General features: G+C 38.6%; 1 protein-coding gene across 5 annotated transcripts; it reads right to left on the bottom strand.

Annotated features, from left to right (window-relative positions):
- Nucleotides 1-28907: 28907 nt before the first annotated feature.
- SIPA1L2 (signal induced proliferation associated 1 like 2) lies at nucleotides 28908-122115 on the bottom strand. 5 transcript variants are annotated; one of them, XM_068422673.1, is made up of 21 exons: nucleotides 120511-122115; nucleotides 113858-113991; nucleotides 112299-112487; nucleotides 106700-106874; nucleotides 101060-101163; nucleotides 94338-94495; nucleotides 92306-92882; nucleotides 85858-86132; nucleotides 68479-68736; nucleotides 64788-64877; nucleotides 63185-63288; nucleotides 62670-62773; nucleotides 59489-59877; nucleotides 55615-55839; nucleotides 52842-52995; nucleotides 49817-50036; nucleotides 42748-42879; nucleotides 33511-33564; nucleotides 32444-32567; nucleotides 30990-31071; nucleotides 28908-30103 (listed from the first exon to the last, which is right to left on the bottom strand). In XM_068422673.1, the coding sequence occupies exons 1-21, from the start codon at nucleotides 121973-121975 to the stop codon at nucleotides 29957-29959; spliced, it is 5160 nt and encodes a 1719-aa protein (XP_068278774.1). In that variant the 5' UTR covers nucleotides 121976-122115; the 3' UTR covers nucleotides 28908-29956. The 5 variants fall into 5 exon arrangements, with proteins under 5 accessions (XP_068278774.1, XP_068278860.1, XP_068278947.1 ...); XM_068422759.1 differs by having other exon boundaries at nucleotides 64794-64877; XM_068422846.1 differs by lacking the exon at nucleotides 33511-33564.
- Nucleotides 122116-134945: the final 12830 nt, after the last annotated feature.

Below are 134945 nucleotides of genomic sequence, written 5' to 3'. Positions count from 1 at the left end.
TGTCATGTGTCACACGTCTCATGTGAGAGGGTGGGGAGGAGAAGAGGAACACGGCAAAAAGGTTTCCAACAGGAGACCATGTCCCCAAACACAGCCAAGCAAACACATGTGTGCACATGAGTATATGCTTGTGCATAAAATGCTGGCTGCATCCAGCTGTGCTTACCGTTCCTCCCAGAGGTGCTACTACAGCAGCACTTCTAACCAGGAAAATCCTATGGCTTTAAGCCAACAGAGAGGCAGGCGGTAGTGGAAGTCAGGCAGGGGGAGCGGGATCCCTTAACACCAGAGCGAAGGGCGAAAACGGAGCTTGGCTTTCCTCTGTCTTTGCAGAAAGGTTGGCCTTGCCCAATGCAATGCAATGAGGGTTTGCACCTCTTTTCTTTTTCTTTTTCATTTTACTAGGGCAATGGCAGGATCCAGACCACACTATGTTTACAGGAACGTCCATTACATAGCACCTTGTGCAACCAGGCTGTCCAGTGAAACTGCTGATCCATCTTGTCTCCTGTGTGAGATTGATGCCTACGCACCTCCATCAATGTTTTTCATGGACAGCCAGGCCACTGCAAGGAGCCGAACTATGCTGGGAGTTCACACAGAATCACAGAATCAATCAGGTTGGAAGAGACCTCAGGGATCAGCGAGTCCAAACGTTGCCCTGACACCACCCTGTCAACTAGACCATGGCACTAAGTGCCATGTCCAGTCTTTTCTTAAACACATCCAGAGATGGTGACTCCACCACCTCCCTGGGCAGCCCATTCCAATGTCTAATAACCCTTTCCGAAAAGAAATTCTTCCTAATGTCCAACCTGAACCTCCCCTGGCGAAGCTTAAGGCTGTGTCCTCTTGTCCTATCACTAGTTGCTCGGGAGAAGAGGCTGACTCCCACTTCACTACAACCTCCCTTCAGGTAGTTGTAGACTGCAATAAGGTCACCTCTGAGCCTCCTCTTCTCCAGGCTAAACAACCCCAGCTCCCTCAGCCGTTCCTCGTAGGACAGACCCTCCAGACCCTTCACCAGCTTGGTCACCCTCCTCTGGACTCGCTCCAACACCTCAACATCTTTCTTGAAGTGCGGGGCCCAGAACTGGACACAGTATTCAAGGTGCGGCCTCACCAGTGCTGAGTAGAGAGGGATGATCACTTCCCTAGACCGGCTGGCTACACTATTCCTAATAGAGGCCAGGATGCCATTGGCTTTCTTGGCCACCTGGGCACACTGCTGGCTCATGTTTAGCCGGCTGTTGATCAGCACCCCCAGGTCTCTTTCCGCCAGGCCGCTTTCTAACCACTCTTCCCCCAGCCTGAAGAGGCTGCATCACCACATCTCTGCTTCTTGAACAGAGCTGTGGGCTCGGCACATTGTGGGACTGCTGATAAAGACACTGGTTTTGCTGGAAAAAATATCCAGGCCACAGTGTCCTTGAGAGTCCTGCTGCCCCTCTGCCCCCAGGTCCCACCGTCACCCTACACGATGGGCTCAGAGGTGCTGCGCTGCCTGGCTCTTCCCCACTCCCAGCTTGATAGCAGCATGGAGGGGTGGGCAGGCTCATTCCCCCTGCCTCCCTGAAGGTGTTCGTTTCTGGGAGGCTGCAGCTGTAGCCAGCCTCATGAGCTGGGCCCTGGCCAGCACCACAGCTTCAGTGAGGTCACTGCCTCAGCGGGACCAAAATAAAGTGGCCGGCGGAGAAGCGTAGAAAACTTAAGATTTGCTTCCAAGAATAATCTCCTTTTATTCCTTTATTTTTCCCTTTTTAACAGAAGTATATTAATGGCAAATGTCCATTAAACTATTGTAGCAAATATGAGCCAAATATACACTAGAAATCTGTGTCACAAGACTATTCCTAGCAAATGCTACTTCTGTCTCGCTATTCATTAAAGCTACACATCAATGTTGCTGCATCGTCTTGTTGCTACTCAGGTGAGGACCCTGACTTTCACCCCCAGAGCACCCAGATGCACAGCTTGACACAGAATCAGGCCTGTGGGAAGCGCTGAGAGGCAGGGAGGGATCAGGGAAATGGTATGTTTCCAAACCTCATGGGAACTGCTTTATGGAAAATGCATCTCTTCCTGGCAGAGTCCTGGCAGAGTACGGACAAAGGAGTTGAATTGTTAGAAGAGAGTAAGAGAAAAAAGTCTGAATAAAATCAGTGCTGTGTCATGGCACCTCCTTAGGATGAGCTTTCTGTTTCACTTTTTACTTATTTATCTTTCATTAGTCAGGTTTCATTTATGTTTTACACCCACTGTACGGCCCCAGTGGTGCCACTGCCCTTCCTGCTGCAGGGATCTGGCTTCCAGCACCCACATGCCTATAGCCTTGCCCACTCTATGAACCACCCACCTCTGTGGCCCCACGCATGCACAGGGCTCCTGGGAAGTACCACTAGCCACTGGGCACCCCATGGGGCCACCAAGTTCCCCACTGGGGGCGTGGGAACAGAGTCGAGTAAGGACCCAGGACAAGCCCAAGGCCAAGTGACTAATAGGCAGAATAGTGGCTCAGCAAGTATCTGATGTGCATAACTCAATAAATGGGAGGTGAAGCTGCTGTTTGGATAATGATGGCTCCTCTTTATTGTCTCAGACAAAATACCACTGAAAACTCACAGAATCAAATTACTGCCTGGTTTTTCTAGTGCCCAACTACAAAAAGATCTGAGATTGCTGAAGGCTGGAAGGACACGGTACTGCAGCCTGTAACTGCTTGAACTCAGAGTTATAATTGTTTAGCAAGGATTTCTGCTATGTGACTCCTGCCAGGAAAACAGGCCGCTTGGGCTGAAAGGTTTCCAAGCATCGGGCTTCGAGGCTACAGCTCTGCTGAGGCTACATATTCAGTAGTACAGCAAAGGGAGGAGTGGTAGGGTCACCAAATGGGGACAAAAGGATGAGAGGTGGGGAAAGCACCAGTCCCTCACCATCTCTGCCTCTCTCTGTATTTCTCCCTGTCTCTTGGAGGTAGCACAGCCACCTCTCCTTGGGCCAGGAGTAACACTCAGGTTTGAGCACTCAAGGCTGGAATTCACCTCTCTCCTTTTAGAGGTTTAAGGTTTAGTCTTAGCTAGTCTACATGGGTGTCCTTAACCATCATTGGAGAATGACAGACATTGACTTCTAGAAGTCACCCATTGCCACCCATTATGAACATGACCCTGGGTGGGCTGGTGAGAGAACAAGCTTCAGAAAATAAGTCCAAGAATCTAAGAGGGCATCTGTAGTAAAAGAAGATCAAACATGGGCTATGTCTCTGAGACCTCCACTCAGTTTTTCACTGACAGTCACTGACAGCAGTGTCATGGGAATGTGAGTATACAGTGACAAAACAAGCTCTACATATTGGACTCTCCTCTTCACCTACCTCTAAAATAGGGTAGAACAATCAAATGGCTGCAAAATCAAATAAATAGCAAGGAAAAGAAAAGAGGTTTACATTTGTTCTGCCCATTAGAAACCCTCAGGACACCTGCTGGGTTAGTGACAGACCAAAATGCTTTCTATTTGTCTTGGGAAAATGGCATCACGCAGCAAACTTAAGAGAGCAACAAGTGTGGGCTTACCATTGCCATTACAGTCACATTGGCATGCACAGAAGAAAGTCATCAGTAAGTATACTTAAGGGGAGAAAGGCAAAATCCAGGCCAATTAGCTTCTGAGGTAGCTCAGAAAACCTTGCAGCTGCACAAGGAAAGCGAAGAAATTAAGAGAAACACCAAACTGTGAGGGATCAGCTGTGAGAAACACAAGCCAGTACGAAAATCTTCTCAATCCTTCTCTAAACAAGACCTTGGGAACAGAGTTAATCTGCATAATATTGATCTAATGTAATAATATTGCTGCTCCTGAGTCTATAGCCAGCAATGACTGGCTGTGCATGAGACTGGAAAAGAGCTGTCGTGAGTCCACAGCTGTCACAAGGCACAGCGTGGACCAGCTCCTGGTCTGCACACCACCAGGTGCTCCTGGGAAGAGCTGGCTCAGGAACTGGACATGAGGAAAGAAAGTCTTTGTGTACACAGATGGAGAAATTTCTTGTCACCTGGAAGGTGGCAAGGCAGCAAAAGCTGCTCCTTAATGTTCCTCCCTGACTTTGGACTCCTAATACACACTTTATAGCACAGTTTAGCTACATCAAGTTTTGCTCTCACTGGACTGCTGCCGAATGTAGACACCTAAGCAGAACAGGCCACCTGCCTTTCTTGGTGGTGACATGGCCTTCTCTCCTCTTCGCTGTACTTCTTTCACTGGGAGCTTCCCTCTTTGCACCTTCCTAAGGGTCGGTGGTGCAGGGTACTTGGGCTTTCACTCCAATGGGAGGAGCAGCAGGTGCTGTGTCTCACCACCCTCCATGGGTCTGCACTCAGGGCACCTCCTGTGTCCTGGACACTTGTCCTTCAAACCCCTCCATGAGGGGCCCAAGTGCAACACAGTTATAGGGTGACTTTGCAGGGAACAAATAAGCTTTTGACTAAGAAAGACAAGTTGAAACAAGGGAAACCAGGGAAGGAAGAGCTGATGGGTGGACAAAACCAGTGAAATAGAGAAGAGCGAGAAAAGTTCACGCTGCAGTCAGAGGCCACCTGACTTGTGCGCCCTTGGTCCCATGCTCCCCAGACAAAGGCCATGCCCTAGCATAAGTCACAGCTACCTGAAGGCTGCTATAATTTATTGTGGGCTGCCAACAGTCCCATGAAGCAGCTACAGCAGCTATTACTGCAAAAGAAAAGGAAACCCTGTGAGTGATGTCCCCCCTGTCAGGCAGAAAGAGCAGGATGGGAGAGCAGTGCCTGCTCTGTGGCATTTTGGGAACCAGTGTGGCATTTCACCATGACTGCAATGCTAATGATAAGCTGTTGTCTGCATCTCAGTCTTTAAAATACTGGATAGCTTCAGCTCCTGGGCTGTTAGATCACTTTGAAGGCTCTTGTGCTTGCAAGATGCTGGGCTGCAGCATCTAGCTGGAGACAGGTACTTCACACCACTTACCCCAGCATGTCAGCACAAATGGCATAAGGAGATATGACTCTGGCTGAAAGTGAGGTGTTTACCTTAGGGGAAACAGCAAGGGAAAAAAAAAACAAACCAGATTTAGAAAGCTTTCAACTCCATAAATGAAAGGCGAGCTCACCACAACAGAGCTCAGTGTAAGTGCTGGCTGTGGGAATGTCCCCAGAGGGGACAGCGGGGCAAAGACAGTGTTTGGAAGGACAGGTGCAGTGTTTCCCCACTAGCCCTGCAACAGGCAGATGCAGGAAGCTGTGAGCAGCCAGCCTCTGACTCCTAGCGGGCCTCCTTCATCCCAGGGACGAGTGGGGCAAACAGCATGAACAGCTTCTTGGCAGTAGTCAGTTACTGATGATTTCAAAGAAAGTAACTGGGGAAAGCTTCACCTTTTTCTGCTGTTCCGAGGATATGAAGGATCCCAGAGCTGGAGCTTTACTTGCCGTGATGGTGTTAACTCTGTCCCAGGAGCTGGTCTGTACCTCCAGCTCTGGGTAGTGGCAGCTCCTTCGAATGTTCCTGGGATCCCCTAAAAGGCTCCACTGATGCTCACCTACTCCTCACCACTGGTGCAGAGGTTAAACACAGAGAGTCAGCCCACGCCCCTGAAATCTGCTGAATTAGTGCTTTGTATCTTCCTTTCCTGAGGACTTTCTTTGCTGCCATTAGAAGCGCTGTTTCCTTATGAGCACAAACGATGGCTGTGCTTTCCGGGGGAGAGCGACAAGCCGTGCCTGGCAGCTCCTGGGGGACAGGAGCCTTGTTTCACAGAGGAGAGGCAGACAAGAAAGCGAAGGTATGAGTGACAGCCTGGCCATCAGGCCTGAGGAGGAGAGATCCCTCTGCGCCTCGCTTCAAAGAAATAGATCAGAAGACCCCAGAAAAGAGCAGGAGCAGTGACCTTGAAGGTGCCCAGCACCTTTGTGGAGACAATGTCAGTAGGAAGGAGAGGGGATGATGGCTTGGGAAGAGCAGAAAGTTTTTCACATTGTGTTTAAACGGTACTTGGTGCCTCTGTAGCACCACATTTGAAATGTTCAGGTCTCTGCAAGCTGTTAATGAGCTTCACACCATTCGGTATTGCAGCCTTGTCTACAGCTGAACAAACACCATTGCAAGTGGGCTGCGGTGGTGATGAGCTCCGCACTGAGGAAGGTGGTGAGCAGAGCCCTGTTGGCTTCCTGGGGTGGATTGAACCCAAGGATATGGCAGCACCCATGTGTTAACACTGTGCTGGACCAGTGTAGCAGATTTCAGGCCTGCCATCCCTGACCCTCCGACATCAGTACCTCTCCGTTTTGGGAGAAACACAAGGCTCACCAGGGGGTGCCTGGGATAAACTTAATGTTGCTATAGGTGGCACTGCTTTCTTCCCTGCAGCCCAGCAGTTTTGCAACCCCACTGAGGCTCAAAGCTCCCCAGCAGCTGGGGTAGCTGGCTATGGAGGATTGGCTGATGACATTACCATGTCTCTGCATGCTTTTATGTGTATATTTATGTGCATCTTCATCCCATAGTGGGTGACATTGAGGTGCCTTTGGTAACTGAGAGAGAGTGAGGGTTCATACAGATGCTGAGAGAGAAGGAAGCATAATTAGACTGAAGAAGGACAGGCAATAGAAATTTTGAAGAAAAACAATAACAATTTTAACAGTAGCTGACATCCTGTTTGGAAAGACAGCAGGAACATTTGTTATCTTTTCGGCCAGAGTGGCCAGGTGCCGGTTTATTGATGTTATCTTGAAGATGACAGAAAAGCGTATTAATCTACCTGAAATGAGAATCTGGGCTTCAAGAAGAGCAGCTGTTGCCTTCTGAGGGACAGAGTGATTGAAATCCATTACGTTTTATAACTCACAGCAGTTTCTGAAAGCAATTCGAAGATCCAGCTGCCCCATTACTACCAGTTTTCCCTGAATGGCTGCAATCTGGCTGTCAGAATCAGCTCCTCAGCTCAAGTTATCCTTGCAGTAATGGTGGCAAATGAACAAAACCATATGACCCCTCCACACAGATGTCTGACTAGATAAGCAGCAGTGTGAAGAGGCAGAACTGACTGAAGACTAAACTGATTTTTTTCATGGCAAGGCCAAGGCATACAAGCCAAGGTACACCTGACACATGAAGGGTGAGCTAGAGGAAGGGGAAGAGAAAGGACTGAGATATGCATGCTACAAGTGGAACAGGAAGTGACAGTCTGAACAACACAGCCATGGAGAAATTTTGCCTGGAAGGAGGCTCTGGAGCTCACCTACTCCAACCCACCTTTCAAAGCAGGCCCAACTTCAAAGTGAGAGCATGTTGCTTAGGACCTTGATAAGTTGACCTCTGAATATCTCCTCCAGAGATGGATGTCTAGCCACCTCCAGGGGCAACATTTCCCAGTGATGAACCATTCTCACTGCAGTTTTTTTTTTCCTAATGCCTAACCCAAAATGTCCCTTATTGCATCATGTGATGGTTGCATCTTGTCCTTTCTCTCTGTACCTTGGAGAAGAGTCGGGCTCTCCCTGCTCTATAACTCCCCATCAGCTAGTGGAATCTTGCAATTATTTCCCCCCCTTAACCTGCTCTTCTCCAGGCTGCACAAGCCCATCTCCTTCAGCTTCTCCTCATCTGTTATGTGCTCCAGCCCCCTAGTTGTCTTGGTAGTTGTCTGCTGGCCTTGTCCCACTCTGTCCAAAACTGGACACTATTCCTCATGTGGCCCCAAAAATGCCAAACAGAGAGGCATAATGTCTGTTGATGTTGCTGTTGGATGAGCTTGTTCTGCTCTAGATACAGGTCTATGTTGTTCTTCATGAGGTTTTTGTCAGTCCATTTTCTCAGGCTGTTGAAGTCCTTCTGAACGGCAGCCCTAACATCCAATATGGTGACTACTCCCCACCACCACAATTTATCTACATATTTGTTGAGGGTTTGATGTTGGGTCCATCCCATCATCCTGGCTGTTGAATAGTATCAGCCCCAATATAAATCCTTGAAGAGAACCGCTCATAACATGTTGCCAGTTAGATTTTGAGCTGTTTACCACTACCCTTTCACCCTGATGGTCTGACCAGAAGCTGTCTTGATGCACTGCTGTCTCCATTTATAGCCTTTTACCTGGTTGATAATGCATGTGAAGGTGCAGAAGAAGACTGTCAGAATGTGCAAATGTATCCCAATGTCACATGTTTTTCCTTTAAAGTAACATCTCCATTCGTATGTCTGGCAGCACTGCCTGTGCAATTCCCTTCTGGTTTATCAACACTATTGGCAGAAGACATCAAAAATTCTTAAGAAATAAAAAAAAGAGACAATTGTCTCAGCAGGTACCAACCTCACAGGCAATGCACGTACTCTCCTCTACTGCCAAAGCCAAAAAGGGGCTGATTATTAGTTCTTACCAACTTATTTGCACACATACATGCAGAGATCCCACTCAGGAGACTCTAAGAATGACATTGTTGTTTATCAATGCGCCAAGGGCAGCAGAAAACCCACTACAGCATGCCTCAGCCCTAACACCCAGGGGCTGTCTAAAGCTTCAGCTCCCCACCATGCTGGGTCTCGCACTTCCACTGGGCTCATTAATCAGTGCTTCACTATCCTGGTGATATGAGGCAGAGACGAGGAGAGAGAGCGTGAGAGCAATGGTGCTGATTAGTGCTAGGTGGGATGCAAGCTCCTGCCCACCGTGACAGGGACTGGGGCTTCATTCCTGCTTGTCTGTTTAAAATGTTGACTTGTGCTACCCATTCGTACAACACGTGTCTTGCTGAGTGCACTGATGGAGCTGCTGGCATTCCGAGCTGCCTCCTGTCAGATGTACAGCCACAGCCTGAGCTGATGGCTCTGATACTGTACCTCTGACTCCTTCTGTCAGCAAAAAGTGACAAAGACAGCATCATGGTAAATCCAGAGGGTTAACAGAGAGAAGTAACACCACTGTGGTCTGATACATTTGCATATGGCAGCTCTTTACCATATATAGTTACCGAGCCTGCACTTACGAAGTGCAAAGCATACATGTATTAAGCACAAGCATTTTGTTATTTCCACAATCTTCTTCTCAGCAAAGATACACCTGTTTTATACCAGGCTGCAATCAGAGACTTGGAGGAACTAATTTGCAGTCCACACTGTGCTCTGAATCAGTTTTGAATGAGCAAACGTTTCTTATCCCAAACTCTCATCCTGGGCACACAAGGAGGAACGCAGGAGTACAAGCATGAAAGCCTCCCCATGCCTGGGCTGGTGCGTGCTCTGCAGCTGGTGGGGTCAGTTTCCTCAGCTGTGTCAACTTTGATTGGCTTTGAGGCAGCAGATCGGTACGTCAAAGTACTTGGATCAGGAGAAGATACGTGTGGGGATGTGAGGAAAGTAACACAGGCATCAGCACGCTCTGCTGCAGCTGCCACAGTTCAAACCTCAGCCAGCAAAAATGCACACGCCACTCAGCTTGAGAGCTCCTCTGAGAGAGAGGTGCGTAATTAATGAATTAGTCAATAAAAATGTACACTTGGTTACTGTTTGTTCGTCATTAGTCATCATACAGAGCTATATTTACCCAACACCACTAGAAAGATACCACCAGAAAGACCTGACCCCTCCCTGTGCTGCTTGCCTTTGGGTTGACTGCCGACCTCAGCAGAGATGGCATCAGGCTTAGGGACTACATACCTCCATGGCCAGCTGCTTGGTCTTTTGGGAATGGCTGAACCAATTCAGACTTTCACTTTGGGTAGATACTTCATTTAGACATAGATCCGTTTCTCTCAGGCTGGCTGGATGCCTTGAAAACCCTCTAGATCACAAAGTAGTGCCCAGGCCTTCCTTTCTCTTGCTATCATTGGCAAAGGGATGACAGATCTCCATCTCTTTCCACCAGCAGGAGTTTAGCAAAGTGGAGCCGGTCACTCCTCTGTCCACCACTAACTTTCCACACTGCACCACCTACACAGGAGGATAAGCTCCACAACTGATGATGCTGGAAGCTTCTTAGAAGGTAGAAAAAAGTCTTGTTACTTCTGTATCCTGATGCCTCACAACTGAGGCTGCAGTAACTAAACATTTTAATTCATCCCATTATCTTTGCCTTGAAGAATGTTGTAATATTCCTTAATAAGTTTTAATTTAGATAGGAACAACATGCTCCTGAATGCAATTATTCTCACGCTCTAATGCCTCACAGTTCAGGGAACTGAGTAATATCAGCAATGTATACCTCTAATTCAAACTATTTAGTGGAAGGGAGATGTAAATTGAGTTTCTGAACCTGTTCTTCATTAAATGCAGCTCGGACCAAAAAGAAGTTGCTGGCTTACTGCAAAATAGCCAGCCTAGAATGGCCTTATGAGTTCTGAGTTCTCTTATCAAACCCCTGAGTGCACAGGAATTTGTTGGCTCTTTCTGGAGCAACAATGGTTATCATCTGTGCTCAGTGTTTTCTGATGAGTTTATTATGCCCATGGTAGCATTTTTAATATATGACTTGATTTTTTTTCATTACTTTGTTTCTGCCTCGTCAAAAGGAGTTGATTAAATTACTTATGATTCAAATCCTGCCAGAGTTTTTAGTGTATATTACATGGACTTGGTACACACGATTTCCCCAGTAATTAGGTAATTGCTGTGGATGGGGCATGCCTTCAGGCATAGTGCTTGGAGTACCTCTGCCCTCTTTGCAAGCCTCATCATACATAAACGTGTCTTGTCATACCACACATCAGAAATTGAAGATACCTGTACAAATTTGGAAAAGAGATAGCAAGCTGCCATATCATCTCAGGCTGTAAATACAGCAGAGGCTTAAACTGACCAGAAGTCATCGAGACTGAGGCAAGAGAAACTCTTTGGCTCTGTTTGACACCAGAGGTCAGACGTGGCAGCTGCTGTGCTCCATTTGAACCTGATCGTTTATGAATCAGCTGTCTTACCCTAAGGAGAACCAGACCTGGTCATCTGCAGATGGAGAGCCTTTATAGAGCAACACGAGTGACTCATGGGAGATGACTCTCCCGCTGAGAATGCAGATGTCCTGATGGAGACATCCTGGTAGAGACTTCCAGAGTGCACTGTCAGCAAGTTCGCTGATGACACCAAACTGGGAGGAGTGGCTGACACAACGGAAGGCTGTGCAGCCATTCAGAGAGACCTAGACAGGCTGGAGAGTTGGGCAGGGAGAAATTTATTGAAATATAACAAGGGCAAGCGTAGAGTCCTGCATCTGGGCAAGAACAACCCCATGTACCAGTACAAGTTGGGGACAGACCTGTTGGAGAGCAGCGTAGGGGAAAGGGACCTGGGGGTCCTAGTGGACAACAGGATGACCATGAGCCAGCAGTGTGCCCTTGTGGCCAAGAAGGCCAATGGCATCCTGGGGTGTATTAGAAGGAGTGTGGTTAGCAGGTCAAGAGAGGTTCTCCTCCCCCTCTACTCTGCCCTGGTGAGGCCGCTTCTGGAATATTGTGTCCAGTTCTGGGCCCCTCAGTTCAAGAAGGACAGGGAACTGCTAGAGAGAGTCCAGCGCAGAGCCACGAAGATGATTAAGGGAGTGGAACATCTCCCTTATGAGGAGAGGCTGAGGGAGCTGGGTCTCTTTAGCTTAGAGAAGAGGAGACTGAGGGGTGACCTCATTAATGTTTATAAATATGTAAAGGGCAAGTGTCATGAGGACAGAGCCAGGCTCTTCTCAGTGACATCCCTTGACAGGACAAGGGGCAATGGGTGCAAGCTGGAACACAGGAGGTTCCACATAAATATGAGGAAAAACTTCTTTACGGTGAGGGTGACCGAACACTGGAACAGGCTGCCCAGAGAGGTTGTGGAGTCTCCTTCTCTGGAGACATTCAAAACCCGCCTGGACGCGTTCCTGTGTGATATGGTCTAGGTAATCCTGCTCCGGCAGGGGGATTGGACTAGATGATCTTTCGAGGTCCCTTCCAATCCCTAACATTCTGTGATTCTGTGATTCTGTGATTCCTGATGGAGACATGGGCAGCCCTGTACTGAGGAGAGCCCTAAGGTTCACCAGAGTTTGTTGTATGGCTGGTACTAAGGAGAAATGCCAGACTTTACAGTGTATCTATAGCTACAGTGTCTTCTGCCTCTGTAATCCACGGTAGAACCGAATCAGACCCCAAGTCTAGCGCAGCTGATCTTCGTACTTGTTTATGTTGGAATCACCATCTCTATTCTGAAAATAAAACAAGGATCTTTTATCCAGGAATACTTTTTCCCACATGCCCATTTTTGCGTGTCCTTTACACCAGGTGGTAAAGGAGCGTGGCCACCAGAGCCCTGCAAACAGTCTCTTGCTTTTTATTTTGGGGTGTTTCAGGTTCTAAGCTGGTGTTTTTAAGCTCTCTAAGTCTGCATACCTACTAACCCCACCCTGACCCTTGTTTCAAACATCACACCAAATCCTACCATCTGCCCTTCTGTCTCTTACAAAGGGACAATTGAGAAGATCCTGTACAAGCTAAACCAGATGGAGTTTCCTGGGGGAGTTTTCCTGGCACAGCAAGAGAACAGGTCCTTGGGACCTGGCCAGCCTGAGAAGCAGCACAGCATACAAGGGTGAATAACTCCTCGTAGATGAAGAAAATAGCATTCCGAATCAGTGAAAGACCAAAAAGGCGGCTTTTAAATTTATTAAGGTGCATGGTAAGTTGTACTTGTAAGGGATTCACAGTGATTATAGCTATTCTCTCACTGGTATGTCTTCAGGTGTTGTGTAGGAAGCTACTTGATTGGGAAGAGAGATGATTATTTTTTGAGGTTATTCTATTTGTTTCATCGACTTTACCATACTGCATGCTGCTAAGTCATGTTGAAGGCAGTTGTTAATGTTGTACCACAAAGTCAGTAAAAATTAAAACAAAATACAGAGCCTGTCCTTAGCTGTGTATTTCTGCACTTCCACCTGGCCAGCCACTGCACTGTGAGAGGCAAATGTCCTGGGACAACACCATGTGTGACCAGACCACAACGCACCCACACCTTCACAGGGCAGGAGAGACCAATACTGGCCAGTCCTTTCTTGTGGGAACCCTATTAGCTTAAACATGCAGTTTTCTACATTTTGAAACAAAAGAGGGTTCAAACAATTTATTTCGTTAGACAGCAGTGAGCCTCCCCTCCCATGCCCCCCATCTGCCTGTGTGGGGCTGGGCTCCTGTATTCGGAGGCAGAGTGGTGCTCTCCAGACCAGCATGCTGACAGCAATGCTCCACCACAGCAAAGGCTGCTACCCTTGAAAGGCAACCCAGCTGCTCAAGCCACAACCCAGCTGCCTGGAAGGTTTGAGAGGTGTGGGCAGGCTTAGCTCTTTCTCCATCCTTCACTACCCCTTCTACCTGCAGGTGTTGAAACCTGCACTTCGCAATGGCCACTTTCGCTTATTATTTTGGGATGCTGCCAACTTTGGGGAAGGTTAATGAAGGAAAATAATACCCGAGCAGTTTATAAGTGAGCTAATTCTAAACCAGATTTTCATGGGTGAAGACAAGGTATATCTGTAGATCAACATCTCTCCAGATGCCAAATTCTAACCATCTGCTATTGGCAATGACAGAAGAAAATCCTTAAAAAAATAATCTCTTGTACAGGAAAGCATGCAGCAGCCCAGCTATGTAGGTAGATATCAGCAACCCCCAGGCTGTACTCTTTAAAGCCAAACTTAGGAAACTGAAGAGGAAAGCACCTCACAAAGCTCTTGCTTTATTTTAGTTTCTGTGTTTCCAGTACTAGGCAGAAGAATGATACAAAAACCTGTCAGTGAGAAGTTACTTGGATATTTATTTTTAAAGAAATGCAAGTCAAGCTAGTGAATCTGTTGTCTTTGCTGGAATACAGACATTATTTTAGGGCATTATCATGGGGATTTGAATCTTTTTATTGCAGCCTGCTGGCTCTTTTCAATAGTCTTCTTTTGAGTTACCTCCATAGCTATGTACTAAGTGCCAGGCAGCTATGTCACGCAGCCCCAAATAGGCAGTACTCCCACATGAGTGGCAGCAAAACCCTCACATGGTCTAGAGGGCTTTTGTTGTTGCAGAGACATCTGAGGACAGAGTCCACAGTGCTGAACTAGGAAACTGGAGAGGAGCTCTTCAGGCTGGCAGAGATGACCAAAAAAAGAAAAAAGAAAAAAAAAAAGAGAGAAAAAAAGAAAAATCTTCTTCTGAACTGTACGTCACTAAGCATTTAACAGTATTTTTGGCAAGGATTCCTATGGCATTTGTGGCAGAGAGATACACCTTTCTGCATGTCTGCCCCCAACACGTACATACACATGCTTTAAGATACTCAACAGTGTGCTGTGTTTCTCTGTAGCTGTCAGATTGCATTGAAGATTACAGCAAGTAAGTTTACTAATGTATTATTACTGCCATTATTCAAGCCATTCCTTCTTCAGAAGTTATGAAATATGGATCATGAATAGAATCAGAAGCAGCACATATTTTCTTTGTTATGTTAATGGCCTGGCTGAAGTTCACTAAAACAGGCTTGTGTGTGCAGCTGATTGTTTGGTTTCAAACCTCTGGATACTTTATACATACGGGCTAGAAAGGGGGCACACGCATCTGTTCATTCGATGCTACCTCAGCCAGGACAGTAGTCCTGTTTGAGAACTCTTTTTAATCAAGATATTCTTACACTATTGAAAACAATTTCGTAACTGAAACTTGGAGAAAAATTCTCCTAGCAATAGGCAATGATGTGAGAGGTGTCTTTGGGCTCCTCCTGTAAAATAGCATATTTCTTATGTTTATCAAAGCCTAATTCAGTGGAAAGAAATTATTCAATTAAGTTACAGGATCAGATGAATGAGCCAGTTACTCTAATAAACTCTAGTTTCTGTGATGTAAATACTTGCCCAGGCAATGAAAACAGAGTTAAGGCACAAGCTAAAGAGATGGGTGAAATTTCTAAAGGTTGGCCACTAAATCCTTTCAAGACAGGCCCACCACCTTGGTTTAGGAAAACTGCTGGAAATAGAATTTCCTCCAAGATTCACAGCATTTTTGGCCTGATTTGAATAACACAGCAGTGAGACTATTCTGTTTTTCCACCTTCCATTTTGGTGTCCTCACATTTTAGCCCGTCACCTGATCAGCATCCAGGAATGCAATTGTATTTTCTCAGACCCCAAGCACTTAAGAACCTGGAAAAAGACCAGGTTCAAAGACCATCATGAACAACTTCTTCCAAACAGGGAGCTGGGCAGACCATACAACTGAGTCTCATGAGATGCTCGAACACCTGGAAATGGAGGATACATAAGGTGGCCAAAATAATATAACTGACCTTCAGTCTTTGAAAATTTCCAGGAGGAAGTGATATAGTTTCCTGAAGTGTTCAGACGGCAAGGCCTTTTCATCCACACGGTAGTCCCATGAACCCTGGACATCTGCCATAGCCCTGGCAATTTGCTTTGGAAGAACTTCTCGTGAGTAGATTGCATCCAGCTGGATTAGTAAGAGATGCTACCTAAGATAATCTCTTTTGACACATGTGATGTTCACCTCTTTACATGCACTTACAATGAACCACCATAAACACCTGATCAGAGCCTCCGGTTCCCAGTGCTATGGGAATTTAGGCTGGTGAACACACCAGCAGTCTTCGCTGCTGACATGGATTTGGAGCTTGTGAGAGCCCCCCTCTGCCAGCCCTGACACAGCAACACTGTGCACAGTCACACAGGACATGTGGAGCTTGAGCAGCCAGTGTGTGAGTTCCCTCACTCCGTGCCTTGATCACATTTCACATCTGAACTGGACAAAACACATTTGGGTTGAGTCTCCTGTCTGTAACTCAGCCTTTTGCCTCTCTTTCAAGACTGACAACAAAAGTGCCTGCTAGCATCAGTTGTGATATTAATACCTTTTAGAGACATTTCTAAGCACTTAATTGGAGTATGACAACATATTGCCTCACCACATCTAGGCTACCAAAAAACCTGCTTTCTTCACTCCCTGCAGCTCAGGGAGGACTGCAGGGAGTGGGGCAGGGAGGAGGAGGGAGGACTGCTGCTCTAAGCGTATGAGGTACAACCAAACCCCTGAATCCTCCTCTTTCCCTGTCCTTTATTCTTAAGCCAGAAGTAGTTACTGTGTTTCTGAGCACAATGTTAAGTCATCAAAGGTGTTGTGCCTTCCAAATTGCTCACTGAGGATGGAATTCCTTTGAGTGGTGCTCCTCCGGAGCCATTGCCTCCTCAAAGCACAAGCTGACACCACACCAGGTAACCAAACAGGAGAACTAGTTCCCAAGGATTTGCAGGCTGTGGGATCTGGCATCTGACTCTGCTTTTAAACCCCTGTGCAAATCAATGGTAATGCCTGACTGTGAGTGACCTTAAATCCAGGATTCCAAATGGAGACATTCCACCTCAGCTCCTAAGAGGAGAAGGCGCAAGCCCTTGAAGTATCAAGTATAAACCATTTGATGAATTCCCCCATGCAAAAGTTTCAGAAGACATAAATACAGACCTGAAACTTCACTTTGGGGCTGGCCAGAACCCATGTGTTCAAGGGAGGCACCTGGACGTCAGTAACAAGAGAGAGGAGGAGTGAACTCATGTTAGACCTTTCACCCAAAGCAAATGCCGTCAGCTGTGCCAAGACTGCTGCTTCACCTGCCACATCCTGCCTGCCTGCCCTTTTCTTCTTGCAAGATCCCAGGCTGGAGCTGGGAGAGGCAAGCAAAACTCTCTGTCTGAGCCGTACTGTGGGTGAGAAGCTTTCTTCAAGGGAGTTATCCTACTCAGGGAATCTGTCAGTCTGTAAATCACAAGCCTAATGTTCATTGTAAATTAAGGCAGAATAAGCCAGGCAGAAAACTCCAGTGGCTGAACATTTCACGTGTTATAAATAGGAGTAGTTACCTTGTACAACATGAAATAACCAAGAAACAACAGGACATCCCTTACATTGTGGCTACAGAGACTCCCTCCATGCACCTGGAGGAAGCATGCACTGTAATAAGACGATATATTTTGTGATCAATGCTTAGGCTTCAAAAACAAATTCATCTCCTTTTTCTTGGCTGCTCTCGGGTGAAATTGAGTTTGTTGCTCACTGCCTGCACTAGAGAGGGAACAAAGCTTTGTGCATTGTTCATCTTTTATCAGTGTGGAAGAGAAATAAACAAATTTCAATTTAACATTTCCCTAGCTCCAATTCTTCTCAAAATGCCATTGATCCTGCTAACAGATTGAGACTTAATGAGACAGACCAATGGAACCACCCAAATCTGACTCAAAGCTTCTCTAGGGTCAAGAGAGTGCCCTATGTACTGGGCTTGGAGCAGGCTGTCAGCAGAATATATGGTGGGGATGGCAGTGACTCTAGCTTCCAGGAGGGTCTCCCCGTCTTTGGCTCAATTTGAGCCAATCCCCTCTCCCAACACTGGCTGCCCAGGGCTCTGGCACAAGTAGAGAATACACCCAGACAACACTCGTTTTAACACCATCGCTCCCCCTCTCCTACCCCACCTGTCTGCAGCTTGGAGAAAAGATGTATATCTCCAGAAACAAGTCAGATGTCTGACATTCACGAGTCATGTCACTGGTTTTTCATTCTTAAAATAGAAATTGGTATGTTTTCATGCACAATGATGGTGCTTGAGTCACATCTGGCCATGGTAATCTGCATGTTGGGCACTCCTGGGAGGTGTAACAACTGTCTCCACCTGGGATGAGAAGCCACATGGGACCACCAGCAGGTGTAAAAACACATCAGCCCAGAGATCCAGGATGTCACTCCCATGCTCTCCATTGCCTCCCTGATGCTGTAGCTGCACTCATGTCCCCCCAGCCCCCACCTTCTATGTTTTAAAAAGCTCTAGACATTCACAGCCAACTGCCTTTGAAACTCTCCTGACCTTCCCATGCATGTGCATGGTGTCTGAAATGATGAAGTCAGTGGTCTGCAGTGTGAGCAGTCAGGTCAGGAGTTGTCACTGCAGCAGTTCTATTTAAGTAAGTGGTAGGAAAATGCCATTCCTGCCAGGAAAACCTCATTCCTCCTCATTCTCCATGAGGAGATCACAGTCTCACCATGTTTATAGGGTTTCTTCATATTTATTCCTCACTTTTGTTCTCATTGTGTCCCAGATGTCCAACCTTTGCTTGTCCATGAACAACATTGAGCAAAAGCATGCTCAAGGTAATGAATATCATGCTTTGCTTTCCCTATTTGCTTCAGTCTGTAAATTTCTGATTTCCCTTGGATGACAGCAACATCAGAGGGTCTCATGTTGTTTGCAGCCACAGATGGGGTAAGCCACATTCCCTGCAAACCACCAGGGGCTTCACAAACTACCCTTTAGTGTCTCTAATTCATGACCTAAGAACAGAGTTCATCCAAGTCATTAGCAAGCACGACATCAGCTCAGCAAAAAACAGATGAGCACCCTACAGACAGGCAAAGTGGAGGCAGAGTGTTTGCATTGCAGAACATCCAGAGGACATGTAACCATTACCCTGTGCTGAGGAATTTGCTGTCATTACCCATCAGTGGCTCTACTGGTTTACATCAGTTGCCAGCTTGACCTTGTATCTTAAGAACTGATGTGGTGTATGAAGGACCTCAAAGTCACAGCAAGCAGGGAGGTACCCCACTCCACTACACTCAGTGGGGGTTAGGCAAGAAGGACCACAGAGTTCAAATGCTCCTGCTGTAACATGTGCTACATGGCTTCACATGACTCCTCAGGGTCAGCACGGGACTCCTCAGATCTGGTAGTTGACAGATGTGGTGAAGTTACTTGACTGGGGACGGTCAGGCTGCATGGCTGCAACTGCAGCGTGGGAAGTGCATGGAACTCTGCACTCTCCCACGAGATATTAATGGGAGAGGTGGAAATTGTGCCTCAGTAAATCTGTCTGATCATTTACAGATTCACAGAGCAGGGTTTTTTCAATTTGCACTCTCTATCTTTGAGTGTCCCTTTTCCCTCAGCAGTGGTGCCACTTACTCCGAGACTATTGATGAGCACTTTTTAAGGCCTCAGGAGATGAAGTCACTGTATGAAATTCCGCACTCTTTAAATCTAAAAAGGAGATTTGATATATGGTTAGGAATTATTATAAAACATATATGTTTGGCCCCAAATGTAGTCTTGGAAAACTCTTATATTCCTTCCCTAAAGAATAAGAACTAGATACAGACTGGAAGTGGGGCACAGAGTGGTTTCCCTCTGAAAACAGGTCTCCTCTGCCATGAGACTACCAGTGTGTATTCATACTTAACAACAAAATCTGTTTTTTAATGTGTTGGGAACTTCAGGCTTCAGCTGGTTTGGCTTTCTTCCACAGCAGTGCCTGAAACAGCATCCTGAAAAAGGGAAATGGACGTTTTTCTCAGCAATAATCAAAGAAACTCGTGATTTCACAGAGACACTGTGACTTTGACTGTCATCTGTGTACAATGAGGTGAGCAATAGAAACACCATGTCTTCTGCTACTTACGCTTTCAGTGTGTCAACATATTCACCTATATATACATCTTGCACTATCCTGTGTATATTGGCTCAAACACAATTGGTTAGAAAACCTATGGAAAAGTGCCTGACTAAAAAACTGAAATGTGGTATAATCCTAATAACTCCTCAGTAACCTTATATAGTTCTTATCACAATCTTGCCACTCATTTCATTTTGCTACTAAATCCCTCATGCTTTTTCAGGCTACTTAATCTTGCAGGCTAGAGGTCAGGTTGCACCCAGAGTGACAGATTCTTCTCTGATAGCATGTCCAATATGAGGGAGATTCCCTGCCTTCAGCAAGTTTTTTAAATGAGATTATTGATTTCACTTTGCAAAGTAGATCACCTGACTGAAAGCGCTGTGATTTCATTTGAGGAGTAAGGACAAAAGGTGAATGTTTTTCTATGCAGTGATGAGCAGAAAAAGCAAAGACAGACTCCTCTAGTTTTGAAACTGCCAGCTCTGCCTTGGACATTATAGGAGAAAACAGAGAGCAACAGAAACCCCAATTCTTTTAGAAACTCGTTGAGTTGTGGTTGCTTAAAATATGTAAGATTTTACTTAAGACATTCACCTAATACAAGACTATCTTCTCTACATTGATTATGTGATCTAGGCATTGAGACCTTTAAGTGCAGAAGGACCTTCAGCTCTGAGTCTGTGGAGCACATGGAAGGAAGGCCAAATGATCTGAAATACAGGACAGCCTCAAAAGGAGCTTCCCCTGTGAGGCTGAACATATAAACTGTTACACTACCTCATAACAGCATTGTTCCTAAACCTTGCCCTGGGTAAGCTACTGGAGAAAAACACGTCAAAGAAGGAGTACTTACAGGCTAAGGGTAGTCTTGCAAAAAGCAGCTCATTTTGGAGAAACAAATATGATCTCTTCACAGGGGATATCACACACACTGTTCTCATTATCAGTGTTGGATTATGGGTCATTTGTACCCTTCAAGCCAGTGCCTGGCACCAGTACATTCACCCCTGGGGTAAGGGGCTCTGTCAGCAAAACCAAATCTGCTCTGCCCTCTGGTTTCTGGAGGGATGGACAGAACTCCAGGCTCCACAGAGCTGGGCTGAAGCACCAGTTTACATCAAAGGCATGATGCTCTCTCCTGCCAGATTGAAGGCAGTGCCTTTTGACTCCTGTTTCTGTTTAGGGAATGCACGTAGTTGTCTCCAGGCTCTGAAGAAAGGAGGCTGAACTCATCAGTGCAGCAGCATGGCCTGCCCCACACACAGCCCCACGTTAGTAAGTCAAATAACCACATTCCCAGCCAAACTCTTCCATAGGTATAAATAGGAGAGGGGGACGAGCCTTCAACCTCTCTACAGATCAGTGGCGAAGGCAATCCAGCCTCCTGGGATTCAAATCTATGGCACATACCCCAGGCTGCAGCAAGGGACTCCAGAGCACGAAGAGGGAGAGGCAAGCAGAGCTGTTGCTCTTTCAGCTACTCTGGCTCTTGAGATCCTGGCTCTGTTCCCCAGCATAGTTTCCATTACCTTGAAGAACGATCCAAACAACTCCAGTAGCATGATCAAAAGAGCATGAAAAAGATCCAGAGGTGATTCAGTATGTTGGTGCCACAGAGGCATAAATGTACGGATGTATCTCAGTCGTCCCCATTCTCCCCTGCCTCCCACGCAGCTGGCAGTGCTGCTGGAGGGGCTTTGAGCAGCAGCTCCCCTTCAGTAACAGAGAAAGCACAATTCCCCTTAACATATTTTCTACAGTTGCTATATTTGGCCACTGATGACCCCCTTTGGAAAGGGCAAACCCAGAAAAATTTCACTGGTTCACGTTGCTGTGCGTTAGAAATAACACCCTCTGGAACTGCAGGAGTTAATTTCCACACACAGTTATTGGGTTTTGTATATTTTTGCTCTTTAGAAACTTGCTTCTGTGGAGTGTAAGACAAAGGCATAGGAAAAAAATCCCTGTTATTGCCTACTTTTTTGTTTGATGATGCTTATGCTTTGCTGCTAATGTAATTTACAAACTGATCTTAATAATGAATACATTTATTGGTCACTTCAATCATGTAGCATATTGAGTTTCATTACAGGTATCCAGAAAATATTTCTATTCAGTTAATTCTTTATGGCCTTAATGTTTGAGGATCAATTTGTCTCACAAGATGAAACAGAGGTCAGAAATTCAATGCAATGTGACAACACTGTTATTCCACTTATTATTATGGCAACGTGCTACAAGTGTTAAGACTCGCATAAATATTCCAATTTTAAATCTTATTTTTAGAGATCTGCAGCTCAGTCATAGAGATTTGCTGTAGGCAGAATGTGTCATACAAATATTCAGCCAAGAACTAGTTTTCTTTAACGTGTTTTAACATCTTCCAAAACAAACAAAGACTTTGGCACTTCTAAAAACACAGTTCTCTGTATCTTGATCAAAACACAGGACTTGATTCAACAATGAGCAGCTCTAGTTTGAAGCTAATATAAAGTATAATAACATTAAGTGAACTGAGTTACTCTAGAAGTAGAATAACACACTGGTAGATCATACCCAAAGTCTATTAGAGTCTTTACTAGATTCTACTTTAACGCCAGCTTGAAGCCAGCTGAACTCTGCTCCTCCTGTCCAAAATAGATAGAAATCTTGGGTTATAAAAATGTTTCCAGATGATCACATATCATTTACAGAGGCATCCAACAAGCCTTCAAACTTGTCTCAGCCAAGATAAGTTAGGTGAGTGCATCTCACATCTTCTGTTCTCATTTATTCAAAATGAAAAAACACCTTTGAGGGATAACACCTTGTGCAGAACACAAACCAGGACTGACTTCAAATAATCCGAACACTGATCTTGCTTGTTAGCTAAAGCAGGTCAGGGTGTTTCTCACTTTGTTCAAGATGTTCATAAACGTTCATTTAAACATTAAAGGCAACAAAAATGATGAACAATGAAAACTCGAAAACAGCCTATACTGCAGAGCTCTACACCTGAGCTCCTTTTTCAGTGCTCCTCTCATGCTGAAGAGAGAGAAAGAGGGCCTGTCAGTGGGTGACTCACTTCAGAGAAGCTCCGTGATATCATTCAGCTGAGCCACCCTCTGCAAACCCTTGGTTTCCTTCTCCAGCTATTAAGCAAATGTACATGATGAGTTCAGACGTAGGAGGCTTCATCCAGACAGATCTTCCTTGGGAATCTGTAGTAGAAAGACAAGTGAGGGGATTGCTACCCAGCACCCTTCTCGGATTTGCAGCAAATAGCAACAGCATATTTGAAAACAGTCTAAAACTAAAGAAGGTTATTTTCCTTTCAGTAACCACAATCCTCTGGGGAGTTTCAGCTAATGTGGATCTCACAGAAGGTGTACGTATGTGTTTTTTACTTCGTCTTCTGCCCAACATCAACACTTTTGACTGTGTCCATCAGGACCATGTGTGCATCTGCAGATGTCTTTATCCTTGTCGCCACCTCCACGGATGACATAAATAGCAAAACATCTCCTGTCCTCAAACCATAGCCAGACAAAATCCTAGATGTAACAAAAAACCCCAAACATTGCTGCATCTCCAAAGAGCATTGGGGTTGGTGGGAAAAGGAAGCAAAGTGGCAGAAACTACAGTTATGCTGCATGCTCCTGGGTGTATGGGGTAATCAACTGTACTGGTAAGGCTTCAACTGTAATATTGTGTTCAGTTTTGGACTCCCAGTACGAGACGGATGGTAGTAAGCTGGAAAGAGAGCAGCAGAGCACTGCTAAGATGTCAGGGGCCTTAAGCATGTGGCCAAAAAGGGGCAGCTGAGAGAATTGGGCGTGTTTAATCTTGTTTATTCTGATAAAGAAGAGACTAAGGGATGATTTAGTAGTAGTCTACAACTATTTGTAGGGTATTTACTCACACAAAACAGCCAAAATCTTGGTACTACCAGATGATAACAAGGGGCGACAACCACAGATTGTGGCTTGGGTGGACATCAGGGAACAAAAAGCTTTACTGGGGGGCAATACGGGGTACCCAGGGAGGCTGTGGTATCACCATCCTTGGAGGTTTATAAGACTTGGCTAGACAAAGCCATACCTAACCTGGTATAGTGGCGGTGCTAGTTCAGGAGGTTGGACAGGATGACCTCCAGACATTCCTTCCAGCCAACATTTCTGTTACAAACTATAAGTCCTGTTAATTGACAGTAACTGAAACAGCTTCAAAAGGAAATGTGGTTGCTCATGGGGGGGGGAAAAAATGTCTATGTATGTATGAAAAATGGACTCTGGACTCAGCAAATCCATACAGGCCAAATGAAGAACATGCACTTAGAGATGAAAAAGAGCGTTTACTTTTCTGGCAATGTTGCCTTAGCAAGTTTATGGTCATCAGATAATTTGAGGAGAATAAAAAGCAGCCTCACTGAAAAATCAGAGTTCTCCCTATTTCCTGCTCAGAGTTGTAATATAGAGCCCCAGACATACAAGCTTGATAGAGGAGGGCTTTTTAAGACAATACAATACCTTATACATATTCGGGGTTAAATATACGTTCAAAGGGATAGCGCTTCAGCTATACAGTCGACCGCTTTGGACACCAGAAAAGATACCTTATGCACATCAAATAAAACTCCTATGGTTACTTCCAAAATAACACAATCACAGAATCACAGAATCAACCAGGTTGGAAGAGATCTCAGGGATCAGCGAGTCCAAACGTTGCCCTGACACCACCCTGTCAACTAGATCATGGCACTAAGGGCCATGTCCAGTCTTTTCTTAAACACATCTAGAGATGGTGACTCCACCACCTCCCTGGGCAGCCCATTCCAATGTCTAATAACCCTTTCTGAGAAGAAATTCTTCCTAATGTCCAACCTGAACCTCCCCTGGCGAAGCTTAAGGCTGTGTCCTCTTGTCCTATCACTAGTTGCCCGGGAGAAGAGGCCAACTCCCATTTCACTACAACCTCCCTTCAGGTAGTTGTAGACTGCAATAAGGTCACCTCTGAGCCTCCTCTTCTCCAGGCTAAACAACCCCAGCTCCCTCAGCCGTTCCTCGTAGGTCAGACCCTCCAGACCCTTCACCAGCTTGGTCGCCCTCCTCTGGACTCGCTCCAACACCTCAACATCTTTCTTGAAGTGCGGGGCCCAGAACTGGACACAGTACTCAAGGTGCGGCCTCACCAGTGCCGAGTAGAGAGGGACGATCACTTCCCTAGACCGACTGGCTACACTATTCCCAATAGAGGCCAGGATGCCATTGGCCTTCTTGGCCACCTGGGCACACTGCTGGCTCATGTTTAGCCGGCTGTTGATCAGCCTAGGAACTCTGAACCTACTTCTTTGCCACTAGGTAAAGTTCTACAGTTAAGGTTTGAATCGTCTCAGGGCTTCTGTGATAAGTTTGTTAAAAAAATAAATCCGCATAAAAAAAGAAAAAAAGGATCCTACTTAGCCAGTGAAGAGCAGCTGGCCGAGGAATATAGTTTTTCCTCAAAATATCTGAAGTTTCTTGTGCTGCTGCTCCCTGTAGATGACCTTAATGAGATGAAGCTCTTTACATTTTTTCAAACCCACTTAATTTCCTGCATTTCCAGCTGCAATCCACAGTTTGTGCTCAGTACTGGTACCACCAGATTTTTTCAGAGTTATGACCACAAGCAAATGTTTCAGAAACACTTAGGTAAGTGGGAAGGGTAGATAGTATCTCTAGTATTTGTTTGGTTCACTGTTTAGTGCATGCATGTTGTGTGTTACGGACAGTTTAAAAGGCTACAGGAGGACAGCAGAAAGGCAGGCAGCTTTACTCTGGCATGCAAGCAAGCATGGGGCAGATGAAAGCCACTGGAGGAAAGGGGGGAATATAGAGGGCGGGGAGCCTGCAGGGTGGCTGGAGACTCCCAAAAGGAACAGGAGATTTGCCTGGTACAAGACTCACCAATAACCTGCAGGCTGCCAGGGGAAATGACACTTTCCTCGGGTGTCAAACAGGACCGTGCAATCCAGGAAGCTGCTCAAAGCTTCACAGTAGAGCAAGAGGAAAAAGCCAGCCCACATGGGCAGGGGGCAAAGATTTGGTTGTGAACACTAGGAAAGAAATCTGCCTCCATCAGAAGAGCGGAGTATCTCTGTCAGCAGTTACCTTGCTCTCATCTGTATTGTCATCAAATCAAGCATTAGAGACTAGAAGCCCCTTTGGTATTTCAGGCATAGTCCCTTCATGTGAAAGGTGCAGGTATATCTGCACGTCTGATGCCTCTGAGCATCGCAGTTCCCTGTCAGCACAACTTAGCAATCCCACGCTCATTCACACCACTGACCAAGGGGTTCATGCCATTAACAGTAAGTGAGAATTTCCATATCACTTTAAAATATGCAGCTTGGGTATTTCTGAGAACTTTCCTAGAGATGAAAAATAGTGTTTTTTATAGTGGGAATTTGTAACATTTCCTGCAACACGTGGACAAGTCATTATTACCATAATGTTAGCCAGTCACTGCAGTGTGGTTTGCTGTCTGCATGGCTTGACAGAGAACCTATGGTGCATTCAGGAATTACACACTGGCCTGTTAAATATGCAAGCCTAGCTATTTCTCTATTTTCCTCTCTAAGAGGATTATTAAAGCATCTCTATGATGTTACAAAAAAAAATTCAAAAGGATGATCATCTGTGCTAGTCTGAAGATTGATTTCACTTTCTCTTCTTAGGTTTCTTTCAGAGTCTCTTCTATTTCATGTTTGGTTTATAAAAAAGATAAAAATCAGCAGCTGAACAACTCTTTTGAGTTGCTCTGCAATAACAAATTAGGACAGACTGGGAAGGAAGGTACTGACACACAGTCTTAGCAACAATTCACACTTCAAGAATCGAAGAGGATTTTATGCATGAACCTTAATAAGGCTGTTTACAGTTGATGATACTCTCCCATCAGTATCCCTTTAAAATTTCTCTGTATAAATATCAACAGTCTTGCCGGACAATTGGCAAGATGTTAGGAGGCTTACTGCATGCTGTGCTGTGAAGCTATCTAGTTTTAAAGAGCAAATGACTCATTTAATAGATATGGTTCTGTTGAAAGAACATTCTTCAGAGCGTAGTAAGAGGTTTAAACCACATTAACATTAGAAATCAATGAGCCAAAAAACTGTAGACTACTGAGGTCATGGTTAATAAAGACAGACTTCAATTTTATTTTCATATCCTGTTTTTGGCCTAATCACTTGACCTCATTTAAAACATGGTCTGGATGTAATTCACCATTCCACACAAAGAGATGGATTTCTTTTCAGTTTTACTCTTTCAGTAATTTCAATGCTATTAAACCTGACTTACACCGGACAAATTGAATATATTTGCTGGTATTTTCAAAGAAATCAGCTACTCAGCCCAAAAAGCACAGTCCAATTTAATGGTGCCATTTGGAGCTCTAAATGGTATACAGCTTCTATTGGCTATGTAACACTAAAATACACAGGAACGAGCCCACTGCTTGCTTTCTCCTTTGAATGGCAGATTACTCATTCCTCACTGTCCAAGTTGATGTGGACTGGAATTGATGGAACGGCATTTCCCTCATTGGAAACAAGGTTGTTTCTGGTCTGCAGACTGAAAGCATGTTGAACATATTTTTATATTAATTAGTGCTTATGTTTAAACAGGCTTTGAATTGTTCAAGCGCTGAGCCACCCCGAAGTTCCTTTTTAAGCTTCCTGACAGGAGAAGGTGCAGAAAAGAACAAGACAGGATATTTGTACCTTTAAACTGTATTTCCTACAAAATTAAGACATTGCAAGTCTGAAAGAGCTTTTTGGTTTGTGTTTATTTTTACTGAAAAACTTTACTTTTACTGAGAAACTCAGCTCTTAGGAAGACCAAGAATTTGGGAGCTGTGTGGCAGAAGATGGTCAACCTTCAGCTCAAACACTTTGAAGTTGCACTAATGCTAGAATATACTTCATGGAGCGCTGTTCTTACACACAAGTTTATAAATATGTAAAGGGCAAGTGTCAAGAGGATGGAGCCAGGCTCTTCTCAGTGACATCCATTGACAGGACAAGGGGCAATGGGTGCAAGCTGGAACACAGGAGGTTCCACATAAATATGAGGAAAAACTTCTTTACGGTGAGGGTGACCGAACACTGGAACAGGCTGCCCAGAGAGGTTGTGGAGTCTCCTTCTCTGGAGACATTCAAAACCCGCCTGGACGCGTTCCTGTGTGATATGGTCTAGGCAATCCTGCTCCGGCAGGGGGATTGGACTAGACGATCTTTCGAGGTCCCTTCCAATCCCTAACATTCTGTGATTCTGTGAAAATACAAGCTTATTCTCAAGTTCATGTCAGTTAGCACGGCTTTTCAAAGTGGACAAACCAAACCTCACAGAAAGACGTTCACAGACAAATTGCCCAAGTTGTTCAGCATTGCTGTTTGGCAAGGTCTCCAGCCAGATGGGTTTGCTAATGACTCCTGTAAGGTGTTTAAATCAGAATCTAGTGTAACACATGACTGCCATGTTTAATTACTCTAAGTTAATACAGCTTAATGGATATTGTTTGCTATGTTAAGAGTCAGAGTTTTTGATGAAAAATACAAAGACAAAATAGCCTTTTTCATTTGAATGTAAGGATACCAAAGCCTTGATCCTCTGCCCATGTATAACCTACCCTAAGAGCAGTCATTCAGAACAATTACTATAGCAGGGACAGACATTTGTTCAACTTATTTACAAAACATTTCTTAGCCGATATGCACTAACAATTGATACAGAATTTTACTTGCATCAGCTGAATATATTTTTTAACTATTCAACAATTTTCTGTATATTTGCCTGAATGCATTCAGCTGCTGAAAGGAAACCGGGATACGACCATGATCTTGAACCTTGATGTTATCCTTCTGAGAGAAAAAAAAAACATGTGCTCATTAGCTTGATTTCATTTTGCAAAACTGTACTTTTTTGGAGTAAACTTTAAGCTCAGTACTATACATAAAACATCTCACATATGCTGACACTACAATCAAATTCTTGATTGCCAGCACAAGAAGATGGCAAGCTATTTGCTGCTACAATTAATGTAAAATAATATAAGAAAACTAGACCCCTTTTGAAAACTTTCTTTAAGACCTATTTTTGGGTAAAGCAGTTTTTCTCCTAGGCCACTAATCAATGCCTGTGAACAGTCAAAACAGCTTTTGTTTCTTGATCCCTGAAGCTGCCTCCTCAGTTATAGGATAGGACACACCAAAGAGATCAACTTTGATAATGCTGACAATTCCTCAATGGTAACAAGTCATTGTGAGAGCTCTGGGGGGCTGGACTGTCTCCAGACTGAGAAGCTAGAGAGTGGGCTGGACAGAACCCTGAGCTATTACGGGTGACAGTGGTTATAGAAAATACAAGATAAAATAATACAGGTTTAGGTTTTTAACATTTATTAAAAAAGCAGGATGTATGTTCATTTCAAATTAAACGGTTAAAAATGTTAAAGCATACAAACAAATCGTGTACTAGCAGCATCCAATTGTTAGAATTTTCTAGAACTCCTCAGTACAGTCTTGGCAAGCTAAAAATATTACAACTTGCAACCAACTGACCTCACCATAGTGCAGATAAAACAAACTTTATAAAAACAACGACTCAGGTTAAATAAGCTTAAATAAAGGTGTTAAATACAAGACACTTGATCAAAGCTTCTGTACAAAGATTGACAAATTTGGCATTGTACAATTGATTGGCTGGCTCACACCATACATGATTCCAATAGTTAAGCAGTATAACTGTTTAGCTGAACATCAAGTATACAAAAGTAACTGAAGTTGGGAGTGGGCTAATCCCAGTGAGCCATTTACAAGGCATGTGTATTTTTAGAAAATCAGAACACTGTTTATATTCAGGCACCATTTGTTCCTGCAAATAAATAACCTCTAATGTATCTGCATCCAAACTAGTGTTAAACACATCAGTGCTAACATTTTATACACACAGCTTTGTGACTATTCACTATACCTCCATTCTTATTGCTATGACAATGTGGACTGTGGAAATAAAACTACTGTACATACAAAAAAATAGAGCACCTTTTAAACATTAAAGTATATGTCTGGTTATTCTTTTTATCTTACAATACTGAAGCCCAAGCTAATGTAATTGCTTTAACATCTTCACCAGCACACCTGAACTGCAGGAACTAAAACCCCAAATATTCCTCTTCAGGCAAGCCCCAGCCAGAGCATCTTCTAAAAATGTCTAAAATGACACTAAGGATTTTTTACATTCATCTTCACACAAACAAATATCTGCTACTCTCTGCTTTCTTCGTATGAATTTAAAGACGGATTACCACAGTTCTCTCTCCTTTTCAAATGAATAAAGCTGGATAGAGAATGTAGCAGAAACACCTAAAATGGATTGTGAACACAGTGAAGTTATTACCTCGCTAATTCAAAAAATACAGCTGTTACATTGTTCAAATAAGTGTTTCCCAGGGGCCCAGTCATTAGGATTTTTTGTCTATCGTATTGAAAAACCATTCTGTAAATTTTCTCAGTTGAGCAGCTGCTGTTTGAGACTCTTCCTGAAGTCTCATGTTATCTTGTCTCAGATGCTGGACCTCTGCTTGGAGAACTGCCTTGTCCTGTTTTTCCTGGTTAAGAAAGATACAAGTTGAGTAAAGTGAGTAGTCGTGATGACAGCATTTATTTGTGTTGTTAATATTTCTGTGCAAGTCATACAGCTATATTTTGTTGAGCTCCCTAATTCATTCTGACAACTACTAACTGTAAATTAATTCCCCAAATACACTCCAGCTACGTCATTCATTCTGAGGAAGTATTGCAAGCTAAAAATAAGACTAGATGCTACTTTAATACAAAAATTATAGGAGTTTACTCCATTTAACAAAAAAAAATCAAGTACTAAAAGGATAAGAAGCTTTCAGCTCTTACAAATCATATATGAGAGCCCAAGTCATAAGGATTTGATTTCAAGCATGTGTTAAGGAAGAAAAATATCTAATTTCAAGATTTCCCCTTACATGATTATTTTCTTATCAAAAGCAGTCTCATCTCTACCAGTCCTGGCATTGTCTCCAGCTCAGAAATCAGACAGCAGATGAGACACAAAGCAAGTCATTGTTACATGGTCAAGATACCACAAGGCAACAAGGATGAAAAATCTGGAGTGTTAACTATTTAGCAATAGTGCCTCTGTCCATATCCCTGCCCTTTGTTAAATCCAAGGTACCATGAACAGAGACAAAGTGCCTCTTTCTTTCTGGGGTATGACTATATGTAGAACAGTTATTCTGGAGTAAAGACCTATGAATTAGTTAGTCTTGGGGCAGCTTGTTCACATAACCCTTCCCGCAGGACCTTCTGCATCTCAGTGTTCTGATCAACCGCTGGGCTCTCCCATTCATTAATTACACTATCTAGTTTAACTGATATATTTTTTTCAAGCCCTTGATGACCTCTGCCTAAAAGTATAACTATTAAAACTGGAAAGTAACAATATCACTAATGATCTCTTACCTTTCTCAGGTCGGTTTGTAGTTGCCGGAGGATGACTTCTAGCTGGTTTACTTTTCCAGTCAGAGTACTTGGAGCATGTTTCCTGTAAAGTAAACCGCTACCTTCAGCCCTGGGTTAGTTAAAAACATTCTCTGCCCCAGCTTTTGCAGAGTAACCCTTTTAGTGATAGCAAAGGAAACAAATTGGTTTCGGCACGGTTAGGAAAACACAGACAAAATCAGCATCAGCAAAAGACCGTTACTGGAACACAAACCCATTGCTGCAATACCTGGAATATGACACTGCCTCTCATGCAAATCAGGCAGAAATGACAGTGCTTTTAAGAAGGAATGTTTTAGGAATTATTTGCACATACCCTCACAGTGCAAGTCAAACTTGCTGCTAAATTGTGTGCTGAGTGCATTTGTTAAAAAGCTGCTTTCTGGTAAGGACTGTACTAATGCCCAGGGAGGTGGTGGAGTCACCATCTCTGGATGAGTTTAAGAAAAGACTGGACATGGCACTTAGTGCCATGGTCTAGTTGACATGGTGGTGTCAGGGCAATGGTTGGACTCGATGATCCCAGAGTTCTCTTCCAACTTGATTGATTCTGTGTGATTCTGTGTAATCTGAAGCAAGCTGCAGCAGCAATTATTGTGAACCGAAAGAGCTCTTAAGAGTTCTTCTGTCTGGTCTGCAGTTGTGTCATTTCCAGTAAAGGATAAACCTGTGGCTTTAGGGAGACAAATATTTTGTTTATAGGTCAAAACATATAAAATATTGCCACAGGTTCATCAGCATGACTGAAGGAAAATACCGAGAACAGCTTCTGTGTCCTGTATGACAATGAGCACTGTGGGAGACAGTTTCATATATGTTATAGATTAAACTAGCCATAATGTGAATCATTTTGTCTAGAAGAGAGACGCTCTATATACAAAGCTGAATCATCTGCTTCATGCAAGTGCACAAATCTGACAGATTTGCCGATGCTAAGTGGAACATCTTTAACAGCCTTTTGCAATCTTTACTGATCACTAGGCGGCGGAAAGATGTGGACTTAGAAGTCATTACAATAAATGCGCTTTACCATGTAAGTTAATTTGTGTAAAATTGGTTCAAATTAAAATGTGATAGTCTAACAAGTATGAAGACTTTTCCCTCCATTTCCTGTTCTTCCATTCCTGCAGCTGAAGAGCAAAATTAATCAAAGATGTGCATTTATTTTAAAGTGTGCTAGTGGACAGAATATACTGCTGAATCTGTGTTTTTAACAAGTATACTCCTCACAGCAGGGAAGACAAGGGAAAAAAAAGAAAAAAAATTCTTTTCAGAATTAAAGACATGATCAGTCAAGGTAACAGGTCTGCCACCACATAGCAGTGAAACATGCATACAGGGAATTTGACATCAACATTAACAGAAAATCTTTTCTTAAAATATTTTCTAAGAAATACTCTTTAATTCTGACATACCCAGTAGCCTCAAGGAAGTCTTTTCCATCTGTGGGACTCTCATCCAAAGGCAACTCTTGTGTTCCTTCCAAGCCCTGAGCTTGCTGCATATCATTCAAGGTGCAAAAAGATGCTACTCTCTGATCTGTAAAAAAGTAATGTAAGGATATGTTTAAAGCTGGACATATATACAGAATAAAAGGCTATATTACAGCCATTATCCTGGTTCAGTTAGAGAAATGGATGTACGTTTCTACATCACAGCTTTGAAGATAATCAGCAGATGTAAAGTATATTCCAACTAGTTGGCTTCCCCACATCTGCATCCAAAGGCAACCCCAAAGCAATTTTTTGTTTCTGTCAGCAGAGTAAGACAGATTTGTTTGGACCAGTTAATGCTGATATGAACAGTAAATTGGTCTTGATGAAATCTGCAGAAAACCACGTGAGAATTCAGGGCCACAACCAATGACAATAATTCAGTGAAAAGGTTTGCATTTTCCATGGACTTAAAGCCATCAGATTCCTCAGAAATCTGCACTGTTCTTTTCGTGCTGTTTTACTGTCTCAAGCATTTGCAGAAAAATGGTAATCTGCATACTGGAGAAACAATAAATTCACACTATTTTTATCAATTGAGTTTTTGTTATACATATTACTAAGGCATGCTATTATTGACATTGGATTCCACTAGAACATAATCTAACAAGCACAGATGTAATTACCTATGGATATACAGTGTGGTTGCCAAAATACATCAGTTGCTACATAATAAAAGTATGCCATGCAGATCATCATTGCACAGAACAGGAGTAAATGATGCATTCATTAGGATTTAATTTGTCTTCTTTAAAAAAAAAAAAAACACCCCACATATTCTGTGGAGATTGATTTACTTATTTCTGTCAAACAAAATCCATGTCTATAGGCTTGTATAAATTCTGGCGACAACATGCCTGCCTTGCCCTCTCTCCCCTTGCTCTACCACCCCACAGGCCCAAAGCTTGCATTATCATGCAAACGTGCAAACATAGGAAATATTAAAGAAAGTTTACAAAAGGCAAAAGTCATCAATCCCAGACCATCACCTAGAAACGGCGTGTGATGACAGAACGGCCCAAATTCTTCATCTGAGTCAAAACCTGGAATAAGATTTAGAATGTTCCTATAAACAAGACAGTCCATCTCCCCTGGAGCAGCTGTGGCCCTCACGTACAGCACACATGGTGGAATACTCCCCATACAACTCATGCTGGCTCTCACCCTCAGCCTTGCAACGCCATTTTTACACAACACCGACATTATGGTAAAACACGAGGTGTCATGCCCCATGTCTCTAACAGTAATACCCAGTATTGCGACACAACACGACAACTTGGCACGACACATAAAAAGACAACCCTCCAAACCGTAAGCACCCAAACAGCGAATATAGGCCAGACAATTTTAACTAGTAAGGAAATTTTGGTTTAAAAGTTCTACCAAACAAAACCAGGAAATCACTAAGAAGCTCTTTAAAGGGATTTTTAAAATGAATAGTTTTAAGGAATAGCAAAGATTGACAATTCATTGTAGAATATAATGAAGAAAAGTTGCATGTCATTTTTTGTCCAATTGTAAAGACCACAGCTCATTTCCCCTGCTTTTATCCTTATTTCTATGACTGATCTCAGCAAAAATGAACACGACTTTTTCATATGTGCCAACAGTAAGGTAAGAATATAGTTTTACACACATAATCAATGATATAATTTACAGATTTGAAACATATTAAGTTGAAAAGATTTGATTAGTACAGATTAAGTTGAATAGATTTAATTAGTACAGATAAACTAAAACTAGTTTCCCAACTGAAACGCAGTATGTAGGCCAGAAACGAGACTGTATAAAAAAATCCATTTGAGGTACGTATCTAATTACTGATTTCATCTTTATACGGTTCACATTTTCTTTACCACTTGATAGGAGAAAACAAAGTCAGCAACAAATGTTATGCTGCTGTTATTTTTTCTATGGCCAACAATACGTGACATGTGATGTTGTGTCTCAGAGGCAATGCCACTGTAATATAAAAAAAATGTGCATTTTTCTCCCTGAGTAAGCTTAATTAAAGAGAATGGCCACTTCTCTGGTTTATTTTGTCTGTTGAGAAAACGTTTTGTCAGTTTGATCTTCCCAGCAGTATTTGAAAGCCTCTTTTTCCTGATGGATAGAAGCAGGTGCAAAAAGAGGTAGATGCAGCTGTTAATGAAATCACATGATGCCATTTTAAACACAATATTTTAAAATATTTTCATATTAGTTCAACACACAACAAAAATATAAAAACATGGGTGCTTGCAATGAAGTGTAATGTGTGGATTAACTTCTTCCTTGTGTAATCCCTAATGAATTTCAACTCCACATAATTTAAAAATAATATTAACATTTAGAGTAGGTAATTAATTGTCAAACCTTTTCTATTTTCCTAGTATAACTTAAACATATTTTTCCAATATTTATATCTTTATAAATTATGAAACCATATTCTCACATTTATCAGGTGAGGAATAAAGTCACTCCATGGCCACTAACAACCAGAAGTCTCCAATCATATAACATACTATGTAAATTCCTGTGTTGCTCTTCAAAGAGTAGTTCCTTAATTTTCAAAAGCCAGGTAGGTGTCAAAATCATTCTCTGAACAAGTTAGTAACACAATAAATCTCTGTAATAACTAGTATATCAACAAGATCCTGGACTAGTAAAATATTTTGCCTTTGAATACTTTTCAAGTATTTTTAAAGACACATTTTTATTTTCAGTCACTATATCCAATCTCACTGATCTCCCTGCAAGCATTTGTGCTTAGCAATAGTTTCACCAATTTACTATTTAAATCAGAACGGTTTTTAAACCTGAATTATGGTGAAAGTGGAACTTGTGCTTCAAAGAGCAAAATCTTCCTACTGATTTTTGTTTTATTTGTTCTTAACAGAATTGGCTTGACTGTATATTCATGAAAATGAAATCAAAGCTACCTTCACCAACAGTTAATTTTTTGAAACAAAAATCAAGTGTATTTCTGGCTATGATGCTGTGGACATAAGTTCTGCTCCCTCCAAACTACACGGACACCTCCTATTGAATTCAAGTGATATGTGCATAACTAAACAGAAGAAAATACATGTAAATCTCAGAGCTCTTGTTTTTATCTGGGACATCCTTGCCAAATCCTTGCTCACAAGCAATCCAGGAGGTTCCTGGAATGCGTGGATGACAACTTCCTTCTCCAAGTGATAGAGGAGCTGACGAGGACAGGTGCCATGCTGAACCTTGTTCTTACCAACAAGGAGGGGCTGGTGTGGGATGTGAAGCTCAAGGGCAGCCTTGGCTGCAGTGACCATGAAATGGTGGAGTCCAAGATCCTTAGGGCAGCAAGAATGGTGTGCAGCCACCTCACCACCCTGGACTTCAGGAGAGCAGACTTTGGCCTCTTCAGGGACCTGAGTGGGAGAGTCCCTTGGGATAAAGTCCTGGATGGAAGAGGGGCCCAAGAAAGCTGGTTAGTATTCAAGGACCACCACCTCCAGGCTCAGGAGCGATGCGTCCCCACAAAGAGGAAGGCAGCAAAGACGCCAGCAGGCCCACATGGAGGAACAAGGAGCTCCTGGATAAACTCAGGCACAAGAAGGAAGCCCACAGAGGGTGGAAGCAAGGGCAGGTAGCCTGGGAGGAATACAGGGAAATTGTCTGAGCAGGCAGGGAGCACGTTCGGAAAGCTAAAACCCTGATAGAATTAAATCTGGCCAGGGATGCCAAGGACAACAAGAAATGCTTCTGTAGGTATGTCAGTGATAAAAGGAAGACTAGGGAAAATGTGGGCCCTCTCCAGAAGGAAACGGGAGACCTGGTTAGCTGGGATATGGAGAAGGCTGAGGTACTCAACAACTTCTTTGCCTCAGTCTTCACCGACAAGTGCTCTAGCCTCACCACCCAAGTCACAGAAGGCAGAGGCAGGGACTGGAAGAATCACCAGAACCGCCCACTGTAGGAGAAGAGCAGGTTCGAGACCATCTAAGGAACCTGAAGGTGCACAAGTCCATGGGACCTGATGAGGTGCATCCACGGGTCCCGAGGGAACTGGCGGATGAAGTTGCTAAGCTGCTATCCATCATTTTTGAGAAGTTGTGGAAGTCTGGTGAAGTTCCCACTGACTGGAAAAGGGGAAACATAGCCCCCATCTTCAAGAAGGGAAAAAACGAAGACCCGGGGAACAACAGGTCAATCAGTCTCACCTCTGTGCCTGGCAAGATCATGGAGCAGATCCTCCTGGAAACTATGCTGAGGCACACGGAAATCAAGAAGGTGATTGTTGACAGCCAACATGGCTTCACTAAGGGCAAACAATGCCTGACAAATTTGATGGCCTTCTACAACGGGGTTACAGTGCTGGTGGATAGGGGAAGAGCAACTGATGTCATTTACCTGGATTCATGCAAAGCATTTGACACTGTCCCGCATGACATCCTTGTCTCTAAATTGGAGAGACATGGACTTGACGGATGGACCACTCGGTGGATAAGGAATTGGCTGGATGGTCGCACTCAAAGAATTATGGTCAATGGCTCGATGTCCAAGTGGACACCAGTGACGAGTGGCGTTCCTCAGGGGTCGGTATTGGGACCGGTCCTGTTTAACATCTTTGTCGGCGACATGGACATTGGGATTGAGTGCGCCCTCAGCAAGTTTGCCGACGACACCAAGCTGTGCGGTGCGGTCGACACGCTGGAGGGAAGGGATGCCATCCAGAGGGACCTGGACAGGCTTGAGAGCTGGGCCTGTGCAAACCGCATGAAGTTCAACAAGGCCAAGTGCAAGGTCCTGCATGTGGGTCGGGGCAATCCCAAGCACAAATACAGGCTGGGCGGAGAATGGATTGAGAGCAGCCCTGAGGAGAAGGACTTGGGAGTGATGGTTGATAAGAAGCTCAACATGAGCTGGCAATGTGTGCTTGCAGCCCAGAAGGCCAACCATATCTTGGGCTGCATCAAAGGCAGCGTGGCCAGCAGGTCGAGGGAGGTGATCCTGCCCCTCTACTCTCCTCTCGTGAGACCCCACCTGGAATAATGTGTCCAGCTCTGGGGCCCTCAACATAAGAAGGACATGGAGCTGTTGGAGTGAGTCCAGAGGAGGGCCACGAAGATGATCAGAGGGCTGGAGCACCTCTCCTATGAAGACAGGCTGAGAGAGTTGGGGCTGTTCAGCCTGGAGAAGAGAAGGCTCTGGGGAGACCTTCTAGCAGCCTTCCAGTACCTGAAGGGGGCCTAAGGAAAGCTGGAGAGGCACTTTTTACAAGGGCATGTAGTGACAGGATATGGGGTAATGGTTTTAAACTGTAAGAGGGTAGATTTAGATTAGATCTTAGGAAGAAATTCTTGACTGTGAGGGTAGTGAGACACTGGAACAGCTTGCCCAGAGAAGCTGTGGCTGCCCCCTCCCTGGCAGTGTTTAAGGCCAGGTTGGATGAGGGTTTGAGCAACCTGGTCTAGTGGAAAGGTGTCCCTGCCTGTGGCAGGGGGGTTGGAACTAGATGATCTTTAAGGTCCCTTCCAACTGAAACGATTCTATGAACCCCACACAGGACCCATGCATTGAAAACTATTTGCAAAAATATATTGTTGTTCATATCGAAAGTTTATGCAACAGTTGACTTAGCAAGACCAAAGATGAGACAAAACAAATGTCTCACTTTAAAGTAATAGAATTGTACATTTTTAACTACCAAGAATTTGAATCTGGATTTTCATTGTTCCAGCCCACTAACAGAGGCCAGAAAAAACTCCAGACAATTTTGATGTACTGGAGAGTTGAAAAGGCTAAAATGAGTATAGTGCATGAAGCCACTCTGTAATTATTAAGGCAAAGTCTACCCACAAACATCCACTAATATATGCACTGAGGTAAAAAGTTACACATGCATGCACTAGAAATGACCAAATGTTAACTAAATATTTTTTTTTCTTTTTCTAGCAGTTTTAACATACTAATTTGGTTAAAATAATTCTCTCTCATGCTGAATGCTTCACTTCTTTCTCATTATGTTATGTGTAACATTACTTGCATTAAGTTATAAAGATTTTAAATGGAAGTATTAAAATAATATTAATTATAGTAGCACAGATATTTCTGCAAAGATAAATTGGCATTAAGAAACACTGCATTCTGATTGGCACTAGCAGACGTTCATAACAATAACCTGGAAAAAATCAGAAGTTGAAACCACCTATTTTAATGAACTAAATCAGAGACAACAGAGGGACTTTCTTAGGCTGTTAATTCCCACAATATGATTTACCAAACACTAAACAGCATTTTTAAAGCAAAATAAACCCAGTTTAAAGTAGCACAAATAGTACAAAGTTCTATTCATAACAATAACAATCAATATTTATGTTTGTGCCAGTTCTCTTCTATAATGACAGTGACAGATATGGACATCTAGAAAGGCTTCTCCTTTTGTTCCCCAAAACATTGAAAAGATCCAAAATCAGCCATCAGCAACATAATATACATGTTGAAAGCCAGTCCTTCTTCCCTAACTTGGAGACCTATTAGAAGGACAATATAAAAAGATAATTAAAGAATACATTCTCTCCTTTTCCCTTTTTCTTTTCTGAAATTTGTTTTCCTTTTTCTAATTCAGCTTTCCAATTTATTCTATAAATCCCCATATCTTTATCTTTACTAAGTTCAACATTTTCTTTCTTTTTTGCTTCTTGAATTTCTCCTTTTTCACCCCAACTGCCCTCCCTAAAACCTACCTCTTTTGCTGTACAGTCACATCCAGTTCTATCTATTTTTTATTGTTTGCTTCAGGGATTGATACAAAATTATGTCAACTGCTCCCTGGTTACTGTCTCTCTGCAGCTCCCACCACAATAAGAGAAGGGATCTGGAAGTAGCCTATCCATATATGAAAGAAATGGAAGGATACCCCTAGCTACTGACTGCAGGCATGCTAAAGATGATCTCTGGATAAATATCAAAGCCAAAACTATGTCCTGCACAGGAATGCAGTGTGAAGACTTAAAATGACGTTTGCACTGTGCTCCATCTTAGGACACTGACCCTTAACAGACACAGCTCAAGCAAAACCCCTTATAGATATAGCTTCTGGAGCCTGTGGAGTTAACCCCTGCACAGCTCTCCATTGAGCTGTGAAGACCTGTTTTAGGTATTACATAGGATTTTCAGGAAAAGTTTGACGTAAATAGCTTCCCACAAAAGTTCTTGCCAAGCAAAAGCAGTGAAAATGAATTCCCTACAAAGTGAAAAGCATTATCATCATACTTTCAATTAAAAAAAAAAAGCAATTACTTACTCCACCCTCATGGATCACAGTTTAAAAACTGCTGTTCTACATAGGACCAAGGCTTCAGCTGGATAAAAGCTAATACTAATTAATAAACAATATCTAGTCAACTATTCATTTGGGAGGGGGGAAGCTAAAAATGAGACCACTGTTCTTGTTATACCCATGAGTAAACTCTGAGTACAGATGATAGTAGCAAAAATCTTGCTACTATATTTAATTCTTAATCCAATTAATGCCAACATTATAAGTATCTAAAAAGGCTATATTTATCATTAATCGAGATACAATTTCATTTTAAGACAGACAGATGAAGGATTGTGAGGCCCACATTATGGAGGTTGAACTGATCAAAATATGTAAGTTGTCAACATACAATCTAGAGAAATCATATGGGAAAAACCTTGGTCTTGAAATCAGATTGGTAATTCTCATAAACCAATATTAAGAAAAGACCTTGTACAGAGAAAAAACTAAAATTAAGTCTAGAACAGAACACAACTTTGAAATATCAGGTTGGCAAAGCCAAACTAGAGAACAAGTCTAACATGAATTTCTTAAATCACTATTAAACAAGGCCTATCCATTTTGTGATCTTTTTCATTAAGGGGGGAGGGGGGTGTTTGTTTTGGGGTTTTTTGAGACAGTCCTATATAAAATGTTATCACACTTCCACCCAGTTTAATAACAAGAACAAGGCAGTTTTATATTCAGAGGTGGACAAACTTTAGAATCATCCACTCTCCTTTTCACATTGATAGAATGCAGAACAATAGTTCCAAGCTATTTTTAAACAGTAAGTTGAAGTAACTCCTAAGTCAAGAACACTAAAATATATGAGGAAACTGCATCTGCTAATTCATATCCAACACATTCCCTCCCAGTGATTTTTTATGACACGCCTATCAGTTATTCTTTTTAAAATTACTTTCAAATTGCAAGACATAGGACAGAGAAAGTTGAAGAAGGGCTTAAAAATTCCATTCCTTGTAAAAATTTCAAATTGCAGTACTATGAATTTAGTCAAAATATTTTCTAAGTCATCTAACACGTACACAGATGTGTCTATGGCAGAGTCCTAAACAGAAAAGAATCACATTCCTTCATACAAAACTAGATTATTATTTACTACACAAATTCTCACAATAATTTTTTTTTAAAAAAAAAAAATAAAAGTTTCTATCTTGCGACTCAGATCATCAGTTCTTTAGCGTTATCTACAGATAGATCTAAGATTTTTGCAGTTAAAACTCAACAAGTGAATACTAATCCTCCCTAGAATGGGACACTGTGGTAGCTACGTTGTTCCACCTCTCTTTTTCAAATTCAAATGGTAATTACACTCACATAACACTTACCAAAGTGAAATTATTTTCATCATGATACTAAGTAGTAAAAATAATGAAAATCTATTAAAGTTTTCCAAGAAAGCTAAAAATACAGGAGCATAACTGGAACAGAATGACCTTTTAGTCAGCTGAACTCAAATTTTTTATTCGCATTTAAAAATATTCTTCAAGTATAAAGTTACAGGATTAGTTGTTTACTGATCCAAATCTATTTTCAGTTGTTTAAGATGTCAATAACAAATAGCAGGATGTTCCGTGAGCAATCAAACATAGAAATGCATGGGAACAGTTGTCAGATTCTCCGTACCACAGTAGTTCCTGTCAGCTACAACAGGAGTGTTTGAGTAGTACTGAATAGTAATAGATGCACATACAGTTAATCAAGTTAAGAAACAATACAGTACTTTAGATTGCTAATCATCACTGTCAGTTTGGGTTTTTAACAATACCATTTAAATTAGTATAGTAAGTAGTTCTGAAAAGCTTTTGATCAAATTGAAATTTAATCACTTCATACTTTGGGAAGGAATCAGGTACCAGAAAACTGATTCCCATGGTTGCTTTGTGTTAAAAAAAAAATCAGAAGAACATCTCATCACTAACTTCACCAGCAGTTCTCCACATAAAGTTAAGACCTGTATCTTATATAATGAAGGCTGTGGTAATGTCATCCTTATTCACAGACACCTCTGACTTACCATACATACACTAATGAGAGTAACACCAGTTAAGAAATGTTGGAAATTTTAGGACAGCGTTAAAAAAAAAAAAAATCAGAAGAACATCTCATCACTAACTTCACCAGCAGTTCTCCACATAAAGTTAAGACCTGTATCTTATATAATGAAGGCTGTGGTAATGTCATCCTTATTCACAGACACCTCTGACTTACCATACATACACTAATGAGAGTAACACCAGTTAAGAAATGTTGGAAATTTTAGGACAGCACAGTGACCTAACCAAAACACCCCTCAGAAACAACAAACCACAAACATTCAACTGTATATATTCATATATACACTCAAACCAACATCTACCTTTCTGTGTTTATACATTATGTGTAGGTTTAGATCTCAGAGAGGCAAATGAGTTTTTTTCTTAGTTAACTTGGTCTTATAATTTAATAATGCAAAACTGGTCTATATCCTGCACCTCAAGTTCTGCTACTGGAAAATATAGCATACATTTTTGCTGTTTTTCAAGGGCTTATTATGAAAACTGAGAGGGACTGCAACATCATTTGGATGGCACATACAAGTTTATAAAGACAACACAATAAACTCAGGGAAGTGTAACTCACAGTTTCATTTTAAACATCTAACTTAAATGCTTTGAATCTCTCCTTCAAAGCAACCAGTTTTTCCAGTTGATTACAGAAGGAACTTAGGCCTCTAAGTGGATGAAGTGTATCTAAGATAGATACTGAAAGTATCATGAATACCCCAAACTTTCAGTGACAATGTTCCGCACTGAGAAGTGATACTGCCAAAAGAAATGAAGGGCTATGGATGCAAACACTGGATTTTTGTAATTCAAAATGTGTCTATACAATATATATATATATATTTTTTAAAAGTTTGTATACTGAACATTGATCTTTATTCAAATTTTCCTGTTACCTTCAAACGCTCGTGCAGCATCTACCAGGTGGGACCAGTCTAGCCCTGTGGCAGTGTCTGGCAGGGGCATCAGGCCAGGATCATTGAATTTGGCTTTATCAGATAAGGACCCATCTGAGAACCAGAATTCATCTAAATAATAAACACAATAATTAGTCTTCCTATAACAATGATGTACAATTAATTTTGAAGCTATTATAATGAACTGTAAAAAAATGTATAAGCAAAGAGCACTTATCTTCATTTCTGTTTCTGTCTTTTCCTGTTCAATACTCAGTATGGGTGTAACAATTTTTTAACTTCAGCAGAATAAGATGGGAAGGGTTTCTAAAGGTTTTTTTGTGCCACTTTGCACATGACGTGTTCTTCGCATTTTCAAGTGAATGCTGTGTGAGTAGGCAGCATCCATTCTTAAAGCATACCATACTAAACCTGAGCACTGAGCAGAAAAGTTGCCAGATACACAAAGTTGTGTGTTTATGTGAAAAAAATGCAGTTATACGTTTTTATGTGAAACATATGAGATATTTACATGCAGAGTTTTATTCTGAAACTTAGATATTTCAGTTCCAAAAGCAATTTAAAAAATACCACCCGCTTTTCTTTTAATGCATTTGTAAGTTCTAGCCATTATCCAAAACTCACTCTCACATTGAAAACACTACCCTATTAGTTTAATATTTATAGCTGTATATCCGAGGACGTAAGACTTGTGTGCCAATCTCTGAGCTCCAGAGTGAGCTGTAACACATTGTATACTGTAGATCGATTGTATATTAACTGAAATGTATACACTATAAAGTTAGTTCAAACACAGCTTTCAGTTATGCGGTCTTTTAGAAAGGTACCATGAACACACATCTTAGTAGAGGAGATGCTAATTTTCATAATTATCTTAAATAGTTTTCCATTTTCCTTATCTATCCATAGCAATCTTCACTCTGATCAATGTGAGCACATTAAAATGAATACTGCTGAATAGGCACACAAAGGTTCTTAAAACTGAACATAAACCAAATACATTATTTATAATCACATTTTATCTTAACCGTAAAGCTAGTGATACAATATTGTACTTTTATCACATAGTATAGTCAGGAAAAAAGAAATTTTGCTTCAGATGTATCTACTTCTATTAAATAAAAAGATCAAAATAGTAATTTTTCCTCAAATATTTCAGAAGGAAATTTCCATCTAGTTACTCCAGTGATCGAGACTATATTTATGAGAAATATTTTTCCAGGAAAACACCAACACAAAAATCAATGAAGGAAAAAATGCACACATACAAGTCAAAGATACATTATAGTTTAAGAAAATAGCATGTTGTCCTTGTCCTGATACCAATGAAAAAGCATACCAAAGTCCATTTGAATTAAAGATTTCTGCACTAAAAATCCAAAAGCAGTAGCCTATTACAGTACATTCTACTGCACGGAGCAATGATTAGAGCATATCATATTCTTTGCAGAAAGCTTGTTTATAAAAAAAAAATCAGGAACAGAAGAGTGAAGATTTGTAATCCTCTGTCAAAAATTAGGAGTCTCACAAAGCAAAAACCATGCGTAAGAGGTAGAAATCTTGTTTGCTGTAGAATTTATCTTGTTCTACAACTTATATGAAAGATGTGGTATTGTCATATTACAATTGGAAGTGGCTTGACAAACCTCTGTAGAAATATCTTTCTCAATACCCATTCTTAGTATGCAAAAGTGGATGTTTTGTGAAATGAAAAATGTAATATACAAATATATTCTACCCTTACATCTGTACTAAAATTTTATTTTCAGTTTCTGATAAACATACATAAAATCTTATCTAAGTTTACCTTGGGGTGCAAATACATTGGAAATTCAACATCAGAGCAGACTCTGAACTATTGTATATGACCTGGGAATTCTAAGAACCTTATTTATGCAAGTACAAATATTTTATACGTCCCTGTTGTGGAAAATGGACAGAATGCCTTATTTGAAAGGCTGGCAAGTGAGCTTGTGGTTCTAGACCAGCAGGCAGGCCCTCAGGGGCAGCCCTTGCTTTTGTGTGATCAGCCTACAGAGGCTGATTGTGAAACCTGTCAGGAAGATGTCTGTTCCCCATGCGATTCTGCTGGCTTTCCAAATTAAAGTGTAGGAGTGATATATTCACCAGCAGTCATCCTTCATTATGCATTGTCTTTGTGAGAACCTCAGTTCACCTTAGGGTGGGTCCTATTGGGTCCTGCATAAGACCTGACAGATTAACTCAACTGCAGAAAGCCTGCCAGAGTAGAGAATTGAATATTGATAGCTCTGAAAATGCAAGTGCTCATGCTGATGGCTGAAATTATAAGTGGAATAACTGAACGGGCATGAGTACGCCACCATAGAATAATTCATTTTCAAGAAATAAATTATGTGTCCTTGTGCAATGGGGGCGGGGAGGGTGGGGGAAGAGGAAAGAAAAAAAAAACAAAAAAAAAAGGAGCTCTAATGATATAGGCCTCTTTGTACTTTTGAATTCCAGAGAATACTGTTTGTATTTCAGGAACGCTCTGGGTAAGATGAATTATTTCTAGCCTCCTGTATTTGCATTGCTTCCCTGCTCCTCTTACCTCACTGTTACCTCCACTTTTTCTCTGTATGCCTGTTGCATTAGCAGCTGCAGGCTGCCTGGTGTCTTCATTTTTGATTTGTGCAAAGGTGTCAAGTTATGCTTGACCATGCCCACCTCTGTGTGACCAGGAGGATATGCCTAATCTTGTAGGCCATTATCTTCATTGCCCACAAGATTGGTTTTGAAGCAACACAGACTTACCCCTTATTTCCTTTGAGGAAACAACGTAAGTGTTACCTTTCAGTTTTAAAGATTATTTTATTTGCTGTACTCCTTTTGGCACAAAATCATTGATCTTATGCTTTCTGGTCCTTTCAGTTACGTCACTCTCTTCCTACACTTAGGAATTTTCTTTATTTTTATTATTGATACGTAAAAGTATAAAGCATTTTGAAGAGTCCTTATTTTCACCAAAATTATGTGGTCAATTCAGTTTCCAACAGAGCTCCTCAAATTGATTGTAATAGGTCCCACATACCTCTGTATTCAAAGAGTAACTAATTAGACAGAAAGAAGAAGAAAGGTTCACCTGACTTAACCTTTTCTACTTCCAAGACAAGTATCCTGCTTCAGTTGGAACTGCTGCTTTTATGTAGAGACTATAGATCATGAAAAAATATCTGCTAAGTACTCCCCACTTACTGTGCTCAAATTACACGTCATTTAACAAGTAGATTATCTCAAAAGATGCTGCATATCAAATCATATGCATACATAAATCCCACTGTCTGCTTCCTGTTCTTTCATGCAAATCACCAATTACATCTCTATGGTCCTCAAACAACCGCATCTCCCTCTGCACCCTTCCCTTCTTCAGTATTACCAAGGGTCGCCCAAAGTCTCCCTTCAAAGATGCCAGCCTGATAGTAGACTTTCTCATGGACATATGGTCATGTTACTGTTAAATAGCGGATATGTGCTCCCAGTAACTACTTTTCCTTCTCTTTTGTTATTGAAAACAGTCTCATGTTCTGGTATGGTGGGTTATTCACTGTGTGAGAGTCTGTAACAGACAACATATATAGACCTTTGGCTGTGTGAATTATTTAATCAACAGCCTTTATTTGCTTACTGAAAAAACAATTTCCAAACTCTTTGTGTTGTACCTCATCAATACACAGTGATGCTCTTCCATTTTCATACTGCTTCTTATCAACGAAGTTAGTTTTGGATTGAAGCTAACACTGGTAGTAAGCCAGTTTTAAGATAGACTTTCATCTAATAACATCGTTGCAGACATATAAGCTGAGCTTCTGCCAGCCTTTTCCCTATGGCATGTATAATCTGAGAACTTTCAGAATTTGTTAGTGTATCATTGCAAAATATTCCATTCCTTATGACCTTCTTCACTGCAAGTATCCTGCACCTTGCTCCTTTCCTCACAACACAGGAATGTCATGCCAGTGTATCACTTAGGACATTTTTCTTTCCCATTTCTTTTCGTGTTTCATAATAGGAGTGGACCACGGTGCCTGTAATGTCAGCCAGACTGCCTCCATGTGTCTTTCTGGGTTTCTGACTTGTGTTAGTATGCTAGTTCTGTATCAGTGGTTCTCATTGTTTTCGTTCTTTCCCTGCTAGTTCAGCTGCCATGAATTTGCAAGATTTGTTTTGTATGGCATGCTAGAATCACTCAGCATGAACAGCACTGTCTCAGTTAGGGAATCTTTAATGTCCCCAAGGTAAAATTCCAGAGTTCTCAGCTACACGAGTTCTGCTTTCTGGTTTAAGTTAAAAATAAGATAAAATGAAATAAATCCTTCTGCGTTTGTGTACTGTGTGCAATCAACAGCACTCAACTGTCAGAGCTTGCATTTCAGCCTTTACTGAAAGCAACTCTTCCTTCACTTCACTTCCTCTAGTGATAAAATAAAAAAAATCCTATAGCTTCATTTTCTCATCTCCTTCCCACAGTCAACATCGCACACAGTTGAAGTTTCTCTTTCCATATTTGCCTGGTTGTTCAGTCAGATAATTCTGATTTCCCAGTAAACTGAAACTCTTCAGGTTGCCTATTATGCTTTTGTTTTGGTGCTGCCTCCTTACCTATTAATCACACTCTTTTCCTTGCTAGAGGGATCTCACGAGACTTGGTGCTGCCACAGTATTTCATGTACCACATGCTGGGTAATAACATGCAAGAACATATCTTTCTAAAATGAATTCCAGCCAAAACCACACTATTTCCACTGATTTCTGTAAACATAAAATATCAGTAAAATTAAAATGTTTTAAGATCACAAACATATGTATTTTACAAAAGACACCTTTATGACAGCTAAGAATCCTAATATTTGAAACTACAACCTCAAGTTAAAATTATAAATGAAAAAGAAACCTCTCCCATCACCACTGCCACAGAATGTAAATACCTGCTAAGTACTGATTACAAAAACCTTCCTAACAAGAGCCAGAGTTAGTTTCTTATATGGAGACACTGACTAACCTTATTTTGAAAACAAAGGTGGGCAAGTCATGATGTGTTTGTTTTCAGAGTATAATTACAGATAAACAATTAAATCTTCCTTGGGACAGCCATCATAAAAGATCCTATATTGGTGGCATTGAAAGGCACTTCTATAATACAAAACTAGAAGCAGAAAATAGAGGTTGTATATGAAAACAGCATGAACTACCTTGGATATCAACAATATCAGCTTCATTTTGACCGACAGGATACTAAGTTTCATGTTTTTTCCCAGCTATGTGTATAAAAAACTTCCTGTATCTAAGAAGCAGCAAGAATGGAAAATAAGGTGTTTAAGACAGAACTAATACACAAACCACTTAAATTTCACTGCTGGAGGAGCAATATACAGCTTGAGTGTACACCACTAATTGCCTTATGTCAGTCTCCAGAATAAAAGCATGCTGAAGGTTTGATCCCATTGCACATTTACCTTTACAAGAAATGGCTCTAAAAACATGGGCCTAACATAGTAAAAGGAAAAAAATACAATCAGGATGCCTGATTATATACATAGCTCATTCACAGACTACAAAATCTACTGAATTAGTCTCAAGTGAAACAAAATGGGTCTTCATTCTCTATCAGCAAAAGCAAAGGATCTTTGCATATTGAATTTACAGTAAAGAGTTTCGCTCTGATAGAAGACCATTTTTAGAATGGCAAAAGGTACACCAAGCATGCATTCCCATCTGAAGCAGGAATTTAGCACTTGTTTGCGATACCAGTTTAAAATTAATGAGCAGTTAAGTGACTAAAACTCAGTCTCATAGTTGAGGCCACTCTACCAGAAAAGTGTTTTGTATGACTGTATTATTGGCTTGCTTCTGAAAGTTAGCAAGCGACTGCTAGATCCTGAAGGACACGACGAATGACAGAGCCCTTTTTATTACTATTTCTTTTAAGTCATCTGTCTGCATTCTCTTTGGCCATGTGCCTACAAAAGTCCTTAATACTTTCTGACTATGGACTTCAGAGTCCACTATTGCTCTACTATTCTTTTAAATTGTGGTCAGCTGCGATGCAATATTAAAGTAGCTAACTAAAACTGGCTTTTTTTTTTTTTCTAGATCGGGTGTCCCCTATAGGTCAGCCTAAAATAATTGAGAAGTGAAGAGATTTAGCATTTTTTAAAAAAAAATTCACTCATCAAATACATAAATATGGATATGTAGCCTAAATATACGTATCTGGCTGTGCAGATTTGGGCTGTGGTATACAAGCATATATATTTTTGACAATTTCTTTTTTTTTTGTGATTTTCATAATTTTAATTCCATTTTTTTCACAAAATCACTACAAATTTTATAGTGCATCACTCCATATTGAAATTATTGCAAGATAAGCTTATAATAAAGATCTTGCTTATGAAGACCTCAGGAGTAAAGAGACACCTTCACAAAATAGTTTTAATTTAGCACCCCAGACTACTCTTTTTCTGCCATTAAAAATGAAGTGTTGTTTGCAAAGATTTTACTAACATGTTCAAAAAAAGCATCAGCAAATTCTGTTTTGAAATTGGAGATGACAACAACAACTACTGCACATCTCCTTTTAGGATGTTAGCAAAAGGATCATCTAAACAGAAGCTGTCCCATTTAGCTATTAATTTGAAAATATTCCTGAATACTTCAGTAATTTGAATGCACACAAAAAATAAACACATAAAAATATTAAAATAAAACAGGCCAGCTTGGCTTAATTAGGCCACCACTGGAAAATGACAACAAGAAATATCTTCAGCTAAATGTTTGTTGCCTATCACTGGTCTCATAAAAATTTTCTGGGAAGTGAATGCTATCTCCAAACATGATACATCCGAATTGATCACCAAAGCAAACATAAGCATGTACTGCTGACCAAATATACTTTTACTACGATATCTGGAACATTGATTTGATATTTCATAATTTCACCTCAAAAGTGAAATCTAACTTAATATTTCGTGATTTGTTTGAGTTTATTATAAAGATTCCAACCTCAGCAATGACAGGAACAATCACTTACTTCTCAGATTTCCCATTCCAGGAGTCAGGCTCATTCTGGGAGGCAATGTGCTGTGATACGGTGGAGTAGTGCTGAATAAGATATCATTTGGCAAGGCCTGGTCTAGCATTGAACTTCGAGAGCTAGCATATGAAGATCCTCTTCGATTGCTACATATACTCTCATCAGATAGGGTACGGTAAAGTGTCCTCCGTGGAGAAAGGTTTCCATAAAATGAAAACTAAACATCAAAATATGAAGATATAAGAACACGTATTACTGGTTAAAATAATTCACACAATCATATCCTATCATCAGTCCTTGGGAGTATTTTCTGGGCAGGCACTCTGGAATTCTTGACCTAATACAGAAGATCAGAGATTTGTTCCACCATATCAGATCTACTGAGGCCTCAAAAGAGTTACTAGATTTTCATACTTGATATTTTGGAACATATCACCATGAATTTATCAGATACTGTGTAGTTTTATTAATTCTGAAATGTTAAATGAAGCCTCCATAGCCTTATGACAGCAATGTTTTCCAGAAATAGATACAAGGTTACCAACTATGGCAACATTTATTCAAGACCATATATAGAACTGTTTGATTTTAATTTGCAGTGACTATGCTTTAATGTTAAACATTCTGAACTGATACATGATGCAATATAATTCACTGGATGATAAAAGTGACTTGAGACACTGCATCTCTCCAGATATCACAAAATAGGCTTAGAAAATAGGATAATAGAGTTCAATGAAAACTGTTTATCCATTTCAAAAAGTTACTTAAATCACAACCCAAATATCTACAGTAAAACAAGATGTTACTGTATTTTAAAACTGGGCCATTCCACTTCATAAGTCATTCTTCAGCATTGCAAATCCAGTTATTCTTGACATCTACAAATGTCTGTTACTGCCTTAATTATTTTAACTGGTTTGTCCTGCATGTAACAACTTAATGTCCTGTCCTGTTTTCTTTGTAATTCATTATGAGTTGCACACTCCCTATGCAGAATGTATGCTTAAGAGCAGTAGCGTTTTAAAACAGTGAGTATAGTATAGACTTAAAGATGTTTACATTGTTATATTTCTGACAAAACTTGGTCACTGATGAATACTTCTAAAAGGAATACACAGAAACACTCAATCATGCCACAAGTCACAGTCTTTACAAAATACATAAATACATTTCATAGTGCTAGTTCAGGAAAGCATCTATCTTGATGACAATACAGAATATGCTCAGTTGTTAGAATGCTTAACTGTGTCCCAGAGAAAATTGAGGGAGATATTCAGATTCTAATCTAGGAGAGATTGACCTGAAACAGATATGGGCCAAGGGAATAAACATAGTCCAAAACTTTAACACATAGGTAAAATGGTCACAACAACAGACATAAGCAGCATCCCTAAATGAATGGATAGAGAACACACACAGCACCCTTAAATGAATGGCTATATAGTAACCTTCTATAAGCAGTGGTTAAAGAATATCAAAAGACCCTGAGCCTAGTTAGGGACCACACTGGGCAAAGGGTTAAAAGCCTTCACCCTCTCAACTGAAAGGTGTCTGATCCTCTTTCCTGCGCTCAAGATTCCCAGCAAGCATCCTGCTGCAATTCTTGGCTGTTACTCAAGTCTCCTCAACCTTATACTGCATCTTCTATCTATAAAGGTTGTTCACTAGCTATCCAAACATGTTGAATGTTAACTGTTGGAGCTTTACAGAGTTTCCTTTCAGGGTGCAACAGAAACTGAACATTACCTAGAGGGCTCACTATTCCCTGATCCATGAAGAAGGTAAAACCAAACCAATCCAAAAACATGATTTGATTCTGTAGAACCTTACATATTCATAAAATTCCTGTCTGGCTTCGCTGTCAAAGACAACTGACTTCCCTATACCAAGATTACTACCCTCTGTGAAGGCATAATCAAAGATTGGATAGTGCTGAGTCCTACGGCTGGGGATCCCCTTTGAGTCAGGGTCTCTCTCACTCAGTGAGCTTTTGTTTGGGTGTTTTGGGAGGGGAAGGGGACAGCAGTAATTTATCTCAGGATGGCCACACCTCCTCACTCCTTGTTGTTTCTTATTTAGGTAGCCAGCAATATTGGCAGCTCTTGAAATCATCACAGAAAACCAATTATTGTATCAATCATAAATCATAAAAACCTCTAGGACTTTATTCATGAGAATTCAAACACATAACGCATACTTAACATACTGCACATTAAAAAATATATATGATTTGAATTTTAAATTCAACTCTGCACTTAGAGGATTCCCATGTGTTACTTTGTTCAGACATGGTGATTATGCTATTTAGCATATTGTATAAACACAGTGGGTTAAGAGAGCATTGAGTTAATATCACAGTGTGACAATTATCTCAAGTGATTTAATTGCTTTGTGCTTTATTCCACATTAAGCACAGAATTCAGAATCATGTATACTTTGAGGAGTAGTAAATTTTAAGTTCTCTATCAACCTTTTGTGAACTTTAAAATATTATTAATTGTCTTCATACTATAAGGATTAGATGTATGATCTCCACTAGCACTGACAATTATGCCTTTTGAGCAGTGGCTGCTGATACCTACATGAAATTGTGATTTAAACTTCAAACAAAATTGTTGGTACTGAGTATCACAGGGCAGGGGAAAGCAGGCTACTTTTATTCATGTGCCTTAGTATTATATGAGGTGTATAAATTTAGGCATCCAACTTTGAAAATATTACTTTTATTCTTTGAAGTTATAATCAAGTTGCTCAACCTGCACCTGTCTCTGCTCAAGCTAAGCAAAGACATACTTAAACAAATACTGTATTTCATACATAATCATCAAACTAGGTATCATTTTCATATTGTGGGAAATGGTATTTCAGGACTTACAGTCAGTATTTATAGTATCCCCATGGAATATACTTAGGTTGTAAAAAATTATATTGCCTTCTCTATAGCAATTTTGGGAATACCAGAAATTCATTTCTAAGGTAATTTTGCCTGAGATACACAGAGCCGAAGAAAGTAGCTAACCTTTCTTCTCCCCTCCTCCATAGAGAGGCTGTCTGGCAGCATCAACTTCAGAAAATCTTCTTTGGACAAGACTTGCTGGCTTTCAACAATGGCATTCCTCACAGAAGTCTGGAGTGGGCTCGATGCAGACACAGAATCAATATCATCATACACTCTGTTGAGACAATTGGTATTTTTAGCAAGAGAAGCAATAGTGCTCCTGGATTTGAAAGACTGCATTCGTTTTCTGCCACAAAGTAAGAATTGTTAGAATTATCTCCTGACACAGCACACTCTTATTGAGAACATTTTTTCTATCATTTTCTATTAATGAAACAGTTTATGGGTCCAAAATGAAATTCTTAAACCACTGAAAAAATCAATTTTAGGAATTCTAAAGAACAATTTAATGTTGTTGTTAACAATTTTAATGCTTGTTTCTCCTAGCTTGCCTCTCTCTTTTTTACACATCACACTTCTTTATTGTTAAAGCTGTATTTATATCAACATTTCCAATAGTTCATCACAAAATATTTTAAGGTTTACTTCCTTAGCAAATAAGAAAATCAGTATTTTACAGTGTGATATTGTACCCGGCTTCACAATCTGGCAAAATTACTATGGTCATCAATGGCAATGTTTGAAGTGTATTGGTAATTGATTGTGCCATGTGCCCAGTGTGGTTTATTATCAGCAATTTCATAAAGCTCTTTAGATAAATAAAACAGCTGCCTTCCTTAATTATCAGCACACAAAAATGTATTTACAGTCAACAAAAGACCGTCAAACTGAATTATTATCTTTCAGCTTCCTTCCAGTGAGAAAGGAGAGAGAGAATTTTAACAGGTTTACTCTGGAAATGCAATCGAAGGAACCAGAGATTCCCAATCACACAGAACACACATTTGAAGCCATTACTTACTGCCAAGTGCAGCATAATCAGTGACTCTGTCTTCAGCAGAGAGAAAACAAGCTTTGCTATGGTAAAGTGTAATTCTCAGTGAATTATATCCTATAGTGGCACAACATTCAGCAATTGACCTGATTTTCATCATCATTGCTAATTACAGATGTTATTTTATTGCAACATAATTATCCTCAGAGAGGTATTTCCTCTCTGTGATGTATAGAAAGCTTTCCTAGAAAGAAAGAGGTGAAACAGTGCTGTATGCCACGGAAAAATCTGAATTTTTTTTCTGATATATGAAGTGCTGCCATGTTAAATTAATATTTATTAAGTAGAACTAGCTCTTAAAGATACTTTTCTAAATTATTGCAGTTTCAGTCTAAATGCCATGATTCTTCATGCAATTTTGTTTTAAGGGTTCCATTCAAAAATCAAAGAGAAATTTTTTCAGGAGTTCATCAACTTCAAAACGCAAAAACTTGCAGGAATCAATGCAGTTACCACTTTTTAAGTGCAAATACTACTACGACTGAACAATTTAAGCAATTAAAACATTGGGGGAAAAACCAATGAAATCACCACTACAATAACACAAAGAAACACAAATAACCAGGACAGGAAGGTAGTTACGTCTTCTGCTTTTGAAAATTAGGAATTTAAGAGCTTTCAGGCTCGTATATCACAGCACATATATTCTAGCTTACATTTTTAAATATGAATCTTGCCATATATAAGCACATCCATGCAGTAGGAGATATTAGATGCAAATAACTCATTCCCATTAAACACAGAGCAATTCCATATTAAACATTTGAAAATCAGGTACTGCATGTCATCTTAATTTATCGAGATATATAGGGCTGACTATGATTTATTGAGAGATTGAACTGAATGGCTTATGCACAAAAAGAAAGCAAGGAGGATATCTGAGATGATTTTGAAGATAACAGGAATTTAAAGGTTAGTTTTAAACAGCAGATTCAAACATTACTTATTACTGCTGCAGCACTGGGAAAATACCTCTACCTCTATTTGAGATACTGCATCTTTTCCTTTGAGTGCAAGTCCATCTCTTCCACTTAAGAACACATTTCTCATGAGCTATTCCTGTGTTAAGCTGTACATATAGCTGTTCGTTAGAACTGCTCTGAATATTTTTGTCTAAATGTCACTTGCTAGAAAGATATGTACTTTTATTGAAGCCTGCACATTTTGTAGATTTGTGAAGAGAGGGTCAGATATATCCAGACTTAATCTTTTTCTTGTGGGGTCCTAACCACCAGTTCGTACCTATTCATTAAAACCAAAGTCAGGAAAACATACCAAAGAATCCCTAAAATACCCGCAACAGGCAATAAATTTTTAAAATTATCTACCATAGATCACTGATACGTTTATGATCATCTTTCTCATCTGTAATGTATTAGGCCAATGTAACATGCAACAAGGTAGTAAGGTTTAATACAGAAACGTCAGGAAGTAAGTTTTTTTCAACTAACTAAAGTTCCTGAAGATTTGTAGAAAACGTCTTTAAGACCTTAGTAAAATTGTGCCTTCCTAATTGTTTCCTAGAGATTCAAAATGGAAATTCAGAATGTCTGACATAGCCAGACTTTTTCACCTACACACACTTTCAGAAATCTCTGTCAGCTTGCTTTATTTGACACATGGGAAATAGATGCAGCTGGACAGAACAGAGGAAAAAACAGTATCCTGTGCAGTTATTGTCTTTTTTTCTTTTTTTTTGGATGTACATTTGATACACAAAGGTAGAGAAAAACAACATTTAAAAGCAAAACGGAATTTGTAATTTTTCATTTTTCTATCCTATTTTAAAATTTATTTTCATTACTCTTCTTCCCCCAACAAAGTTAAACAGAGTCTTACTCATGGCATTCAGAAACTTCGGATTCTTCAGGTGTAGGACTTCCTTCTGATTTTTTCCATCCAATGACATATTTACTCACTGCTCCTTGTCTGTGGTATGGTTTTGAAACTGACCCAGAAATCTGTTGACTACTATTCTGCGTCACTATATAGACTTTGGAGGTATCTAGGGAGCCACTCTTTTTAGAGCAATGTGTTGATGGGCTTCCTGAATGATGTGACCCACTGAAAAAGTAAAGAAAACACACAAAAGCAAAAATGAAATCTGCTGTTCAACAACAAATCAGAAACGCTTCGCCTGGTATGCAGCTTTAATTCTTAATGTTTAGTTTTTCTCAAGGTTAAAATCAAGGTAGCAGTATTGGTACAGTAATTTTCTACATACTAGCAGTGTATACATTAAAGCTCGTAGAAACTCATCACAATTCTGTTCTCAAAGACAAGAAATGTACACAATTCAACTTGCTGAAATTGCAGTGTGAACTGATATGAATTAAAACTAAAAGACTAAGTTCAAGACATATATATAGAATTTGCATGTGCAATTTTAAGCAAATATGTACAGACACATTATTAACTGTACAATTCCATTTACATCAAGAACTACATAGGGAGTTACCCCAAATACCTCTCTAATTATAAAATTTCGGTGCCTTTCCACTTCATGTTAATTTTCCCAGTTCACGCCAGTTTAACTGTGTCTTTCATTCAGTACTGTTGAGAATTTAACATTAACAGAAGTAAATTTCAGTTCAACAAAAACAGTCCTCTAGATAATTTTAATAGCCTCTTTTATTATGAATAATAGCACTAGTAGGGACTAATGAAACCTTTTACTGAAGACTCTCAAAATGACTTAAAATGAACTAAAGCTAACACTTCCTTGAAGAACACATTTCTTCATTTCATCTTGCAGGTGAAGTAACTGAAGCATTCACAAACCAAGAGGCTGGAACCTGAAGCAGCAGCTCCTAACTTTCACCGTTGATTTACGAACACCAAACACAGTGCCATTTTTTAATCTAATCCCAAGAGCATTGGATTAATTCACAGAGGACCAGAAAGTGTTGCAGAAAGTGTAACAGACATGGCTACTTTGCTGTCCGTGCAGAGTCAAATACAAGCAATGCACATGCATAGATGTCATTAGATCAAATCAAAATGCCTACTGTAGCAGAAAGTTGAATCATTAAGGCAATGGATTAATAATTTTGATCACAGTTAGTATGTGCATTTAATCTTAAAAACAATTTATTTTCTCTCCTCTCCACCCTCTTCCTTCCCAAAAAGTAGAAACAAGTTTATGAGCTTTTGGGGGAAGAAAATAATGCAGGTGATGTTAAAAGTTTGTGTTTGTTTTTTTTTTTTGCTTTTTTTGCTTGTTGTCCTTGCAAATATGCAAAGAAATGATGTAAAGATGTGGTGAAGAAAATAATTCAGTGATGAAAAACTGAAATCTAAAGATGAAGGAAATATTGAAGCACAATGTAAAATACATATCAGATCGACAGCAAGGACATTATACAGAGGATTTTAGACTTCTATTTGTAACTAAAGTTAAGAAAAATTGGGCATCTAACCTAATTCTGTAGGTTTTAAACAAGCGAACATTTTTTCAAGCAACGAAATAAAATGCCTATAAAAGTCTGCTTTTAGATAAAGAGTTCAATGCATAGGTTGGAACAAGCAGTATATATTTTTAGAATCAAAAAAGATGGTCTATGTAAGAAACAAAGCAAAACTAAAGGCAATGAAGCTAAGCTGTTTCAGCTACATAACATGAAGGTATTTGATAATTCATGTGCATAATTAATATGAAATAGGAGAGAAAGCCATTAATAACAGAGCTGTGAGACAATGTTGTGCACAGCGCAAGTCAGTCTTGTAGTTTGAAATACTGTTTCACACAGCAGGTTTAATTCTGTAAATCTTACTCGGACACTATAATATGAAGTTTTTTCAGGGGGTTCTTCATCTGATGATGTTAGAGAACCAGGCCAGTATCTTTCAACCAACATCTTTCCTGTGCATTGTGCTTGCTTTATCTATTCAGTAAACATAATACAATTTTAATAAAGAAATGTTGCATTTACAGATCAATGCCTTTCCAGCAGTCTGCAGGCTTGTTTCTTGAAGTTTTACACTGTTTAGCTACTGCAGAACAAGTTTACTATTTAATATTCATAAAATAACTGTGAATGAATGCCTCAATAGTGTTAGAATTTCATTGTTGCAGATTATGAAGAAATACAAACTCAGCGTCTGACCAGCTGGAAAATATATATAGGATTCAGCAGTAGGTATCACATGCTTATGTTAACTCAACTTTCTTATGTCTATTTGAACACATCCGTGTTGCAGCATCACAGCTATAAAATTAGATATTTTTTAATAATGTATGCCTGTGGGTGCTGTATAGGTGATGTCAGCTTTTAAACCCAACTGCAAAATTATTTATCACTTCACCATAATTTGAAGGACATTTAAGCAAAGTTTAATTAAAACAGTTGGGTCACATAACATAAGTCTAACATTCTTCTATAACAAAAAGGATTTGGCACATAAATTAGAAGGGGATCATTTGAAAACACTGCTATTGCCAAAGTGGAATTGGGCAATCTTAATGTGAGTCATCATCTCAACAAAAATTACTACTTTGGAAATGCCTGGGTAAATCACTTAAAATCTATATGCTTTTTTTTTTTATTTTTAATTAATCCATAAAACGTTTATTCCATAGAAGTGAGCAGCATATTACTTAATGGCTGCCTGGCACTTTAAATATGACAGCTGCCACACAAGTGCTGAGAATACATATTTTAGCCATTAGAAATTGATTTCAGCTCATAATGATGAAGTCCTAGAAGCACAGAGCTTATTTCTAGTACTTTAGAAGTCTCAAAATATAAAATTAAATCTCAACACACACAAAGCAGAGTAAATCTGGAGCTTCTACTTATCACAGGGGCAGTGAACACTTAATGTGAAAGCATTTACCTAGTTTTCATAATAGTCTATACAATAGTCTATATTATCTTCTGTAATTTGTGAAAAAAAAATCTAGAAGTCAGAGTAAGCATACAAGACTAATTCACTCATGTCAACCATACAAAGAAATAAGGATACAGGATATTATCTGGTTATTTTCCTGTACTGGTTGACACTGAAAACAGAAAAATCAGAGGGAAAGAAGAGCAAACCATTTTCTTCCGTCCTTTACAGAGTAAAAAAACCTTAACACATAGACCAAAGCTTCAACTTCAAAGTCACCATAAAATGGGAATTGGGAGATAAAGGCAACCAGCTGTAAAAATGTACTTTCAAAGTTTGCTTTACAACAGATGTACCATGCACACATTCCATTGGTAACAAAAAGAAGAGCTGAAAATCAATCAGAAATTCAGTTCACCAAACAAAAATGTACAGCTTACATCACAATAATGTAAATTAGGGGGGATGGTATGCAATGCAGTTTCACTATATTGTCCATTGCAATTTCTCCGATTTCCCTCAGCATTAACTCCCAGGTAATTTGTTGCACTGTACTAAAAAAAAAAAAGTATGTGAAACAAGTTCTAGGTGCAAACTTCACTTTTACTCAGGGATGTTTCTCAACTTTAAAAACCTAAGCAATGTGCACAAGGTCACATATGAAGTCTCCATCAGATCTGGGAGTAGGGCTAGCTATTCTTTTTAGGCAGGCTCATAAAGAATTGCCTGAAAATTGCTCATATAGGCATCTAAATACAACAACAACAAAAAAAATCAGTTAAGTGCACTTTCAAAGAAAGGTAAACAGAATAACAACAATGAAAAAGAGTTCTCTGTATGTTAATCTATAGTCCATAATCCCTAGTTTGTAAGAAACACATACCTGGAATGAGAGGAGATTTCACTTAGGTCTCCCATACTGCCTTCAGCTGTGTGACTGGTAGAAATAGCAGAGGCATAGCTATGAACAGCATAGATTTTAGCTGGATCATCATCTGGCCCAGGAGTTTCAGAAGACTCGGTCCACTGCTCAGTACGACAATGTACTCCGGACCTGCTGCCAGCAAGGTGCAAAGGGGCCAGAAGAGGAGCAGGCATGCAGGGAGCTGTATCAATTCCACTGTCAGTAGAAGCCCCCTTTATATATGTTAATCCAAGCAGCTCAGGATCCATCAGATCTCCAGAACCAAAGTGTTTTTCATCACTGTTGCTGGATGTATTACTGGATAGGGTGTTGCTGCTTGAGTGGCTTGAACAGCTTTTGTCTCCAATCTTAACAACAAGAAAACAAATACAGAATCCCCCTCAAGTTAAATAGTAAAATATTTATTTTCATATACACTACTTCATTTGTGCCATTCAAAGACCATTTTATTATTTTTTACAGTATGCTATAACTGCAAAGTATGAAAAGAGCTAATTATACCACCAGTTTCACAACTGGCTAGACATGTTAAAGGTTGATATCACTGTAAATAAAAAGGCCCTAGTTCCATCATCTGTAGCAAATCTTAAGATCACACTTGAATTTTCTGATTATAGGACCTGCTTAACATCCATAAAATTGCATTTCTGAACAGTTGAAATAAGCATTTGTTAAAGCTAGAAGCATTGGTAATTATTTGTTTAAACAAGTTCTGCAGCAAATTAGAAAAACACCGAAGACTGAATTATCCTTGGCTTTTTTCTCAGTGTGGGTGAAATATGCAGCTTATTGGATCAAATCCAATTGGATGTGTGGCTAGTTAAATTGAAGCCAATTGCGATGTATGTGTACCAGATGAAAGTAACTTAAGTCACAGGGCCCTAAGCTAACCATGGCTATTGAAGTGGAACAATTATGTCAGGCATTTGTGTCAATAAAATTGGGGGGGGTGTTGTTTTTTTTAAAAGAGACTTTACAGAGAGTTGGTTTGACTTATCTGTGTGACAGAGCAGCCAGAATAAGGGCAGATGGACTTCTATTAGGTAGAATATAAGTGGGAAGGGTGACTAACTTTTTTATGAGATCCCCCTCCTAGCAGACGCATATAAACATAGCAGTTGCTCACACATTAAAGCAGTTAGACAAGGCAGCCTTTCCAGAAATGATACTTCTATTCCATATGGAAATTAACAGGCCTCAAAATTTGAGAAAATTATTTTTTAAAAAAAAGGAGGGGTTACATTTGCATTCATTCAAACCTTTACAAAATGGCTGTCACCTTAAAAACAATGGAACAATTGATAAAAATACAATGAGTGTTTTTTTCCAAGGAGAGGGACTTGGAGAAACGTGTCTGGAGAAAAGTCATGTCACTTCTTACTGTAAATGTAAAATGGAACCAAAGTGGAAAGAAACAAGAGGCCGGGGGGGAAGCTCAAAGGCATAAAATTAGCCTCAGAAGATGTATCGCATGTATGAACCTTCCCAAAAATTTCCTGTATGCTGCTGAACACACGTGCTTAGGCACTTTCCTGAACCTGCAAGCAGCAGAGAATCTGGACAACAGCTACTGAACTGCTCAAAGTTCACTATGGCCATAGTTTAGGATCGTTTTATGCATTTCCAAGAGAAATTATTGTATGAAAGCTCAGCATGTCCCTGAATGTTACATATTGTTAAAGACTGTGTTGTAGAGCAAGATAAAAAAAAAAAAAAAAATCAGCAGGAACATGATATCTATTCCAGGAAAACAAAGACAGCTTGAAGATAGCCAGTGAAATTTCACCCACCCTCTCTCCCCTAAGTTAAAACTGATAAAAAGACAGCATAGACATTTTTTTCTAATGGTTAAATGTTTTACAGAGTTCTTGTACATTTGCTGTAGCCCTCTGTGAATTTCACTGGCTGGCAGAGAGTCCAATAGCAAATTGAGCCATGGGGATGCACAAGAGAACATTACAAGGTCCTTTACAAGGTAATGACCATTTTTTTCTCTTTTACAGCAGCTAACAACAAAATAGCCTCATTTTATTAGTATTAGCTTTATAATAATGCTGATTCTTACTTTATACAATATAGTTCTTTTGTACCTGCACTACACATATGCATACGCAGGCAAACAGAAACATAAGTCCCCCCATTGCTTAGGGACATGGTTTAGTGGTGGACTTGGCAGTGTTAGGTTAACAGTTGGGACTTGATGATCTTAAAGGTCCTTTCCAACCAAAATGATTCTATGATTCTGTAAGCCCATTATGAAATTTTCTATTCGAATCCCCACTATCCTAAAAGCATAAGAGCTACCATTAGCATAAAGCTCTGATTGAAGTTAAGCAAACTCATCATTTAACTTTGGTATCGCTCTGTTTAATACCGATTGGTACATATACTGATTATAGCTTGTTGTCCACTTTGGCTTAAGGTAAGAGGCAGCGTTTTTGTCTTCATGTGCATAATTCTACAGCATGATTCCATTTATTATAACACTTTTTTCGAGAAGTATCAAGCTAGATTCTCATAAGGTATCAATGTACGTAAGATGAGAAACTGGCAATTCCTAATACATATAGCAGATATTTCCACGTAACAAACACAAAAAAAAATAGACCGTGCATATCATTAGTGTACTTCCCATCAGTAAGTCATTGGGGATTTTGCCATTACTGAAGACAAGTCACTAAACTAGCTAGACTAGAAAACTGCTCAGCATTCCCAAAATACAAACTACATTTTAATAGTGCTTATTGATAATTATACTACATGGGTATTTCACACAACATGACAAGCGGTGAATATAATGGGGTTTTTTAAAGTATATGAAATACCTCACAGATTAAGCAAGCCAGTATAAATGAAGGTGTAAATACACAGCTGAGTGTAGACTATACTAGTTTTATCTCTTCAATGCCCCAGACCCAAGCCCTCTTGTAGTTCTTAGTTTATAAGCACAGATTAAGCATACTCAATCCACCCCACAACCAGGTGAGCATACTCTTTGCCTCACAAAATACACAGTGGTCTTCATAAATCACTAAAATGTATTTTTAAGATATATTTCTTTAAGTCCAGGGTGGGGTTTTTTTTGTTTTGTTTTGGTTTTTTTTTAGAGTTTTGAATGACATCCAAGTAAGAGACTTACATGTGAAAGCTTGTTTGGAGACTCCTTGCCGCTGCCTTCTTTATGTAAAGCCCGGTCTTTGTAGGAGCTCAGGACTTTGGTTGATGGTGCATGCCACTTGGTTTCTGCCATAAATAATTGTGTTTTAATTTCTGAATGCTAAAAAGATGAGTATACTGTACAAAGAAAAAAGGCACATGGCTTAGCATCAGGTTTCAAACCTGTATACTCTTTGGAACCAGAGACGTGTATCTTTGCAGAATTTCCTGAGATCTAGTTTTTCAATGATAATTAAACAAAGTTCAATCTGCTTTTCATCATTCATGATGCTTTCTGAAGTTCAGGAGTAGTTTGTTCCAAGTATTATCTAAACATCCCACACCATATTCTGTTAGACTGTCTGTAACAGTCCCCGCTTTCACTGTCATATTACACGCTCTTGGTGTATCAAACCTCCGCATCAGAAAGTGGCTGCACTTCAATAGGCACTGCATTGCAAAAAACATTTATTTTTAAGATACAGTGGTTTTTATTACCAGAATGTCTAGTTCCTTCCAAAGTTTCCTCTCGTTCTCTGCCTCCTTCACACTCCAGAGAGCCTGAACCTTGGTGGTGTTCATGGAGCAAAGGGGACTGGCACCTTTTAACATAAGCAGAAAAATAAGCTGTTTGGTTTTTTAACTCTAGCAAACTAGTTACATGATGAACACCACCACTTTTTACTCTTCAAGGCAAATATTTTGTAAGTGATTTGTTTAAACAATCATCACCCCCCCACCCAAACAAATATAGTAACATTTCCAAACATTGCATGGAAATATATACATGTAATTTTTTCAACAGCACACTGTTATGTCTTAAGTGTGAACAGGCCAAGAAGACACTGAACTTCAAGAAAGGCATTCTTGGGGCTATATATCCAATGGTTTTTGCAATGGAGAACTATGGTAATGCATGCATAATTGCTTTATGAACTAAGTCCCACGGAAAGTAAATCTGTAGTTTTGCAGGTTTTCACACTCAGAACACATAAGCTAGTACTAGATCCATTGCTTTGTACTGTATTGCAGAAGTTAAATTATTTCACAAAGCAACACACTACAAACAAGGTTGCTATTAGAAATAACTGTTCTGGAAAAATGACACAAGATGCATTTTCATGTGTCTACTGACAAAAAAATTGCTACAGTTTTATTTGAATTATTAGCATCTATTTAGCTGCCAGAGATTTCAGTGAGTATACTGAAATTCCTTGAGGAGTCTCCAAGGTATTGCATATATATCTGCTGCATGGAATATCTTATCCACACACAGTCATGCCAAAGCAATATTAAACTTACAGACAAGGAGTCAAACTGATATTTTCAATATTCACATTTTTTCTGAAAAGTAGCTTCTGAAAGTCAAGTGACAAGTCTGGAATGCTTTTATATTATGCTATGTAGATACTGCCATAGCTCAACATTTTATAACAGAAGTATTGTCAGCAGCTATATTTATACAACAAAGTGATAAATTGAAAATAATTTAGAACAGATTTCTCACTTAATATTCTTGTAACATGGACAGTATATTGGGGTGGTCTTTTATACACAGATAGCTAACTTCTGAAACTTTAGCATCAAGGGATTAACAGGGATATGAAAGAACCATCTATATACCACAACAGCCTTTTAGGGACAAGAGACCTCTGAAAGAGTGCTACTTTTTTGAAGAGAGATGCTACGGAATGGATGCCACTGGAACAAGCACAGTAGAAATTAAAACCTTGAAGACAATTTTTTAATCAAATACCCTTCCTCTGAAGCAAAAGGCGGAGAAATTATTATTTTATTCCAGTTCTGAGTTACTAGCTGATTTCTGGCCTTTTTCTGGGAAAGCAAACCTAAGAACTGTTTGTTATTTACTTGAGTCATAAAATAACAATTTGGTCCTAAAGAGTTAAAGCAGTATGACTTTAAAATTGGCATACATGTTACATTAAAGATCAGCAAACCTGTATGTCTTAAAATACACTAACAGAGTTTGCAAATGAATCTATGATATAGAACATCCACATAAATTTTGCTTCAGAAAGAAGATGCATGGAACCTACAGCAAGATTTAAAAAAATAAAATAAAATAAGATAAAATAATCACCAATACCCATCATATCCCACTTGCTGTCTCCACTGGCTGCTCCCGCTGGGTCCTGGGTCACTGGAGGAAGACTGGTTGCTCGGAGAACTTCTGTAATGTTGACTAGAGTCATTAACAGTGCACCAAGATATTTGTGGGGTTTCAGATTTGAACTGGGCTGTGCTTCTTTTATAAAATACCTTCTTTTTTACAAATAATGCAGATGCAGTATGAACACTTAATTATATTCATTTTGGGAATTTATAGTTTTATCTTAGTTTCATAAAACTTAAACAAGTATTTTTAAAGTATATTATTGATTTCATCACTAATAAAGTATTTCCAACTGAGTATATAAAAGAGGCACAAAAAGAGAAAGACTAAGTGCCAAAACCTATTTTCCTTACATCTAGCTTTACTTCTGAACAACTGGAATTACTCAGGGGCCGGAGCGGCTGGATTACGTCTCTAAATTTATGTGTGGGAAACTCTCACGATGGATCAGAAATGATTGTTAGTTGCTTTGCATGTATTCCAATTTTCAACATAGTAATTTAGAAAAGGTAACACCAATACTTTTTTAATTTTATTAATTATTTGACATAGAAGAGCAATAAAAAAAGATTTTCATGAATAGTATTATTTTGTACTTATTATTTAAACTTTTGAGCCTCATGTCTTAACAATGTCTCTAATTACTCTTCTTGGATTTCCAGACAGTTGAAATGCAATGCTCAAGTTTGGTTTTGATCACCCTCCCTTCCTTCACTTTTGTGCATATCAGTTGAGAATTGCAATACAATTTCCCTCAGCAACATTACTTTGAATTCCCTGTATTTCCCTTCTTTTTTCGTATCTTTTTTTCTTTTTTTTCAAAGGCTATATGTAGAAATGAACGTATGTACTCCAGAAAGAGGTGAAAAGAGGTAGTTTTGGATTTGTGCACAACACTTTCCCAAAGACAGGACATTCAATAAGAAACTTTACTGTTTGGCTTGAAAATTTTAAAGACATTATCATCTATTATACTTTGTCCAACAGCCAAACATATACACAACAAGTGGATAGTGTAGTGCCTAATTTTTCAGCATGTCTCTCTCTGATAAATATTCACAGGACTGAGCCTCTCTCAATAAAGTGAATTAGTCTACAGGCTACAGTTGAATTCAGTTGCGTGTTCTTGCTTCTTACCACCAAGAACTTCTCATTTCTTGCACAGCTTAAGGGAAGGTAATGGGTAAGTTACGAGCCCACGTGTTTCTAGCCTCCAGACTGATGTTTAGGACATTGTCCTCAAAACCAGGACATTGGTTTGTACTATCCCAGGCTGAGGAATGTCTAGATCCCAAGCCTCCCATTTGCCAGACAAGTGTCTAGCCGTTAGCCTACTAAACAAAAGCTGGCTACAAAAGGAGAACCACAGTGAATGCCTCACACAGCTCCTTTACAGAAGAGTTGCAGCTGCCTGCTCTCAGGAATGGATTCCAGACACCAGGTGAAAGAATGCACTTGCCTACAAGTGTGACTCAAGGACTAAAGCACATGGAGACTTCTTGGTGAGAAAAACCAGAAGAGTGAGTCTGACTGAAGTTTTGCTCTTAGGCACTCGCTATGAGCAGCTGCCACAGAATTAAGCAGTTTGTAAAGACAGAAGTAGAGCTCAAGAATGTCCTTGTATTTCTTAGTGACTAATTAGAAGAAACTCCTTGATCAACAGTAAAATATTTGGATTGTCTTCTCCAGGTCACTTAACTCCCCTCAGGAACTGTAACAGGAGCATAGGTGTTCAGTTCCCAGATTTTAATTTCACTCCAGGGACCAGGCACCTGACTGCTACATGTCACAGTAGTTGAACTGTTGCTGCTTAAGTGTTTTACTTTATCTAGCCCACATTTCTGTTATTTCTTCCTCTTTTTATCTCTAAAAACAACCATTTTATCACTGACTTCAATGTTAGCTCATTTTCAGATCGGTTGCTGCAACTTCCCTGTTTTATCAACCTGCGCCTCCCTGCTTGCACTTTTCAATTTGTCTAAACTGATATTGGGTCTCTGACCCTCTAAAATCTCTTCATCATTTTCCTAGCCTAAGTATACGTTTTCACCCTTGCAAGACTACCTATAAGTACTAATCAACCTTACTTCACACTCTTTTGTTTAAAGCCCATCTCTCTGCCAAGCCATCAAGTATGCCTCTTCCCATGAGGAAAGACCTTGCCAATTAGGTACCTTTCTTTTCATGTTTCAAGACCCACATGTCACAGTTCATCATTTTCCTCTCTTTTCATTATTTATACTCTGTACCATGTCCTCCCCAGAATAGCACTTCTGCATTGCACTTGTTTTGTTTAAACAATACGGGAACTTCTTCACGACACGAAATAGCCTCTGTCTTAGCGTCTTTTCACATGCTTCGCTGAGTGTTAGGACAAGCACAACTTATGTTTGTGAAGTTTTTTGGAAATGAGTAGTATGTCAGAAAGCTTTCATTTTTTTCCTCTGTATTGGCATACAGTATGCTTAATAAAGCCCCAGAAATCCTGAAGTATTTCTAGACATTTGATACATTTTTTCCTTATGCTAGCTGTTATTGAGATTTTTCAGTAACAAGACATTAGGAAAAGCTTAAGTCCTATAACAGTATATACATGCTTACAGAAATGCACCTCTCCTTTTTTTCAGGGGGTGAGATGCGGGGTAGGGGAGGAGAATACAAATGATCAAATGGTCATAACTGGGAGTCTGCCTTCCCCAGACCACAATACGAACATATTTTCAAATATGTACTACTATTACCTGAATATATTTCAAACGATGTAAAAAGTCACTAATTCTTTTCTACTAAATAGGATAGTAGAGCAATAGCGGTATTGCATGATTTCATCTGGAAGTTTTTAAAGCTATTTAAGACTAGTATTTTAGATTTTCGTATCAATTAGATATTTTCAATATGCAGTATGTTTTTCCTTGGAAATTAGAACTACACCACCCCATGGAAAAAGGGCATAAGCAGAAATAATTGCAAACAATAAAGGACAGAGAGTTCTGCTCAAGACATATGGTTTTCCTAAATAATTTAAAGGTCAAATGTATCTACAAATTTTTAACTTGAAAAATAAATTTTCATCTTATGAAGAATTATGTTTAAAGTAGAACAGAGCTAACATTTAAGGATACCATCCCATCATCTAAGAGGTGTTACATATTCACATCACAAGCTCTGCTTTATTTAATTAAAAGCAAAGCAAAGCATAAGGACTGGTAATGAGTTACAGAACCCTTTGAAACTATGCCAATAGCTTGGTAATGAGATTAAATAATTCATTTTAAAAGGGATGAGTTCATTTTATTTACACTCATTATTTGTTTAAATAGGCTCCCAAAAGGTGGGGGACTGGCCGTTGTTTAGATCAAAAAGTCACAAGGCAGTTTCCCACTTTATTGGTTTGGGACTAAAGGGACAGGTCAGCTGTCCTCAGCGGTAGGATCCTCGGTACAGTTCACCTCCATCACAAACCACAAAAGCCCCTTGTTTCAGGTAGAGGGAACTGGGCTCAATGAATGCTCTTTTATACAACCTCACAATTAAAATTACTGCCAAAACTCAATAAAATAAGGTTTAAAAAATAAGCATACCAAAGTTCTAGAAAGCAGAGCTCTCCAAAGTAAGGCACATTAGGAAAATGACAGGCATTAAATGGAGAGTATATTACCTTGCACCATCTGGCAGTTTTCTATCAAAGGAAGTGCTGCGAGGAATGGCTGTCTGAGCCTGCTGGAGAAGCTGCTGGCACTGCAGTCTGTCAGAGGTTCCTAGGATTGGAGAGGCACGAGAGAGGGGCTGCCCAGCGGGAGTCGGCACCCGATGCCAAGTGGTATTTCTTCTGAAAGGGGTTTTATACTCACATGGGGTGCCTTCACTGTCAAGTTTGTATTCCACCATGGGTATACGACAAAGTTCTGAACAACCCCTGTGGGACAAATAAAAATGCTGATCAGTCTCACTGGAGGGAACAGAAAAAGAAATCTTGCATTCTACAGTCAGAAGTATATGCATATTTTTCTTCCGGGTGCCCAAAGGTGTTCATATAGCATCGTACAACCCTTCAAACGCTTCAGAACTATCATGCCAACGAGGTAGGAAACATTCCAAAATAAAGGATTTGCTCTCATGGGCTCAAAGGTTTTTGAACTCTCTCCTTGCCCTTCAAAAAGGAAAAAATATTAAGCTTTTATAAATTAATCCGCAGCTTAAATTTTACTTAATAAAAACTAGTAGAAACAAAGCATCCAGACATCAGAAAAGATCAAGTTCTTCTATATCAGCTTTAGTTTGTTTAAATTTCATAAATACAAATAATTTCTTAATGTAAAAATGTACCTATCCAAAATTACAAAATACGTTTGTTGCTTTGCAGCAAACTAAACGTTTCTTAGTGGTATTGAGATTGTCCCCACTGAATGACAGAGCATATACACTGCGATGCAAATGATTAAGTGGCATCTAAATATTTTTCTATTTGTTTTCAAACTGTACTTTCTAATGTCTCTCTTCCTGGGGATCTCTATGCCTGGAAGAGAAATGGACAAGTGGAAGGAAGAGACAAACCAGAAAGAGTCTGGCTTACAACCTCTGCTTGAAGCTCACAGTGTGGTTAGTGGCACATTCAAGTTGGACTTGAATTAAGCGTTATCGGTGCAGAAATTAGTTAATAGAAGCTTCACACCCACTTTAAGCCAGCACTGATTATCATTGCAGATATTTTGTATTCTCACATACCGCCTTCATTATTTATCTGATAGGCAGTGCGTACTAAATTAACATCTATAAAGAAAACACCCTAAATAATTCTAATGCAATGCATTAAGTAAGAAATAGTGAAAATTTGTTTCTCTGTCTCAACTACAGTTCTGTTCTATCCCTTGAGCTGAGTCTTGATCGAGCTTTGCTTTTGTTGAAAACTCAACATTCATTATTTCTGACTAAATTAAAATCACCTAGAGAAAGTGTAATAGAGTGTGTGTAAAGTGTTTACAGTCTTAATCCTGAAAACTTTTTGGCACAAAAGACTTAACACAAATGTGCAGTTCAAATAAATTGTATAGATTCTCATACATTAAATTATTGTGCCCCAAAGCTTCTGAACCAAACTCCAAAAGAACATTTTCATTGTCAGTGTTCTGGTAAGCAGATTAAATAAAAGATATTATAATAATGCTAACTATATTATTCAAGGTTGTTGAGGAGCAGATATATGTGCAACTGTAGCAGTTACATTCTAGATACTCTGTATGTGCCCAGTTTGATCCAGTCAAATGTTTCAGTCTGCTGAATTTTGTGGTACTAAACAGACAAACTGTTTATCCTGTAGCACTAAATCTCAGTCCCTGCTGGCACTCAAACATATGAAAAAGGTAAAGAAAGAACTATAAAATATAGAGGATAAAGCATTGAGAGTGGAGTTTAGTAGCCAATGTAGGGTAGAAGACACCGTGATGAAGACAAGCTGAAGGAGGGGTCACTACCATGCTCCAAAACAATTCAGAATTCCTGTTTTTTTTCAAGGTTATTCTTTGATCGGAAATATCATAGAATCATAGAATGGTTTCAGTTGGAAGGGACCTTAAAGATCATCTAGTTCCAACCCCCCTGCCACAGGCAGGGACACCTTTCCACTAGACCAGGTTGCTCAAAGCCCCATCCAACCTGGCCTTCAACACTGCCAGGGAAGGGGCAGCCACAGCTTCTCTGGGCAAGCTGTTCCAGTGTCTCACTACCCTCACAGTCAAGAATTTCTTCCTAAGATCTAATCTAAACCAGCCCTCTTTCAGTTTAAAACAATTACCCCTCATCCTGTCACTACATGCCCTTGTAAAAAGCCACTCTCCAGCTTTCCTTAGGCCCCCTTCAGGTACTGGAAGGCTGCTAGAAGGTCTCCCCAGAGCCTTCTCTTCTCCAGGCTGAACAGCCCCAACTCTCTCAGCCTCTCTTCATAGGAGAGGTGCTCCAGCCCTCTGATCATCTTCGTGGCCCTCCTCTGGACTCACTCCAACAGCTCCATGTCCTTCTTATGTTGAGGGCCCCAGAGCTGGACACATTACTCCAGGTGGGGTCTCACGAGAGGAGAGTAGAGGGGCAGGATCACCTCCCTCGACCTGCTGGCCACGCTGCCTTTGATGCAGCCCAAGATATGGTTGGCCTTCTGGGCTGCAAGCACACATTGCCAGCTCATGTTGAGCTTCTTATCAACCATCACCCCCAAGTCCTTCTCCTCAGGGCTGCTCTCAATCCATTCTCCGCCCAGCCTGTATTTGTGCTTGGGATTGCCCCGACCCACATGCAGGACCTTGCACTTGGCCTTGTTGAACTTCATGCGGTTTGCACAGGCCCAGCTCTCAAGCCTGTCCAGGTCCCTCTGGATGGCATCCCTTCCCTCCAGCGTGTCGACCGCACCGCACAGCTTGGTGTCGTCGGCAAACTGGCTGAGGGCGCACTCAATCCCAATGTCCATGTCGCCGACAAAGATGTTAAACAGGACCGGTCCCAATACTGACCCCTGAGGAACGCCACTCGTCACTGGTGTCCCCTTGGACATCGAGCCATTGACCGTTAACTCTTTGAGTGCGACCATCCAGCCAATTCTTTATCCACCAAGTGGCCCATCTGTCAAGTCCATGTCTCTCCAATTTAGAGACAAGGATGTCATGCGGGACAGTGTCAAATGCTTTGCACAAATCCAGGTAGATGACATCAGTTGCTCTTCCCCTATCCACCAGCATTGTAACCCCATCGTAGAAGGCCACCAGATTTGTCAAGCATGATTTGCCCTTGGTGAAGCCATGTTGGCTGTCAACAATCACCTCCTTGATTTCTGTGTGCCTCAGCATAGTTTCCAGGAGGATCTGCTCCATGATTTTGCCAGGCACAGAGGTGAGACTGACTGGCCTGTAGTTCCCCGGGTCTTCGTTTTTTCCCTTCTTGAAGATGGAGGTTATGTTTGCTCTTTTCCAGTAAGTGAGAACTTCACCAGACTGCCACGACTTCTCAAGAATGATGGATAGTGGCTTAGCAACTTCATCTGCGTGTTCCCTCAGGACCTGTGGATGCACCTCATCAGGTCCCATGGACTTGTGCACCTTCAGGTTCCTTAGATGGTCTCGAACCTGCTCTTCTCCTACAGTGGGCAGTTCTTCATCCTTCCAGTCCCTGCCTCTGCCTTCTGCAACTTGGGTGGTGAGGCTAGAGCACTTGTCGGTGAAGACTGAGGCAAAGAAGTTGTTGAGTACCTCAGCCTTCTCCATATCCCGGCTAACCAGGTCTTCCGTTTCCTTCTGGAGAGGGCCCACATTTTCCCTAGTCTTCCTTTTATCACTGACATACCTATAGAAACATTTCTTGTTGTCCTTGGCATCTCTGGCCAGATTTAATTCTATCAGGGTTTTAGCTTTCCAAACGTGCTCCCTGCCTGCTCAGACAATTTCCCTGTATTCTTCCCAGGCTACCTGCCATTGCTTCCACCCTCTGTAGGCTTCCTTCTTGTGCCTGAGTTTATCCAGGAGCTCCTTGTTCATCCATGCAGGCCATCAGTATAAAATGCATCAGTAAAATTTGACATGTGTAAACTCTGCTGACAAGCTATAGCCGGACATGCTGGAAGCATCAGAGAATTTCACAGTAATGATTTTCTGGTTTTAGCTTCCCTATGGAGGTAAGACCACCCCAACAGTCTCCTCTGACAGACAAGGAATGGAGCTACGGAGAAACCAATGTTATAAAATTATCAATTTATTTCAGAAGGTCAATTTGACATATCTATAGCCTTCCCCTCACCCTGAAAATGCCACAGTTATTCAGACCATCACTTCTAAACTACCTCAGTTCATGTATTTATTTTTTTAAAATTGTTTCATATTTCTGAAAATCACAAAACACATGTTGGGCTCTTAGAACGATGAACACCATGGAAAGACCAAGTTAAGTGAATTGCATAGAATTGTGCAAACATTTCTACTGCTGAAGCATACACAGAATACTTTTCTCCAGTGCAATATTGAACTGCTTATATGGCAAGACCATTCCTCTCATCATAAAGTTCCCTGCCTCATTCACTGCCTGCAACAAATAAGACCAAGGTGTAGGAGACAACAGCCTCCAGCAATGCAACCTTGATTCATTTCCCGAGCAGGTCCATGTTACGTGAATGTAGAAAGTTCTTAAAGGAAAAAAAACCCTAAGATTGATTATTCAATTAAAGACTTTCATAAAGCTTTATATACAAAACAAACAAAACAAAGAATGCACAGATCACAGAATCACAGAATCAACCAGGATGAAGAGACCTCAGGGATCATCTAGTCCAACCGTTGCCCTGACACCACCATGTCAACTAGATCATGGCACTAAGTGCCATGTCCAGTCTTTTCTTAAACACATCCAGAGATGGTGACTCCACCACCTCCCTGGGCAGCCCATTCCAATGTCTAATAACCCTTTCTGAAAAGAAATTCTTCCTAATGTCCAACCTGAACCTCCCCTGGCGAAGCTTAAGGCTGTGTCCTCTTGTCCTATCTCTAGTTGCCCGGGAGAAGAGGCCAACTCCCACTTCACTACAACCTCCCTTCAGGTAGCTGTAGACTGCAATAAGGTCATCTCTGAGCCTCCTCTTCTCCAGGCTAAACAACCCCAGCTCCCTCAGCCGTTCCTCGTAGGACAGACCCTCCAGACCCTTCACCAGCTTGGTCGCCCTCCTCTGGACTCGCTCCAACACCTCAACATCTTTCTTGAAGTGCGGGGCCCAGAACTGAACACAGTACTCAAGATGCGGCCTCACCAGTGCCGAGTACAGAGACACAGCAAGGTTAGTATTAGTTTAGCGTACTGCATAATTTTTATGTGGCCATATATATACAGTTTGTCATTATTTGACTAGGAAGTTGAACAATTACCTAGGCTACAATTTCAACTATCCTTCTGCTGATTTCTTAGTATCGTTTCACCTCCTTCTTCATTTCTATAGACCTTAAGTGTCAGAAACAAAACACCTCCCTCCCCAACTTTTATTATTAAAATATTGATTTCACAGTTTGTCTTGGTAATTGAGAAAGATATAGCATGTAATTGTCATTGCATCCCTTATTAGATACCCCCCATAAAGTACTTTAAGTACTCTAAAAATAGCCATGGGTTTTGAAGGCAAAAGGGATAGTTACTACTATTTAGTTTGACTCAGCTTGCTAACTGAATAATTAAAGCATGATATTAAAATAGCAAATAACACAGTGTTCTCTCAAAGAATAATAACTTAAAGTTTCGTAAAATTTTGTGTTTATTTACATCACAAAAATATATTCCTCTGACAAATTAAAAAATTATTCAGGACGCTGTTCCTGCAAAAAAGGCTCACAAAACAACTCTATTTCAAATCAGTATTAAAATCTAACAATGTTACTTTTAAATTCAAAACAGAGCCCCAACATGACTGTTGTAACTGGTCCCCAAAAAATTTCCATGGTTAAAAGGGAACTACTTTATATGGCTTCCTTTGTCACATAGACTTTTAATTTTAATTTAGAAGTGCCAAACCAATCAGTTCAACATTTATATGAAAAATTATGCTTCATTGCTTCACAAGCACTGCCTAAAGAACAGATACTGCAGTATACTGAAATATGTAAAGTCATAATTGTAGCTACCTCCTATATCAGAAAGAAAGAAAATCAATTACCTCATGCCTGTGATCCAATAAGGATCCCCACCGTGGATCAAACTGCAAGTTATCTTGCATGAAAAAACCCACAAAATTAAATGCAATTTCCTATTAAATATTTAATTTGACCATTATCCAGCTTCTATTTATAATATTGTTACTTATTCCACTGGATGAAGAATATACATTGGTACTGGTGTTGAATTATAGCTTTTAATTCACTTTTTAATTTTAATTTTTTATTTTTTTAAAAATTCACTTTAAAGACTATGTAAAGACAAATCCATATTTTTATGGTCTTAAAAAGATATTTAAATTTATGTTCAACAAGTAGAGGATATCAAACATCTTTCCCAATTATATTTATTATAACACTTTGAAAAACAGATTCATGTTATTTATCAAGCAAGTGTGACCAAGTCTTAACAACACATCAGAAATGACAGCACTTCCTGTCCTTCACTATAGTTTGGTATTAATTAAATCAATCTTTCAACATAAAGCACAGACTGCTACTAATATCTCTGGTTCAAGAGCCATATTATCCTGTAAAAAATTTGGTTAATAAAACCTACTCTGCAATTACAAAGAGCACGACTCTATGATACAGCTAGCAGGCCATGACTGCATACTAAAATTTAAGAGTCCACTATAAAAATCTGCAATATTCAAATGTTACTGCAAGGAGCGTTTTGTTCTGAAACCATTATCAAGCAGTCCATTAAATTTTTCAAACTATGTTAACCAAACCTTTCAATGTTAATTTAAGATTCCATACAAGGGTTCTGTAAAATGCTCTGTGAAGGGCCTACGTTAGGCAAGGATGCTAGTTAAAAAAGGTACATGTTCATCTCCATGGAAAAGTTAGAAGCTTTCAGATACTACGATCAGCATTTTGCCACCTTGATAACTACACAAAAGCTTTCTTTTCTGTTATATCCTACCACTGTCAACTACTGGGTATGACTTTGCTATTTGGACCCCAACTATCTACCGATTTCTTGCATCATGAATGATTTGTTAGGGTAATAACTAAACTAGAATAATTGGTTACGATTTAACTTTAGTTCAATGCATCACAGATCTGAACCACTAAGGTGGATGTAGGGATAGAGAAGTAATCACTGGTGTTCACCAGTTGTATTACACTGATAAATTATCCCTTACTATCACCATTTCAATTCAAATAATTTAATCTTGCTCAATAAGGAGTCTATCTATATCTAGCAGTACAATAGGTAATTGTGTTCTTCTAACTCAAACTTTGCATTTGAAAGTAATCACTTCTATTACAGTGCATGTTTGTTCTTACACTACAGAAGTTCCCACAAAGTGTCACAGTGAGACTGAGGACTCATCATGCAATCTATTAAATCCACATAATAAAACATATTAATTTCACGTAATTGTAGAGACTTAAATGAAAAGCAGAATTTAGTAGCTTAGTTTTGCTTAGGTTCACTGTATAGTTAAGACATACATTTTCCCTTCTCTGACCCTCTGAAGTGCCTCCTGGAGGTATCCCCTCAACTACACTGACTCCCTATACCAACTACAGTGGAAATCCAAGATGTTGGATAAGATTCAAATGGTCTAAGAGAACTTCGGTCAAAAAGTAAAGACAAAAATTCCCAGTTCTGACATCTCAGAAACATATCCGCTCTCGTGAGACCCCACCTGGAGTACTGCGTTCAGCTCTGGGGTCCCCAACATAAGAAGGACATGGAGCTGTTGGAGCAAGTCCAGAGGAGGGCCACAAAGATGATCAGAGGGCTGGAGCACCTCTCCTATGAAGAGAGGCTGAGAGAGTTGGGACTGTTCAGCCTGGAGAAGAGAAGGCTCTGGGGAGACCTCATAGCAGCCTTCCAGTACCTGAAGGGGGCCTAAGGAAAGCTGGAGAGGCACTTTTTACAAGGGCATGTAGTGACAGGATGAGGGGTAATTGTTTTAAACTGGAAGAGGGTAGATTTAGATTAGATCTTAGGAAGAAATTCTTGACTGTGAGGGTGGTGAGACACTGGAACAGCTTGCCCAGAGAAGCTGTGGCTGCCCCCTCCCTGGCAGTGTTTAAGGCCAGGTTGGATGGGGCTTTGAGCAACCTGGTCTAGAGGAAAGGTGTCCCTGCCTGTGGCAGGGGGGTTGGAACTAGATGATCTTTAAGGTCCCTTCCAACCCAAACCATTCTATTCTATGATTCTATTAACAGTAGTCACACTGCATCAAAAAAGGAGGAGATGTAATTTGAAAAATAGTAAGTCAGTTTTACTTTAAAATAATTTCATAGCACAATAGATGTATGCAATATTGCTTACAGCAACCTCAGCCAAGGTTGCTGCCCACTTTATCACTCCTGGGTTAAGGCGAGTGATAACTCTCAGAATCACAGAATCAATCAGGTTGGAAGAGACCTCTGGGATCATCGAGTCCAACCATTGCCCTAACACCACCATGTCAACTAGACCATGGCACTAAGTGCCATGTCCAGTCTTTTCTTAAACACATCCAGAGAGGGTGACTCCACCACCTCCCTGGGCAGCCCGTTCCAATGTCTAATGACCCTTTCTGAGAAGAAATTCTTCCTAATGTCCAACCTGAATCTCCGCTGGCGAAGCTTGAGGCTATGTCCTCTTGTCCTATATGTCCTCTTGTCCTCTTGTCCTGGCAGTCCCGTCACAGAGATGAAGAGTTGAAGGTGACAATCTCTTCTTTATGAAGATACACTCATTGTCCTTCTGATCTGTGTTACTATTCAGTTTTAAACAGAATATTTGTGTTGCTGAACTGACAAACAATTTAGAGGCCTCCTAAGAGCCTCTACACCTGCATTGTTGTATGAAAAAGACAAGAGAAATACAGACAGGAGGTTGAATGAAAAAAGGTAGTCAGGAAATAAAAGAGGAGAAAAAACCCTAAACCAACCAAGGTGTTTGGCTTACTTGTATGATCAGTAAGGCAGTAACAAACCCTGCAGTTTCTGCTGACTGAAACTAGGACACAATCAGAGCAAGTCACGTTGCCAAATCCCAGAGAACAGGAAAACAGCTATCTCAAAAGACAACAATTATGGGGAATAAAGGCTTGAGAAGCTCTTGGCAAGAAGGAAGAATCACTGGGAAAAATAGATGAATACAAAGATTTTTGTGACATTAGAGAAAAGCCTTCAAAATTCACCATAAGAAGAGCTGGAAAACTAACAGCAGGGATGTAGAAGTTACGTTATGCTGCAACTTAAGAAATGGAAATGACAAGTAACAGAGAGGATAAATGAAGTAGGTGGAACAGTACCACATTGAGATCTAAGTCTTGGAGCTCTGAAAGTAGTGAGTTCAGAATTAATCCTGATTTGGAAGTAGTCTTTAATATACTGGAGAGACAAGATTAGGAATAAGACCACACATGAGGAGATACAGGAAAACACAAATAATCCTCATCAAAGAAAACTAAGTAGAATATGTTTCCCAGAGAGAGGTTATGCAGTCTCCATCCTGGAAGTTTTTGAATCCCTAACTGGATAAAAGCCCTGAATAACCTGGCTTGACCTCATAGCTGACTCACTTTTGAGCAGGAGGTTGAGCCAGATAATCCCCTATAGTCCTTTCCAACCTGAATTATCCTATGATTCCATGAACCCAAAAGGTTTTCAACGAGGTAAAGATCAAATCACTTGCAATTTCTGCAGAGATCTTGCGCATTCCAACCCAGACATAACAAAAATGGATCCTAAAAAATGTTTTATATAATAGTAGGTATATATATCCAAGTTATTTACAATGAAAAAATTCTTAAGCTGACCCAAAATTGAGTAGGTAATATATTAAGCTTCAAAATGCCAAAAACACGTGGTTCTCTTGAGTTTTTTCAATCATGTTGAATAACAGAGAGAAAGGAGAAAGGAAAAAAAAAAAAAAAAAGCGCCTGGAACTTCTCCTGGCATTTTTGTTTTTTTCTGCTTGACTGTAACAACCGTACATGTAATAAACTTTAGCAATTATAACTAACTCCTGCTATGAGTTCATTCTTAACTAAATGTAAGAAAAACTGAAAGACTTTTTACTTGGATGAGAAATATGATAAGCATCAGAGAACTGTTTTCAACTTTGTACCTTTTTAGTTTATAGTTCTTTTGTTCGACTATTTCTGTGTGGAGACCATATGTTACATACATTGCCTAGGTTTTCCTTTGTTTTGATGCAAACCAAAATAGAAAAAGATGCTCGTACAATAAAGTTTCAGCTTCCCAAGGATTATAGTAACGCTGCATACTTAGCCTTACTCTCTTAAGTACAAGGAATTTAAGGTAAGGTGTTAAAATGCAAATTGTATATACTGGCAAAGGCCAAGTTTACACATCCTTTTCTTTGAAAACTATACTGGGAAGAAAAAAGCTCAAAAGAATTTATAAAAAGTGACAGAAAACATTTTTCATTTTTTTAAACAACAAAAGAAGTCTTTTTCTTTTATGCAGAAGGAAACCATGATGTTTTGTTTATTTAGAGAAGACACATATTGAAGATGGGGAAGAGGGCAGCCCACACCTTATGCCTAAGCTCTGCTGTTTGCTGCTGCTGCCACCCTTCCAGAGGCAGGCCAAGTGGAAGAGACTCCACAGTGAGGGGTAGAGACAAAAGGTCTTACTGTGACATTGACTTTCTATTAGGATTTGCACTTAAAATGTAACAGCCTAGGTTAAAATCTCTGGTCCTAATCAAAGTTCTGACAGAGTTCGTTTTTGCCAAGAGTCTCCAGCAGGCTAAATCACAGTGCATATGTCTCATTCCCTGAAACTAATAAACTTATAGGAAGTACAGTAATTCTGACAGTAAAGAAAGTTAAGCAATTTCTACCATTTTATTTTTTGTTGGGCACAGAGGATTAACTTTTGCAAATGATATGGCTTCCCATTAATACAATTATATTTTCCTAGTGCTAGTTCTTTCAGTTACCTCTAAAACCCATTATAATCTAGAGTTTTGAGATATTTGCAGCCTTCTTAGGTTAGTAGCAGGGGTGGTAATTAAAAGCTTTGGTACATTCAAATTCTACTTTTACAACCAAAAGTTCAGTTTCAGGTTTTTCTGCTTTAACCTGCCTCAAATGTTGTTAGTCTGGCAATATCCTGCCAGCAATTCTAGACCTGACTTCTTTCTAGCTCAGACGGCTTAATTAAAAAAAAAAAAAAAAAAAAAAAAAAAAAAAAAAAAAAAAAAAAAATTAAAAGGCCCTATGAACTATCCTACTAGCTTATGGCAAACACCCTTGCAAGAAGATTTGAACTCCTCCATGCAGTAAACCCCTCCACTTCCTAAAAGCATTTTTCCAAACATTCTATACTCTGCTGGCTATCCGTTACTCAAAAAAAAGCCCGACAAACGAAATTGTCTAATAAGATCACAATCATTTAAAAGGAACAAGCATCAAGACTGGAAAATACAGAAAGTCATTACACCTATTTTATTTGTAAGAAAGAGTTCACAAAGTTCAAGAGAATAAAACAACCTCAAAAGAAATGAAGTAGTACTTAATAATGGCCCACAGGCAGTTTCATAGTTACTAAAATATTTCCATTTCCAAAATTACCTGCAACAGCAGGAAAAGTCTGTTACTTGTTCAGACCAACAGGTGGAAGCTACCACTGCTACATCTCTTATAGTGGTTGTACTTGAACTTCTGTTTGTTGCCCATCCATGGAAATTTTGCTTACAGTTTTGTTTGTTTTCTAAACTTTCTAGAAATTGTTTCTTAAGCAGTTCTTAAGCAATTTCTTTTTATATATAATGGTAGTTGAACTAAGACAGACACATAAATTTCAATGTAGTAAGTAACATTCTAGCAGAATCTACAGTTTAAAATGGATTTAGAAGTACTTCATTCCTTGATTGGCTTTGACTGATTAAGGACATAGTGTCCTTGAGCACTACTGTGACACCACCAGTGAAAGCAAATTAGAATGAACATCATTATTCTCCTGTTAAAATGTGTATGATTCTAGCTACTGCACTGCAGTACTAGGTAATATTGACAACAGAAGAACAAATCAACAATTCTGAAGGGACATAGCATAGAAACAAATATGACATAAGGATACTTATTCAGATCTGAATATGCTGATGTCCTGGTTTGGTCTAAAACAGAAAGAATTTTCCTTTCAGTGATTTTTACTTTCAGCTAAGTCTCTTCTAAGTAACTGCACTTTCTGAAACTAAATGCATGTTTTGCAGACAGCATCTGCTTCTAAGGCTGATAACGCTCAAAGTTTCTAGTTATCACTGACGCACCAGTAGGGATGTTATTCAGAAAGGCTCTTGCTGTACTTATTCTTAGAGAAACCAAGGTCACTGCTGAATTCCTCCCTGACTACGAGTGAAGAGCCGAAGGGGGGTCGCACCTGCAGGGAGGAGTGGACAGGGCAGGTGACCCAAAACTGACCAACGAGGTATTCCATCCCATACACGTCATTCTCAGTATAAAGCAGGGGGATCACGAGGGTCTCGTGCCCTTCTGCCATGGCCGATGTCCGAAGAGGACTCTGCCCATTTTCCTGCTGCCCCCGATCCCGATCCGTGCATCCCTGAATCCGGTTCCCGTCCATCTCTGGGCCCAGCCTGGGCCTTCCCAGAGCCTGCCCTGCAGTGCCGGTGGTGACGTGACCGACATCGGGGGAGCGCGATCTTGTTTTTTTATATATTTGTATATATTTAATTATTTCTATTATTATTATTATACTCTTTTTCATTATTATAGTTTATTAAAACTGTTTTAACTTTCCAATCTGTAAGTCTCTCTCCTTTTTCTCTTTCCCTTCCCCTTCTGGTCGGGGGAGGAGGGTTAACAGAGAGCATCTGCCACCGGTTTAATAGCCAGCCCAGCCTTAAACCGTGACAACTGACCAGCATGTTTGTTCTAATATTGCTTTGTAATTTAAAGAATTTATGTTTTAAATAGCATTTTCTTATTTCTATCTAAATATCAACCTGGTGCCATGCAAATAATTATGATTTCTCAATTTGTGCATGATTATTTAATTGCTGGAGCAAGCTGAAAACAGCAGGAGCTTTGTCTCAAGTTCACTAATTTTACAGGATAGTAAATGAAAGGCCTTATTCCATGATTGCTTTTGCATATACTGCTACCAAGACTACAGGTAGAAGGATCTACATCAGAGAATGAAACGCATTTATTGGCAGAATTTTCCTCTGTAATTTCCTAATCCCTCTGTAACATTCCTTTGTAAGCACCTTCAACGTTCCAAATAAATTATTTTCATGCTGAAATAAATTAATACAAGACAGTTTGCAGAAAAAAAATAAATTCACTGTTAATTCATTGATAATATTCTCAGTGTATGCACACTGACATTTTGTTGGTTTTCTTTTAAAATGTAAAGGGCTGATGGACTGAGGATGATTTGTGGGTAAGCTAACAGGGAAAAAAAAAAATCAAGTTAAGAACTTGATTAAAGATCTCCACTTCAGCTGATATTTTTCCAAGGGACTGGGACTGCTTTGGAATCACTCTTGCACACTTGAAACTCATTTTCATTTGAAAGGTATAACTCCCAAGACACTACACGGCACTCATGTCCAATCTGTGTAAACTCACTTCAGGATTTGATCCCAGCAAAGAACCAGTGCTAATAAGCAACCTAAAGAGAAAGTCCTCATTGCTTCGTATTCCTAAAACCCAGCAGAGAGAGCTAAGCAGAAACTAGTCTCTGAAGCAGTGGAAATCAGCCGATTATCTCAGTAAATGAAAGACACTCATTAATAAAATGATACATGGGGATTTGTCATGAAACGATGAAATTTTGCTAAAATTATATTTATAATCTTGTAAATGTATGTCAATTTTTAATGCAACTGATTCTTGTAGAAACAAAGATGAATGTATTCTTATATCTATGCACTGTGGACAAAAACTTATCGGCTGAACTTGAAACTCCAGATTATGGCATTTAAAGTAAAAATTTTTTATAAACTACCAATATCTACCCTAAGAAATAAGGCTGAAATGCACAGAAAAAAAAAAACAACTGCCAGAAGATCATATGCTCCGTAGGATGAGTCAAACTTTCAAGGTACTTATTTCAGTCTCCAAATCTACTGTTCTATATATGTCAGATAGACTGAAGTATCATTTCTTAGAAGAAAATCTCTAAAACCAGCTGTGAATGAAAGCAATAATTATTGGAGCATACACGTGAAGCTGTCTCCTGCTTTTGAACCATCATTCTTCTAGATATGTGCGACGTGTGGATCAAGGACTGATGGACCCCCAACTTTGAAGGAATTATCTGTGTGTCTGTTTTGAGTGTTATTTGATAATTATTAGAGCTACTTGACAGTAAAGAAGTTCTCTCCTGATGAGCTGGCACACCTGCCTTAACTGTTGCTCACAGGTGCGTGCTGGAAATCACTCACAGAGACCCGATTCTACCCTATATAGCCACACACAGATTCTCCAAAGACAGTGACATTTCTTATCAAATGAAGGTGAAATGGATTCTAGTTCTCCAGATACTCCTGTTTTACATCCAAAACTACTGCCTGTAAATTTCTGGGTAAATCTGATACCAGAGTACAAGAGAGAGATGAACATACTGGAGCAAGTCCAGAAAAGGGCTACAAAGATCATTAAGGGATCAGAGCATCTGAAACACAAGGAGAGGCTGAGAGTGCTGGGATTGTTCAGCATGGGAAAGAGAAGGCTGAGGAGGGATCTTATCAATTTGTATAAATATCTGATGGGGAGAAAAGATGACAGAATAAGGCTCTTCAGAGTTGTATCCAGTGAAAGTACAGGAGGCAAGGTGCACAAATTGAAATACAGGAAATTCCATTTAAGTAAAAACATTTGTTACTGTAAGGATGATTGAATACTGGAACCAAAGTTGTGGAGTCTCCACCCCTGGATATATTCAAAACCCAGTGAACATGTCCCTGAGCAATCTGCTCTAGCTGACCTTGCTTTGAGCAATGGAGTCGGACTCAATCTTCAGAGGTCCCTTGCAACCTCAACTATTCTCTGTTTCTATGATTCTGCAAGATAAGACATTGCTGATGGCTAAGACAAGCAACTGAGTACGAGACAGGGAGATGGATTTGCACAAGTTTTAACTAGTAAGTAGCTGTGGTAGACTACCTTCTTTCTCCAAACCTCTGGTCGTTTATGCCTTTCTGCCTTCTCCTCATTCCCCCACTCATTAATATATTTTACAAACAATGTCATAGGTCATGTTTGTCAACTGAAACGCTCAGTCTTGTCACCTGATAGCTATATTGCTTTCTGTCTGCTCTGTTTAGATTACAAACACTGAGAAAAGGCAAGCTCAAAACTCCCTGGATAAGGAGTTCAAGTTGGGCAATTGAAATCACTAATCATATTTTGGGGATATAAAGGGGAAAATGAAGAGCTTTCTGTTTCAGTGAAAAGTTGATACTTGAGAAAAAGAGGCATTAATGACGATTTCTTTTTTATACTAGAGAGATGAGGCTGAAAAGAAACATAAATGCTTTGGTGTTTTGCTTATTTTAGAATAGAAACATACTTCTAAAAAAATTCATTTTCCTTAGTAATTAGTTACATAGTTTTAAAAATGCAAAAAAATTATAAACAGGAACAGTTTTTGCAGATTTTTCCGTTTGGTGGCACTCAGTTAAAACTCCTCCTACACACAGACTGAGTGCCATGTGGCTGATCCACTGATTTGGGATTTTAACGTTTTATTTCTAAAAACGTCCCACAGAAGATACGAGCAATTTATACAGTATGTATTTTTCCATCAGGGCCTATAAAATACACATTTTTACCTTCAAAATAATAGGATCAGCTCATTAGGCTCATATTCTGTAAACAGCTTGGAAATGTATACCAAACAAGTCAGTGAAAATTCATACCCAGAAGCAGATGGTGAGAATAGCAAAGCTAAGCAGAGAGGCTTAATTGCATATTCTATCCAACTAAGCAAAACGGTGGTATTCTACATTCACAGGCATTTTCTTCAAAAAGGAACCCAACACACCGACATGCAGGTTGAGGCAGGGAAGGGCACTTCTGTATCATTCATCAGGCCAATGACTACTTGGAGAATTGCCAGCAATTAAACAGTATTCGTGTACTGTTGGCACCAACTTCACAGTGCTGCATGCTACGTAAAATTTTATGGCTTGTTGTCTTGCCAAAAGCAACATATCTAATGTTTTTTCTGTTACATTAAAAATCAACAAGAGATTTAAAGTTGTCCTTCTACAAGAAGACAAGTAATTCAATTTACTCTGGTACAGTTCTCATTTAGAATGAGCCAAATTAACAGTGCCTAGACAAGGTATGTGAGAAATAAAGTCACATTACAATAAAGTTTTAATTTTTCTCTACTTCCTCTCTACCTCATAATACTCAAAAACAGAGTGACAAGCAAAAAAATCTTTTTGTTACCAAAAAGGAATACTGACAAAAGAAAATTGCATTTCATCCCTGAAAACAATGGTACAGTCACTATAATAATCTTTAGCACAGTCTTTTCCTGATTTTATGAGCACTTATTTCATGTTGCAGTAAGATTTCGTTGCTTTAACTGATTATTTCATTGATCACAGAATCACAGAATCACAGAATGTTAGGGACTGGAAGGGACCTCGAAAGATGATCTAGTCCAATCCCCCTGCCGGAGCAGGATTGCCTAGACCATATCATATCACACAGGAACGCGTCCAGGCGGGTTTTGAATGTCTCCAGAGAAGGAGACTCCACAACCTCTCTGGGCAGCCTGTTCCAGTGTTCGGTCACCCTCACCGTAATTCAGTATTTAATCAGTAAATTGATGTAATTCAGTATTTAATATGACTAAATTAGACATCTGTAGAAAGTGAAGAGGACTCTAAGCCTTGGTACCATATATGTCCAGAACCCAATACTTCACTACTTTCACTAAAATTTCAACATAAGAAAAAATAAAAAAAATCTTTTTCAATAGTCAGGAGTCAGAGAAATGGCAAAGACAGACAAGGTACAGTTTTCAGAGGAGGATTCCCAATTTTCAAACTTAGTATTAAAATATAAAATTCTCCTATGGAAGAAAAGAAGTCATGTCAGCTTTCATAACAGCTCAGTAATGATGCACTGAAGTTTACTTCTTACACTTTCAAAGCCATATAAAAGTAAATTTCCTATTAAATTTCTTACAGGATCCCATTTTATCTTCTGTTACAAGCCATAGGGGTTTTGGGGAAAAGAGAACTTTAAGAGCCTCAATAATATCATCACCAAACATGAGAGACAATATCCATTTCCTGAGGGCCTCCAATAAAAAAGACATCGTTTAAGCAGTAGCAGAGAAAAAAATCCAAACAAACAGATACAAATGTCACATTGAGAACTGTTGCTCATTACCTTCTAGGTGCTCCATCCTCGTGTGGCTGAATAATCACCACTTTTACTGTCACCGATGTACGTAAAAGGTCAATCATTTGTTCATGTGTCAAAGTTGCCACAGCCACTTTGCAGATCTCAACCAGGCGGCTCCCTTGCCGTAGGCCTGCTTTCCATGCAAAACCAAAGGGCTCCACATCTGCCACTATCCCTTCAAAGTTCACGTGGAATCCAAGTTGGCCCAACCCATTCCTCCGAAGGGTCATTTCTGTGGTTTCACATCCTCTGGTCACTATCTAAAGAAGTATCAGATTGTTACGCTCTTGTCAGGACACTCACTTCTTTGGACATACAAATAGGTCTGTTTTCAAACACTATAAAGCCGTGTATGGCTTGACATGAAATGTCTTTAACATACTAATACTAACAATTATTTTAACATTTGTGGTTGAATGAAGGTTTCTGCATGAAACAAAATGAACAAAACATTTCACAATGCTAAAAATCTTACATTGCCAGAGCAAGCAGCTGACCCATGTCAAGTTCCTTCCCCCTGCCCAACATTAACACAATACCATTTATACTTATTGAAAACTTAACAGCTGCTTTAGTTTCAAAACACAAAGCAAGCAAAATGCTGTCCTGTCAGTCACTTCATTCTCGTTGGCTGACTGACTGCAGGGTGCAGGCGTTTTTTTTTCAGTATTAAAAGTATTAAACTTGAAATATAACATGAGCCAAATTGAGTGAAATGCTTCAGTTCTAGCAGATTTTCTTCCTCAAGAACATAGCAATTAAGATAACTTTGGTTTATTTTGCCTTGTAGTCAGATTCCTAACTACCACCATCTCCAGATGTGGATATTACTAAAATAGGATAAGAGTTTTCATGCCATTGGGAAATTTAGAAATAAAAAAATTACTTTCTTCATATTCAATGAAAAGTAATTCTGTCAATATCTACAGTAGCCAAAATCCTTCAAATTCAGACTTTGCTAAGCAGGCTAATTTCTATATACTACGTAACAAGTCCTCAAGTTTTGCCCAGAAAAAAATAATCATACAATAGCATGCATGCTGGGATACTGCACCAGACTCAGAAGACCAAATTCTAGTCCACATTAAAAGGTAAGTTGCTGAGTTACCCTAACATTCCCTTCTGTCAGTGTCACAAAACTAGTATGTATTTTAGCTCCATTAGTACAATTAGAACAAAAACTTAACCACTGTGAAACATTACCAAAAATCTTTGTTCATAATATGTATCATTCAAAGATCACACAGTGCTTTATAACACTCCAGCAAGGCAAATATCTGCTTTTTAAAGATGCATACATTATGATACAGATCAAGGGATCTTCCCAAGGTCATGCTGCATTAAGAGCAGTTCCATAGAGCGCCTTGTTCCACAAGAGCGTTCGTGCTGTTTACGGTTGCTTTTAGCGTGCATTACAAAGACACACACATTACTCAACTTTACGCATCTAATTTAATGTGCTTAAGTCAGGAGGCTAGTGCCCTGTATAGTCAGCTGCATAGGACAGGTCTTTGCAAGGTTGTTTTACAGCTTGAGCTTAATTCACGAGGCTATTTTGGAAAAGTCATTCTCCCCCTCTATTGTCTACTTAGCCAGAATCTGGGCAGTCTCACTGTCCTGGTTTGGCCTAAACCAGGCCGATTTTCCTTTCAGTGATTTTTACTTTCAGCTAAGTCTCCTCTAAATAACTGCACTTTCTGAAACTAACTGCATGTTTTTGCAGACAGTGTCTGCTTCCAGGACTGATAACGCTCGAAGTTTGTAGTTATCGCTGAGGCACCGGTAGGGATGTTGTGCAGAAAGGCTCTTGCTGTACTTTTTTCTTAGAGAAACCAAGGTCACCGCTGGATTCCTCACTGCTTACAAGTGAAAAGCCGAAGGGGGGGGGGTCGCAGCTGCAGGGGGGAGCAGACAGGGCAGGTGACCCAAAATTGACCAACGAGGGTATTCCATCCCATACACGTCATTCTCGGTATAAAGCGGGGGGATCACGAGGGTCTCGCCCCTCTTGCTCGCTCTTGCTCTTTCTGCTATGGCCGGTGTCCAAGGAGGACTCTGTCTGTTTTCCTGCTGCCCCCGATCCTGATCTGTGCATCCCTGAATCCAGCTCTCGACCGTCGCTAGGCCCAGCCTGGGCCTTCCCGGAGCCTGCCCTGCAGTGCCGGTGGTGACGTTGCCGACATCGGGGGAGCTCGATCTTGGTTTTGTATATATATTTGTATATATTTGATTATTCCAATATTATTATTATACTCTTTTTCATTATTATAGGTTTATTAAAACTGTTTTAACTTTCCAACCCGTAAGTCTCTCTCCCTTTTCCCTTTCCCTTTCCCTTCGGGTGGGGGGGGGGAGGGTTAACAGAGAGCGTCTGCTGCAGGTTTAATCGCCAGCCCAGCTTTAAACCGTGACACTCACTCACTAGTTTATTGTGTGCTTCCCACAGAAGCATGACCCAATCTAATTCAGGGCTGCGTGGTGAGGGAGCGGGACTGTGCAGCTAGTGAGATGTTGGCACTGTGACTGGTTAAAGCTGTCACGAAACCACTCCTTTCACTACCCAAGTCAGAGGCAGTTGACTAGGTGCAGTTTCATGGGAGGTTTAAACTGACCTAAGACCCTATTACCACTATGCTCTCCCTTGTATCGCATTAGCACTTGTGCAGCCATGCAGACAGATCAGAGATACGATACAGCTGAAAAACAGGATGCTTTTTTAAAATAGCGTTCCAAAGGGGTGGCAGGCAGGGAATGGATGGGACTGTCTCCTTCACTGGCAACTATTACGAAAGTACATCTCCATCATCAACAAAGGAACTTACATGTCGCAAATATTAAGCTGTAAGTAACCTTCGTAGCTTCCTTTTTACACTTCCTGTTTAGACAAACTTTTTGTCCAAGTCTGTTACAGACTCAGAGATGAGAGGCCTAACTTCTACTCCCTTCCCAATCCAATGGCTGACTGGAAAAAACTTTGGAGTGTTTCTGTAACTTATGACTGAAAGTCACGGTATCCGAGTACGTTTTAAAGCACTATTACCTTTATAGAATATATCTATATGGATAACTGCCGCTCAGCAGAAAAAAATAGAACTTGCACACAGGAGAACAAAGTGCCACAAAACCATGAGTTACTGTAAGTTTGCTGATCTGAGGGAGCTGAGCCACGCTCATGCTTTTAACCTGCGATAAACTCAAGGCAATGAAAGACAGATAGCCCTCATTCATTAAGGGCTAATCTTCACTGAGTTGTGAAACATTGGAGAAGGATCTGATATCCTGAGAATCATTGCCTGGCAAATTTAGGCTACTTAAAATGTAGCACTTTGACTTCATAAACCTTCCAATTATTTCTGAAGATGTAGGCTTCAAAGTTAAACTGTAAAAGTCATTCTTGAGATGTCCAAAATGCAGTCTGGAGGTTTTGTTTACAAAACCATGTTCTGGGTCTTCCTATCGAAAAAACCCATCTATTTCCTTTGTCATTATTCAGCTCTGAGTTTTTGGTATCTTTTAGAAGCTTTCCATTTTAAACAGAACTTCCTGTTGTGTTACAACTGTGCATATAGTATGAGAGCTATATGGCATGCTGAAAACACTAAGCTTTAACTCTTTTTTTTTTTTTTTCCAGCTCTGAGGTTCATCTTCAGTCACGACTAATTTTCTTCTGTCACAAGTTTCTAAAATATACACAATATTTAGTCACGCAGTGAAAAGAAGAACATGCTATTAGAGTCAGGAGCCCAGCTGAGGGATGGAATTTTATCCTTATGGAAATATACAATATTCTTTTGGGGGGACAGATACCTCTTTATCATTATGTCACAATTATAGAATGCTGCAGAATAAATTCACCAGCCAAAGTATATGGATTTCCTCAATTCAGAGCACTCAAAATCTCTTCAAGTTAATGAAATATTCAAAGGTTAAAAGAGAAGGAAGATACACATTCCTGCCAAAGATTCATCTGTTCACAATGGAAAGGAATCCAGGAGATCAAGTTCTCCACATGTATATCCCCTAAAAGGTGACACTGCATATTACATAGTAATGTCACATAAAACATAGTGCTGTTCCACTTCAAAACAGGTCATTCTGCTTACTTGGTTGCCATTTCACTGAACATGTGGCTGTGCATGAACTAAGAGCCAGCTTGTCTGAATACACTTAACACAGATGAAATTAAAAGACAGAGCTCCTCTAAGTCCCATGAAGAAGGTGAAGAGTTTTTTTAGTATATAAGCTTCTAAGGAAATTTTGTCTACAAGGATTCTTGTCTACAGATCCATTCAGGGTTTTTGTTTAATCTTCTGTCACTCTGCCATCCTCTGTTATCCTAAAGCTCAGAACCACTGCTTTTTCTGCTTTGAAACACAGCCTGCCACGTAATCTATAGTTTGTTTTTGCTGTTCTTTCTATCTATCCACTTTCTTTCTGTCACTAGGTATTCTCCCCTACAAATACAGATCTGACTCTAGATTGACTAATTCCAGATCTAATTTTAGTCCCAAACTGATTCTTTTGGCTCAAACCAAAATTACAGTCTCAGCTTTTCACATCTTTGCTTTATCTGAATATCCAGATAGGTTTCCTATTCATCTGCATAATTTAAACCTAGGCAATAAAATGTAGTTATTTCTTTGACAATCTCATTCAGTAAATGCAACATTTTACTCACTGGCTTTAAGAAATGCTTTCACTAGTGACTGAAGAGGGTTAATCATCTGGTCACTGAAGTTTGATATTACGTCACAGTTTGAGCTTTCATCTTTACATCTGCTGGCACATGTGCTTGTTGACCTTAGCTGTGTTCTGAGTCACTCAAAAGGTTTTTAAAGGATGCATATGAAGTGTGGAATCAGAGTTTTAAATACTTTTTAGTGGTTGTAAAGGTCACCTCTGAGCTTCTATATCAACATGTATATAAGGACTGTTTAGCAAGCATTCAACATCACAAACCAACTAGGGAATAACATTAATAAGCAGCTTTCAAAAGAGATGAAGCAGCAGGGCAAAAGGAGAAAAATATGAAGTAAAAAATGGGGATGAAAAAAGTTTTAAAACAAGTACTGACAGCTAATTCTTTTAAGCAACGCGAAAGTCGGATAGGTGGCACTGAAAGAGAGAAGGCTGCCAGAGTTCATAGGAATAGATACTTGAAGCTAATATTCAGGTTAACTTGACTGTAAATTATGCCTAATTTTTGAGGCTTAAAGCCAATTTGTCATGATCTAACCCAAAATCTGACCGTAAAAAGGAGGAGGCATTCAAGTAAATACAGATAACTATTTCATTTTCTGTTTTTAATTACTGAATTTTAAAGATCTATCCTCAGCAACTGGGATATTTCCATGTTTTGTAAAATCGAAGTGAAAATCAGCAAAAGAAATAGTCATCACTAATGACAGCAGAATTTTTCACTAGAACTTTGAATCTTGTTTTCCATCTGTGTTAACTATGTGTAGACTATTTTTCAGAAGGGTAATATCTGTCTAAGGAAAGTGAAACTGAAGACAATGAAAAGGATAATAATAATAGCAGCAAGAAGAGTTTAAGGACATTAATCTATTGAAAGATTAATTGTACTTTGGAAGAAAAAGGTTATTACTTAGAGCATGATACCAAGCAATGCTAAATGTGACTGCAGAACTACAGAGGTCCCAAAACATCAGCTGCAATCCAGCTGTTCCAGTGTGCAAATGATAAGCGTAATGATTTCTTTTCAGTACTGGGCTTTCTAATATAAACAAAACTGAGACCATCTAGATCACTTAAATTACAATCAGAGGGCGAAGTGTACCCACATGAAATAGATGTATCAACACTTTTACCTTGGAGTTCCTGTCAGTTCATTTGTACTGACTGAAATAGTTACAGGACAGTTGGGCTAACAGGGCCATCAATTGTTTGAAAAACTTTATCCGGTCAGCTGTAAAAACTGGCATTGACTGGCCTAGTTTTCGTTACTTCCTGCAGTTGCTCAGTATAGAGGAACAGATCAGCAGAATCACTTATACAAGTTTTTCTGCTAATACTCACATGGGTTATTATAAAAAGTCCAAGTGAGTATATTTTACACATTAAGATTTTGTATATTTTTAAATTAAGGTCTATTTCTACCTACAAAGGTGTGATTTGAGAAAAGGCACAGCAAGAGAAGACAAAAGTTTAGCCTTTCAATCCTGATTTCAACACTGAAACCACCCATAGCCTTGGGCAAGATTATTGGTTATCAGATTCCTCATCCCTGAAAATGGGTTGATAACACTTATCTCATATGCTGTTGTGAGGATTATTGTTTGTAATGCTCTCTCAAGACTGAAACACTCCTGAAGTATAAACATACGTCATTTTTAATTATATCTCAAAGGAGATGTAGACAAGCAACTCTTCACAAAAAAAAATGAAATTCCAGTTTAGAAACTGTACTTACTTCAAGTCTTTGAACAATTTCTCTGATGTCTTCAGTACAATTATCTGCTGCAGACAGAAGAATACATTCTCCTCTTTCATAAAATATTTTGATGCTCATTAATCCAGATGTCCATCCAATAACATCTCTGCAGGAGCAGTTAAACACAACATTTTTTGATTCCTTTTCAATCAACATGATAAACTCATTGGAGATTCCAAGGAGACATTCAATGTCAGCAGACTGGCCAAAATCTCGTGCAATCACATTCCACATAATTGCTCCAACACTGAATAGATGTGCATCTTTCCTTGGTTTCACTTTTTCCTTTTTTTTTGCCCCTAAAGTAATAAAGCTAAACTTTGCTGAAGTATCCACTGTAGCTGTGGTAACAAAGTTTTCTGCCAGATCTTTCAAGTATTCTTGACGTGTCCTTGTGGCCATGGCTCGAAATTTTTCTGACTTATGTGCTGCGTTTTCAGCATTAATAACTTTGGCTAAAAGGAAGTCCCTAAAGACTGCTGATTTGGGGAAAGTTACTCCTTTGGGAATGGGTGGACCAAACGGAGGTACATCTTTTGATCGTGAAACACCAACACTGGAAATAGAAAGAAAAAAAGACAGTGGTTAATTCCGAAAAAAAAAGATCAGATCATAAGCAGAACTGTGACCTATGTGGTCCATTTACACTGTTGGGTTTAGCTTTGACATGTCAATTTTCAGACATTTTAGACACATCAAAGAAAACTGATTGGGTTGTCTGTTTTAAAATGGCTTTTTTTTTCTTTTAAATATATAAAAGACATTATCGACATAAAAAAATATCAAGGATGACTTCTCAGGGTGTCACTGTCTCCTTTCTTTAATGGAATAAATATAAAAATGTTTTGTGAGACATTAGAGAAGTATTTTTAAAAATTATTTTTTATGTAAGTTTGACTATTATTTTCAGTTGTCACTCAGTTGCATGATCTTAAAACTAAGAAATATATAAACAGAAACAGAATTTACTTTAATCCTCAGACATTTTGCTACAGTGAAGAGTGAAGACAAAGTATCACTGTCAAATATATCTATAATGGGAGTGTTCTGCAGCTGTTTAAGTTGCCTACTCTATGTTCGTAAAATTTCAAAATACCTGCAGTTCTTGATATGGACAGTTCACAGCAAGATGTTAAAGAAATAGGAATATTTTCTCATTGATACAATTATACCTACAATTGATATCTACATAATGTATGTTAACTGAAAAAGGATTCCAAAATACTGTGCAAACTATGAACAACTACTACTATTTTGAATGAAATGCAATCACATTTGGGATGACAGACAGACATCATTTGGTAAAACAAAATCAAGTTCTAAAAGATAGTTTAAGTTCTAAAAGACACCAACATGACCCAACCTCACAATGTAATTTCACTCTAAACAATGAATAAATAACATTTATACATGCTAAATCTGCACTGTTATGCTTCAAGTCCTTACCATTGTTTGCACAATTCCCAATCAGTTCAGAACGGTGCTTCCACCCCAGTTACCTTGCTAGAATTCATGATGCAGTAACTTAAATGTGCAAGTTAAGGTCATCTGAAATTTGAGATGTTTTTACACTCCCCTAAAGTCCTCATTCATGTGCTTAAAGGCCATGACTCATTCTGGTGTCATACTGCCATACTCAGGAATTTATACAAGTTAACAGCCTTCTAAAATACTTTATTTTACATCACTTTCTTTGAAAAAGGAAATGTGCAATCCTAAACTAATTCCTATTGCTATGTCTGCAAAACTTGTTTTCACTAACTTGTTATATCCCCGTTTTGTGCCCATAAATCAGCAACACAGAGTCCTGCATATATGTATTTAATTCTACAAACCATGCCCCATAACTCTAGATGTGTGCAAGGGAGGCTGGGGTTTCAAACTCACAGAAAATATAGCAGAAATTTTAAAACTGTATACATAATATCTCTAGGAAATACAAAACTGTTAGAAGAGGCAGTTCCATTGTAGTCTTAATAACAAACTTAAATAGTTATAAGGCTCTACTCACCTATAACACACATTTTCAGTGCAAGGATTATGCACTTTGACTATGACAAATACATGTTGAAAGTGTGAACGAATATTTTTTGGAGTAAAAGGAAGTGCTCCTGGCTCTTGGAAGACAATGGTAACTATGTCATTTCCTATATGTCTTTTCCTTAGCAGCTAGACAAGAAACATGCATTGAAAAATTAGTTATGAAAAAATAATTACAATTTCTTCATTTTAGAAAAAAAAAAAAACCCAAACCAAAATAAATGAAGCTTAATTTTTCAGAAATAACTTTTAATTAATCATATTCTGGGTAGCTACAGATAAAGGATATCGGACTGAACCGCAAAAAGACAGGGAAAGGAAATTGGGCTAAGTTCACAAAAACACTAGTGAGTTCTCTTGTATCCCCACACTAGTTCTGCATCATTTCTGCTCATTTCTCTTTTATTCTATGAGAAAAATATATTTCTCTTACTTTAGTGCATCACTTAGCAATAAAAAAAAAGTTACATCACTTGACATTTCTCACTATCCAGAAAACTGTACAACAGTTCACTCTTTACAGTGTAATATTTTATTCTATATGAAAAACATAATATTGCTTTTCTTTCCCAATAAACTTTCCTTTATTGTGTTGTATTTTTATTAAACATTGCCCTTATGTTATGTATATGATGATTTAAATTTTTTTTAAATGGATTATCATGAATACTCATCACAAATTTTAACAACTGCATACTTGAGGAACAGAGCTGAGACACAGAATACTCATGCAGAAACAACATCTATTAGAAACTCATTAATTAAAAACTTATTCTTGTAATTGGTAGCTTTTATCATCAAAATATATTTACGGAATAATTTAAAGTACTAAATCATTGTTACAGGCTAAAACACAATAAAAACTACAAAACATGTCCAGCAGTAAGGGACCACTTTTCTCTTTCTTAAAGAAAAAAAAACAAACCCAACAAAACAACACAATAAAATGATGTTCACTTTCCTCATGGAAATATATTGTACCTCTCAAATTTTTTTCTTAAATACCTTTGCTTATAAAACATCCATGTATATTACCAGATGGAAAAAAGTAGCCTAGCATGTGCTACGTTTTAAATACCAAGCCAAAGTGTGCCAACGACCTTGCATTGTCAACTAATAGCATACAGACACTTAAAGCTTTACCTTAGCTCTTGTGTAACTAAAAAGGACACAAGAATAAATTTATTCGAAAATTGTACCACCGAACAAGTAAAAATTTCTCTATCAAGCTGATTTTACAGAACATAATCTTTCTAATAAAAGAGTATTTGCTTGTATTTCCTCCATTCCATTAAAACTTAGTATTTTAGCTACTAACAAAACAAGCAAAGTTGCACATGCTAAAGCCTAAGACCCATAAGTATGTTTCATTATATCTCCTAAAATAACACAAAGGATGGTATTCTAAAGGTAGTAAGAAGGGCCAAAGCCACAATTTTAAAGCACTCAGTATTACTAACTATATTATTTTAAAGATAATCAAAATCCCAAATGCACATTAAAGAAATAAGACTTCTAATGAAACTTTAAAACAGATATAAGAACAGAAAATAATATTTGGTATAAGTCATGTGGCTCAGTCAAGTTTTCAGGTTTTTAAGACTAAAATCAAAATAACTGGCTATTTGAGCAATTTAAGATATAAATCCTGTTGCGTACAAATTACAGTAGAAGTACACTACACAGAACTGATCACAGAACTAAGTATGTCAGGTACACTTTAATTTGTTGAGCTAGTGAACCATACAATTAGATCATAGTAGTGAAGCACAAGTTCATGTTTGGAGGTTATTATTATCTCACAGGTTGGAATTTACACCGCAGTTAAATTTGTAAGAAACTTTCCAATTATGAGGTACAAGGTGATTCATTTCTACCTTTATTATATAACTGCCCAATTACTCCTTCTTGCTGTAGTGGTTCATGGCTATGCCTATACATTTCCACAGAGCAAAATTACAAAAATTAGAAAGCAAAGTCCTCTTTAAAGTTCTATTTATTTCTCAAGACAATCACTGTTTTCATGAATATTTTCTGCTTTTGTAGACCTCTTTAGGAGGTTCTGCTTGCCGTCATAGGTTGCTTAAGTAACAATAGCAGTCACTTAAGAGCTAAGTCTTAGAAATGTTTGAAATTTTACAAGCAAAATTAGTCTTTTCAAAATTATGGCATTTCCCATATCTTATCCCTAAACTATTTTTCAAGACATTAAACCTCTAAGAGGCATAAAAATAGGAAGTCAAGTCATCATTTTTAAGAACCTTACCATGCTTGCAGAGATCTTAGTGACTTCTTCAACGTTTTAAAATAAAAGCAGTGTAACACTGTTATAAATAACTGTCATGCATAAGTGGTCAGTGAACTTCAACACAATGCAAAGGCAAAGCACAGTCGCGGCTGTGCGCAGATTATCATAATGCAAAGAACTTGGAAAGGACAGAGAGGTAAACTGGGGAGATCCAGAAGGTGGAAAGAAGTGCTCTGGATAGGATAAAGGAATAGGAAAAGAATAAAGTACTGAATGGAGAAGAAGGAGGGAATACATACTTCCCTGGGAAATGTGAGATAAGGATAGCATACTGAAAATGAAAAAGGAATTGAAGGAAACCAGAACAAAGCAAAAAGATTTCTAAGAAATCCTTCTCTAGTTTCCATTCTATAACCTAGATTTTCCTCCCAACTTTTACCTCCTAAGTTTTTTTTTGGGTTCTCAGTTTCCCCTTCCTCTCCCATTTTGAGGTCTGCTCAGGTTTGGGGTTTTGGGAGGTTGTTGTATTATTATTATTTTTTTAATCTGCCTTTCTAACATACTCTTAAGAGTCATGCCAATGCAGAGCATGATAGGAACTCTCAACAGGGTGCACAGATTACAGAGGATTACTTACAGCAAGGAGACATCAAACACACTTCGACATCATTCTAGTATCAGTCTAAATTGGCATGATAGAATTTGAAAATGAACCCAGTCAAGTACGATAGGCAGCCAAAAGGAAATCAGTGAAGTTTTATGTAAGAATACAAGACACGTAAAGGGGAGTCCGGTAGGGAAACTATGTTAGAAAAGCAGAATCCATTAGATTAAAATTTTTTTTACCAAATAATAGTTTCTATATTAATTTTGAGATTTTACCTACTCAATTCTTAATTTTCAGATATGCATCTCTGAAGAAAAGTACTGTCTTAAAACTTAGCATATTTAGAGGTTATGCCCAGCCACAAAAATCTACCCACTTCTGTGGAATTTCAAATTGCCTAGTCAAACTGCAAAACAACAAGGAATTCTTGTTGAAATAGCAGTGAAATATTTTCTTCCTTCAATTAAATGATGAAATGTTAAAAGTCAAATAAGAAATTCTTCAAACTTATTTTAGTAGATTTCTAAAATAAGTGGTTTCAAAAGTTTTATTTTCAATTTGTGTTCTTAACCAGTACCAAAACCAGAAACAAACAGCAAAAGATATTTCATCAGATCTGGTCAAATCGAGTTTGATATAACCATGTCTTGTTATCCCAAACATTTTAACAGTAGCTTAAATTCAACAAGTTTATTTCATTATTGCATATCTGTTTCATTTTTACATTTTCATTAAACCAGGCGAAAACTGATTATTTGAACCCAGTTTGGAACAATGAGGTGTGACCATGTGTACACAAGCAGACTCCAAATGTGTGAACGGGAAACTTGCAAGGGAATGATTTGGAAAGGGATGTTGCAAAGGTAAAGTTTAAAGGGGAAAGCCTTGAACTAGGATTTGAAGAAAAGGCCAGTGAAGGAAAAGAAACTGGCCACACCAGCACTGGTAGTCTTTTCTCTCCTATGGAAGGAGCAGTTGACTTTAAAGTTCCCAGCCTATGTTGCAGCCAAAGTGAAAATTACCTTGCTCTTTGGATCTCCTGCTGGCTCTAAAACTAGAGGGATGTCCTGATCAGGGACCAAGCAGGGCGTAGTTATGTCCTGGAAGAAGCAACAAAGAATTCTGGTGTGGCCTATTTTTGGCTCACAGGTATTTGGAATCTAAGCAATGCTCAGTGCTTGCTCATTGAAGGTCGTAGTCCTAGATGATGAAGAGTGACTCAATACCTTGTTCAGTCATTACCAAGCAAGGGATACAGGGATAGGATGCAATAACCTCATTGCCAGTACATATACAATATGCTAGCAAAAAATAACTATTGAATGGGGTTTTCGTTGCTAACATAACCCAAAAGGAAAATTACCATGGCCCCTAACTTCCTCTTACTTGGGTTTGTAGAGTTAGTGAGCCAAACCCTGAAGAGGCATTCAACATTCATATTCCACAGCACCTGTAAGTCTGTCTTGAGCACAACTGATGCAACTGCATCTGTGGTCTTCAGCATCTAAAATGTCTCAAGGAAAAAGACCTAATCGAATTTTATCCTAGCTTGTGAGAAATAACACTGTTGATACATTTCACGCTTCAGTATGTATTTTGGGACTAAACAGTAATAGAAGAAAATGAAACAATGATTATAGATCCCTTTCGCACATTAAGGCTGGCAAAATTCTGGTCATTTGGGTGCGCTTCTCACATTTCATTAAGACAGTGTCCATGCTGTGCAAATACTGCTAGAACCCAGCACCCAAAAAAATAATGTGGTGGGTCTTCAGACAGGCATACTACTTGAACTTGGAATCCAACTGCCACATTATATTGATCCCAAGAAAGCCGCAAATAACAACATGGTGCTTCTACTAACTATTGAACCTGTTAAAGCGACAACAATGAGAGCTTGCTAAAACACTGTGGAAAGGAGTGCTTGTTGCTGGGGAAAACCACGGAGTTAAAATTGGAAGATTTTGCTATACACGAGAATCGGCACCTGACTATAAAGACAGACATGTCAGGAAACTATGAGAATGAAAGGAATTCACAGGAAGAAGTGAAAGGACAGTAACACGGGGTGGCTGAGCAACACAGAAGTGAAGATGACAGACAGCAAACAATTATGAAAATTAGTGGATTGTGGCAAGAAGATATCCGGTTCTCACAAACAAGGGGAAGTCATGAAAGACGACAAAAGTAATAAACTCCAAATAAGGCCATATTTACTGTCAGTGCCTGTGATTAGCTATGAAAATACTCATTTTTTTCCTTTTAAGGCAAGCTCATTCAGTGTATTTTATCTTCTTAATAGTGTACAGTTTTCCCTATTTACATGTGCTTTCCACTCAAAGATTTTTATGACTGATTACAGACAGAACAACTCCTAGTGTGTTTACTAAATTAATCTTGTATTGTAATGCAGTGCAAGTCAAAGTTTAGAAAAGTGGAGCAATCTCAAATCAGTGATGATGATCTGATACCTTGATTACTAGCTATTGGCACAGTTGAGCGTGTGATATAGCTGAACATTCTGTCTTCTGAAAGTCACACATTTTAAGATGTGAGTCATCTACACATTCATATTATTCATATGGTGAAGAGTTTCTGTCTTTTGATTCCTAATTTAGTTTCTTTAAACCACATCTAAATCCTAAGTGTAATGGAGTAAAATTTGCAGTTGTCTTAACTGTTCACTTGAAACAGTTCTTCAAACAGTTCAGAATATTATGCAGTGACTATTTAAAATACATAAATACATTATATACTTTGTTCTATTTCAATTTTCATTTATCCTTTCTCAAGAATTTTAATCGGTTTCTTTTATCTTTTTCTTTCTGCCTTGACACATCTCTCTTCTTCTCACAAGACCTATTGATAGTGTAGACATGAAAGATACAACTCACATATGGTTTAACAATCAGTAACCATCTTTTGTATGCTGTTCAAAAAGAAAGTGAGATAGCATCTTTATTTCATGACAACCCTCCAAAATGACTGAAATCTTTATATCTTGCATGGCAATGAGAGAATATTCTAAAACTAACTAAATAAATCCAACACTTATTTCTGCAGACCTAGAAAAATGCAGAGTAGTAGCACAGAAATTTATGAGCTATCATCAGTCTGACCTATGTGCAACTCTACTGCTTTTTTTTTTTTTAAGTATTAATGTTGATATATTGTACCAAATGTGCTTGTACTTTTCAATTCAGTCACAAGAAATATCCAAGACAGGCAAGACACAGCAACCTTACTGGTGCACCACACACTTTGGATGCTGTGCTGGTTTTTAGCCACCCTTAATGCTTTAAAGATATTCTGAATTATTATATAAGCAAAGGGAATTCTCCAGAAACAAAATAAGTACACTGCAGTTTTCTGTCTTCACCAGCAGTCACCTTGAAGGATATAGTTAAGCATTTATTACTAACCTGACATATTAATAAACATTTCAAGATCTGTAATAGAACTATTAAGGGGAATCGTTTTAAAAATCTTATTACATACATATTTTAACCATAAGACTATTTTCAAGCTTCATTCCATTCAATGTTTAAGACATACATAAGATATAAATCCAGTCCAAACTGAAAATAATTCATTCACCACAGGCAACATTACCTTTTAATAAAATCATGAAAAGGAGGAGACAGGGTAAGTTCCTGAATTATATAGTATAAAAATCCTATGAGATTTCTAATGCCTTATAATATTTCAAGAAGAAAAAATACAATTGAGTCATACTTCATATAAAACAATTCAGTTTTAAATCAGTATTACTTCAAAAAATCCCCTCAATGTCAAACATTTATAATGCAAAATTACAACGAAAAGCTAAAAAACATACCTGTTGCCTGTTACTGGGCATGTATGGAAGCATTGTTGATACATGAAACATTAACTCATAATCTTTATAGGTAGTATAGAGGGAATGAGTTCCTGTTGAATCAGCTGAAAATAAGTTTAATCACAAGAAGGTCAGTAAAATAGAGCATTCATACTACTTTTCAGGACACCACTCCTTGCATGCTACGATATAAATCTATTAATGCAATTTAAAGCTTTTTTCAACAGAACAAAACCAGTTTGCATCAGCTAGAGATCTACTCACATTACGACATAGAAGTGTCTCGCAAGAAACTGACCAAAGATTTTGCTGCCTATGAGGCCTAAATGATCAAATTTTGAACATATTTGCATTTCATGAAAAAAAGAACAAACACTTCGCTACTTGAGTATAGTTTTACATATTTTCATTATTTAAAATGTTAATAAGGACAATTGACTAATCCCATACTTTACTAAAAATAAACTGAGAATGCTACTTCAAATCTGACATTAAAACACACACTGCAGATCAGACATTTTTTAACATAAAATATGTATATAATACATTGTAGTACAATGTCAAATAATTTTATTGGGAATTTTCAGATCTTTTAAAATTATTAAAATACCTTTCATATATGATATGACAATATTTTTATTCTTTTATTTAGGAAGTTTATTAATAGAGTTAGCATTTCAGAATGTTTACAGCAAATTATGAGTTTTACTCTGTAGTCATAAATTAATCCCTTTTATTGACCTTCTTTAATATGTATGGATTATTTAAGTAAGTACAATTAACTTTAAAGCAGGAGGCTGGGAGCATCTCCTATTGAGTCAAGACAACTATCAAGTTTTCTTCTCTTTTTCCATGTTCACTCATTTTTTATTATAATTTTACATTATCTACACCAATAAACATTCTCCAGCACTTTCTTCCACACACTGTTTTGTTTTAAATAGTAACTGTATTCTAAAAAGAAATCGACTGGCCATGTTACTTCTCTGGTTAAAAGTATATAAACATACACTTAAGTGTAAAATTCAGCAGTAACTATACTGTATCTGCACCCCTAAATCTGAAAATATTTATGTGTGTGTATAATTTTGAACACATTCATATTACAACTGGCTTCATCAGTTATGTTTGTACAATAATAAAATTAACTTCATTTATTAATATTGATGTAATATAAATTAGTTGCATAAGAAATAGGGAGCATAATTTCCACTGAAGTTTCTTACTTATATGTTGCTTAAAAAAGCAAACATTATTGCACTCCTCTATTTTAAAATCTTTGTGGAAAATATAATTCCATTATAATTTTTCCATGGCATTTTAGAGAGACATAGTTTTGAAGAGATAGGAGGAAATAAATTACTTTGTGAAATACAAATACCTGCCTAAACTGCACTGATCTCAGCAACCCTACTCCCTGACTCCTTTTGCAATTAGACATTAAATAAAGCCAAACTATCTTGAACAGATATTGCAAAAAACAGTCCCTTTAAATAGTTATTACAGAAAGGTAGATTCCTTATCCTTAAATCAGTGCTTTCGTAATACAACATCCTACCTAGTTCAACACTTTTGATTTAGCACCTTGACTTTGGAAATAGCTAACAAGTTTTTCTTCTGAAATTTAGTCCCTTACACTAAGTAAGCTGAAATCTTCTAACTCAACAGATGCTTTACTGAACACCTACTAAGGTCCACTGCGATTAAATTTACGTAACTGTTAAATTTACATAAGAGTTGCTACTACAAACGTTACTCTGCTGACAATTTTAGTGAAAAAAATCATGTCTGGGCTGACATTTTTGCACCTCATTCCCTTCCGAACATTAATTTTATTTCACAAAGTTTGAGAAAAACTGGCTAAACTTTTTTTTCAGTTATGAAACATTTCTGCTTTTTTTTGCAGAAGAGCACCTTTTACCAAATGAAAGTGAAACAGCACTATTCCTCTGTAGATATAAATTTGCAATGTTTCCTTAATTTCCTTCACCTTCATTTATCTCTTTACAGGTATAAGGAAGTTAAATGCAAACATAATCCAATTTATCCATAATATCATCCATAATTAAAGTTTGAACATTACAAATGAGAATATTAATGTTCCAATAATAATATTTTAATTCCTCATTTCTAGTAGATTGATACATTTTAGAACATATACTGAACAAATTATATAGAGTTGAATTGGTAAAGTTTCCTCTAATTTTCTTATTTCTTCATGTTGGGATTTAGAATTGCATGCCATTAAAAATGCACTAAAGAAGGGCAGAAAAGAGTTTGTAGTTAATATATTCCACATGTTCTTCACATTTGCACTGGGTCTGGCTTGCATGGAGTTAATTTTCTTCATGGCAGCCCATATGGTGCTGTGTTTTCTGTATGTGATCAAAACAGTGTTGATAACACACCTGTGTTTTCGCTATTGCTGAATAGCGCCTGCACAGCACCAGGGCTTTCTCTGTTTCTCACGCCATCTCCCACACCACCCCGGGGAGCATGCTAGGGGTGGGCAAGAGTTTGGCAGGGGACTCAGCGAGGAAGCTGACTCCAATTTACCAAAGACATATTCCATACCATATAATGTCATGCTCTGCAGTAGAACTGGAGCAGGGGCAGTTTATCCGTGCTAGCTGTTGCTCAGAGACTGGCTGGGCATCAGTCTGCTGATGGGAGGTGGCAACTGATTGCCTCTGCATCACTTGTTTTTGTGGGGTTTTTTTTGTTGGTTAGTTGGTTGATTGTTGTGGTGGTTTGTTGGTTTTTTGTTGGTTTTTTTTTTGGAGGGGGAAGGTGTTGTTTTTTTTCCTTTCTTTCCTTCACTTACTGAACTGTCTTCAATACTTCAGTAAGTTCAAACTCAACTCATAAGTTTTTCTTGATTTTGCCCTTCCGATTTTCTCCCCCCTCCTGTTGGGGGGTGAGTACGCAAGCAAGTGGGTGGGGGCTTACCTTCCAGACAAGTCAACCCACCAGAACGTTCTACATTCCATGTTCCATAAAAAATTGATGAATTAATTACTTATCAAAATATTAAATAAACAGGACAAATTAAAAAAAAAAAAACTTTTTAAAGAAAAACCCCCAGCTAGTCAAACATTTGAGAATAGAAAAACTTAATAAGCATGAACCATTCAAAAACTGAGCAAGAAATATTACTGAAACATTATGTCTACCAAAAATGTAGCTACTAGAGATGACATTATTACACTATTCTGAACCTGCAGGCAGTCAGATCACTGTATTATCCAATTATAAATATGACATGCAATAATACTTGTTGTGCCATTATATTAAAAAAACAAGTAAAACAGAAAAAAAGATTATAATTAATTCAGTATTGTACATTTAATGTAAAACTGAAGACTATATCTTTGTGAACTCTATTAATTCCATTCTGTTTGTTGCAAACTATGAGAACATACCACGACAGGCCAATATCATTAATGGCACACAGTATTAGCAAAACATTAAAATTATGTCACTGAACGATACGTACACAATGCCAATCAGCAATGTACATTCATACGGAAGCATAGCAAACATAGAATCTGAACTTGCTTGACAGACCAGCATATATTTTCATATGTAAAAATTACTAGGTAATATTCAACCATGCTCTGGGGAAAAAAAAGCAAAACCAAAACACCTCTTACTCCCTTGAATTTTTCATCTCTATTTCTCAATTCATCCCAGAAGTCTGACATCCACAGTGTGTTAATAACTATTTCTACATATTAATTTGAAAAATGAGTTATTATTCTGTACTGAAATAGGATGCAACAGTCTCTACCAAGCCTGAATTATTAAAGTGAAACAAGGATGGATTTAAGAAAGAGGCAATAATGTTAATAAAAATAGATATGGTGCTTAGGCAGGTTGACAGAGCTACAGAATTGCAATTAGAAACTGTCATAGGATTCAGCTCAGTTTTTTCACCATTTCCCACCACTACTAGAGATGGAGAATGTGAAAGATTTCTTGAGTTGCAAAGCTCGTCTCCCTTCATTGCAAAAGCATGAGGTTTTATCACCAACTTCACATATCTCATTTCCTGCTGGAGGCTGGCCTATAGGTAGTTTATCTGCATGGGGTACCAACCACAATGCACATGCACTAGACAGTTCCAACTTCTAATGCGAATCATTAAGTCTCTTTCCTAATGCTGTACAGGAGATGACAGTCCATCAGGGCACTACCAGTTTGATAACAGAAGAGAAATCCTTTTATGACTATGACACTAATCAGTGTTCAAATGTACCATTTAAAAAAAAATAAAAATCCAGATGTATTCCAGTTAAACGAAGACTGATGTTGAAGTAGTAAAAACATGCAAGAGATTCCTAAGAAAAAGGCTAAATCAAGTGGCAGGAGGAACATAGAAGCAAACAAGAGGACTCATTGATTCCTAGATCTCTGTGACTATCTGAAAGTGAAAATATCCCTTGCAAGAAAAAAAGATCTTCCCTTAATTTCTTTTAAGTACATCTTTCTAAGCATCCTTCTTGGCAGCTTATCTCTAACAGTTCAAGGAACTTTCCCATTTGATTAGAGAAGTAGAATACATACACAAGTAGCAGGATTTAATAGCTTAAAAAAGATGTACATTTAAAGGTCATCTAGTCCAACCCCCCTGCAGTGAGCAGGGACTTCTTCAATTAGATCAGGTTGCTCTGAGCCCCATTCAGCCTGACTTTGAATGTTTCCAGGGATGGGGCATCTACAACTTCTCTGCGCAACCTATTCAAGTGTTTCACCACCTTCATCATAAAAAAATTCTTCCTTATATCTAGTCTGTATATCTGTAAAAATAGTATGTTACAATAACGTAGACTAATACCTAGATATCCATAGATCGGAGCTCATAGTGATCAGTTGTCAAAAATCTGTTAAAACTACATTAAACTAAGAATGAGTTAAGTTAAATTTAAGGGCAGCGAAAAGCAGTGATAATAAAGAAGTGTGTTAACATATCATTGACTGTTTTAACAGCAATACTTCAGTTTCTATTTTTGCTACAAAACTCAACAAATTTGTAGAATTAAATTATTATACTATTGCACTTAGAGAAACTGAAAGACCTGAGGAAATGGTAGTAATAACACAGTGGTTAGGTAGATGAATATTTATCAACTGCCAAATGATAACATGTTTACTGGGCATGCGTGAGAAACTAGAAAACTGAGAAAATGTCACTGCTCCCCAAATATGAACATCAATATGCATGTTGATTGAAAAGAAGCACAAAAGTTTAGTTCACATAAGGAAAATGGTCCCTTGTCATGACTCCGTATTTTAAAATACATATCTTTTCTTTTGCCTTTTTAAGGATAAGAAGTTAAAAGTGTAGCTGGGAAATTCTGAAATATATAAACAATATCACTCACATAGTATGATTTTAATTAAGTGCAAATATATTAAATAAGTTGCTTTGATTTTCAGTTCTACTAATGCCACAGAAAAAGTAAATAACCTTTCAGACAAGGTGTGATACATGCTCTTATCACATGTTTCATCTTCCCCATTTACCATATAATCTTACTAATCAAAACCCAAAGTCAAGAGCATGAAAAGACAAAATAGGATTTGCAGAAGATCAACTGGATAACTATAGTTTCTACCATAGGCTGGAAACATACTTACTTTTATTATCTAGCTGAGCCCTGTATTTACTAAATCCTTTTAGCCGTACTCTCTGGCCCAGCAGATCAAGGAACTCTTCAAAAGCTGGTCCTGCCATCTCATTGTTATACATTTCTTCTTCTGTGCTTTGGCCTGCTTTGCAGTAAAGGATACCGATCTTATGTTGAAAACTCAGCTGAAATAAATAAATTAATAGAAAAAAAAAAGGAAAGGAAAAATTACAGAAGGAAAGGAAAGTCAATACTAAAAACAAATATTAACAATTAAAATATTAACACTGTTATAATCCCTGTCAGGAGTTATCTGAAAGTGAAAAAAAAAGTGTTCTGATTTGGGAAATTAAGTCACCATAGAAAGAAAAAAAACAAAACAAAACAAAAAACCCCCAACAACTATCCTGAAAGAAAACTGTATTGTCACTATCCAAACACAGATAAAAGCAGCACATGAAGACTTTTGACTTAGCTGTCTATAAAAGCACACTCTACTGCATGTGATAGTATGAGAACTTTAATTGGCAACTGTCTTCTTTCTCAGATTCATAACAAGGTGAGCTTATTTTCCCTTATTTCTACCCTTTACAGTTAAAATAGGCCCTCAGAACAGCAATTTCTGCTATATGTAATCTTTTGCCCTCCTCAAAAAATCATCCATTGTTAAAAATTATTCCCCATTTTCAAAAGTATAGTTCAAGCTAGAAATCAGATTGCAGTTAAATAGTTTTGTTAAACAAACTAGAGTCCCAATGCTAGAACATTAAAAAGAGATAAATTACTTCTATTAAAAAATAAGTATAAAAACTACAAAAAGTTAAGTACAAAAAGAGATTATTACGTCTTGAGCAGAGTATTGTCTGGTTTTCTTAGCTTTTATGCATATTTAAGATGACAAACAGGAAACCTCCATGTGAATGGATTAGTCCTATTATTCTTACCTGACAGCTTATAGAGAGTCACAAACTGACAGAGACCATCAGTCACACCAGATTCCCTTAAGACATTCATCTATATTCATGACTCAAATCAACTCTCCAGCTGTGGACTTCTCTTAAATTTCAGGATTAGTTTCTAAAATGTGTGTTAAGCAAAGACTGTATATATTCCTATTAGAGCAAAGGTGACAAGAACAGTCTGCTTCACCTTAGTCATATGTAACACATGGTCTGCCATGTTAAGTATACTGTAAAACTCAAATCCACAGACATGCTACTGCATCGATGTTTACCACAGCAATTTTGAGGAAAAGCTACAAGATGAGAATACCAAAAGGTCAAGTGAAGAAAACACACATACATAAAAGAAGAAAGTGTCAAAAATATCATTCTAGACTTCTAATAATCCTTAGCCTTCCCTCTTCAATGAATGCAGCATTTCTCCATTATAAGTGGAGAGTTGTACATAAGGCAGCTGCCAACAGTCAATTCAGAAAAAAAAACAAACCACAAACCAAAAGAAGAAAACCACTACTCAAATCCTCATCACCCCTGGAGAAATAAAAGCTTTCACTATGCTTTTACTAACCTAATCTTCCGTGTTTTCATGATGCTACTGCTTTTTAAGCTAGTATTCTTTGTCTCCCATGCAATTCAAGATTTAACTTGACAGCGTTCTTAGTTTAACTATTTGCCAACCAACACACAAAAAATCCCCAAGATGTCCAACTTGATGAAGATTTTTGAAGGCCATAGATAGAATCACTGACACTAAGAATCTCATTCCCAAAGTCTAAATGTATTAAAATGAACTAACAGGAAAATGCTAGAATATTAAAGTCAATAACAAAACACTTCATAACATCAACTGGGCCTGGAGCTCTTTTCTTACTATGAAGTTAAGCCTGTCAGTGGGACAATTTCTTCTCATTTTAACTAGTACAAACAGGTCTAACTCTGTGATTTAGCAGATCTATATTCACGGCAATGCACACTACAGAATTGGCTCTAATGGTATAGAAAACCTGCAGCACAGCAGGAATAAGAGTAATGTATGATGGCAGCCCTCCTGCCTCTCTGGTGAGCCCCACTTTGAAGCACTGCCTGGAGAGAGTTAGGTATTTAACAAAAGGTTCCAGATTGCACATTGGTGACTATTTTATTCAGTGGAAAGCTAGCATGAACATTTCGTGGAGAAAACTGGAAGAGAACTGGTCATATAAACATTGGACTGCAGGAAGCAGTGCTGTTACTTGACACTTCCCAGCAAGACTTAAAATGATTGTGAGCCCACTGCCACCTCTATCCCAGCTCTGTGTCAAAGAGTTTAGCTTAACCCACAAGGAATTTAAGTTAATTTCCTTGACTTCACACTAGAATTGAGAAGTGGAGAAGTTAAATGCTAACTGAGCCACCAACAATAGGGGCAACAACTAACAGTAAAGAAGCACCTGGGCAAAATATTCAGTCTAGAAATATGCTGTCACACTCCTTCCTTCTTTCTGAGGAGACCAGTCATTCCTGAATTTGTTCATGAATACCAATATAATTCCAAACAGGAGTGAAGTATACCTCTATCTTCCAGAACAACCTACCATCTCATGGTTTAAACGTTGTCCTAGGAGACACTGAAGATGAGGATCTGAAACTCCCCAGCCCAAGGAAGGAATTAATCCTGGGTTTTCACTTCACGGACAAGTACTGTAAACACTATGCAATTATGTACAAATTTGATTCTAACAATGCCATTATTCCTGAACAAGGCAGCAGCTGAAGCTCATTTGCAGTAATCTGAACCTCCTACCTGTGTGCTAGGAGCACTCATGACTACGAAATTAGAAGACTTAAGCAAAAGAACTCTAATGTCAAGATCACGGGGGCTGTGCAGAAGCAGAAACTGAGGTAACTTTAGAACGTCAGTGCCTAAGAAAGAAGTAACTAAATGAGCTTTGGCAGGATCTTCTTATGTGGTGCAGTTGACTGGCATGAAAAACTCAGAATATTTAAAACTGATAAAGTTTGCTGGTTTTGAAATGGTATCTCACGCTTATTCAAGTCTTTTCAAGTAAATAATTGCAGACATGGTTCTGATTTCATGATTTCTCAATTAGAAATTCTACGTTTAATTTAATACTGAGGACAATTGAATCACGTGACATCAGAAAATAATTTCTAAATCCACTGAGCTACTTGGGTATATGATATGTATTAAAGGTGCATAGCAGTCCTTCCTGACTGAAAGTGACTATGTTCTACTCAGAATCACTCACTACTGAATCCTGGCATCTTGTTTTCTTCTTGTACAGTGCAGATTCTTTATCACATAACAACAACTTGTTGACTTTCATGGTGTGAATATTTTAGAGTTTTTCTGGCAACGAACCTCAAGAGATAAGACACTCAATAGCCACTAAATATCACTGCAACCAAAGCTCCTAATTTCTTTGGGCTTTTTGTAAACTTCAGCCTTTGGCCTAGAGAGAAGTGAACATTTCCAGAGGGTTGTGAGGGGAACCAAAAAGCATATATACAATAAACAACCATTAGCAGAAGTGCAGAGGGGGAACTAGGGGAGAATTAGAGAGAGGTTAAAAAAAATTAAAATTAAATCCTGTCCAGGTTATAGATAAATAGTTAACTTTTCTTGTAAATTTACAGCCAAATCTAATGCTGACCATCATATGCCAGAATAAATTGGGAAAATGTAGGTTCTTTATTTATATATTCAAATTAGGCCAACCATCCAATCTGCATCTACTTTCTACTGTCATTTTAGAGACATAGTTTTGGCCACACATTTCCTCCACAATTCATACTAGATTTCACTGAATACTATGAAACAGGTAGAAAATTAAATCAAAACACCAAAACAGTCTTCAGTCTTCTGAGGAACTATGCAAACATTTAATACACTGTTATGCAAAATGAGTATTATTCTGGTGACAGTATTAATCCTCTAGATCATGATTCGTATTTTTAAATTCATGGCACTTGAGCCAGTCATCACCTTCAGTTCCAAGCATAACTCTTTTTATATTTGCTTGATTAATAAACTGAAAGCATCAAGTATATAAGAGGATTAAAAACATAAATTGATCTCATGCCAGTTCTATGCACAGCTTTCTGTCTATGTTCAAGTAATTATCTCACAATAAGCATCACATAAGATATATTAATATTACATTTTGCCTGGTGACAGCCCATTTCACAACAGGATTGAATTTTCAGAATTGATCACCCAAAACAAAAAGAAGTGCTATGTACTGCTGTTTCTGAAAACTAGGAGTTGATGATTAAAGAGCTACTTTGTTCAGTTCAGTGGATAATCTCCATTTCCAATTTTGGGGAAATGCTTATAGGGAGTTTGGGAAATATTCAGGTCAGGCCAAATAAAAAAGTACTCTATACTACCTAGAACATACTGCCCCTCTGAGCAGTGAATATTATTTGTTAGATTAACCTAAACTCAGTCTGGAGCTCAAACAGGAAAGACAGAGAGCAACAGTACGTGAGGAACTCCTAGATTCAGAACTGAGTGCTTCTGATTTCCCTTTATTGTTTTACCAGAAGAACTGAAAACACAGGAAAAAAATAAGGACATTTGGCAAAATTAATTTTCAATTAAAAGTCCTCCTCAAAGACTACAGTGAATAAAAGCAGTAAAATATACATACAAAACTAGCTTAACAATCCACCCAAAAAAGCAATTATCTTCCTTTGTCTACATTTACTTTATTTTGAGCAATTGTTAAGCCACAAGAGAAGACAAAGGAATTCTGGCAGACACCATCAATGTTAGACACAATCACTACATTCAAAAATGAATTAGCATTAAAAAATTAATTATACCACCATCATAATCAACTGGATCCATCAGCTGATTCAACTTTTAACAGATTGTACTTTCTAGGCAAAAGTCAGTATCTATCTTCACTTTAAATGAACATTTTTTAAAAAGTTTGTTTCAAAAAATTGATTTAGAAGCCATCACAAGCCTGTCCTTCACAAAATATTCAGAAGCTATGAATTTAATCACTAGCTTTGAATGAAGCAGATTCAATTGAACCCAATAAGCTTCACCATTTTCTCTCCAAATTTAAGCCATATGAATATTATTTCATTGCCATGCAGTTAATTCATTAGTCTCAATCACAATTTCAGTTGTTTGAACGCAGAAGCATTCTATTCTAGTAAGACTAATGCAAGTTAATCAGCAAACGTTATCGTAAAAAACAACCCAAGATTTCAGATGTAGAGACTTAACACACCATATCCTTTTGCCTCCTTACCTATACACAATGTTAATAAAATGTTAGATGCATTTTCATTTGCATTCAGCATTTGTACACATTAGAAGTGCAAATACAGATTGTGCAAATCACTTCTTACCAATGTTAGAAGTTTAGTTATAATCTCTCTCACTCACTCATCTAAAGAGAATCTCCATAGACCAATAATTTTTTTCCTAATCTGCAAAGTATTTTAAAAATAATTTGCTTAGAAAAGCAAAGCTCATTTTGCCAATAAATACACAAGTATCTCCAAAACCAAGAAAGTGAATTACAGTAAAGTACATTACAGATCCATGTTTATTAAAATTGCCTGCAAAATATTTAAGAATTTTTTTTTAAATGAATAGTCTTTAAAGAAAAGTCATGTACTACATACCCCTTGTTCATCCAGTTTAAGCAGCTGCTCAGGTACTTTGGGTGAGTTGGAAGCCTGCCTCAGGCACTGAATGCTCAGCTCTGGTATTACATATTCTAGTACCTCTTTGAGAGGCAGACCTCTTGCTGTGCCATGCCGAGCAGTGGATGGTATAGCATCTTCTAAAATTGCTCCTCTAAGTGTAGTAAGCTGCAGTAAAGGTAAAATATACAAAATATTTGTAGCTCTAATACTACAATGACTTTTAAAGATATAAACTTTAGGTTTTAGCAAAAGCATGGAAGAAAGAATGTGAAGAAAAAAAATCCCTATCTTTATTTTTTTTTAACCAGTAAAAAGACTACTAAATAGCTTTTAAAGAGGAGACAGGCTTTTACAGTGACAAATACATTTTTTTTATAAAGAAATTAACTGATGATCTTATTAACTTATTCTAATTCCTAAGACTTACTTTTTTTTGGAAAAATATATTTAAAACACTAGGAAAACTAAAAATTGTTAATTTTAATGCCATACTACCCTAGCAGACACAACAGTTGAATGTGAGGTTGGACAAGTGAGGTAAGCCACAGCTAAAGGCACCTTCATTTAACCCAGCCACCTGTTTTTTAAACCATGCTGCTTTATCTTCATTGGATTTGGCAAAAAGAGAGTATTTCTTAGCAGTGAGTCGGCTGAATCACCTCCTCACACATACATACAGAGACATCCCTTTTTTGGCAACAAAAGAAAAACCTAGCCTAAAAAACAATTTATATATCTGTTTCTATATCTGTTTGTAAAAGCACATAAGTCTAGAGGTATCAGGAGGTCTACCTAACACTTCTCATGTCCTAATCACAATAAAAAGCAATAGTCCTAAGGATTATGAAAATTTATAGTTGCTTGCTACACTAATAACATTGTGTATTTTCATACAAATCAAAGCTAGTTGCTGTGATAAAGAAATTAGTTTGCAAGAGATACTAATTCACTTGAAATAGAAGTAGAGACACGTCCTTCCACAATGATCACAAGTGAGCTATTCTTCCAAATAAAACAATTATTTTTATCAGCATATTAATATTCCTCCCACAAATCATGTATGTAGAAGTATATAAAAACATCTCACAGAAAAAAGCTTCTAAGAAAATGTTTTGAAACAAAACACAAAAATACAAATAAGTCGTAGTACCAGCTTTCATATTTTTCCCCTTCCTTTTTCCCTACATTTTTTAATCTTTTATTTCTATCATTAGAAATTTAATATCAAGCAGCTTGATCCAAACTTATCTTCAGCTTTTTCTTATCATCTGTTCCCTTGCTTGCCCCTTGCAGTTCCCTTCAGCCAACTTACCTCCTTTTGGGTGCTCGCTCAAAACAAGAAAAATTTTACACAATACAGAAGAGGAAAACTTTGTTCCAGGAGCAACTACATTTAATAACTCTACAAGAAACATCCCTTTCCCAGTAACAGATTTACTTTCAAAGTCAGCAACATATCCACAGACAAACAACTAGTATCCTAAGCTCTAAGTTAACTTTTACATTCCTTTGCAGAATTACTGAAAGAACATTACCTCACTTGTCCTGAAAACTATACGATAGTTGAACTGAGATCCTTCTTTCTCCTTAGCATCTTCAACCTTCTCCCTCCGGATGCTGACTGCCACAGGTCCAAGATTTTCATCTATTCCAAAGTAGTTCTGATGCTCTTTTGCACAAGAGTGAATGAAGAGAGAAGAGAATAATGAAGTATGAGTCTCCTAGAAAATGTTCATCAAATTTCAATAAAAATTTCTGCAGCAAGAAAAAAATATTATTTATAATTGAGCTATGAGGTCTGTAAATATACTGGCTTGTGATCTTCTGAATGGCAAAGTAAGTACATAAATCACAAAATGCTAATTTTGATGAGCAGAATGGTCACTCATATCACATAACTCAAATTACTACAACTGCTGCTACTATGAAATAATAATTTTTTGCACTTTTTGGTACTATGAAATTAATCATTTTGCTTGATGCTGTAAGAAACTACTTTGGAGAAACTATATCTACATAAAGTCTTCAACAAAAGCTAACAGTCTTCAAACAAATAAGGTGCTATGTAGCTTCCTTCATTTCATTAAATTTATTCTTATTTAAAGCTTTACATTCAAAGCAGTAATTCAGTTTTAACAAGTGAAAACTGAAGCTAGTAACTCTTCAGTCTTTGATGAATAGGTAAATTCATCCTTAAGCCAACTGGCCCAGTCTGGGAGAGTAAAGCACTACTGACAGAAGAGGAAGATCAAGTTAGAGACCATTTAAGCAGACCAGACACACTCAAGTCCATGGGACCAAAGAGGATACATGTTGAGGGAACTAGCCAGTGTCACTGCTAGGCCACTCTTTATCACCTTCGAAAGGTCATAGTGAGTGGTTACACCCACCTTTAAAAAGGGCAAGAAAGAGGGTCTGGGAAGCTATAGACTAGTCACCACAAACCTTAGTTCCCAGGGAGATTAAGGAACAAATTCTCATGGAAGACATTTCCAGGCACATGAAGGACAAAAAGATGCTTGGAAACAGCCTGCATAGATTTACCAAATGCAAATCATGCACGACCAACCCAGTTGCTTTCTACAATGAGATGACTGGCTTTGTGGCTGAGGAAGGAGCAATGAATGTCACCTACTTTAGCAATGCTTTTTACACAGTCTGCCATAGTATCTGTGTAGCTAAACTGAAAAGACACAGTTTGGACATGCAGATTACAAGGTGGACATAAACTAGTTGGATGGCTGGCCTCAAAGGCCTGTGATCAGTAATACGAATTCCAATCAGTGGCCAGTTACTAAAAGGTTTCTCAAAAGTTGATAGCAGAGCTGTTACTGTTTAATATTTTTTTAAATTATCCAAATGATGGAATGGAATGCATCCTCAAAAACTTCATGTACATGACCAAGTTCAAAGAGAACAGTTGATGTACTGAAGGTTAGGGCTGTAGTTAGGTGCAGCAGATAAAGGGGAAAACCAGCAGGCTTTTAACAAATGAGTAATATGTGCCTAGAGCAGATACTGAAATACATACATCTTGCAGTATTTTACAAAAGCGGGCAAAGGTGGTTAACTCAATCAATCAATCAACCAGGTTGGAAGAGACCTCAGGGATCAGCGAGTCCAACCATTGCCCTGACACCACCATGTCAACTAGACCATGGCACTAAGTGCCATGTCCAGTCTTTTCTTAAACACATCCAGAGATGGTGACTCCACCACCTCCCTGGGCAGCCCATTCCAACGTCTAATAACCCTTTCTGAGAAGAAATGCTTCCTCATGTCTAACCTGAACCTCCCCTGGTGAAGCTTGAGGCTATGTCCTCTTGTCCTATCGCTAGTTGCCTGGGAGAAGAGACCAACTCCCACTCTGCTACAACCTCCCTTCAGGTAGTTGTAGACTGCAATAAGGTCACCTCTGAGCCTCCTCTTCTCCAGGCTAAACAACCCCAGCTCCCTCAGCTGTTCCTTGTAGGTCATACCCTCCAGACCCTTCACCAGCTTGGTCGCAACTCATCCACACATGTAGAGTCCTATAGCTGCAGGATGTCTGTACTTCACTGCCTGCTCTCTCCTTCCCCTGGAGGCAGCTGCTGCTGAGATGGGAGAGGTGAGCTGCATGCGAAGCAACTCCTAACCCACTGAAGTTTTCAACCTGACATGTTAAAACAAACTCTCTCTTTGACAATCTGAAAAAAATGGACCGACAAAAATCTCATGAAGACCATCATAGACCTGTATCTGGAACAGAGCAAGCTCATCCAACAGCACAGGCTGCGGACCAACTGCCTCAGGAGCAGCTCTGTAGAAAAGGACTGGAGACTCTGGTGAGCAACAGGCTGCGCAGCAGCCAGTAGAACCCCCTGGCAGAGATGAAGGCTAACCACACTCTGGGCTGCACTAGCAAGACCAGATCAGCAGGTCAGAAGAGGACATTATGCTTTCTCAGTTTGGCACTTTTGAGGCCACATAAGGAGTAGTGTCCAGTTTTGGACAGAGTGGGACAAGGCCAGCAGACAACTACCAAGACAATTAGGGGGCTGGAGCATATAACAGATGAGGAGAGGCTGAAGGAGATGGGCTTGTGCAGCCTGGAGAAGAGCAGGTTAAGGGGGGAAATAACTGCAGGATCCCACTAGCTGATGGGGAGTTATAGAAAAGGGAGAGCCCAACACTTCTCCAAGGTACAGAGAGAAAGGACAAGATACAACCTCTCATTGAGGGGAATCAAACACACGAACAGGTTGCCAGGGGAGTTTGTGAAGTCTCTATCCTTAGAAAGAGTCAAAAGCTAACGGGACAGCTAAAGGGGAGTAGGTTCTCAGCAACCTATTCAGAACCTACCTTTAAAGGCAACTTTAAACAGGGAATTAGACTGGATGACCTCCAGAAATGTCTCCCAATCCAATTTATGCTATAATTCCATATTTTAAATAGCAATGAAGTAATAGACTAATTTCTCCTTTTAAAATTGTGTGGATTAAAAACACTTTGCTACCATTTTTGAGCTAGTTTGCTACTTTTTTTTTTTTTTTTTTACAGTGTATTTATAGGAATGTGTAAGGAAGTTTTTGCAAAATGTCCTTCACCGAAGTCATCCATACTCTCAGAATGGATACAAAAAGACAAAGTTATCTCTATATAAATGACAATCTTATTTGTCAAATCAAGTTTAAACTAAGTTTCCAGTAACTTTTCAAAAATCTGTCTACAAAGTATGTTGGTGGTTACAGTCCATCTCCCTGTGGACAGAAAATGAGTAGCAGCACATTACAACTAGCATCCTTTTTTTTTGAAAGGAATAGCCAGGATCAAAGGGACACAGACATTAAATTACCCACTCATGCTCACCAGCTACATTCCTTCCCCAGCCTGAGCATTCTCCTGTATATTCTCCTATAATTATCCTGCATGGATAAATTATATTTTGTGGACTTCCCAGTGCTAAATTAAAACTTTGAGCCTTAATGGGCAAATTTATCAAATGGAACAGGATTTTACAGACCAGAGAGAGAGAGAGAGAGAGAGAGAGAGAGATTCAGAAGCCAAACACTTCCAGCAACATAAAAACTCCCCACAGCTGCACATTCATGCTTTGACAAAAGGTAAACTTCTCCCTTTGGGTTTGTATTGCCTTCCATTTTGATGTAAATCTAGAAAAGGGTATTCCACAGTTACTAGGTTTCTAGGCTGCAGTATTAATGAGCAGAAAAATGCAAGCATGGCAGGTATCTGCTTATTTCTTATACAACATGAAGGACAAAACCAAAGACGTTATTTATGTACATTAAAAATAAAATAGATAAAACAGTTTCAAGAATGGGAATTAAAGAAGCTGAAGTAAATTAAAGAATAGCATGGCTACTGATATTCTGGGATTTGGGGAAAACATTTTTAATCCAAGGCGCTATTTTTTTTCAAATCTCATAAAGTACAAACTCCTTAAGCTCATTTAAATGTATTTATGTTGATTTAAAAGCATCGACTGGAGAGGAGAGAAGAAAATAAGTGCTATTTTCTAGCTGCTTAAAGAGACAGTAAAATATTCCTTATTTTTTACTTTTTCATTTTGAGGAATAATTGTCAACTTTTCTTCTAATACCAGAGTCTTACTTACACAAAACTGAGTCAATAACAAAAGCTTGCTAAGCCTGTACATTTCTTCTAGGACATTGTTTCAGTTTGATACCAGCAGATAGATACAATAACATATTAAGAAATCGTTGGAAGCATCCCTCAAATAAATGCATGGAAGTAATAGTCAAGTCTCAAGGTATTATGAGGATAATTACACAAGGGGAAAAGGACAAATCAATGATAATAAAAGCATATTTCAATTATCCTTTTTAAAAATCAACATAGCTTTTTTTCCCGCTTCTCATCCCTTTTTATCCCACAAAAATACAGTTCACTAAAGGACACCATTAATAAATCAAAACCAGGAGATAAAATAAAATATTCTAGCTTTTGCAAACCTTAACTGAAAACTGAGAAGATATTTTCCATAAACATTAACATATTTTACATCAGCCGTGTTGGATTTGATTTTAACAATAGTTACAAAGCTTATAAATATGCAGTACAAAACTACAGCTCATTTCAGAAGACACTGAATTCCAAATCTCTCATTTCTTGAAAGGGGATGAAATAATTAGCGCTACACATGCCAGCATGTTTCTTCCATGCATCTTAAAACAGAAATAAAACTTGGTATGCTGACAAGTGCCAATTATAAAACTGTGAACTAAATCAAATATTTAGAAAGTTATTTCTTTTACATAGATATCTTGTTAAAGGCAAAGAAAATCAGTGGCATTGCATATGTCTCTATATACTACTTACTATTGTTTGCTAAATTTTTATTTCATCTTTCCACATGTATTTTGCTAAATTCAACCGTGCTATTAAATCTACAATTCAATGAACAATCAGCTGGAGATCTCACTGTCATGGAAGAGCATCAAGTAAGACTCAGTATGCATATAAATGTCACTTTTTTTTATATGGTAGATCAGCACAGCAGCAAGACATTTTGGTGCCCTAGGTAAAATGCTTGGTTTATTTCCTCTATCCACAACAAACTTTGCTTAGGTGAGAACTGTGTTCAGCTGGAAGTAATCTGGAGATTCTTTACAGGCCTGATCCCTTGAGATAATAGGTATCAAAAATTAAGTTTTTAGTTCCATCAACATGTTTGCCCTGACTTGCTATCTGTCTTATAAGAGCCATCCAATACAGATTTCTCTCATTTAGCTTCTGTTACAGCTCTGTAGAAAGATAACATGGAACAGGGCATAGCTTACATATCATTGTAAAGGTGAGTGGGTAACAATTTATTACTGGATACTAAATGCATCACATTGTATTTACTTTTGAAGAACTCTACCTACAGAACAACTAGTAACAAGGACAATCACAATTCAAGTTTCCTAGTATTATACTATGTGGGATAAAACTGATACTATTTCTTAACTTTTTAATACTGTATTAATATAAACATACTTTACTTTTAGTCAAGAGATCATATATACATAGTACCGGAACAGAAGTTAATTAAAACTAATTACATTCACATCAACTTTCCAGAAAGGTCATTAGGTTTGTTTATAGTATATTATTTAAAGTGACAGATCCAGATTCTTTTCTTTATTGCCTTTTAAATACAGTGTTTTTACAGACCATATGTTCTAGGTGTCTACCGTATTGTGGAAACAAGCACTGTACTGGATCCTCTTTCAAGTCCCTGGTAAGGCGTCACAGAAGGAAGGAGTACAGTACAGTGCTTATTTCCTGCTGCTCAAATATAGTTAGAAAGGAGAGGAAGTATGATTGCAGGAAGACTCAGGCAGTAACAAACAGGCTTTTTAAGGACAGAAGAAGATTTTTTTTCTTTTAATAAAAGCAAAAAGACTGAGCTGTAATTCATAATACAGAAAGGACAGAGACAAGTATTTTGGTGTTCTCCCCACAAAAACAGATTTCACACACATTGCACAATGCAGTACTGAATACAGACAGCCAAAGTAGATCACAAAGTGGAAATAGTTTATCTGAATAATGATTCAAGCCAAGATAATTACTCTGCTGTGAAGAGTACCCTGGCATTTTGCAGGGTCAACAGATCCTAAAAGAACTGGGTAAAAGGCTAGAAGAAAGGCATAAACCAACCTTCTTTAAGCTGAAAAACTAAATATCATTAGAAGCTCTCTATTTAAGGAGTATGTATATGTGCATGCAGTATGAAAGGCTCCAAAAGACACTTGAACACAACAGAACCTAGAAGAAGGGAGTCAGAAGCCTCAATAATAAAACCTTCCCTTTTGGAGGCACCTTTTAGGAAACAATGATTTCCACTCTGGGTATCAGTATTTACAATGTATTAACTGGATATAAATGTCTTCTTTTCCTCCGGCCCACCGAGAACGTTTGGTTCAGAGAAGCTAGTTTACATACTAATTTAAATTACCCCACACTTAGTGAACTTACACAAGTATTGCATAACTTTATAAATAACCCGCTGGTTGAATATCCCTCTGGGAGAGAAGAATAACAGGCTTAATTTTAGTAAAGAGTTTCAGGATCCCCTGTAATACTTGGGTCTCTCTATAGAGAAGGGGAAAAAAAAGCCTTTATTAAGCAACTTAAATCTAATGCACGAATATCTCAGAACACTTGCATTAGAAAAATTTACCTTTTCCATAGAAGAACTTGCGGTAATAATACGCTCCAAGATCAATGTGTTCTATGATGTAACGCTTCACTTTCTCTCTGTGAATCGACTGATTTTCTCTTGGTACTTCCAGTACTGAAACACCAGCATTTGTGCAATGGGAACTCAGAGAGGACTCAAAAGAACAACTTTCACCTGAAGAAAAAGATGCTGAATTTGCCCTAGAAAGTGCAATCCGCCTATCTCCTTCCCCACCAGTTTCGTTCCTGAAGTAAGGGCAACTCAATACTAAATCATTGCTTTTTCCATCACCCTCATCAGCATCTAAATTCTCTTTTGAATTGAGGTCCTCTTTGCTTCCCAAAGGAGATTCACAGTTTCCTGTTTGGCCTGCTGGCATCTGAGTTTGTGACGCAGCTGAAGCCCCAGTGGTTATATTTTTTCTTTTTCCTACATTTACTCTGGTAGCCATTGCTTCATTTATGTTAAACAAAACGCTCTGAACATCATAATGTGCAAAACACTTCTGACAGTTCCAAGAACGAACATTTCTGTCAAGTCTATCATCCAAATCAGATGAAAACTTAAAAGTTTCATGCTCACTTTTAACTGTTCGCAATTTTCTAAATAGAGATGTTTCTACTGCTTCTGATTTTAGTCTCCTCTTGAAAGATTTCTCCCTTTCTCGACCAATAAGTAGGGCGCTATCCATATAATCCAAGCCAGAAATCCTGACAAATTCTCCCCTGGAAATCTGCGCAGCAGCATGTAGACTTGGAGAAATGGTAGGATCACAGTGGAAAAACTCAGAAAATCCAAATGGAGCAAGGGTTTTACGTTCAAAATTTTCCACTCGGTATCCTCTTAGCATTGCAAAAAAATTTTCTCCAGACAAGCCTTGTCTATCAATTGAAGACGTACTGCCATATTCTCTATGAAGAGCTGCTCCAGTATTTGGGTTAACAGCATTCTGGTCTAACACATCTTCAGCATCAATATCACTTATTGTCACATCACTGTTGCTTCTTTGCCTTATGGGATGAAGTCCCCTTTGAGGGGAATGAACAAAAAGATCTCCAATCGAATATTTTCCCTCCGTAAATTCCAATTCTAGCTCCTCTTGCTGTCCATCACTTTGGTCATTTTGTCCATTTGGAAGTACTGAGCCAACACTTTCGTAACTGGTTGGAGGTCTGTTTTCCCAAGCAGCTTTACTCAGCTCTTTAGAGCAATCCTTTTTAGGAGGCCATTCTGATACCCTTGCTCGAACACCCATTTTAGGCACAGCTGGTGTACCATTTGTTTGATTATTTTCAGTTTTGCTAGATGCATTTGAAGAAACAGGAGGACCCATGCTACCATTCAAAGCTTTAAGTTTTCTAGCAAAATAATCATCAGATTGCATGCTTCTTGAAGACTCCCTGAACTTTGAGGAAGTTCTGCTAACTTTGTGCTTATCTTCGTGCAAAGACCTTTGATCACTCATGTCCAGTCAGTGGGAGGGGAACCGTTACTGCTGCATAAATTTACTGTTACTGTTGTTATTACATTGTCTTTTATGGGCCAATAAACTGCAATATAAAAATATAGTTACAGTCTTCCCAGAAGTGCAAGCTGAAACCTCAGTGTACCATTTTTGTACAACTTCTGTCAGGAGAGCAATCTTAAAACATTTCCTTCAGTTCAGATGCATTCAGTTCAGTATTAATCCAGACAAATTTCTGTTATCTGTTCATAAAAACAAAAGAGAAAGTGTATTAAAATGTTTATAGTCAATAACAGTAAGCTTCCAGTGTTGCTTGCATATACACAACACCACATGAAACTGGAACTAATAAGACTTGCTTTGTATGCTTTTCTATCCTCTGCCTCCTTAAAACCCAACAAATGCAATAATCCCAGTTTCCCATGTGATGCCCACGAGATGTGAGCAGTTTGAACCTGCGGATCTTTCATGGGCTAACCAGTACATGCACACTGAACAGCAGACCAGGTTCTGCCAAGTAGAATAGCCACATACAATTCTCTCTGCATTTCCTTCAGTGCTGACAGGAACTTAGATGCTTATTCTCTGTCTAATCACTGGAGTTTTTTACATAACATGAAAGAACATAGCCATCGCTAATATACCTTTTTCAAGTTTGCTTGAAACTGGCTAATACACACAGGAGTTACGAGGGCAAGACTGGTAGAAAATGTAAGCAAAATATATGAAACAGATAGGACCTTAGACAAAGAAAGGTGTTTTGTCCCTTTTAAAAGAATATTTTAAAGGTAAGTAATCTCTCCACTATGATTAATTCAGTGAATAAATATATTTAGCTTCCCCCCCCCACACTCTCTCCCCAAAGGGAGATTTACTTACATTCCTTTATTTGGAACGTAAACTATTATTTACCTGTGTAAAATAGTTAGAGTTGTTTCTGGTACATTATATTCCTCTGGTTGAAAACCTAAACTGTTAACTCGGTTACTATGCTGAAGAACATGTCTGCTGTCTTCCACAAATTGGAAAAGATAGTAGCCCTATTGATAAGTGTTAATTTGCTTACAAAATTGGAATTGTTAGGATATAAAAATATTCTTCAATGGCTTTAATGGTCTTAAGAATGACCACGACTCATGCTGTGAAGATTCATTTGCAGGCAGAACCCATCCTTTAGCTCATTGAATAAAACCAGACTAAAATAAGAGACAAGACAGAATGTTATGCACTTCCTTTTCAGTTTTTGTTCCTTGAACAAAAACGCCAACATAATGTTTTAACATGCTGAAAATAAGCATAGCATGCATTTACCAGAGTTTAAAAAAAAGGTCAGGTCAAATTAGCCTGGAATATGAATTCTCCCCTTATTTCAGTGAAGATATGAGGAGGTAAGAGGAGCTCAGATGATAAGTGTTTTTTTCCCCTACATTTAATACCATGACAATTCTCAAAAAAAAAAAAAAAAAAAAGTGTGAAGCAGGGGGGCAAAGGAACAATATACATTAAAACTTGACAGATTATGTTTTCTGCTTGTCAGAAATCAACACAAAGTTGTGTTTGATAAAGCAAACTTTAGAACTCTTCTACTGAAATGGGTTAAGAAACTCAAGGTAGAGTTACAGTGGCATCATGATTGACATCGTTTCTATGTGACTGTTACTAGGAATGGGTAACAATAACAATATAACATTGCAGCTTACTTTCACTACATGCAAATTCCTCAGAGCTCCTGTTTGATGGCCAATGATGTCAATTAAAACAAAGGTTTTGGTTCCTTACAGGAGTCCAAAGCATTGCTTAAACAACTGATGTGTTCAGAGAAACAGTATTTCAGCAGCAGCCTGTGGGATTTTTAAACACTGACTTATGAAAATACGACACAAAAAGGAAAATATCAGTCATTGAACCATGGAATGGTTTGGGTTGGAAAGGACCTTAAAGATCATCTAGTTCCAACCCCCCTGCCACAGGCAGGGACACCTTCCACTAGACCAGGTTACTCAAAGCCCCATCCAACCTGGCCTTAAACACTTCCAGGGAGGGGGCAGCCACAGCTTCTCTGGGCAAGCTGTTCCAGTGTCTCACCACCCTCACAGTCAAGAATTTCTTCCTAAGATCTAATCTAAATCTACCCTCTTCCAGTTTAAAACCATCCCCCCTCATCCTATCACTACTTGTCCTTGTAAAAAGACCCTCTCCCACTTTCCTGTAGGCCTCCTCCAGGTGCTGGAAGGCTGCTATAAGGTCTCCCCAGAGCCTTCACTTCTCCAGGCTGAACAGTCCCAACTCTCTCAGCCTCTCTTCATAGGAGAGGTGCTCCAGCCCTCTGATCACCTTTGTGGCCCTCCTCTGGACTCTCTCCAACAGGTCTATGTCTTTCCTGTGCTGAGGGCCCCAGAGCCAGATGCAGTACTCCAGATGGGGTCTCCTGAGAACAGAGTAGAGGGGCAGAATTACCTCCCTCGACCTGCTGGCCACTCTTCTTTTGATGCAGCCCAGGATATGGTTGGCTTTCTGGGCTGCAAGCACACATTGTCAGCTCTTGTCCAGCTTTTCATCCACCAGTACCCCCAAGTCGTTCTCCATAAGGCTGCTCTCAGATATGTCAATATTCTTAATATTTTTGGGGCACAAGTAATTTTACAAAGGTGAAATACAAGAAAATTTCTGTGGTATACACATTAACATGAACAGCTAACAGCATTTTTATCATCTCTTAGAGTGTTCTTTATACAATCATAGAAGTGTGAGAAACCTTTGCCAAATAAAAACACTGAAGGAGAACTAATCTATTCCAGAATCACCTTTTCTGTTTCTGCAAGAATATAAAATAGTGAGAACACAGAAGGGTCAATTTCACATATCGGGAAAGATATTTAATCTCTTATTGAAGATTATTCAATTTTCTTTGAAATTCAGGTGAATTAAATCTTCCTATGTAAAAACTGTTCATAGAAGTTTTTAGTATATGCATTTTTTTAAATCAAAAAGACTCTCTTACAAAATGCACAAATACATATAAGGTCAGAAAAGGCTATCCTACAAAAATTCCATTCTTTTGGTCCCTTGTGTTAACCCTTTTTCTGTCATAAGCATTTGTGCAAAAGTAGAGAATTGGACTAAGAATATAATCCAGCTTGAAATTAAACTGGGGGTGAGGTGGTGGGAGACTGAAGGGAAGAGCAAACACACACTACCGCCCCATTTATTCTCAATCCAAATCCACAATGTCATTTACCATTTGGCCTCACAAGCAGCTGTATTTGTGGAAGGCAGGAGAGAGCCACAGGAAAGCAAGACTTTTTTTTCTTGGTGGTGGTGTTACCTTAAATACTTGATGAAGTATGGCCTGAGTATTTTAAAACAAAGGTACATTGAAAAAGGTAGTATTTAAACAGAGAATTATTTCTCTTTACAGTGTAAAGCTGGTGTGACAGAAGACCAAAGAAATGCCCATTTTGGAACTGCAGATTGACATTTTATGAGAAATATTAATATTGGAAGATGTGATGCAGTATATTTAAGGTATACTAGTAAATATTTTAAATCTGAAGTTGGCAAAATCTGACTGTTTTTAATATAAATGACCATTCCTGTGAATTCCTGTAACTCAATACAACAGCACATTTTGGTTGACAGCTGACCTATGCTGATGGATAGCACTATACTCTGCTATATTTGTTGTTCTTTAAGGTTTTTCTCTCTCCATAGTAAGAATTTAGCAACTCACAAACATTCCCCAATAGATGTTGATACTATTATAAACAGATTTTGTTTGCTGAATTTAATGAACTATTACTTCCACAAAGAATGCTGTCAATATGATCATGAGTACACTTGTACACTCCTTTTGGACAAGTTCTTCACTTCTCTCTCTTGCCATCTCATCTTAGCATTTAAGAATGGAATCACTGACAGATATGGTCAGAAAAGAAAAGCTGGATGCCTACCCTGCTGTTGTGCTCCTGCCAACCCTTCCCACTAAGGCTGCTGGATGTTATGCAAATAACTTAAGTTCCTTCCACGCAGCTACAAAGACTTCCTTCTGAGCTCAATACAGCAGCTGGTTTGTTAGCCACAGTTACAGTTCTTTAACATGGAATGATTCCAAGTTTCCTGGGGACCTGGATACATGCCCACAAATGTTCCTGTGCCAGTAGAAGAGCAATGAATAAGAACTGTACTATTGGACTATCCTGTCAAAAGGAGGTTGTTTGGTAACGCTGCCTCATGTCAGCCTTGATAGATGGAAATGAATTATTTAAGAAGTCTTTCTGTGATCATTTTGTTGATCAAGACTTTGGAAATCCACCCCTATTATTATGTAATGTTATCAACCTAAAAAGAATGCATAATTTGGATGAAAGCATTAATCTCTACTATTTATCACGATGACAATTCTATAAACCATGACTCTCAAGCTCTACTAATCTTAAAAAATGGGAAGTGCAATTTGATAAAATAGGAGTATAGGCAGGAATAATATGTCAAAAGCTGAAGATCAGAGATTTAATTAGCATTCAATTGATTCTACACAGCATCTTCTGTGTGCTGAGAGGCTGGTTAGCTTCCACTCTTCAAAGAAACACATACTAGGGTAGTAGTGTTATGTATTTTGCCAGTATAGCCAGTATAGCAGAGTAGCAGTTACACAATGGCCACTTTATGGGAATCTAAAGTTTGCAAGAAAATTCTGCCTTTAGGCCCATACTTTTAAGTGCAATAAAAAAGAACAGTGCAAAGGAGTAATGAACACGGTTCGTAGCTGCTTGTACTTTCACACGTTCTGGACCAGATAACCCACTGAAGAAATCTGTCCCAAGGTATCATTTCCTAAAACTAACGTTGACACTAGGAAAAAAATAAGTAATTTTCAAAAAAGAAGAAAATCAGACAGAAAACTTTTTTAATGCAAGTTCAAACTTGTTTCAGTTTGCTTTTTTTAAAAAAATAAAAGACTACATTAGCAAATGTTTTTAGATATACAAATTTTCAGTATATCTATTAACAGCATTTATTTCTTAATGATTCCTAAATCAGAACTATCCAATTTTCAGAAGCAAAATGATGGCTATGCCTGGTTTACAAGCCCTGCTACTTATTTGTGTGTCCAAGCCAGAAAATTCTGGTCACACTGAACTGTGATATCATATCATATGACAGCTGATTATGATGTCACACGGGAGAATTATTACTGCAGACAGGAGTATGGAAGAGGAAAATGAGTTCTTCACGCATTTGTTTTCATGCAAATGTCTTTAGAAAACCATGATATTTAAGGATAATTGTCTTTAAATAGAATATTTCTTTGAAAGTTTTCCATGAAGCACAGTGAATATTAAAGGATAACACTAACTATAATTGAGCCACTTATTCAGATTGCAGCTGTGGAAAATGGATTGGAAATAATACAATGAACAAATTATGAGCACAGCTCATGAAAAAAATGGTACAAATTATTATACATCAAATTTACAATTAAAGCTATAACTACTACAGTATAAATGGTTACTTCTCACATGCATATTTCAGACACTTGATTAATATGCAGACATAGACAAGAGGCAGAAGAAGGATGGGAAGCCCCTCATTTGACTAATGGAAATACATATGAGCTGCTGTGTAGTGAATATTTGTTGCACACTTCCTCAGTTGTGCTGTATTTCTTCACATTTATAGTCTTTGTGAGATAAGTGCAAGACTAGAAACTGAAAAGAACCCTTTGTTGAAATGACAGTTACAGAAATGTATCTACAGAATAATCCACTAACAATCATGCCACAGGTTAGCTGACTTGGGAGTTGGGGGGAAGGAGCTATAACTAAGAGTGACAACAGCCTACATGATTCTCAATGCTGCTATAACACCATCACATTTCTTATCAGAACAGTGGAATTGCACTGGTTTGGGATTGATGCAAGATTTGGGGTAAAAAAAAAAAATACTAAACTCACTACTATTAGTTTGGGTTTTTTTTAAAATATACTACAGCCATTTATTAAAAAGAATTAAAAAAACAGTTAAAAAATATATATTTTCTTTGATGCAACTCATTATACCAAAGTACACCTATCACAAAGTTCCAGCAGCTTCTTTTAGCATATCTTCTGTTACTCACCCTAAATATTTGCTCTTATACATTGTATCTCAATTCATGCTGTTTCATTAAAAAACACTGTTCAAGTTTCTCATCAAGCAACCTACGTTATCTCTCAGTGAATATCAATGTTTTATATAAAGCTATAACTGATTATAGTATTACTGTCACTGATTTTAAAATTTCTGTTAGAAATCTCCTTCAGTTACTGAAAAATACGTTTAGATAAATCTGTGACTGAGCATTTTAGCACTGTATTTTCCTAGAATATTAATACCAATATTCTATTGTTCCATTAGCACAAGTCCTGACACTGGAATGCATTAAGGCTAATTTGATTTCCAGAACAAACTGGATAGCCTCCTCTTCTTATAGCTCTATGATAAACAGTTCAATTATGCAGCCTATGCAGAGTAGTAGAGTCCAACTACGAAACTGGAATCAAAGTTTTATCTTGTTCAGGTTGAACCATGTAAAGCAGCAGAGTGAAATCACAATTATGTTGAAATCAATAGCAAAACTACCACTGACACACACTGAGAAGCTTCCATTTGCACTCTTCCAATTCAGTTCAACTATTTTAACTGAAATTCTGGAACCTAACAAAATACATCAAAGCCCACAACATAATGTAATTAATGAGGTAAAAAGGGAAGATCTTAATATGAAATTCTTAGACCGAGGAAATTTTCCAGGGAAAGGTTGAAAAAACACCTGCAAACACTGATCATTTATTATCCCATGAGAGGATTAAAAAAAAAAAAAAAAAAAAAGGCACAAAACTCCTCATAGAGTACTGTTAACCAATACCATTTTTTGGCAGTCTGATTCTTTACTAATTGCAAAGAGAAGCTATATACTTCTCAGTCAAGTTCTTGTAATCAGTGAAAATTTTAAATAAACAGAATCCAAAGTGTCTTTGTTTCCTTTCACTCTTTCCATTCATGAATCTAGGTGTCAAAGGGCAGGATAACAAAAAAAGAACCCTCCTCACTGAGCATTAAATAATCTGTTTTGTACAGGGAGATTAAAATGACATCCAGAACATAATTTACATGCATGCCCATTATCTCTTCAGGACAGAAAGAAGTATGGCAGACTGAATGACTCTAAGACATTTCCCTACCTTAAAGTATTTAGATGTACTTATCTCTGTGCCTGCAACATTTCATAGTAATTACTATTTCCTTGTAAATATATTTATCCTTAAAATACTGATAATACAGAATTTTCATTCCAGTTTCATCTTTGAGAATGAAGAGTCCTTAACACATAATGATGTAGATATGTCAAAGAAATATCAGTCAGCAGGTAAACACAAGTAAATTTCATATAATACTTCACAATGTAAGGAGTAAAAAGCTGTTTGCATGACATGTACTTTTCCTCAGCTAGTAGAACCTATTCAGTAAGAGAGTTCAGATTAGACAGAGCATGAATGAATCATCTTTACTCTTACAGAATAACTTTCAGTTACAATACTAAATATTGCATTGAAGCAAGTTCCATTGAAAAACAACAAAAAAGTAGTTTTCAGTGGTCTTCTCAAGCAAGCTGGACAACCTCTGAATCCTCAGTGAAAACAGTACTGCCCACAGGCTCAGAAATTGTCAGACGTCCACTGATTTTTGAATTGCCCCTTCCCGCCTGAATGCATGTATTCTAATTTAAATTTTATAATCCCCAAGGCAGGGATTATTTCTTTGTCCTGTCCCAACAGCATCCTCATATGATGACCCCACTGTACAGGATGCTAAATACTATGATAATCCAGTTGGTAAACAACAAGTATACCACGTCACTTTCAGAGGCAAAGCTTACAAAGATAAAGACAGGACTTGTGCACGACATTCACATCATTCAAACAAGGAAAAGGACAATTGTGTACTGACACTAAGCAACCATTTGCATAATCCAAAAGGAAAGTCAGTAGTTGCTGGATAACCTGTTGCATGAAAATGAGCTTTTGACAGTCGATTGTACGCATTGCAATAACAGTCAGAAGAGAAATTCAGCATCTGTAAACCAAACAGCAGAAGATTATACAGAAAGGGCAATATTCATATTATATATTGACAAATGAACATACTACAGGAGCTTCACTTCAAAACCTTTTACCTTCAAGTTGTTAAAACACATTAACAAATAATAAGAATGCCAAAGTTTTTAATATAGTTCTTGTAAAATACTGGCAGAAACAAAGAGCAACTCAGCAATTTAGAAGAAATAATGGAAGTGTATTCCATTATTTTAAAACAATGAAAAGAACATTTTCTACCTTCTCCCAGAATTAGTCACGCTGGAAATTATCTTTTTTTTGGTTATAATTCTAGCTCACTGCACAAAATGGTTATTGAAATTCGAACAGAAAAGCACTCTGCCCAAGAGCAAGCATAGAGAAAACCAGGAAAAAACAAAACAAAACAAAAAAACCCACATAATATTAATAAATTTCCCGTCTGGTTTCATAAAAGAAAAAAGTAACAGTGTAAGAATTTTTGCCCTCACAATATATAATTGCTACAGATAGAATTATGATGTAGAAAAATTAGAAGTAGTTAGATAACATCATTATCTATACATACCAAAGTCAATCTACAGAAATTTAAAACTTCACGAATAAAAGGTGATTTCTAACAGAAAAATATGTTTCGATAAATTTCTGACGAAATCTAAATTTCATACAGTGTTAGCACTGTATTTTCTAGGGAAAGTATCTCAAACCTTTTTGGGAATACGTGTGTAAGGCTGTTTTCACGTACTGCATACAAGTGCTTTTGACTATTCTGAAAAAAATTAAGAATATTGGATTTGGAGCCTCCTGGGGTGTCTGGAGAAATGGTTTTTTCATGAAAGGTTTATAAGAAAGGAGAAACGTGCTAACATTTTGACTGTTATTTCACATTCACATGTAGAAATTTGGTAGGAGGTTCAGAGGCTGCACTGAAGCTGAATAAGGAGTCAAGTAATGGAAGAGGATAAAATTGTCCAGTGAGGAGAGAAGAAGATTGCAAGCTTTGACTTTTCAGAGTCAATATGCCACAAAAATTCCTAAGAGGCAATTCCACTTTTTATAGGTCTACTACAGTAAGGCCCAAAATAAAGCTTTTTCATCCACTCAGTAAAAAGATAAAACAGTAAATCTATTAGAGAGCTGAGGCTGCCTATTCCACAAAGCAGGTTTCAGATTCTGACACAGGATTCAAAAGAGCTTTTGAAATGTACAAAGCCATTTTTAGCCAGAACAAGAAAGTTCTTCTGTATGTTTCTATTATAACTGTGTTTCATAGTAAAATGCTGCTCCAGGCAGGAGCAGATATTAAGCCTGCCATGTTCACTTTGGAGAGGTCAGACTATTTGCATTGTCCTAAGCACGCACTTGGATTCCATGGTATGACCCCACAAACCCATACACTGGACATCATCTCCAGAGATCACCAAATTCCTCCAAACAGCAAAACACTCATCACTAGAACAATACTAATGCTACTTCCACCTGAAATACGTTCTCTGCATATGGGCATACGGGCATCTAACTTTTGGAAGTAGAAAGAGCCTGCTTAAAGCAAAAGACGCACCCAGTACGTCCATTGGTGAAAGAGGTAACAAAAGAGGGTGCAAGGACTTTAATCATGGGGAACCAACAGCTTGAGTCTGAGAAATAAACTCCCTGTTCCATTCTAAAAATCTTCTGTTTTGACAAATTTTGACAAATTACCATCAATAAGACTGCTAGTGCCTGAAAGAAACAGGCATTCCAGAGTGGTTTCAGTGGTATAAACGGTTAAGGATTGTAAGTGCTAACTGAGAAAAGGTTGAACTCTTGTTCTACTTACGTTCATGAGAAATGGATATGGCATACCACAGGCCTCCATATACTTACTTGCAACAGACCTTGCTGGCTCAAAATAATCAGATTTTTGCATTTAAGGCATATGTACAAGAATATATTTTATAGATAACCTTTCAAAGGTCTATAAACTGTATAAAACTTTGCAGAGCACAGAACATTTGCATATGACATTAATGTTCTGTGTCTACAAAGTTACGCTATCTTATTACACATACTATTTTATCCCATTCCCTATTGTATGTAGGTATTCGAGGCGAAATCGCGGGATTAAAATTAGACTTGAGAAACCTTGCTAAATATAGACTTTGTTTAGATTTGTCCTCATATTTTGCCCCAATATAAGAAGTATCAAAGACGTGTTCATCTTCTTTGTGGGTTTTCCTGTAATAAAGCTACCTGATGACACTCAAGTTGGTCTACCACAGGATTCCAATTTCTGTATCTATTAGAAAGGCTCACAAAAAGTTAATTATTCCAGCATCTTTAGGGAAAAAAATATTATTCCAAACTATGTTGGTGATGTTCTAGAGAAGTTCTATAGACAGGCCTTACAACTGTAGTCCTGTGACAGCAGAGGGTCATCCTCCAGCTCGTACCCTGTCCTGTGACTAGGCAAATGCACTATACAGCTTCTCTGCATATATGCAGCATCATCCAGTGATTCCTCAGTTTCCAAATGAAATGCACAAAAGCAATGTGTTGATTTCCCTCCTTTCTTCTGCTAGATCTGTTGCGTTCACCTGACATTTCCAAACACGTCCAAGTGAGCCTGGACCACCTGGCACTGAACAATACAGCTTGGGCGAAGAAGCACCTCTTAGACAGCCAGCCTACAGGCCAGTTGTTCTACAGCTTCATACTGCTATTACCTAGCTCTTACCAAGCGAGTTATTTACAATAACAAACACAGTGTTTACCAAAATTTTTCAGTGTGGCTCCTGATAAAAGTCCTGGTTTTGTGCCATCCTGACCAGCCACGTTCCTCCAGGATGGATGAAAGTAGTCTGTAATTACTAAATGCAACTACAGACACTCACTTACACACTCTTTAGAAACTCAGCTGCTGCAGCTAACTCCACTTTTTCTAACATTTTGCAACCTCTGGGCAAAGAGGGAATCACAAAGTGGATAAATGCAGCTTTAAAAGTTCAAGTTAGTTCATTTCTAGGGGGAAAAAAAGAACTTAAGTCCACTTCATTGTTAAAGCAAAGGAGAATCTGAACAATCTCACCCATTACCCTGCCCTGGTGAGGCCGCATCTGGAATATTGTGTCCAGTTCTGGGCCCCTCAGTTCAAGAAGGACAGGGAACTGCTAGAGAGAGTCCAGCACAGAGCCACGAAGATGATTAAGGGAGTGGAACATCAGCCTTATGAGGAGAGGCTGAGGGAGCTGGGTCTCTTTAGCTTGGAGAAGAGGAGACTGAGGGGTGACCTCATTAATGTTTATAAATATGTAAAGGGCAAGTGTCATGAGGATGGAGCCAGGCTCTTCTCAGTGACATCCCTTGACAGGACAAGGGGCAATGGGTGCAAGCTGGAACACAGGAGGTTCCACATAAATATGAGGAAAAACTTCTTTACGGTGAGGGTAACTGAACACTGGAACAGGCTGCCCAGAGAGGTTGTGGAGTCTCCTTCTCTGGAGACATTCAAAACCCTCCTGGACGCGTTCCTGTGTGATATGGTCTAGGCAATCCTGCTCCAGCAGGGGGATTGGACTAGATGATCTTTCGAGGTCCCTTCCAATCCCTAACATTCTGTGATTCTGTGATCATACAACAATCAAAAAAAAAACCTAAAAGGACATGCTCTCCCACTAATTAATCAAGAAACATTGAACACTTCCTGTGACAACGGAGGAAGTGTTCAAAAACTCAAAACATTCTAGTGTGGAAGAGATATAAACTATTCAGTAGGAAGAGAGTGAAGAGGAACATTTTATGGAAAAAAATAGAAATACTAGCTTTGCTTCTGTTTCTTATGTTTTCAAGAAAGTAAAACAGAAAGTAAGTTTTATGCCATGTCATTTGGCAGCACAATGGCTCTGAGGTCATACTTCTGAATTACTTTTAGTAGTAACAAAGTGGTTGGTTAAATAAGTTTTGAAGAAGAAGGAAACATTAGCCTTTATCTTCATTGGTTTTTATGGAAACTGTTTTAGTTTGACCTTGGTTCTTTATTAATTGGCATTAAGTGTGAGGTAGCATAAACTGATAATATTACTGGCCAGTTTTCTGACTCTTTCAAACTGACTGGGGTTCTGCAGTTTCAGGTGTCAGCAAGTAACTTCTCATGTACTTTTGCATCACTTTAGAGATCTAAAGTATTATTCTACGTCACTGCACATCAAGATCTTCTAAAGAAGTTATTTTTTGAGAACAGAGATTTCAGTTTTTTCTATCCTTTCCCTCTGAATCAAAAGAGCAAAAATTCCATATAGAAAGAAAATACATTGAAATCTATGGTGACCATAATACACTTAATTTGTACAGTCTTACTACATAGAATCAATTTTGTTCTTAATTTTACAACATAAATTTGGAAAGCAGATTTCATGATATTAACAAAATGCATTAAATATCTTGGTAGTTACCAAAATAACTGGCTAACTTGTGTCCACACGACATTTCCAAGCACATGTAATTGAGCCTGAACCACCTGGCACTGAACAATACAGCTTGGGCAAACAAGTACCTCTCTGAGACAGTCAACCTATAGGTCAGTTGTTCTACAGCTTTATAGAGTCACAGGTTTTTTTCAATGACTAAAACCCTTTCACATAATTCTAGACATAAACAGAAGAACAGTAGCTAGAGTGAGAGGGTTCCTAGCAGAATATTGTTCTTCATTTTTCAGCAGTTCACTCAAATTCAGCATAATTTGATAGCAATAAAGTCACTGCCAATTGTTCAGTGGTCATTTGATATCATCTTACCCAGAATCAAACTGCTGTCAGCTAAAAAACTTATCAGAGAGACTTAAAATGGTCGTAACAGAAAATAATTTTGGTTAAAGTTTT

This window comes from Nyctibius grandis, chromosome 1, assembly GCF_013368605.1.
Source record: "Nyctibius grandis isolate bNycGra1 chromosome 1, bNycGra1.pri, whole genome shotgun sequence".
In the NCBI taxonomy this organism is placed as follows: Eukaryota; Metazoa; Chordata; class Aves; order Nyctibiiformes; family Nyctibiidae; genus Nyctibius; species Nyctibius grandis.
This window is presented reverse-complemented; position numbering and strand designations above follow the sequence as displayed.

Coding starts and splice junctions, on each gene's coding strand:
- SIPA1L2 (XM_068422673.1), bottom strand. CDS start 121,975: ATGAGTGATCAAAGGTCTTTGCACGAAGATAAGCACAAAGTTAGCAGA. Junction 106,875..112,298: donor TTAAACTGGATGAACAAGGG/GTATGTAGTACA, acceptor TATTTATTTCAG/CTGAGTTTTCAACATAAGAT. Junction 42,880..49,816: donor TGGAATGGGAAATCTGAGAA/GTAAGTGATTGT, acceptor TTTATTATTTAG/ATGAATTCTGGTTCTCAGAT.